The 144,179-nt window shown below is 40.4% G+C and overlaps 1 protein-coding gene across 1 annotated transcript; it reads left to right on the top strand.

The window, feature by feature from the left end:
• Positions 1-34,910: 34,910 nt before the first annotated feature.
• On the top strand, positions 34,911-101,414 carry RTKN2 (rhotekin 2). The gene is made up of 12 exons (XM_007478272.2): positions 34,911-35,169; positions 44,849-45,048; positions 55,201-55,256; positions 63,907-63,960; positions 65,535-65,652; positions 68,340-68,537; positions 80,729-80,823; positions 85,406-85,512; positions 86,802-86,933; positions 93,175-93,328; positions 97,514-97,621; positions 98,862-101,414. The coding sequence occupies exons 1-12, from the start codon at positions 34,969-34,971 to the stop codon at positions 99,212-99,214; spliced, it is 1,776 nt and encodes a 591-aa protein (XP_007478334.1). The 5' UTR covers positions 34,911-34,968; the 3' UTR covers positions 99,215-101,414.
• The last annotated feature ends 42,765 nt before the right edge of the window (positions 101,415-144,179 follow it).

Genomic DNA, 144,179 nt, shown 5'->3' with positions numbered 1-144,179 from the left:
TCTCTGCTCAGAATAATACCTTAATAGGAACCAACAAGGGCAGCTAGGTGGCTCAGGATATAGAGCCACACCCAGAGACTAGAAGATTCTGGGTTCAAATCTGACCTCAGACACTTCCTAGTTGTGTGACCCTGAGCAAGTCATTATTCCCTGTTGCCTAGCCCTTACTAGCCTTGGAACCAATACACAGTATTGATCCATAGATGGAAGGTAAAAGTTTGTTTTGTTTTGCTTTGCTTTTTAATAGTAACCAATCCTTGATTCTGGCCCCACTCTGAGCAGGGAACCTCCAAGAAGAGCCTTGACTTGTTTCATGAATAATAAATCTCAATTTCTACCTTTGGGAACCAAAAGGCACAGGCTTTGGTAATTCCCCACCCAGGAAAGGTTGGAGAAGAACATCATTCATTAAATAAGTAGTTATTAAAGGGTTATTGCATGCCAAATAATATGTAAAGTTCTGGGGTTACAGAGCTCTGTATGACATGAGCTCCATTTTACAATCCAAAAGAGAGAAGGAAAAGTGTGGAATTACCCATAATACAAAGGAAGAAGATTTAGAGTGAACCAAACCACACCAGGAAACAATGCAATCCCAGTTTACAGTACTTAGGGCACCTAGTTTGTACAGTGGAGAGAGTGCTGAATCTGGAGTCAGGAAGACTCACCTTCATGAAGTTCAAATCTGGCTTTAGATACTTTCTAGCTGTGTGATCCTGGGCAAGTCACTTATCCCTCCTTACCTCAATTTCCTTATATGTAAAATGAGCTAAAGAAAGAAGTGGAAAATCACTAGTATCTTTGCCAAGAAAATCCTAGGTGGATGACAGAGTCAGACACCTATGAAAAAGAATGGACAGTAGAACTTATAAGCACTAGCCTAGCCTTGAGGAGAAAGAATGATTTGTGCTCCAGACTCAACCATTTTTCCTCTAGACCTTCAAAATCCATGGAACTCACAGTATCAATGAAAAGCAAAGTTCAAGTAGTGTGGAGTTGTAGTAGATCAAACAGAGTGCCAGGTTGGGGCTCCTCAGGCTATGATGTCCCCACAGGGATTCACCAATCAGGACTCAGTCTCAGGAAGAGTCATCCTTACATTGGACAAGGCAGGTAGAGTAGAGGTGGAGAAGATAGAAAAGTGAAGGAAAGATGCTTCAGAAAAGTCAGTGTTTTAAAAAGAAGAATCTTTTAAAAACAATGCTCCATAGAATTGGAGGAATTCAAGCTGAAGTGATCTCTCCTCCATTTCAATTCCTTATGGAACCTGGTATGCATTTACTGTCCCATTCATATTACCATTTTTTCTCTACGACTTCTTGAGTTACACAATCCTGGGTTCTTGAAATATTGCTGTATGAAGAGGATACTGCATTCAATGCTTAGGATACAAATCTGAAGTCAGATGCAATCCTTTCCTTTCTACAATGTGAAATGGACCTCACCATGCAGTTATGGGGCTCAGCTCAAGCACTGGGTTTCTCTGAAAACTTCCCTGGTCTTTTTAGTCCAGAATTACCTCCCTCCTCATTTTTTTATACTATAATTACTTTTCTACATGTTGTATTGTTAAGTAAAATGTATGCTGCTTAGGGCTTCTCTTCCTTGATTCTACAAGCTATTAAAACCTTCTATCTTCAAGTTACCATGTATATTCTTGTCTATCAGTTTACCTTACTGTTGTGGAAATTTAACACTATCCTGTCCCATTTTTTGGTTCCCCAAGATAACCTTTGGATAAATAATTCTAAATTAAGATATAGTCTCCACAGAATTTTAATCTTAGCATTATGTCCTTCCAAGAATAGAAAAGTAATGACAGGGGCTACTTTCTATTTTCTCTTGGTAACCCAAGACTTTGGCTCAATGCTTGACATGAAGGAATCTTTTTCTTTAATTTTTTTTAAGTCAGATTAAACCAGTTTATCTGTTTGATCAGTTCTTCTCAAAACCAGTTCCTACTTTTATTCATAAGGCCACATTTTTAAACTTTCAATTTTATTAATCTCTCCTTTGATTTTTACAATTTCTATTTTGGTATTAGTTTAATTGAAGATTTTAAATTGGTTCTTTTTCTAGTTGTTTTTTTTTTTTGGTTGCATGCTAAATTAATTAATCTGCTCTTTCTCTCTTTTATTAATGTATACATTCTGATATGTAAATAGTCCCTTAAGTACTGCTTTGACTATATTCCACAAATTTCATTATGCTATTTCATTGCTGTCATTCTCTTTAATGAAATTATTGATTGTTTCTATGATTTGTTCTTTCACCTACTTATTCTTTAGTAGATCATTTAGTTTCCAATTAATTTTTAATCCATGTCTCTAAAGCTCTTTGATGAATGTAATTTTTTAAGATATTAAAAGGATGCATTTGATATTTTTGCTTTTATGCATTTTAATAAGTTTTTTTTGCCCTAATACATGATCAGTTTTTGTGAAGATACCATGTACAGCTGAGCAAAAAGGAATACTCCTTTCCACTCCTCCTTATTTTTTCTTTTATAGGTCTGAGAGGGGAAAGTTGACATCCTCCATGAGTAGAGTTTTATTGTTTATTTCCTTCTGTAACTTTTCCTTTAAGAATTTAGATGCTATGCTATTTGGTGTATATATGTTTAATATTAACATTACTTCATTTTCTATAATACCTTTTTTCCCCAAAACCCTTAACTTCTGTCTTAGAATAAATACTGGTTCACGGCAGAAGAGCTATAAGGACAAGGCAATGGGGGTTAAGTGACTTGCTCAGAATCATACAGCCAGAAAGTGTCTGAGGCTGTATTTGAACCTAGGACCTCCCATCTCTAGGTCTGACTTTCAATCCACTGGGTTAACCAGCTTTTCTCTCTAGCATACCTTTTAGTGAGATGCATTTTCTCTACTCATTTCTTTTAATTCATACTAGTTTTGTTTTAGGCAGCTAGATGGCTCAGGGGATAAAGTGTTGGACCCAGAGTAAGGAAAACCTAACTTCAGATCTGACTTCAGAAACTTACTAGGTATGTGCCCCTGGGTAAATCACTTAACTGCTCTTTCATTTAATCTACTGGAGAAAGAAATAGCAAAATACTGTAGTATTTTTGCCAAGAAGACTTCATGGACCATACTATCCATGGGTCAAATAAATTCAGACACGACTAAATAATTTTTGCTTTTGCTTTGCCTAAGATCATAATTGCTACCCCTGTCTTTTTACTTCAGCTCAAGCATAATAGATTCAGTTTCAGACCCTTATTTTAATCCTGTATGTTTCTTTCTGTTTCAAAGGTTTTCCTTATAAAACAACATATTGCTCTTTCCTTATAAAACAACATATTGCTGGATTCCAATTTCTAATGCATTCTACTATTTGCTTGCATTTTATGGGTGAATTCATCCCATTCACATTCACAGTTACGATTACTAACTGTGCTTTTCCTTCCTACTTTGTTCTGTGTATTCTTTTATCTCTTTCTTTTTTTCCCCATCACTGCTCAAGAATCTGTTTTGCTTCTGACCATTGATTCCCTTAATCCATCATCCCTTTGTCATTTCCCCTTTTTTTTAACTCCGTCCCATCCCACTTCACAGTTAGATGACTATACCCAATTTAACGTGTATGTCTGTGTGTGTTCTTCTCTCTTTACAACAATTCAGGAAAGAGTGAGATTCAAGCATTACCCCTGCCCCAATTTTCACTTCCATTATAAAAGCTCTTCTTTACATGCCTTTTTCATGTGAAATAATTTTCTCCATTCTTCCTCTCTCTTCCTCTTTTTTCTAAGGCATCCCTCTTTTTCATCCATCTATTTTTTTTTATTTGACTCATTTTCATATCCTCTATCTATGAAGAGACCTTTAACTACCCCAATCATTATTGGTTAAAATCTCAGATGTCACATGTATCATTTTCCCAAGCTGGAATACATACAGATTGATCTTATTAAGTCTTTTATGATTTCTCTTTCCTATTCATATTTTTGTGCTTTTTTAAAGGCCTGTATTTGAAAGTCAAATTTTCTATTCATCTCTGAGCTTTTCATCAGGAATGCCTAAAAGTCATTTCATTAAATAAATAAATTGAATATTATTACATTTTATTAATTGGTATTAGTTAAATTAAATAAAGTCATTTCATTAAATACCCATTTTTCCCCTGAAAGATTATACTTTTTTGGGGAGTAGGTTACTCTTGATTATATTCCTAGCCTTTCAAAATATCATTCCAAGTATTCTATTTCTTTAATGTAGAAGCTGTATCCTGACTATAGCTCAATGATATTTGAATGCTTTCTTTCTGGCTACTGTCAATATTTTTCTCTTTGATTTCAGAGCTCTAGAACTTGGCTATAATATTCCCAGAAGCTTTTATTTGGAGATCTCTTTCAAGAGGTACTCTGAGCATTTTTTCAATTTCTATTTTGCCCTCTAGTTCTAGGATGTCAGGTAAGCTTTCCTTGATAATTTCTTGAAATATTGTATCTAGACTCTTTTTTTTATCATGACTTTCAGACAGTCCAATAATTCTTAAATTCTCTCTTTTGGTTCTACTTTCTAGGTCAATTGTTGATTTTTTAAAATGAGATATTTACATTTTTTCAATTTTTTTTAGTATTTTGTCTTTATTTTATCATTTCTTGATTTTTCATGAAGTCATTAATTTCCTATTCCTCAAATCTAATTTTTAAGGAAGCTTTTGTCACTCTCTTTCCATTTGGCCTATTCTGTTGTTTTTTTCCCTTTTTTATGTTATTTTCCTGAGTATTGTTTGTGCCTCCTTTACTAAGCTATTAATTCCATTTCATAATTTTCTTGAATTGCTCTTATTTACTGTCCCAAATTTTCCTCTATGAGTCATTTAATTTTTAAAATAATTTTGGGGTTTTCCAAAGATTTTTGTTGGACCTATGTCCAATTCACTTTTTTTCCCTTTGAGGCTTTGCTTGTAGCTATTTTGACTTCACTGACTTCTTCTAAATTTATATCTTGATCAAGTTGGTCAAGTTCTTTTTTTGTTTTTTGCTCATTTTTCCAACCTATGACTTTGGCATTGACTGGCCTTTATTTTATATTAAAATTGGGCTCTATTCTTGGGAAGTAGGGGCAGCTTTCCCAAGATTCAGACTTTTTTTGCACTGCTGTTTTCAGAGTTAATTCTGAGGGTTTGAGAGTTTTCAGTATTTCCAAAGTGGTGTGATCTGGGGAGAGGTGTGGTCACTGCTTTCTACTTTTTCCCCCATGATTCTTCCCCAGGAATGTTTTAATTATTGTTTGTTGGATTTGAATTTGATTGTGCTTTATATTCAACATTTTTATACTACCTATGATATTTTTCAGAATGCCTTTATGCACATGAAAGGAAGATGATACTATTCCTCCAGGATTTTTATGCCTGGGTTGACAAGTAGGTTATTATAAATCTACTGAAGAAATTTCCTCTGGGTTTTGCCTGGGGCAAAGAAAGGGTCACTCTTCCTTTCAGTGCCTCTAGAAATAGCTGTTTCTTTGTGAATAAAGGAAAATAGAGTCCCTCTATTTGGATAAGGTCTTTAGCTTAGAAGACTACTGTCTATTTCTGGATTATAACTAACTTTGAAGACAACTCCCAAAGTCTCTAGAAAAGAAATAAACAGATGTCTCTTAGGCAAGTAGAACTTTCTAATATTTTATGCAAGATAAAATAGCCTCAAAATAAAAAATGACAATACCACCTGAATAGATTTATTTAATTGGAACTATACCAATCAAACTACCAAAGAATTACTTAGAATTGCTTTACAGAAATGAGGAGGGGTTGGAAATTCATCTGAAAGACAAAAGGTCTAGAATTTCAAGGGAAACAAGAGAAAAGGGGAGAAGGAAAGTGATCTAGTAGTATCAGATCTCAAACTTTACTATAAAGCAGTAATAATAAAAAAAATTTTTAACAGTAATAATCAAAACTATTCAGTACTGGGACAGCAAGGTAGCACAGTGGATAGAGCGAGACTTGGGAATTTGGGAGAACTTGGGTTCAAATTTGGCCTCAGACACTTCCTAGCTATGTGATCTTGGGCAAGTCACTTAAATTTGTTTGCCTAGCCTTTGCTTTCTTTTTTTTTTTGCCTTAGAGTTATTATTAGGACAAAAGATAAGTAGTTGTTGTTTTAACTATTTGATACCATTTAAGAAATAAAGAGGTCATTCAGTGGAACAGATTAGGTAAACAATATTCAGTAGTTATGTTTGATAAACCAAAAGATCCCAGATATTCAAGTAAGAACTCACTAGTTTTTTTAATAATATTTTTTCTCTCAATTACATATGAAAACAATTTTTAACATTCATTTTTAAAATTTTGAGCTCCAAATTATTTCCTCCTCCCCACCCTTCTTTTCCAACTCCCATTCCCAGTCACAGCAATGTGATATAGATTTTACATTTTTGAGAAAGGAAGGAAGGAAGAAGAAGAAGAAGAAGAAGAAGCAAGGAAGAGAAGAGAAGAGAAGAGAAGAGAAGAGAAGAGAAGAGAAGAGAGAAGAGAAGAGAAGAGAAGAGAAGAGAAGAGAAGAGAAGAGAAGAGAAGAGAAGAGAAGAGAAGAGAAGAGAAGAGAAGAGAAGAGAAGAGAAGAGAAGAGAAGAGAGAAGAGAAGAAAGAGGGAAGGGGAGGGAGAGAAAGAGAGAAGAAAGGAGGGAGGGAAATATAATAAATTTCAATATACATTTAGATTCCATCAGTTCTTTCTTTAGAGGTAGATGGCATTTTTCGTCTTAGTCTCTGAGATTATCTTGGATCACTGAATTGCTGAGAATAACTGGGTCATTCACAGTTGAAGAATTCATTATCCCAGAAACTAGGTATAGACTAACATTTTATACCATATACCAATGTAAACAACAAGTAGATATATGACCTCAACATAAAGTGTAAAACCATAAATAAACTAAAGTACTAAAGAAGAAAGTACCTTTCAGATCTGTGAATAGGGGAAGCATCTATGATGACAAAAAAAAAGGTTAGAAAGGGTCACAGATGATGAAAAACAGCAATTTTGCTTATACAAAATTTAAAAGGTTTTGCACAAAGAAAACAAATGTGGCTAAAGTTAGAAGAAAAAAGCAGCTAGGTAAAAATCTTTGTAGCAGATTTCTCAGATAACAGTCTCATGACTCAAATCTATAAGAATAAGATACATTTTCCTGCTAATCAATGGCCAAAAGATATGAACAGATAGTTTTCAGAGGAAGAGATCCATGCTGTCATAAGCCTTATATAAAGGTTTCCAAATCACTAATAAAAAAATTTCAAATTCAAACAATTTTGTGATTCTACCTCATACCCATCAGATCAGCAAAAATTTACCTAAAAATGATTAGTGCTGCAGAGTCAGTGCTAAGGACAACCAAATTCATGCCTTTTGGTGGGACTATGAACTGGTCTAGCCATTGTGGAAAGCAATTGGAACTACATCCAGAAAGGTATCAAACTGTGCGTATGGGACAGCTAGTTGGTTCAGTAGATTAAGAGCCAGATCCAAAGATGGGAGGTCCTGGGTTCAAATCTGACCTCAGACACTTTCTAGTTATGTGACCTGAGGAAGTCACTTAACCCCTATTTCCTAGTCTTTTGCCTTGGAATATATAACACTGATTTCTAAGACAGAAGAAAGGGTTCAAATAAATAAACTGTGTATACCCTTTGATCTAGTGGTACTATGTCTAGCTATGCCTTTTCCCCCCAAAAGATGAAAGAATGAGGAAAAGAACCCATATGTACAAAAATATTTATAGCAGTTCCTTTTTAAAGTGGCAAAGAGCTAGAAAGTCAGGCAGAAGTGCATCCACTAGGGAAAGGCTGAACAAATTATGTGTTTGAATGAAATAGAATACAGCATGATATAGAAAATAATGAAATGGACAATTTCAGAAAAACCTGTATGAACTGATGCAGTGAGTGAGCAGAACCAGAACAAGTTATTCAATAAGACGACATTGCAAAGACAAACAACTTTGAAAGGCTTCAGGTCTCCGATCAACTCAGTGACCAAAGGACCATGAGGAAGCCTGCCTGGCACATCTGATAAAAGCTCTTTGACAGACTGAATGTCTGACTGACCAGGGTCCATGGGCAGAAGTTGAATCTTTTCTCCTCAGAAACAATTTCATATAATGAGGCAAGCCATGCGTTCTCCTACTTTGATGTGTCACAGTCTGAAGAAAGACCATTCCTCTTCTAAATGAGTTTTCTGATCACTGAAATAAACAAGGCATTCTGTTCTTCTCATTATTTGTCATAATGAATATTTGCAAATTTATATGTCACACAGCTAATATTCATCCCATTTTTAAAATAATTTCCCCATCAATTTCTGTCCATGAAATTAACACATGCAAAGAGATTTGCTGTCCCTGTACTCTATTATTTACACTCTAATTTCTTAAAGAAAAACAGGAAAAGAAAAACATCCTTAAAGAAAAAAATTCACCCTTTCTTTAGGGATAATTTCTTGACTGTACCAAGAGCACAGATGGTCAAGAATATTAAACCTCAAAGGGGATAGTCTCTCACACTTGCTCATTACATCTTCCTCAGATGCCACATTCAGTTTTGGAATTTCCCCTGATTATTTTTCTGTGGGTGTCATGAAAGAAAGGACCATCTTTTTTTTTTTAAATACAAATCTTCTTCTGGTAATCTTATATGACTGCATAGCAGGGAGAATAATAGTCTCTAAAGTGGACAGGAAGGAAGGAAAGGCGACCAAGGACAAGTCACAAACTCTCTGAAATTCAGTATTCTCATCTATACAATGGGGGTAATAATACTCACACTAGGATTCCAGAATGCTTCCAGGATCAAATCAGGTAATGTAGGTAGAATGCTTTATCATCTTAAATTGTTATAGAGGAATCAGTCCATGTAACGCACTGGAACAGCATACTTGTATTGGAATATCACAATTTCTTTCTTCCCTGCATCTATGATCACTTGGCATATTACCTGCATCATCTCATAGAAGGATCACAACCACCCTGTGAATTATGTTGTATATATAAGTTTGGTTATCCCCATCGTACAGTTAAAACTGAGGGTCTCACAGATTTATTGATTTGCCCATGTTCATTGGATTAAAGAGCTCCCAAGGCAAGATTCAAACCCAAGTCTTCCTGATTCCAGCATACTGTCTCCTACATCATGTTGTCTCTTTTTCAGTGTGGTTATTCCCTCCAATGGTACAAATCAAAACCCATTGACTCTTTCACAGGATGTAGGAATTTTGTCTGTCTTACCAAAGTACTTTATATGCTGTTCATCTAATTGCTTACCAAAATATGAACCACAAACATTCTTCATCTGCTTAATTTGGTCTCCATGTGTGGGAGCGTCTAGAGTGTCACATCTGGAGTCAGGAAAAGCTGGATATGTTTCATGTATGAGTTGGGCCAGATTGTTGCTAAAGTGCCTTCCTATTCTCAAAATCTATGACTATGAAATCCACCCTCTCACCCTTGTTAACTATGTGATCTTGGGTAAGTTACTTTATTCTTTTTTTTAAAACCCTTACCTTCTGTCTTAGAGTCAATACTGTGTATTGGCTCCAAGTGGGTTAAGTGACTTGCCCAGGGTCACACAGCTGGGAAGTGTCTGAAGCTATCCATCCACTGAGCCACCCAGCTGCCCCCAGTTACTTAATTCTTAAAGATTCAAAACTCAGTTTTCTCATCTGTAAAATGGGATGAATAATATAATATATAATATAATATAGTACCCATTTCACAGCATTGTTGGTAAGAGATCAGAACAAATAAAACATATATAAAATACTTTGCTATCCTTAAGTTACTATGGAAAAATTAGCTCTTATTGTATTATTATTATTACTATGGTAGATCCCCCCCAAAAAACCTAAGCTATGTCTGCCCTGTCCTTCAACATTCAAAATAGAAAATTTGGGTGCCTTGGGGTAGGGACCTGGGTTATGGAGGTATCTGCTAAGTCCAAGTATCCCAGAGTGTCAAGGCAAAGGAGGAAATTCATCAGCTGTTAATTTCCTATGTTAACTAGTGATTAATTATTAAAATGAACCATGTTAACTACTTATTCTTGTACATGGCTGGTCATCTCTGTTGTTTCTAATTGTTGGAGGACGTGCATGATCAAGTCCCATTTTCATGTTTTTGGACAAAGCCTCAGTTGACTCATCCTAGTTACAGCTCTGTTGCTTGGGGGATGAAGGGGGTGGGGCAAGAATAAAGATATTCATAGAGTTAGAAGGAATGTCTAATTTACATATGGTTTAACGAGGAAACTTGTTGCTGGAAATTTAATGAAAGAAATAGTCTCCTGTTTACTGAAAGGATTTTATTCTTTAGAAAGAAACAAGCCTACAAACTGCCTTTTAAGGAATCACCCTCTAAAAGATTTGCAGAGCATGAGGGAGAAAGTAAATCATTTTCTTTGTGCTTAACAGAGAAAGAGAATGGATGGCCACTGTCCTGCAGCAGCTGTGCTACATTAGCAGGAGTGGGATAAAGGCTGGGCTCTGTACCAGAATTTCTGATTTTATGGTGAATAGCAAACTTCCAAGAGGGCATCAATAGTTCAGTGAAATAGTAAAAAACATAATTCAACTGGAGAACAAAAGTGAGGGCTGGTCCCAGTTGCAGTTTGATCCTCTTTCTAAAACCACTCAGAGCTTTTATTCAGCCCTTGCCATATTTTCTATTCTGTGCTTAACCTAATCAAACTTGATTTAATGAAGATAATTAGGGCTTTACATTTTAGAATGATCAAAATATTTTGATACATCTTTTCAAAAAGATGTTAGCATCAAGCATTGCCCATATGTCAGTGAATTTAGTCCTTTGTAGTTTAATTGACACTAGTTCTTAATTACTCAGGTGGTACATACACCCTTCATTTTGGGATTGAATTGTCTACACTATCAAATCCAGCTTTCTCAAAAAGCCAGGAGAATCAATGAATAAATGAATGAATGAGCATTTATTTGCTTTTAAAATAAAGTTTTATTGTTATCTTTTTTTACATCACCTCCATTTTCCAATGTATTCGTTCTGCACTCCTGTCCAAAGGTCCATCCCTTATGATGAACCAAAAATGAAAAAAAAATTCATAAAAAACCAATACCAGTCAAATGTCTGATTTTATTTTATTTTTATTTTATTTTTTAAAACCCTTACCTTCTGCTTGGAATCAATACTGTTCCAAGGCAGAAGAGTGGTAAGGTCTAGGCAATGGGGATTAAGTGACTTGCCCAGGGTCACACAGCTAGGAAGTGTCTGAAGCCACATTTGAACTCAGGACCTCCCATCTCTGAGCCTGACTCTCAAGAAATATCTGATTTTAAATATGAAGTTTTTCCCCCAGGGTCCTCCACCTCCTCCAGAAGGGTGGGAAGAAGTGTCTCCTTCTTCTCTCTTCTCTGTATTTTCCCAGTTTTAATTGCATCACCATTACTGGTTTCTATTTCCATTGATGTAGTCACTCTTCCTGTAGTGGAGGGTGGGGCAGGGGCAAGGGAGGCAGTAGCCAAGGTAGTCAGAACCTAAGTTCCTTGAGAGCAAGGACAGTTTGGGTTTGATTTTTTGTCATAGCATTCCAATAGCCTAGCACTGTGCCTGGAACTTACTAAGCACCTAACAAGTACTTTTTGAGGGGTAGCTAGGTGACTCATCTTCTTGAATTCAAATGTGACCTCAGACACTTACTAGCTATAGTCACTTAAAACCCTGTTTGCCTCAGTTTCTCCATCTGTAAAATGATCTGGAGAAGAAAATGGCAAACCATTCCAGTATCTTTGGTAAGAAAACTCCAAAGGGGTCATGAAGAGCCAAAAACAACTGAAAGAACTGAAAAAAACCAAATAGGCTACTGTAGACTACAATCCAGAGGCTGGTTTAATCAATTCATTAATTTCCAAGCAGTAAAGAGTGTAAATGATATTTCAGGAAATCTGCGTCAACTGTAATGTGATATGATCATCTGTGGGATCTCTACTGGCAATAAAGTCACAGTGACTGCAATAAGACTGTGGTTTGGTGCTGACATTCCTAAGCAAAGGAAATGCTAGTCAGAGGTCAAGGAGTGATGTTATGTTCCCCCCATTCAACAGACCTCCTGAAATCTGGGTCCCTAGTTAACAACTCATGATCCAGATGATCTCTAAGGTCCCTTCCAGTTCAAAATCTATAGTCTCCTCATCAATACAGATCACGATCCATCCCTTTCTGTCCATCTTCTGCAGCTCTTGCTAATGTCCTCCTATGAATCTACCAGAGACCAATCTACTCCACGTATTGGGGACCTTCCCCCAGCTCTTTCAATATTGACAGGATACCATGCCAATTCTTGCTAAATGGCCGGCCCATCACTTTTTTGGCCATACATTTCTCCCTTGAGGTTCCAGTCCTGGTTCTACTCTGCAATTATCTTCTGGTGTGAGCCAGGTGTGCTCATTATTAAGCTCTCTTTGCCTCTATTCATTTGTGCAGTAAGGTTAACAAAAAGTACCTTGTGAGGGTAGAGTCAAATGAAACATGTCAGCCCCTCATAAGCTACAAGTATTACACAAACATACCAGATACTAATACCTCCTTTATTAGGCAATGCCTGGAAAGGGGGCTCCACATGAGTCAATTTCCAGATACCAGATGTTTTCCCCTTTAAATGCCAAAACTCACTCATACTTTACTTTTACCACATTTGAAGAAATTATTCCTCCTAAAACATTGCATAGACTGCCCTGCCTTCTTCAACTGAACTTGCTTGATGTGGTCTATTTCTGGGACTTAACTGAAAAATTACACAGTCCAATGATGCAAAGACATTGGCTTGTTATTTGGTGAGTTTAACTCAGAAGGGAGAGCTGGATGACTTCACTGGAAATATCAAGAGCATGGGGGATAGGGTGGTAGAAGAGATATAAATAACCGGACTCTGAAGGGACCAAGAAACCTGTGGTCTAGTCATAAACATCATGTAGGGGACAAGGGCACAACTGGAATCCAGAGGGGACTTCGGGGGTCAGGGCATAAAGGAGTACTCAGTGGCCCCTAATGTCCCAGTTATACCAACTTCTCTCCTCTTGAGAACTTGCGCTGGAATATATTGCCAAGTATCTATACTTGCCCTATTGGGAGATATTCAAACTCCAAATAGATTTTTAATTTTTTTCTTTCCTCAACACACTAACATTTTCCTGTCCCTCATCTCTTTCTCAGGGCTGTCTGCCTTAAGGGATGAGATTATAGATTTAGAACTAATAGAGGTTTCAGAGGCCAATTAGTCCAACCCTATATTTTACAGATGAGAAAACTGAGGCTCAGGGAATTTAAATAACTGGCCCAAGGTCATACAAGTACTGAGTTTCAGAGATGGGATTGGAACTCAGGTCTTCTGAATCCAGAGCCTCCCTTCAAAGACTAGCCCTTACACTCTTCTTAGTGTTCTTAGGAACTCTTAGAAGATCACCAACATGTCCTAATTTAGTTATGCTTTGGGCTTCAAACCAAGTAGTCCCAATGGATGAGAGTCATCCCCTGCATTTTTATCTCGATCACCACTCTGGATGCATTTCTAATGAAGAATTTTTTTCTGGTCAATATAGGTGACCTGGATAGCTTCCCTGGCACCTATAAGCCAGCTCCATTTCTTAGAGTATCTTGGCAGCTTCTCTTTGCTGATGTCCCCAAGAAGAATCCTCTTCTTGGTCTGGATGACTGTAGGTTATTTCTTGTAGAGTGCTTCCTCGATGGCCACCATGTCGTCATATGTTCATCTCTCACCCCTTTACTTTCCAAAGGACCAATGAAAAGAACCCCACTGTCTTTCCAAAGACAGAGCACTGACCTTGGAGCAGGGAAGATCTGGGTTTGAATCCAGTCCTAGACACCACTTGTGGGACTGTGGGCAAATCACTTAATCTTCCAATCCACTTCAATTCCCTTGGCTGTTTCATGGAGACAAAAAGCATAATCTTCCTTACGGTCATAGACCTTAAAACCTATAAGGAACCCAAGAGATCACATTCCTAAAAGGCCCAATGGCTTCAAGAGCCTTCATTCCTCAGGCTAAACATCTAGTAAAATGGCATTTATAAAAGGCTTTACACTTTGTAGCTTTCCTATAGTCTTAGCAATACCACATTAAAGTAGGAAGCAGAGCTATTATCATTCCCATTGTATGGATGAGGATACTAAGTATCTGAGAAGTTAAACCATTAAGCTAATCAATGTGAGTGGTTGGATTAATACCCAGCTTTATCAGAATTTCAGATCTGGCTCCCCTTCTGGTCTATGAGCCCTCCTTCTTCTGCAGCCAAGTCTGAATTAGAACCCAGGTCTAATGCTAAATGCCTGGCTAGCAAGAATCATCCTGACTTAATGCTAGTATTCCAGTATGTCTTTTCCTTTGGAGCCTTCGATCCAGGAACTGAAAATTTCTTCTCTACCCTCTACCTCCCCAGTGAATTTTTCTTAAAAGTCGATTTGAGGGCATGAGTCCTGCTCTTTGTCTCAAGCTTTCTGGTGCATGTCCTTGGCACCAAAAGTGCTAGTTAATATTCCTGATTTGACAAATATTGTTTCCTCTATTAATTGGCTAAAAACAAATCAAAAGACTGAATTCTCAAATCCCTTTCTATTCTGCTTTGAAGTTATAATGAGAACTTTGTGAATAGATCATCTGATAAGAAAAATTCAAAGCAAAAACCACAAGAATTATTTTTTTCCCTTCTACAGCCTTAGTCAAAAGTGGAGAAAGTTAAGGCTCCTTTCAGCCTGGGGACTGTGGGGGTAGAAAGTGGTTTCTAATATTTATCTGACCAATAATCAGTGCAGTATAGAAGAAAAATAAATGGATTCAGAGCATCATGATCTGGGTTTGAATCCTAACTGCTATATGTATAAGCTTAGGCAGCTTTCTTTGGCTATTGATTAGCTGGAGAAAGAAATGACCAACCATTCTAGCATCTTTGCCAAGAAAACCCCAAATGGAGTCACAAAGAATTGAGCATGATTGAAATGCAACTGAACAACAGCAAATTCATTTTAAAGGTCAGACAGGTAAGGTGCCTGAGATAGTTGAACCTTATTTCTTTCCATTACACTGGCAAAATCAATGGATTTGAAGCCAGAAAATATGGATTCAATCAAGTCTCTGATCCTTACTTGCTGTGTGACCTTAGACAAGGCACTCCTATTTCTAGTCTGTTTCCTGATCCCTAAGATAAGGAGTTTGGCTTCATACATGATCATTGAAGTCCTTTCTTGTTCTAAACTTAGTGTCACAATCAAAGAGGAAGGTCATTCCTTATCTATTCATTCAAGAAACATTTGTTAATGTGTGCCAGTGTTGAGGAAGGCTCTGTGCTGGATACTAGATCCTTAAACTCTGTGTGTGTGTGTGTGTGTGTGTGTGTGTGTGTGTGTGTGTGTGTGTGTGTGTGAGAGAGAGGGGGGGGGAGGGGGGAGAGAGAGAAATGGAAGGGAGAGAGAGAGGGAGGAGAGGGGGGAGGGAGAGAGAGAGAAAGAGAGAGAGAGAGAGAGAGAGAGAGAGAGAGAGAGAGAGAGAGAGAGAGAGAGAGAGAGAGAGAGAGAGAGAGAGAGAGAGAGAGAGAGAGAGAGAGAGAGAGAGAGAGAGAGAGGGAGAGAGAGGGAGAGTTGTTAGAAAATAGAAGTTTGAAAGTATCAGACCTCATTTTCCAGTGACCCGGTTTAGAGAAAAATAAGTTGATGAGTAGGAAAGCAAATGAGAGTCAAGTACAATAATCTGCCCTAATTGATCATTAATTAACTTTGGCTGGTTAGTCTTGCTTAGATGAGTTGAATGGAGTCGTTTATAATGAAAATAGCTCAATAATTTAATGGAATATTTGACGTAATTTATTCTAATGGTACATGAAAGACATCTTGTTAATATCCTGAAATGAATAAATGTGCTGATCTTATGATAAATATGATACCTCGATGAGGTATTCCATTGTGTAGTCATTTGTATCTGCTTTGGCTTTTTTGGAGGCAATGGAGTACAGTGGAGAAAGCTGAAATTGAAACCTGGAGATCTGAATTCAAACCCTGCCCTCAAGGACTCCCCACAAGGCCTCAGGCACCTCTCTCTCCCTTTCTGAGCCCTCTTTATCTCATCTACAGGATTGGGGAGTTGGCCAAGGTGTGACCTTGGAGGTCCATCTCTGTCAGAGATCTGTGACTCTTTATTCCTCAGTTTCTGATGTTTCTTTTTACAAGTGTTTCCATAGTTCTAACATAAGCTTCTTAATTCAGTATTTGACAGTAATTCACAGAAATAGGTTCCAGTTGCCCCTTAGTGTTTCATTTAATCCACAGAATCTTAGCCTAATTTAATTTAGTTTGCTTTAATTAAACACATAATATCTTTGAAATGACATAAGAGGCAGCTAGTGGCACAGTGGACAGAGCAAGATTTTAGAGTTCAAATCAAGCCTCAGACACATACTAGCTGTGTAACCCTGGTGAGTCATTTAACCCTACTTGTGCCTCAGTTTGCTCATTTGTGAAATGGGGATAAAAATAGCACCTACCTCCCAGGGATGACATGTAAAGTGCTTTGCAAACCATAAAGTGCTATATAAATATGAGTTAGTATTATTAGTATGATTATTAAGCTGGGAGAATGCAAGTCTACCTGGAAGGATCATAAGACCATAGATTTAGATTATAAAGGACCTTGGAGGATCCCTAGATCACTTCCTTCACCTTTGCATAAGAGGAAAATATTTGTTAGGATTTATGTGACAAACTGAAGACCTGTAGAGATGCACAGGAAGATGAAAATATAAAAATCATGGCAAGGCAGCCTACCCACAATAATCAGTTTTGAACCTTTAATTTCTAATTCCCTATATTCTGTTGTAGAGGGGCACCTAGGAGGCAGATAGAGGGCATAGGTCTGGAGTCAGGAAGACTCATTCTCCTGAGTTCAAATCTGGCCTCAGACACTGACTAGCTAAGGGACCCAGGGCAAGCCACTTAACCCAATTTGCCTCAGTTTCCTCATCTGTAAAAATGAGCCAGAGTAGAAAATGGTAAATTACTCCAATATCTTTGCCAAGAAAACCCCAAATGGGGTCACAAAGAGTTGGACACAACTGAATGACTGAATGAATGACTTCTGTTGACAGAATTACTCTCCTCCTAGCCCTATTTTCTGCTTCATCCTTTATTCTTTCCTCTCTCTCACCTATGTAGTCAATTAGTTATCATCTCTTTTGCTTTGATCTCGTTCTGTCCACTCACATCCATCCACATGTAGCTCCATTAGCTCAGTCCTCTATATCTCACACCTGGCCAATTACTTTAGCCTCCTTTTGATCTCCAGTCTTTGAGTCTTACTCCTCTTCAATCCATGACTTCTTACACCACAAAAATAATCTTCTAAAACATAGATTTGACAATGCCATTCCACCACTCAAAACTCTTCAGAGACTCCATTTTGACTCTAGGGTAGAATCTAAGTCTTCAGACTGATTTTTAAAGTCCTCCATCATCCGCTTTCCATTTAACTTTCCAGTCATTTCATAGTCATCCACCTTACTCTCTGATCTAGTCATACTGGTCTCCAGGTATTCTCTTTATGGGGCACTTCAGCTCCTGCTTTGGGGCAGGTGGTCCCACATGTCTAGAATTTCCTTCCTCCTCACCTTTGCCCTTCAGTCTTTCTAGTTTCCTTCAAAACACAATTCAGATTCCACCTTCTTATTCATGAGTCCTCACCTTGTTTCTCTTCCCCTAGCTGGTAGCACTTTCTCCTTCTTGATATTATTTTTTATTATCTTGGCATGTACTTTGTATTTATTTGTCTGATTACATGTTCTACCACCCAATAGGATGTAAGATCTGTGAAGGACTGGACTTCTTCATTTTTATATTTTTGTATCCTCAGCACCCAGCTGACACATAGTAGGTCCTTAATAAAATGTGTTTGGGCTGAGTTGCACCATTGGGGTAGAGAAGCAATATTTGAAGCATGAACAGATATTTCGTACCTAGATTCAGTTCAATCCAACAATGAAGAAATATTCATAAGCCTTCTTCCAGCCATGTCATGATGCTTTGTCATGATGAAATGCTTCCAGTTGATTGCAAAGTCAGAGTGCCCAGGCAATCTAGCAAACCTAGGAGATCCACAGATCCTATCAGAGGTTCCATCAGCAATTGGAGATAATGACAGTGGCTGCTATAATAATGATGGCCCAACAAGGAAGGAAGTGCCTCAGGTGGTTACGGAAAGATAGTTAACTGAGGATAATAGCAATCTCAGGGAATAAGATTTCTCATGGCAGAGAGAAGTGATGTCTGTGGAATCAACAGAGGAAATGATCCTTGTAGTCCACAAGAGAGCAATACCTAAAGGGATTTTCATTATGACACTGCAAAGGAAGAAAAGGGCCAGGAGTTAGGAGATATTCCTTTGACACATGTCCTCTACAGATGTACATTACTGTCTTCATACTTAAAGTTTATGTCCAAGGAGAGAGTGTGTCCATGGTTTGGAGAGGAGGGACATGGTTCTGTAATTAATATTCTTGTTATACATTCTCAGTAAATCCCTTTTCTAAAAGTTAGTTGGCTAATTGGTAATGGGAGCCTACAAATGGGGGCTCAAATCCTAGAATCCTCAGCTCCTCAGTGTTACTCCCAAAAGTCAAGAGGAAAAGTAGTCAGCTGCACCCTGTGGACACTGACCTGTGAGTCAAGTGTCCATTCAGAAGAGTGAGCTCAGAGGTGGTGTTACAGATGCTTTACTGAACTGATCAAATTCTCATAAAATGCTTCTGCTTACCCCACCCTCCCAAAGGCTGCAAATTAATTTACTACTCAAAGGCTGACAACTGAGCATTATTCAGTGGTTCTGTCTTCATTGCTGGATTTCACTGTGCTTCTGGAAGGGACAAAATACTGCTATTGCTAAGGGAAGAATTTCTTGTCGATCAATGAATGAATGTATTTCTTGCAAAGTCAATGCATCTGTGCCACGATGCTATCATGGGGTTATTAAGAGCAGCATCTTATTTAAAGGACATCACTGTTGTCATCACCACAGGCTTTCTTTTAGATTTATGATTCTCATATAAGCTCTGACAATCGTGCTGGGTAGACAAAAAGACAAAAATCACAGTGGGGCTATCGGCTGCATTGGCCATATTTTTCCCCCTCTTACCTGGCTGTCTATGCCTCTGAAACAGCCCTAGGGACTACTAGATTTACAGATCTGAGGGGGGAAAGTCCCAACCTCTTCAAGAGTCTCATGAGCTGTCATTGTTGGCTAGCCTATGTCAGTGATGGCAAACCTATGGCACACAATGCACTTTCTGTGGCACTTGGCTGCCCTCCCCACCCACCCTTCCAGAGTTTGTTACTAGAAAGGCAGAGGAACTCCAGAGAGCTGCTCTCCTCCCTTTCTCCAGTGTGCTTGACATTTTTCACATTCCCACACCCCTCTGCCCAGCAGTCCAATGGGAGCACACAGGACATAAGGTGGGTGGCTCACAAGGGGCAGAGCTAGAGGGGCACAGAGTGTTCAGGCCACTCCCCTCTTCCTCTCTGCACTTGCTAAGAACATTCTTCACTTCACCCGCCCCTCCACCCAGCAGCCCAATGGGAGTACTTCCTCCCTCCTCTGTGAGGGATAAGACTGGGGGGCAGGGCACATGGTCTCTAGAAGGGGCAGCTCAGCTCATGGTCTGGGAGGTGGGGTGGGGGCAGGCCCCTCTCTAAAAGGTTCCTCATCACTGGTCTTCATTAAGTCTATGAACATAATGAGACAGCCATTTGGGCAATAATGGACCTTGATAAAGCTCACTCAATACTGTGAACAGCCATTTGAAAATTAAGGAGAAATATAAGAAAAACTGGTGTAATCTGATAATAACTACCAATTCACAGACTTTCATTAAAATATTGGGGTCATCAGAAAGCCCCATTATAGCATTTATCAGATATCAAAACTTTAACACACCTCCAAGATACAGTAGGGAGAGGGTCAGATGTGCAGTCAGAAGACCTGGAAGTAGACAGTAAACAACCATATGCATGACAGTGGACAAGTCATGTTGACCTCTCCAAGTCTCAGTTTCCTCATCTGTAAATCTGAGGGGAGGAGCACTAAAGTACCTCGAGGGTCTTTCCAAGCTCTAGATTGATCTTATTCCAGCTGAATGAGTCTATAATGTATACTGCCAATCCAAGAGTATGGGAGAAGAGTGCCAGTCTCTGGAAGCATCAGGGAAGGTTTTGTATAGAAGGTGATGCTCAAACTGTCTTTTTTAATTTTTTAACTCTTAACTCCTGTCTTAGAAGCAATATTAAATATTGGTTCCAAGGCAAAAGAGTTATGAGGGCTGTGTAAGAGGGTGACTTATCCTTAAGTGACTTACCCAGGGTCACACATCTAGGAAGTGTCTGAGGTCAAATTAGAACCCAAGACCTCCCTTCTCTAAACCTAGCCCTCTATCCACTGAGTCAGCCAACTGCCCCTCAAACTATGTTTTTTTTTTTTTAACCCTTACCTTCTGTCTTGGAGCCAATACTGTGTATTGGCTCCAAGGCAGAAGAGTGGTAAGGGCTAGGCAATGGGGGTCAAGTGACTTGCCCAGGGTCACACAGCTGCCTCAAACTATGTTTTGAGAGATCAAAGACATAGTGGGTTCCAAGTATGAGAGATGGCTAAAACAAATGTATAAAAATGGGAAATGGAAACCATGTATGAAAAAGAATTAGGAGGCCAGTTTGGCTAGACTACAGCATGTGAGAAGCAGAATAATATGTAATGAGGATAGGTGGATCAAGGGCAAAGTTGTGAAGGGCCATCACAAAGAAAGTAGTTTGTATTTGTCCCTAAGGGCAATAGGGAGCCACCTGAGTTTATTGAGTAATGGCATGACTTTCTTTTTGACAGCTATGTAAAGAATAGGTTCAAGCGGAAAGTGACTTGAGGCAGGGAGACCATCTAAACTGGAAAGGATAAGAAACATGAAATCAGTTAAAATGTAATTTACAAAGAGGAGGAGCCTCCGAGTTTCAACTGTAATTATTCATCAGTCATTACCATCATTACTGAGATGGCTCTGCTGAGCATAGCATTTTATAGAATAAAGACAGCCTCCTCGTCCACTCATCTTGTCATCTAGGTCCCAGCAAATGATGACACCAGAAACAACTTTCCTCTCTGTTGTGCCCTGATGCTTCTTTGCACTGGCTGACACCCCATTTCAATAGTCATTTGTCTCGTCTTCTCTGAGAAATAAAGAGTTGCCAAACAGCCAGGCAGATATGCAAGATGCCAGGCTGCTTTGACAACAAGGACTGCAACTGTTTCCCGCTCTCATCTTCAGGTAGTCTGAGAGCGATAAATCAGAGGGATGCTCCAGCAGAAAGACTTCATTATTCACTCTTTCTAAGGTATTTGGACCAGTTAATAGAAAACACTTTTACGTAGGACTTTAAGATTTACAGAACTTTTTCCAACCTTGGGAAGTATATAATACAGACTTCATTAGTCTCATTTGCCAGCTGGGGAAACTGAGGCTAAGGGAGGTCCATGATTTGTCCAGGGTGACACAACCAATAAATTTGCAAGGAAGAATTTGAATCCAGTTTTTCCTACCTCAAATCCAACCCTCCATTCACAATACCCTGTTCCCTCTTGATGCACTAAGTGAATCTATGAGAAATGACTGGTATATCTTTGCTTTGACATGCTAAATGTATTCAGCTTTTCATTTAATTTTTATATGATTCTATTTGTAGACTTGCCATAATTTCCCCAGGGTCTGGTGGACAAGATTAGATACAGGAAACTGAATCAACTGGAGTTCAGGGGAGAGGCTACTGCTGAGATCACCCAAAAGTATTTATGAAGTGTCAGATTTTATGTGGCATTTCCAACAAACAGGGCCCCAGGCAGAGAATGGTTATTGGCTATAATCTAGGACCCACCTCCTTCCCTTCCCAGACTCGTACATAGCCCAGATTTTCTTTCCCTGATGCACTGAAAACTTGCTTTGCTCTACAACAGCTTTGCTGGAGTGAAGAAGCTTTTCACTATTATCTGCAGCCTTTGCCTAACCCAGTCTAAATGCCACCTCCCCTTAGAACATCCTGAGTCAAGTCTACAAGTATTGATTAAGAGATTACTAGGTGCCAAGAATTGTGCTAATTCAGGGACTTGGGTTTTTTTTTTTTCTTTAAAAGGAAAGATTGGCGAGGCATCTCAGTGGATTGAGAACCAGGCCCAGAAACCGGAGGTTCTGGGTTCAAATTTGACCTCAGACACTTCCTAGCTGTGTGACCCTGGGCAAGTCACTTAACCCCCATTGCCTAGCTCTTACCATTCTTCTGCCTTAGAACCAATACATGGTATTGATTCCAAGACAGAAGATAAAGATTTTTTGTTTGTTTTTTTTTAAAGGAAAGATTGAAAGAAAAGTAAAAATTTACAAATAGACTTTCCATCAAATCTTCTTCTGATAACTCATAGTAACAGGGATGTGACTCTGGGGTCTCAAAGGTTTTGCCAACAGATTTAACATAGTCATGGCAAGATTTGGCAAGTATTACTAAATTGGAATTGCTTTGAATACAATATAACCTTAGACTATTGTCTAAAGACCAATTCATCCAAGTCCAGAGAATCACCAGATTAGCCACAAGGTAATAGAGCTTTTTTGGCCAGGAAATTTTCAAAGACTATCAGCCATGTTACACAGGGAGATCTAAATTGCAGGGACACACACACACATACAGAGAGGAGTGGGATGGAAGAAGAGTGAGGGAGAAAGAGAAGAGAGAGAGAAAGAAAGAGAGAGAAAGAAAGAGAGAGGGGAGAGAGAGAGAGAGAGAGAGAGAGAGAGAGAGAGAGAGAGAGAGAGAGAGAGAGAGGAAAGAGAGAGAGAGAGAGGAGAGAGAGAGAGGAGAGGGAGGGGGGAGAGAGACAGAGAGAGAGACAGAGAGAGGGGGAGAGAGAGAGAGAGAGAGAGAGAGAGAGAGAGAGAGAGAGAGAGAGAGAGAGAGAGAGAGAGAGAGAGAAGAGCTGAGGAGAAAGAGAGTATGGATGAAATCACATTTCCCAGAAGGAAATATTCATAGGGTACTAGGATGACAAGATTTAGAACTGAAAGGGATCTTAGAAGTAATTTAGTCTAACCCATTTATTTTAAAGGTGTGGAAATTGAAGCCCAGATATTTTAAATGAGTTCAAACCAACATTTAATAAGTCCCAACTTCAGAAGCAGTATAGTTATAGTAGTAAGAGGCTGAATAAAGAGCCATGAGACCTGATATGGAATACCAGCCTTGCCTCTTACTACCTTGGGGAAATCATTTCACCTCCCAATGCCTCAGTTCCCTCATGCTTTAAACAAAGCCACTGGGGGGAAGGGGCAGCTAAGAATTATAGCAGATTGAGCACCAGACCTGGAGTCAGGAGGTCCTGTGTTCAAATCTGATCTCAGATACTTCCTAGCTATGTCACCCTGGGCAAGTCACTTAATCCCAAATACCTGACCTTTGCTACTCTTCTGTCTTAAAATTGATACTAAGACAGAAAGTTAGGGCTGTTTTTTTTTTTTTTTAATGGGAGGCTATTGGGCTAGATGGGTTTCCCCATATCTCTTCTAAATGTATGATTCTATGTGCATAGCAGTGAGCTAAGCACTGGAGATGCCCATACATCATCAAAGATATCCCTGTCCCCAAGGAGAGTGTGTCCTACTGGCAGAAACAACAGTAGTAGCCAAAAGTTAAACACAGGTTAATTTGAGTCTGGGGAAAGGCTAACAAGGAGTCAGGAAAGTTTTCCAGCAGAAGGTAGTAATCTAAGGAAAGTACTGAAGGAAAGTGATAGCATTCTAAAAGAAAGATATGAGCATAGGCATGAGTAACCACTCCTAAGCAGGCAAAGAAATAGGAAGACAGTCACCAAATTCAGGAAAAAATGAATGGGGCAGTCTGGCAGAATTGATGAGGAGTTAAAGAAGAGTCATGAGAAGTAAGTCTGGAAGGGGAGGCAGAAGCCTCACCATAAAAGACTTTAAATGACAAGTTAAGAAACTCAATATTTTATCCTGTTGTTGTCCATCCTTCCTTTTCTAAGAAGACCAATGATTTCACGGGGTGTAGTCTTGGATTTAAGTGTGACAGAGCTGTACAAAATCATTAGCTTCACCCTTTCTTCCAGAGTCATCAAAGTTCAGTGTCAAGACAAAAGTCAGGATGCCTGGTGAAGGCTTAGGCTACAGTGGTTGATCTTGGTGTCTTTGATGTCTGGCCACACTCTGAGTGATCCATAGCACCTACTTTAGCCCCCTTCATGGCCATTGGCACAAACTGTTCTCATCTATCCTTTCCTCGTGGGGAAGTCTTTCCATGCCTGGGGTAGACACTCTCCTAAATCAAGCCTATTAGTTACCCTCAACCTGGTTTAGCCTGCCTGACCAGATAATTTACTGAGGTGTGGCCATTGTACATGTTGTTGCTTCTTGGAGCTCCAGGTGAGGGCTAGGTGACAAGTGGTGTAAGAAATATTTTTAACCCTCCCCTCCTTTCGTAGTGCCCATCTTAGGTCAATCATGTTATCCCCCTGTTTAGTTCTAATCGGGATCATCTAGCTTAATGTGATTCTGTAAGGATGATGATTGGCTACTTATTATTAACAGGCAATAATCCAAAGGAATTTGGTCTAGCTTAGAGTTGAATAGGTTCTTTCCTATAATACAAATCTTTCCTCTCACGTTAAACTTTAGGGCAACTTTAACTAGTCAGCATAGTTTGAAGGGCTCCACCCAGATGCCACAAGTTTCAGAGACAAGTCCCAGTATTAAGAGTCCCTCTCCCCTGTATCACTTCCTCCTCATCAGCCTCTCCAGGGAGGCCTGGACCTAATACCAACTATATCAGTTTAGGGTCCATGGCTAGGGTGCCCAGGACTTGTTGCTAAGGATGGGCGTTTTGAGGCTGGGCTGTAGATGGGCTGCTAATCATGAGATTGGGCTGTTGTCATGAGGAGGGGTGATAGATGAGTTGGTTGCTACATCCCCACCTCATTGTTTGGTAGCAATACGAGCCCAGGGTGTACCAAGAGTTTGGAGCCCACCAATGATTTGCTCAAATGTTTGCCAGCACAATGGAATAAATACTGGATTTGTCATCAGGAGAGAATTAAGTTTCCAGGTTCAGATAATAATAGATATGACTTAAAGTTGTAAGAGACTCATCTAGTCCCTTCAATAATTTTTTCAATGACAAAATTCCAGCTCAGAGAGATTAAATTATTTGTCTGTGGTTGCACAGGAGGCAGATCCTGGATTAGAATATTAGTCCTCTGGCCCCAGATCCAGCACTCTCCAACCCTGCCTCTTACTAGTGACTGTGTGAACCTGAGGAAAGTTTACAAAGTACTAATCTGAGCCTCAGTTTTTTCTTCTATAAAATGGGGATAATTTGCTAGTAGTCCATATGCTCACTGAATTGTGACCTTCAACAAAGAGGATATAATGAAGTACATTGTAATCTTTAAACTGGTCCATAAATATATGCCCAATCTGGTCAAAAATGCCAACACAAGTTTCTTGGGCTAAGAAACATCCTCCTATTTAGCAAGTATAGCCTTGGCATTTTAACTTAAAAGAAAACTTTATGCTTCTCACTCCCCTAGATTAGGGGATTTTTGACCTTTTTTTGTTGTTGTTGTTGTTGTTATCCTGGACACGTTTGTCTGCCTAATTAAAACCATGAATATCTTGTCTTTTTAAGTATTTGAAAGAATCGCTAAATTCCTATAGAAATTAGTGAAAAGAAAAAATTCAGATCTCCCTCTTTAAGTTCATAGACTTACTCAAATCTATCCTTGAAATCTACTTGAGAGTCAAGGTTGTACAATTAAGAATCTTGTCCTTAGATCCACCTGCCTCCAACCCCCCAGGGAAGGCTTGCTATCTAAAATAGATAAATTTCAAACCAAATTTCTTAGGTCAGTGATGGCAAACCTTTTAGACACTGTGCCATGCCCCCCCCCCACTGCATACTGTGCCCCCTCGGACTGCATACCATGCCCTGCCTCTCCTAGACCAAATTTCCCCCCACCCTCAGCTTACCCCAGACACAGGAGGGGAAAAAGGGAGGGAAGTGAGTGCTCTGCTCAGAGGAGGGAGTAAGGGCTTCCATTAGACTGCTTGGCAGAGGGGCAAGGAAATGTGATAGAGAGGGGGAAGGGAGCAGCTCCAGCAGGCAACAGCTCATGTGCCCATAGGGAAGTCTTTGCATTCCATCTTTGGCATATGTGCCATAGGTTTACCATCATGGTCTTAGATCCTTTTTAAGGTTCTTAAACTGAGACACAAAGATTTCAGCAACTTTTTAAGGCACCAATTGGCTGCTATTACTCTCTCCTATTGGCATAGTTTTTACCCAGATTAATGTACTTTGTAACTTTAAAGTGCCATATATATAATAGAAGTAATCAGGGAAATCCCTCGATCTACTGATTTCTGGAGATGTTATATATCTGTGTTGGATGATTTAAATTTCCATAATTAATCACTAGTGGGGAGGCATTCTAGCAAATACTTATGAGCAATGTTCTTAGGAGGATTAAAAATTGCTGACAAAGGGTTGATTTCAGGTCTTTCCCTTCTTGCCTTCCTTTTGGGAAAAGGAAAAGCTATAGAATGAAAGGAATGAAAGAACCAAAAAGATTCTCATCTTTAGGGAAATATTTATTTATAAGACTGGCCCCAGCTGGATACTGCATCATCTTCAAAGGATGATTACGTGTTTTGAATGTAGGAAAGAATAAATACTTCAACATGGTAGCTTGTCCCAGGTTACTGAGACAGAAATGGAATCCTCCTCCCTTTGGATAATAACTTACATTAATATAAGGCTGGAAGGCTTCTCAGTCCTTTTCTTTCAACCTTGTGAAGTCAATAGATGCATTTAATAATAATAATAATAATAATAATAAGGATAGCAGCTAGGTGACATAATAGACCTGGTTTTAGAGTCAGGAAGACCTGAGTTCAAATTCTGTCCTAGATATTTATTAGCTCTGTGACCCTGGGAAAGTAACTTAAATTCTGTCTGCCTCAGTTACCTCAACTGTAAAATTGTGATAACAACAAAAAAAGATCTCCCAAGGTATCAAATGAGGTAATCTATGTAAAGAACTTTACAAACCTTAAAGTACTATAGAAATGCTATCAATATCATCATGATCATCATTATTTTTTAAACCCTTGCTTTCTGTCTTAGAATCAATACTATGTTTTGGTTCCAAGACAGAAGAATGGTAAGGGTTACGCAATGGAGGTTAAGTGACTTTCCCAGGGTCACATAGCTGGGAAGTGTCTGGGGTAAAATTTGAACTCAGGACTTCCCATCTCTAGACTAGGCTTTCTATCCATTGAACCATCCAGCTGCCCCCATTATGATAATTTAAAATTATTTTCTCATATGATACTTTAGTCTAGCTGGTCAGGAGCACTTTTGAGGCCAAGTGTCTCTTTGCTCTTAGGGGATTGTTGATGGGTCTGAGATTATGAATCAATTATTCAACCTATAAATATTCCTAAAGCATTTGCTTTAGACCAGGCTCTCTGCTAGGCACAGGGGAGGGAGGCACAAACACAGAGTAAAACAATGGCACATGCCATATGAGGATTGGTTGAAGAAACTGAGGGGTATTTAGTCTAAAATACAGGAAGATACATAATGGTTTTTGTCTCCTTTTAAAAGGTGCTTCTGGGGAAGAAGGATTAGATTTGTCCTGTTCAACCCAGAGGGAAAAACTAGGAACAATGGGAGGAAATTGTCAAATGGTCTATTTGAGCTTTGATAGAAAGGAAAACTTCTTCAAAATGAGAGCTATTGAAAATGGAATGGATCACTGGGGAAGGTGGGGGGTTCTCCTTCACTGGGGGGGGGTGTCTTCCAACAAAGGCTTGATGACCACTTGAAAATATTGTCCAGACAAGGGGAGGGATGGGCAGCTAGATGGCTCAATGAATGGAGCACCAACCCTGAGTCAGGAAATTTGGTCTCAGACCCTTCCTAGCTGTTCGACCTTGGGTAAGTCACTTAACTGCTGGTCTCAGTTTCCTCATCTGTCAGATGAGCTAGAGAAGGAAATGGCAAAAGCACTCACTCCAGTATCTCTGCCAAGAAAACTTCAAATGGGGCCATAAAGAGTCAGACACAAGTGAAAACAATTGATCAGGAACAATGTGTAAGATTGAGTGAATAAAGGAAACAAGAGGGGGAAAAGGAAATATTGTAGAGAATTTTTGTATACCTATAGATAGGACTAGATGGTCACCGATCTGTTTTATGATAACTCTTATTTAGGAAAAAACCTAACAGGACAGTGCAAGTAGGCTGCATTTTTAAGAGAGAGAGGGAAAGAAGGGAAAGGAGAGGAGAGGAGAGAAAGAGAGTTAACAGAAGGGCAAGAGAGACTGAGACAAAGTAAGAGCGAGTAGGGAGAAAGAGAAATAGAGAAAGAGATAGAGATAGCAACAGAAATAGACACACAGAGACTGAAAAGAGAGAGAGACTGAGAGAGAGAGAGAGAGAGAGAGAGACAGAGAGAGAGAGAGAGAGAGAGAGAGAGAGAGAGAGAGAGAGAGAGAGAGAGAGAGAGAGAGAGAGGAGAGAAAGGGGGGGGGGGAATGCCCACTTCTTATTTCTCAAGATGTTGAAAGGGGAAAAAAAGGCAGCATGTCTCATCTATTTTCTGGGCGTTGTAGGTGCATATAGAAAAAGGTATTGCTAAGCAGGTGAATTGCTCAAACTATACCAAGGACTGTGAAATCTTTAACCTTTGGCTAATTTCCATGTGTTATAATTGGGAGGAAAGAAAGAAGAGATGGTGAGATGGTTGGTGAGTGATAGAAGAAGATAAGAACAAAGTAGGAGGGATATGAGAAAGAAGTCAGCATTACTTGAACTCTAGGGTAGGAAGACACATTTAGAGCTCAGATGGAGCTTACTGGGTCCAACTTCTCATTTTACAGATGAGGAAACTGAGGCACAGAGACCTCAAGTAACCTGCCAAAGTCCCATAGGTAGTAAAGAGCAGATGTGGGAACTGAACCCAGGTCTTTTTACTCCATATTCCATGCCTTTGGCATGTTTTCAGACAGGGAGCCTGAATAACCCCAAATCAGGAGCCCACTTCTAGATCGGCTTCTCAAGTTACATTCTCCAGAACCCAAGGTGAATGGAATTTCTGAGGTAAAATGTTAACGTTAAGCTTATTTTCTTCTTTAAAATGTTAAATGAGGGGGCAGCTGGGTAGCTCAGTGGATTGAGAGCCAGGCCTAGAGATGGGAGGTCCTAGGTTCAAATTTGGCCTCAGACACTTCCCAGCTGGGTGACCCTGGGCAAGTCATTTCACCCCCACTTGCCTAGCCCTTACCACTCTTCTGCCTTGGAGCCAATACACAGTATTGACTACAAGACTGAAGGTAAGGGTTTAAAAAAAAATGAAATGTTAAATGAGAAAATGATGCACACATCTGTCAGTCACACAGTTGCCAAATTCACATTCCTACATCACAGGTTTGACTGTGAGCCAACTAGATAATGTAATTAATTGAATTCCAGACTTGAAGCCAGGAAGACCTGGGTTTTAATTCTGTCTCAGACACCAGCTGGGTGATCCTGAGCAGGTCACTTTATCTCTCTACCTCAGTTTCCATCTGAAAAAAAAAAGGAGACTCTTTTTTTCTTCTCTCCTGATGTTATTGTGAAACTCAGATGAGATATTACAGGCTGAAGTGTTTTGCAAACTTTAAAGTGCTAAATAAACCCTATTACTTTGTCATTCCTTTGATTGAGAAGCTTCTGTGGTTCTCTAGTACCTCTAGAATAAAATATAAACTTCTCTGTTGGACATTTGCTCCTCTCATCATTCAGGATTTCTCATTTCTCATTCAGCTACACTCCTCTTGGACCTTGATTTCTCCACCATGCCTCCAGGAAACTCATCCTTGGGAAATTTCTTCATCCTGCAAGACCCATCAGCCTCATCAGGACCCTGTGTCCCTTTGATTGGAGGGTGTTGGGACAGGACAGCCTTCTCTTTACTCCCCAGGGGGCTGCCCTCCTAGTCTTTGACTTCATCATGCCCCAGCACAGGGTACTCTAGCTACTCTTTAGCTTTTTTCCTTTATTGTCTTCCTTGATTAAATTGTAAGTTCCTTGAGGGCAGGGATTGTCTTTCTTTTAGTAAGCTTGTATCCCCAGGATTTAGCACCTTGCCTGGCACTTAGTAGGTCCTTACTAAATGTTTATCATCTATTGACAGGCTGGGCCCAACCTCTCTTTCTAGACTAATTAAGGAGGACTCCACCTCATGCACTTCATGATCCAGCCAAACTGGCCTATTTTTGTTCCCTGTAACCATGTCCTGTCTTCTACCCTGTGTGTCCATCAAGTGCAGGGCTTTTTGGATCTCCACTCTGCCTGAAATGTTCCCCCTTGTGCAAAAATGGGGACATGAATCCACTGTTAATGGTGGCAGCTAGATAATTACTCTTGTTATTTTTTTTCCCCATAAATGAATGCATAGAACTGGAACGACCTCCAGGAATTGATGCAGAGTGAAAGGAGCAGAACCAGGAGAACATTGTACACAGAGACGGATACACTGTGGCACAACTGAATGTAATGGACTTCTCTACTGGCAGCAATGCAGTGATCCAGGACAATTTTGAGGGACTCATGAGAAAGAATGTATCCATATCCAGAGAAAGAACTGTGGGAGCAGAAGAAAAACTGCTTGATCACATGGGCCGATGGGGCTCTGACTGGGAAAGTAGATAGAATTAATAAGGAAGTGGCCATCTCCAAAGACAGTTTGTCTCTCGTCTTCCCCCTCCCCCTATTTTTTTATTGTCATACACAACACACTTCCATATTGGTCATTGTTGTAAGAACAAAGTCACACATAACTGAACTCCCCAAATAAAGCCATAAATACACTGATGTAAAAGAGGACTCCAACAGTTGTCTCTCTGGAGAAAGAGAGCATTCCCCATCATAAGTCCTTCAGGATTGTCCCAGATCATTGCACTGTCGAGAGTAGCCAAGTTTTCCCAGATAATCATTGGACAATATTGCTGTTCTCCCAGTTCTGCTTATTTTACTCTGCATCAGTTCATATAGATCTTTCCAGGGTTTTTTTTTCTGAAATCATTTTGCTTATCATTTCTTATAGCAAATAGTGTTCTATTACCAACATGTACCACAATTAGTTCAGCCATTCCCCCGTGGATAGACAACTTCTCAATTCCCAGTTCTTTGTCACCACAAAGAGAATAGCTAGAAACATTTTTGTACAAACAGGTCCTTTTCCCTTTTTGATTATCTCTTGGGGATACAGACCCAGGAGTGGCATTACCAGCTCAAAGGGTACACACAGTTCCTAACCCTTTGGGCATAGTTCCAAATTGCCCTCCAGAATGGTTGGATCAAATTCACAATTCCACCAACAATGCATTAGTGTCCCAATTTTGCTACATCCCCTCCAACATTTATCACTTTCCTTTTGATAGGTGTGAGGTTTTAATTTGTTTTTCTCTAATGAAGAAAGATATAAAACATTTTTTCATATGATTATGGATGACTTTGACTTCATCTGAAAATAGTTTTATCCTTTGACTATCAGTTGGTGAATGGCTTGTATTTGCATACATTTGACTTAGTTCTTTATAAATTTGGTCACTTTTCTCTCTTATACCTCAAGGTTAGAAAGTAGGCATTGTCTATTGCTCAAAGTTGTTTTTAAGAAGATATAGATCTAAAAACCTTGAGGTATGAAGGCTCAGTGGATAGAGAGCCAGATCTGGAGACAGGAAGGAGGTCCTGAGTTCAAATCTGGTCTCAGATACTTCCTATACGTGTGACCCTGGCCAAGTCACTTAACCCCAATTTCCTAGCCCTAATGGCTCTTCTGCCTTAGAACTGAAACTTAGTATCCATTCTAAGACAGAAGGTAAGGGTTTAAAAACAAACAAACAAAAACACCCCTTAATGTATGTTAGAGAAATATAAACTGTTAGAACTTTTTTTGGTAATAAGATATTGTCCCGTAAAGTATTCAGGTGGAGACTGACTGGGTTGGATTCTCATCTGAGACTTTGGGGGAGGGGCAGGGTTTGGGGGAGCTGGGGAGAGGGGGCAGGTCCGAGTTTCTCTCATTTTTATAATTTCTATGCCTGGACTTGAGGATCTCTAAGGTCCCTTCTAGTGGCAATCCTCTGACTGGAGGGTTAGTTATCCCAGGGGTTCAGGGCTGCATTTAGGAATCACTGAGATAAAGTGGAAGAGAGCCTTAGTCTTGGAGTCAGAAGAAAGACATTTCAATTCCAGCTCTGGCCCGTAGGGCTGGGAGTAGCTCTGGGTAAGTCACTTCATCTCTCTCTCTGTTTCCTCATCTCAAAAATGGCAATGAGAACCCCTTCACTGCCTTTGATCAGGAGGCGTGTAAGGGCATTTGGGAGAGGAGGAGCGGCTCCCTCCGAGGGACCTGACTTCCATTTGCTGGCTCCAGCATACACGTGGGGACCAGGTCATTTGTCCTCTGTAGTCCTCATTTATAAAATGGGGGACATAATCTGTATTTTCCCTTGATCATAAAGCTTTTATTAAACTCCTACTGTGTGCTCATCTCTGTGTAATAAGGTGCTGGGAACAGATGGAAATTACAATGAAAAATGAAACAATCCTGATTCCTGTCCCAAAGCAGAGGAAGTATAAAGTCAAAAAGGGTTTATTACTTTTATTAAACCCTCACCTTCCGTTTTAGAATCAATGCTGTGTATCAGTTCCAAGGCAGGAGAGTGGTAAGACTAGGCAATGGGGGTGAAGTGACTTGCCCAGGGTCACACAATCAAGATGCATTTATAAAGACCATGTGCCAGGCATGGTGCCAAGCACTGGAAAGTCTCTGTCTTCAACATGTAAGCTGAAAGGGAATGGGGAAGTGGGCAGAGACTGGAGCATCCCCCCAGCTCAGGGGTTTGGCAGGAGAGAAAGTTTTGAGTTAGAAGAATAGACTGGAGGGGAAGGAGGACAAGACAAGGTTGGCATGGGTTTCCTTCTTAAAGGGGAGGGAGAAGCCCTGGCCAAGCTCAAAGGCCATCATAATGTCCAGGACGTGGAATCATGAAGTGATAACCGTCAGCCAGGTTAGTGGCAAAAAATGCCTGGAACCACTTTGTGGTGGCTGACTCCCAGGGTGCTCCGGGAGAAGATACTTTGTAAAGCTTAAAGGGTTACAAGTATATTTAGGGTTCATGTTTCTATCTAGATGGTGCCCTGGATAGAATGCTTGGTCTGGATTCAGGAAGACTCATCTTCCTGAGTTCAAATCCAGCCTCTGACATTTACTGTGTGATCCTGGGAAAATCAGTTAACTCAGTTTGCCTCAGTTTCCCCATCTGCATAATGGAGGGTTTAGACTTCATGGCTCAGATACTATCTGTGTGACCCTGGGAAAGTCACTTAACTCAGTTTGCCTCAGTTTCTCTATCTGCATAATGGAGGGTTTAGACTTCATGGCTCAGATATCATCTGTGTGACCCTGGGAAAGTCATTTAACCCAGTTTGCCTCAGTTTCCTCATCTGTATAAAGGGCTGGAGAAGGAAATAGTAAATGACTCTAGTAACTTTGCCAAGAAAACCCCACACGGGGGTCCCAAAGAGTCCAACACAACTGAACCACGAATGTACCTTTAACATCTATTTACTGAGGGGAGGGAGGGCTTGTAGGCAGGAAAACTCAGGCACTGTCTGAGAGCTGCCTTATTCTCAGTGTCTTCCTGTGGAAGCAAAGGAGGCTGCTGGGAGAATGGGGGAGAATTTGTATACACAGGTTTTTGCAAACTTAAAATCTTAGTCTTCCATCTTAGAATTAATACTGTGTAATTAGTTCCAAGGCAGAAGAGGGGTAAGGCAAGGCGGGGTTAAGTGACTTACCCAAGGTCAGGCAGCTAGGAAGTGTCTGAGGTCACATTTGAACTCAGGACCTCCAGCTGGTTCTCAATCCTCTGAGCTGCCTCCCTGCTCTTCTTTGCAAACTTTAAAGCCTTGTATAACATGGCCTATGAGGTCTTCAATAAACAAAGGCATATAAGATGGATGGCCACTACAACCCTTGTACATAGAAGGTGCTTAATGAAAGCTGGTAGACTTGATAATTTTACCAGCTGACCCATCTTACAATAGCCCTCTAACAGAAGGTTTGCAAAGTGCTTTGTAAGCATCATCTCAGTTGCTCTACAGGTGCGGCAATTAGTAGGCGATTGATTGATTGTTGATTGATTTTTGCAGGAATGCCTGGCCCCAAGACACAGAAGAGAAAACTGAGGCTCAGGGAGGAAGGAGGCTCAGTCAGGTTGAAGTACCCTAGGTGGGGTCCGAATCCGGCTCTGGGATGGAGGGAACACCCAAGGGATAAAATCACCTAGCCCCGAAGAATGCTGGGGGCGGGGTTAGGAAACCTCGCCTCCCCAGGGCTGGGGCGGCTCACTGAAACCTGAAAGAATTCCAAGATGGGGCAGGTGTGAAAGGCTGATACTTTCTTCCCAATAGAGGCTCCTCCACCGCCTTGGGTCCGCCCCTGATAGGAGGGTTCGCTCCTAGCCCCGCCCCCTTCCATCCCTTGTAGCCTCGGCCCAGTAGAGCATATGGAGCCCAGCTCGTTCAGCTCCGCCCAGGATCCGCCCCAATACTCTCAGCCCGCCCCCCCCGCCCTATATGCGCACGCGCAAAGACATTTCTCAGGCTCCCGGGCTCCCCCTCCGCGCTGATTTGGTACGGCCCAGCGGTTGACCGCCTCCTCCCGCCCCCCGAGGTGGCCGGGCCCACAGCCAGGGGGCGGGATTTTCAAATCTCACTTAGAGGGGCGGCGGGCTGCAGGAGCTCCGACCCGATCCGAACCTCGCAGATGGAGGGGCTAGCTGAAACTCTGGAGCGTCTCCGGGGGCGCGTCGTGGCTGGAGCCAGAGCCAGAGTCCGATCCGGATCTAGATCTAGGTCTAGATCTGGATCTGGATCTGGAGCCGAAGCTGGAGCCCAAGCAGTGCAGCCGCGACTGCGGGCTGGGCAGTCACCGGACGGTCTGGCAGGGGGCCTTGCGCAGCAACCGGTGAGTGTTGCGAAGGGTGGCAGTGGCCGCAGCTCTTTTGTCCCCTCAGGATCGCGAATTTGGGCCCTGGCCTCAGTTTCTCCGTCTGTAAAAGAAGGGGGTGGGACCGGGAGAGCCTGACTTCTCGTCTGAGCGCCACAAGGGAACCCTTCCCTTACAGAGGTCCGGGCAAATGGTTAGTGGAGGCCCCGGGATGATGGGGCGCAGATATGAGCCTGGAGGAGGGTCCTCTGGGGTCAAAGCTGGTCTAACCTCCCCCGACCCGTTTTACAGATCTGGAAATTGAGGCCCGGGATGGGGAACTTCTGGGCCAAGGGAGGCTCCCGGAGAGTGAAGGGCAAAATCAGGATCTCCTCCACACACCCGCCTGTTTGGGGGCGGGGGGAAGGGGGTCAGGGCGTAATGGTCCCCGGGTCAGTGCTCCGACATCTGAGGTAGGAGATAGGGGAGCCTTCCCTGGACTCCTGCCTTCCCGTCTTTCTCTTCCTTGGAAGTGGTTGGGGGGGTGTGCAAAGAAGGCAGAGACCTTTTAGGGGCCACTTTGGGTCACCCTTTTTCATAGATAGGAGACCCGGTGCCTAGGACAGCGTCCCTCCTATTTTGTGGTCATTTCGTCCCATTCTTCACGACCCATTTGGGATTTTTGGGCAGAGATACCAGCAAGGCTGGCCATTTCCTTTTCCAGCTCATTTTACAGATGAGGAAACTGAGACTTTCCCCAAAGGAAAGTAGAGACAGAGCTAATCAGGTGGCCACTTGAATGCCTCATTTGTAAAATGGAATTAAAAGCCTCTACCTCCTACAGTTGTTGGCAATGATCAAAAAACAGGTGGAAAGCTCTTGGCACAGCGATAAACATTAACCATCACCATAGACATACATTTATCCTGGTTGATGCCAGTCCTGTTCCCCAAGACCTGGGTTCAAATCTGGCCTGAGACACTTACTAGCTGTGTGACTCTAGGCAAGTCACTTAACCCTGTTGGCCTCAGTTTCCTTCTCCTTAAAATGTGCTGGAGAAGGAGATAGCCAACCCTAGTGTCTTTGCAAAGAAAATACCAAAATGGGATCATGAAGAGTGACTGAAAGGGCTCAACACAGTATAAATACAGCTAATAAGAGCCCTGTAAGGAGGGTACAATTTAAAGACTTACAAGTTTGATCCTCCTGCTTGCCCACGCCTCCATTTCTCCAGCTCCTTCTGCTAGAGTGATGTACTTATAACTTAATTAAATTAATTTAATTGAGTTTTCCCAGTCCACTACTACCCCCACCCCAGCTCACTGAAGAAAGAGCTGCCTATTGAAGTTTATTGGAAACTCAATTAAAATGAACCCACCCAATTTATCAAAATTAAAAAAAAATGTTAGGGCAAAGGTTCTTCCTCTTTGTTCAGTGGCTCTGTCCACTCTGAAAGAGGAGAGGAAGAAGGTGGCACATCCTAATTTTAGAGGAAGCCCCAAGTTTGGAATTGGGACACTTCCTTTTTGAATGGACCCTCCTTTATAGGGTGGGTGAACAATTCAAACACTGACCAAGGAAAAACACATTTTTCATCTTGGTAGGGTGGTTGAAATTAGATTCAATTAAAGGTGCTGAAACTATTGAGAGTATGAGGAGCTTAAAGCTTCACTAAGACTTTTGGAACCCCGTTTGTTTTTTTAAACTCTTAGTTCTACTATGAATACTGGCAAAGGCTAGACAATGGAGGTTAAGTGACTTGCCCAGGGTCATACAGCTAGGAAATGTCTTTAGCCTGTTCCAACTCAACCCTGTCCCATTACTTCTAAACTGAACTATTGAAATGACCTTCCAACTGGTCTCTTTAGTATTTTTTTTTAACTAGTAAATAGCAATTTACTATTACTACACTATTCTGTTACCTAGCATGCCCAACACCCTGTATTTCGAACAAAAGTTTTCCTCAAAATTCTCTAATGTTTTTAAGGTTTGCCTTTTAGTGGGGGTAAAAATTCCAAAGACAAGCATAATATAACAGAACTCTTCAGTTAGAGCCAGAAGGTCTGAGTTCAAATCCTGACGGCTTTTGCCTGTGCCAACCTGGGCAGGTTTCTTCAGGTCTGTAGACCTCAGTTTCATTCAAGGGGATTGGTCTCTGTGACTTCCAAGGTCCTTTCCAGCAGGATTTTCCAACTAGTCCTTTCTGGAATCCTGTGATTCCTGGCAGGGACCCAAGAGGTCCTCAATCCTGCATCTTCATATTTCCTTGGTATTTATTTGTCTCTGTCCAGTTTGACACTTCCTACTCAATGTGGGGTTTTCTTGGCAGACAATACTGGAAGGGTTTGTCATTTCCTTTTCCAACTTTTACAGATGAGGAAACTGAGGCAAATGGGGTTAAATGACTTGTCCAGGGTCCCACAACTAACACCTGTCTGAGCTAGATTTGAAGTTCACAAGATGAATGTTCCTGAATGTTGTCTATTCACTGAGCCACCTAGCTGCTAATCATTTTATTGATAAACCTAATTTTAGAGAGGGTAAGGAAGGGATTTGGTGTCTCAGGTTAGGGTTCATATTCCAAGTTAGCCCCTTCCTCCCTGTGTGACTGGGTAAGAGACTTCACTTGGAGGGGCTCCTCCAGCAAGGGAGCTTGGAGATCACCACTGGTGGTTTCCATAAGATTCCACTAAGCAAGGAATTCTGGAATTTGAAGTCATTCTGGAATTGAAGTCATCTGGAATTTGAATCAAGTTTTCTGGCTTCAGAGCTCTCTGGCTCATTTGACATCCATGTTTCCATGCATAAATCCATCCAGGTCACTAATTCACCAAAACTCATTTTATATATCACAGGTGGGCTGGCTGTCATCTGTGTTAGAACTTTGCAAAAGCTTTTTACCTTTAAAGTGGGCTTTCAAACCCCCTTGTATTTTCATCTTTCACTCTTTTATCAATTTCTGATCTCTTTTTGTTTAGATACCCAACATTTTCTCAGTAGAATGTGTAAGGTTTTTGCAAGTAGGGATTTTTTTTCATTCTTTGTATTGTATCCCCAGTGCCTGGCACACAGTAGGCGCTTCAAGATTTCCCAGTGTTTTTATAGATGCTGTATTTCCTTCTTGAAGACAATTCATCTTGAGTGAATAGTTTTGTAGTGGTTTATAATATCTTAACCCACCACAAACAGAATCTCTCTGGAGATTTCCAAGCTCCTCATAGGGTTGTTTTGAAGATCACTGGAGATAATGTTTAGGAACAAGTTTTCTAAACTGTAAAATGCCATGCAAATTCAAGGTGGGGTTGAAATAAAGATTTCCTACTATCATCCTAGTAGCACACTGAACCTTTTCCCTGTGTGTAGGAGCTGACGAGGGACCAGACTGTCCAGTGCATCCTGCCCTTGCTGATTATTCAGGCACTGGAGATTGGATAATATAATACCACTTGTAACTCACATTTCTAGAATGTTTAAAAGGTTTACAAAATATTTCCCTTACAATAGTTGTGAGGTCCATAAGGGCAAATATTATCTTCATTTTAAAGAGAACAGATGGTTATTATTTTAAATCCCTTATGTTTTTTTACTTTTATTTTTAATAAGCCAAGGGGATAAAGTTATAGTAAGTTAGATATGATAGATATGTGGAGAAAATTGAATGGGAATAGAAAGGAATGTACTTTTTTCTCAAGAGTACATCGTACCTTTATAAAGATTGGCCAAAATTTAAGATAAAAAAATTTTGTAGTCAAATAAATGCAGAAATATTAAATGCATCCTTTTCAGATCATAATGCCAGAAAATTATATTTAATAAGGAACCATAGGAACAGAATAAAAATTAACTGACAATTGATATGTCAGTGTTCATTCAGGTAGGAAACTTCAGAGCTAGAGTTTAATGAAAGGCTCAGATTCCAAGGGCAGTTATTCTTCCCACTATCCAAAGAAATTGGACTTGAGTAGTAAAGACAAAATGGCATTTATATCATCAGAATATAGAAATAAAATAATTAGCATTTATATGCCATTTTAACATTTACAAAGCACTTTACATATTTTAATTGCCTTTATCCTCACAATTCCTCAAGTTAGAAGCCTCCTCCCCCCATTTTATAGGAAACTGAATTACAGAGGAATTAGCTTGTCCTCAGGTTACCCAGCATGATTTGAACTCCTCTTCCTCAGTCCCAGCTGAATCCACTATATCACCTGCTATAATGCAGGTTTTCCAGCATCAGAGGATTTAGTTTATTTGGAATTTTATATACTTGCTGGAATGCTCATGAGGCCTTATAGGGGATGGAGTTAGCTCTACTTGAAATCCACTCTGGTTCCTTCAGTCAGAGTAAAAGTGTTGCCTTTATTTTGCAGATATAAATGTAAATACTAGTTCAGATTTAGTTCCTGGCAATTGAGTGTGCTTCAGGTATATTGGAGAGCCACCATGTCAGAGAACTTGGTGTCCAGCACATGGAAAGAATACATGCTCTGGGGTCACCGGACATGGGTTCAAATTCTGCTTGTGACACGTATTCCCTTTGTAACTTTTGGACAAGTTAAATAACAACTTCCTTGGGAGACTAACATTTCTTTATTTCCAAAATGAGAGCTATTGGATGGGGTAGTCTCTTGGTACCCCTTATACTCTATAGCTGCGAAACCATTATAGGAAATGTCATTTACTAGTCATAGGCATTGGGTCTCAGTGTTCTCATCTATAATATAGAATAGTAACACTTTTCCTGTTTTTTTTTCCCCCTACAGAGCTAATGGTTATATGAATGTCAGGTTTATTAAGGTTCCTTTCTGAAATCATTAATACCCCACTGGAATAGTTTCTCTTAAATGGATTTATGATTTCATCCACATTGGGGGTACTCCCTCTAATACAGTTCTAATACACCCCCCCCCCCCCACGTGGCCTTCCCTGGATCTCTTGGCATTGCAAGGATATACCCAGGGAGCATGGGAGCTGTCCAGTATGCCTCTGCTGCTCTCAGCCTCCCTCCTGAGGCAGTAGGATAGAGGAAGATCTCCATTTCTTCCACTGGACAACTCCCATGTTCCCTGAGCATCCTTGCACAAGACCAAGAGATCCAGGGAAGGCCATGCTGGGTGGGTTGGCTGGTGACAAGTCACTGAACCTCTGTGTCTCAGTTTCCTTATCTGTAAAATTAGGGGGTTGGATTCCAGGTCCCTCCTGTCCCTAAAACTGAACTGGACACCCAACTTCCCTCAATGGCAAGGCTCAGGTCTCTCCCTGCCCTGTGACTGATGAGAGACCACTCTTTGCCCTTGGCTCTAGTGGGCTATAATTCACAGCATCTTCCGTTTCTGTGCCCATGGAAACCAGGGAGTCTCCTGTATCCTCCTCTTACTTTATCCTTCCAGTTTGTATGAAGGACTCATAGGAGTATAAAAAATCGGCTGCTGGCCTTTGTATGGCTGCCAAGGCTAATGTCTCTGGTCAGGCATGGTGGCTCGGGCAGCCAGTCAGCAAACATTTTTGAGCATCTGCTGCATGCCAGGTACCGATCTAAGCACTGGAGCAGATAAAAAAGAAAGTCAAAGACAGTCTTGTCTTCAAGGGGCTTAACATTCCAAAGGGCCAAGTCCCATGAAAGTGACTGGACGTACGAATCATGCAGAGGGTAATGAGCGATAATCTCAGGGAAGACAAGTGGGATTTGAGCTGAATCTTGAAGGAAGCCAGAGAAGCCAGCCAGGAGTCCGAGATGAGGAGAGGGAGCGTGCCAGGCATGGAGGGCAGCCAGTGAAAAGTCAGAGGATGGCCAGGAGGCCAGGGATCTGGATCTCAGGCTGCCTGAAGGGGCTGCAGAGATAGGAAGAGCCTGAGGTGAGCAAACTCCTTTGACTGAGTTTTACTTTTCTTTGCTGTAAGCACCTCAGGCAAGTCACCAGGCACTTTGCCTTTCCTTCCCTCCCTATTCATAACACTGCCTCTAAGCTTCTTAAAGACTACAGAGTCCATCTTCCTATGTCCCCACTAGCCAAAAGAAAACAAATCTTCATCCTATATTCTAGATTTTGTCTGTAAAGCTAGACGAATAGGAATGTGAGTGTGTATCTTCCCTTCCCCATTTCTTCCTCTTCCTCCCTTCCCTATTTGGCCTCAGACACTTACTAGATGCCTCCGTTTCCTCATCTGTAAAATGGCTCTGCCTCCTCCTCCTCCTGCCTCCTCCCAAAGTTATTAAGAGGTTCAAATGAAATAATCAGAATGAACCTGTATCTGGCTTAGCTGTTATTATCGTTCATGTCTGCCTATTTGATGGTCTCTGTGGAGAGACTAAGGAGAGACTAACGTCCCTATTTATCAGTTGCAAAAAAGTGGTTTATGTTGGCTTTGAATGTCTTCAGAGACTCTCACTTGCTGGCCTCTGATCTCTTTCTAGATCCAGCTGACTATAAGAAGCCTAAAGACTAGTCCTCCTAAGGATAGGCTCTGAATCTCCTTATTCCCATATGTACTCTCTCCCTACCCTTTTGTTGTTCATAGCCTGCTGGCTGTCAAGTCTGGTCCAGACCGAAACCCTGGACATTTACTAGCTTGTGTGATCTTGGGCAAGTCACTTCAGTGATTGCCTCAGTTTCCTCATCTGTACAATGGGGTTAGATACTCTCCTCTCAAAAGTTTGTCATTTTCTCAGAGATGTCTTCAGGTCTAAGGATGAGAGGGAGATCTTAGGGGAAAGTCCTGGGAGTGATGGAGATCACAAAAGTGCCCCCTGCGGAGGAGGGGAGAGAGAGACAGAGAGACAGAGACAGAGAGACAGAGACAAAGAGAGAGGGAGAGGGAGAGAGAGACAGAGACAGAGACAGAGACAGAGACAGAGAGAGAGACAGAGAGAGAGACAGAGAGAGAGACAGAGAGAGAGACAGAGAGAGAGACAGAGAGAGAGAGACAGAGAGACAGAGAGACAGAGAGACAGAGAGACAGAGAGACAGAGAGAGACGGAGAGAGAGAGAGAGACGGAGAGAGAGAGAGAGACGGAGAGAGAGAGAGAGACGGAGAGAGAGAGAGAGACGGAGAGAGAGAGAGAGACGGAGAGAGAGAGAGAGACGGAGAGAGAGAGAGAGACGGAGAGGGAGAGAGAGACGGAGAGGGAGAGAGAGACGGAGAGGGAGAGAGAGACGGAGAGGGAGAGAGAGACGGAGAGGGAGAGAGAGACGGAGAGGGAGAGAGAGACGGAGAGGGAGAGAGAGACGGAGAGGGAGAGAGAGACGGAGAGGGAGAGAGAGACGGAGAGGGAGAGAGAGACGGAGAGGGAGAGAGAGACGGAGAGGGAGAGAGAGACGGAGAGGGAGAGAGAGACGGAGAGGGAGAGAGAGACGGAGAGGGAGAGAGAGACGGAGAGGGAGAGAGAGACGGAGAGGGAGAGAGAGACGGAGAGGGAGAGAGAGACGGAGAGGGAGAGAGAGACGGAGAGGGAGAGAGAGACGGAGAGGGAGAGAGAGACGGAGAGGGAGAGAGAGACGGAGAGGGAGAGAGAGACGGAGAGGGAGAGAGAGACGGAGAGGGAGAGAGAGACGGAGAGGGAGAGAGAGACGGAGAGGGAGAGAGAGACGGAGAGGGAGAGAGAGACGGAGAGGGAGAGAGAGACGGAGAGGGAGAGAGAGACGGAGAGGGAGAGAGAGACGGAGAGGGAGAGAGAGACGGAGAGGGAGAGAGAGACGGAGAGGGAGAGAGAGACGGAGAGGGAGAGAGAGACGGAGAGGGAGAGAGAGACGGAGAGGGAGAGAGAGACGGAGAGGGAGAGAGAGACGGAGAGGGAGAGAGGAGAGGGAGAGAGGAGAGAGAGACGGAGAGGGAGAGAGAGACGGAGAGGGAGAGAGGAGAGGGAGAGAGGAGAGGGAGAGAGAGAAGGGAAGAAAGGGAAGCAGGGCTATCATTATGCCTCTGAGGTCCCCCAGGAGAGGGAAATAGTGTCCAGCATAGAGGAGTTCTTTGGGCATTCCCTGCAGAGTTTTAGGAAAGAGAAACCATCCCTGGCTGCAATTCACCCAGGAGCCCCCGGGTTTCCAGGGGGAAGAAACCTTCAAAGAAAATAGAAACATTTATCCCGAGAGGCTGGCTGGGGAAGCTGTCCCAGAAATAAATACCAGGAGGCTGTGCCATGGGGCAGGGACAAAGTAAAGCTCCTTCGTGGCTTTTTAAAGCTCTGAAGTGGCCGCCGGCTTCTCTTGGTGCCGTTAAGGATCAAACCTGCCCATTTAAACCCGACGTTGCTGTTACGTAGGAAAAACTCAAGTGCAGTTTCGTTCTGGTGAGCACCAGGGACTGCTTTCCTCCATGTCGCTGCCGCCATCTGGTGGCGCCCGGGAGACACGACAGCTTCCCGCACTGCCATGGAAATGGCTGAGGAAGTCAGTCCACTGGGGGGACCACAGGGGATGGTAGACTTCTCAGCCTCGGATGCCTGGCCAGGTTTCCAGGTTTTCTCTTGTGGTCGTCGTTTAAAGTTCACTCTCCTGCTGACCCCCCTGGCAGAAGAAGCCTACTTCCTTTTTTTCTCTGTAAGATTTAAAGGGGGACGAGGAAAAAATAAATCTAATAAAAACAAATACATCGAATCCCCTAATCCTGAGACCTTACTAGTAGGTTTCACCCTCCTGCGACCAAAGGGCGAGACCAAGGATCCCAGCTTTCCTCTTTCACCTGCCTAAGGGCATCCGGGCAGTAAATGATGGAGCCCGGATTCCTGCCCCTCTCTTCTATGGCCAGCTTCACCGCCTCTCTGCCACAGGCTGGCTCTTCTTGGGAGGGCTCTGGCCGCTCATACCATCTCCTTGTGGCCTCCTGCAAGGCTTCTGCTTCCCAATGCTGTGCCTTTCTCCTTGCTCAAAGCAAAATCAGGCCACATTGTATGTATGCGTGTGGTTTACAAAGCACCTTCCCGAGGCAAAGGTTGTGAATTACTGCTCTGTCCATTCTGTTGGGGGAAACCGACTCAGCAGCTTACTCATGGCCAAATGACACAAGACTAAATTGGCTACTAGTTTTAAGGGAGGTTTCCTTGGGGGGCTGCTAAGTATGGTTTAAAAAGAAAAGACTTGAGATCATTTAAATGAAATCGGTGTAAAAATATTATCTCTGCTTATGACATTCAGCACCAGTGTTTCGCAATGCATCTAATTACACCAAAAGACACTGTAATTAAATCTGATTAATGGAGTTAGTTTGGATAGTGAAGTTAAGAAGAAGCTTGTCTCCCCTGGTAATCTTTACAAAAGAGTAGCCCTCTTCACCATCGGTTCCTTTTCTTGTAGAGGGCTGCTTGTTTCCTTAAAATGAATACTTTGACAGTTTCCAAATGAATAATTTCATTCCTATTTTCTGATCAATGTTGAGATAAAGTTTTTCTGTGTCTTTTTTTTTTTCATTTATCTTTAACTGTCCAGAAGGAAGATTTTACTTTTAGTAACAGGAAGAATCTTGGTATCTGGGATTCTCCACTTCCCCCCAAACATCTCACTCTCTTCCCAGGCCACCAGCTTTCATTTAAAAAGCTAGAGAAGTGACAATGCATTCAGCCCTTTGAATTCTCATTAAATATGGAGAATCAGCACCATTCGATTCTATAAGCATAAGCCATTTACCAGATCTGTGTACAACAGGGGCATAGAGAGGAAATCAGACCCTTCCTGTCCCTTTCCCTTCCCTCATCTTTTAACCATCAGTTTGCTTTCCTTAGGATGGCAGCATTGGAGGAAAACTTGGCTTTGAAATGAGGATGCGAGAAGGAATATGCAAACTCCTTTCACTGAGTACTCAAAAAGACCAAATCTTAGAGGCTGTTAAAAATCTGATGGTTTGCAATGCCCGAATAATGGCCTATACAGAAGAACTACAGAAACTGGAAGACCCTGCGATCCGTGAAGCCACAGAAAGACGGTGAGTCCCAGATTCCAGTTTACTCCCAGATTCCAGTTTACACCCCTAAATTTAATTTAGGACTTTCAATGAACTCGGATATTTGAGTGAAAATGGAAGAATTTAGATTCAAGGAGAAATTTCCAAGCATCCGTCCCGTTTTAAAGGCAAAGGTGAAAGGAGGCAGGTGGAGCTGTTTTAGGGTTGCAAAGTGCTTTTCTGATTTCAATCTTCTGAGGTCTCTCTGGAAGCAACCAGAGCCACTTATGGACAGCTTTGATTGTTAGGAAGTGGATATCTATGGAGATTGAAGCAGACAGTCAAGAGCATCTTGGAATAGGAAGGGACTGTAGAGATCGTGAGTTCAATAAAGAGAAGAAAACTGAAAGGGGGGAGCACAGCTGAGTGGCTCAGTGGATTGAGAGGGTCCAGAGATGGGAGGTGTCCTGGGTTCAAATGTGATCTCAGATACTTCTCAGCTGTGTGACCCAGGGCAAGTCACTTAACTCCTGTTTTCTAGCCTTTGCTATTCTTCTGCCTTGAAACCAATACACAGTAGTCTAAGGCAGGAGATGAGGGTTAATTTTTTTTAAAGGCAAGAAAGAAAAAGGAAACTGAGGCCCCCAAAGGCTTGCTCAGACTCCTACAGCTAGATGGAAAAGCTTTTTCTCCCTTTCCATTGCTTCCTAATAGCCTTCTCTCCTCCTGCACCCAGCTGTCTCAGAGGGAAAGGTCAAAGCATCCAAAATGGTGCCAGGGCCAGTCCATTATCCTGGCCCTCTGTCTGATGCTCTTTCATTCGCAGGCTCAGGGAGGCAGGGAAGGGCTGTTTCATAATCCAGTGCTACCTCTGCTCTAAGATGATTCATGTATAAAGATGTTACATAAGGCTGGTCCTAGCACTGTCTGTTATGCAACAAAGGCAGAGAAAAGGGGGAAAAGGATGCTGGGCTGAGAACACGTGTGATTTCCCAGCTCCCTCCTGAACAGAGCTGTTGGGCAGGCTACCTTCTTCCCCCTTTGTGTGTGGGAAGGGACGCGGCAGATGGAGGGAATTATCTGGATAATTGAAGCAAAATGAAAACTCCAAAATACAATGAAATGTTAACCCCTTACCTACCCCCAGCAAATTCCCAGCTCTCTGCCCATTTCTGGTGAAAACTTTCATTCTCAATTATTGAAGTGGTTTCCTTGATTTTTTTCTAGTTTCTTCTGAAGGTATAGATGGCTCCCCAGTTATTTTGATTGTTTAGGATGGGGGTTCTTAACTTAATCTTCAGGGATCCACCTAGAAATGTGACTCCCATCATACCCCCTCACAGCCTTGTTGGAAAGGTCCAATGAGAAAATCAACAAAGATACTTTGCAAACCCTAAAGTGCTACACAGATTGAACCCTGCCTGGGCAAGGAATTCAATAGAGAGGCTCGATCTGGATGGTCTCTGGCTCTTTCTACTCCGAAAATTCCATGATTCTAAGAATAATGCCCTGGTATTACTGTGTAAGATGGTGAGAAGACGGGAATTTATTCATTTTAACCATCTACTATTTAAGAATGGGAAAGGATGGGGGAAAGTCAGGCAAATTTGGAGAAATGAATATATGAGCCAAGAATATATACACGATCTTAAAGTGACTCATCTGGGTAGAAAATGCATATTCTGCAATTGCTCGTGGGTGCTTGGTTATTAATCCAAATGGATTATTAGCATTTCAGGAAGAGGCGTTTGTCCTCTGCCCCTCCCCACCATCTGGCCCAGGGGGGTGTTCAAAATTACCTCGGACTGACCCTCCCCTTTTGGTTGTTAAAATGGTGGTACCATATTCAGTGGATAGAGAGCGAGACCTAGAGATGGAAAGTTCTGGGTTCAAATGTGGCCTCAGTGGTCCTTCGTCTGGGTCTAGCTTGGTCCTTCAGGCTTCTGGTCAGTCTAGTTTCTGGCCAGAGGAGGGTCTCCCCTCTCTGGGACCCCCTGCGTTGGCTTAAAGCTCTTTGTCCCAAAGGAAGGAGACTCTGGGGAATGACCAAGAGCAAGACCTGCTGCTAAAGGGCATTTAAAAGCTCCAGCGGGTGGGGCGGCGTCTGTGAAGGGTCCGAAGTGAAGGACAGACTTGCTCCAAGGACCATGATCCTCTTGGAGTCCTTACCTCTACTAACCATCATCGAAAATGATCTTTCCGATGAAAAGATCGTCCAACCCGCCTGCCGGTTTCCTGAAGAAAACGGGACGCTTTCGTCGTGGGGCTGGTTTGTCCTGACGTGCATTCATTTTAGTAGAGTGATGCGAGGTTCCGTCTGTACCGAGAAGTTGAGGAATGGTCAAATCTGAGTTTACTCCATAGGAAATAGTTAGGACGAAAATGGCTCGTTGGCGCCCTCTGCTGATCACGTCATTTTACTGCAAGTAGCCAGTACTGCATTCAGAAATATTTGCACCATTTGTTAAACATATATTTCACCTAAAACTCAGCACAATATGGTTTGCAAACCACAGTTCCTAAAATGAAGTATATTCCAGAGGGTAGATTGTTTCTCTGGGAGCTGGACGGATGTCTACCAATTGATGGGAGGTCCTGGATTAAAATCTGCAAATCTGGCCTCAGACACTTCCCAGCTGGGTGACCCTGGACAAGTCACTTAACCCCCAGATCCTTGGTAGGAAGCTCCCTGTAAGGACACTTTCTCCATTACTTAAAAGTCTTAGTGGGGGTACAGCTGGGTGGCTCAGTGAATTGTGAGCCAGGTCTAGAGATGGGAAATCCTGAGTTCAAATTTGGCCTCAGACACTTCTCAGCAGTGTGACCCTGGACAAGTCACTTAACCCCCATGGCCTAGCCCTTACCACTCTTCTGCTTTGGAACCAATACCCAGTATTGACTCCAAGACGGAAGGTAAGGGTTAAAAAAAAAACAAACTAGTATAACAGAAACCAATATTGAGTACAATTAAAAAATGTTTAATTATGCAAACAGGATTCACAAAAAATTTACCCAAAAATTCAAAATCATGGGAATAATAAGCATACTTGTTCACTGTATATCCACAAGAAATTGTGATGTGAATCTGACATTAACGCATTACAATTTTAATATTGAGCCCCAACAGCTTTGAACTTCCATATTAGGTACTTTCCACATGAACCCCATTTTCCCCTCCTGGAGAAACTCCAATTCCAATTGCCAACAAGGTGGTTTCAGCTTCTGGGATCAGGGCAGTTCAGTACAAATTTCAATTGTGGGGAAAGTTTATAAAAGAGTTGGTTTATTTTGCCTTTTCAAATTTAATAGATTCTTCCAGTAGAGACTTCTCTTGGTGTAATAGGAAATTTATCAAGCCAATGTTTGCTTGACCATCAATTATCGTATCTTCTTACATTGGAGTTTGGGATTTAAGTTTATGCACGTCATGATGGCTGGCATTTATGTAGCACTTTATTTATTTATATTATTTCTGTTGGTCCTCATAAAAACATGGGACGTAGATTATTCCCATTTTACAGATGAGGAAATCGAGCCAGACATGATTTGCCCAGTCACTCAGCTAATATATGTATCAATCAAGATTTGAACTCATGTCCTCCTAACTCCACATCTGATCCTCAACTCACTATGACATCTTGCTGCTTAAATACATAAAACAAACACCCATTTTGAGAAGACCTCAGAGGTTAAGGTCATTCACTATATAAGTAAGACAGAATTCTAGAGTCCTGATTTTTCTAGGAAGTTAGTTGTTTCCTTCTGCATTTTTTTGACCTCCTCCAGATGACCTTAAAAAAGAATCATTAAAAGAAACATTAAAAGAATCATTAAAAGAAACATTACATCTTAGGAAGATGGTAACATCATGTTGATGTTTCTGCTAAATGGCCATCTGGGTTCTGATCTTTGTGGACTAAAGAAAAATGTGGAGCCTTCTTGAACCTGGAATCATGCTAACGAACATCCCAATTTTCACAAGGAAAAAGAAATTAGATTCATCCAATGGACACCAATTCCTGGGAAAAAGTTGGATGAATTATTAAATCGGTGGCTTGTGAAGACTTCAAAAAGGATCCAGTCATCACTTGGAATCAACAGGGATTGTTCTGGGCCAACATTTCACATTTCCTTTTTTGATCTTTATTTTTTTCCTTTGGATTGGAAAATCTGAACAATTGTGGAAAAGGGGGGAGTTCCAGAAGAGGCAAATGCTGACTTCTTTCCTTGCCCTTTCCTTTCCTTTTTTATAATCAAGATTTTCCCCAGTCTTCCTTCCTCAAAACCACCCCATACATATAAGAAATATTTTTAAAGAAAAAAGAGAAAAAAATCAGTATATTGACAACACTGACAGCATGTGCCAGCCACCTGTTGATCTTCTACCTCTGCAAAGAGGTGAATGTCATTTCTTTGGGGCTTTTCTGTCCTTTTGCAAACATTTACTTTTTTTTTTAACCCTTACCTTATCCTTATACCTCTTACCTTATATTAGAATCAGTACTATATATTGGTTCTAAGGCAGAAGAGCAGTTATGGGCGAGACAATGAGGGTTAAAAGACTTGCCCAGGGTCACCTAGCTAGGAAGTTCAGGCCAGATTTGAACCTAGAACTTTCCATCTCTAGGTCTAGCTCTCTATCCACTGAACCATCCCACTGCCCCCGCCAATTCAGTTTTCTTCTCTTTATTGAACTCTATTATCCTAGCTGCCTATAATCCTTGGCTGTGCAGACTCCACCGCGCATGAGTCCACGTAAATCTTTGCATGCTTATTTCTCTAATACCCCATTATATCCATGCCACAATTTAGTTAGCCATTCCCCAGTTGGTGGGTGTATTCCTTGTTTCCTATTCTTTCCTTCCCCCAAAAAGTGACGCTATAAATATTTGGGTGTGAATATAGTGGAGGAATCTCTGGGCACAATCAGGATGTGTCTGTGACTCACTTTATTTACATAATTCCAAATTGCCTCCAAAAATGGTGGTACCATTTCACAGCTCCAAGCTGTCCATCTTTGGGCTCCCGTCAGTATGGAGGCTGGGAGGTGACACCCCACGCTTGCTGCATTTGCCCTTCTCATTAGTGATCTGGAACCTCCTTTCATATGGTTCTTAATAGCTGCCAGTTCTTTTGAGAACTGTTTGTTCATAACTTGTGACCCTTTATTGAGAAATGACTTTTTGTCCGTTTATATCGGAGAAATAATACTAGCTAAGGTTAAAGAGCTTTCAAATATTTCATTTGATCCTTAGAGGAACTCTGGAAAGTGACTACTTTTATTGACCCATTTTAGAGAAGAGCAAACTGAGACTCAGAGACATTCAGTAATTTAATTGGAGTCACTTCACTAGATACTGTGTCTCAAGCAGGATTCATACCCGAGTCAGCCTGATTCCAAGTCTGAGCTTTATCTTCTGGCTCCCCATGCCACTTCCTCCTTTCTTATTTCTAGGAATATTCTATGCCCATGTGAGCAATTCAGCAGGATCTGGACCCATCAGGAATGCACTAGAGAGATATTCCTACATGCTAATTCCAACTCATGGGAAAGATTTTTTCTATCCTCTTGGGGTCTATGTAGGAAAGGATTGCCCAAAGGGCAGCTAGGTGCCTCAGTGAATAGAGAGCCAGGCAAGCAGAAGGGAGATCCTGGATTCAAATTTGGCCTCAGATACTCCTTAGCTGAGTGATCTTGGGCAAGTCATTTAACCCCCATTGCCTAGTTCTTACCTCTTGTCTGTCTGGAAACTAATACTTAGTATTTATTCTAAGACAGAAGGTAAGGGTTTAAAAAAAATACAACTCCTGCCTTGCCAGGAACTGGGCTGAATCAGGGAGATCTGAATTCAAATTTGACCTTTTGATTGATCAAATATTTATTTTCTAGCCATATGACCCTGAGCAAATCACTTTATTGCTGTCTGCCTGAGTTTCCTCAACTGTAAAATGGGAATGATAATAATAGCATCTACCTTAATGTACTTAGCATCTTGCCTAACATACATGGTAAGCATTTGTCATCAGCTAATAGGAATAGCATCACTTCCTCCTTACTTATCTTTATGCTTTTGATTTCTTTCTCTTGCCATAGTATGAGGAGCATCCCCAGATTTGCATCACATGATAACGGGTTTCCTTATTTTATTCCTATAGTTATTGGAATAGCTTCTAGTATATTTTCATTAAATGATACTTGCTTTCAGTTTTAAAGAATTTTTATGATATTTTTAAAGGTTTTCCTATGCCTTTATTAAGATTTTGAACAAAAAATCCTGTTGTACTCGTCAAAGGCTTTTCCTATATCTGTTTTCTATATTTTCATTTTTGATTTAATTATTTTGAAAGAAATCAGACAATAGAATAATGTATAAACCTTATACGCTTCAAATGCCTCAGCGTCTAAAGTCATTAAGGAAAATTAATGGAACTATAAGTAAATGAACAGTAGTGTAGTAATGCCAGGATGTTTTAGTGTCCTCTGTTTTGGACAAATAGAATAGAAAGGTAAATAAGGGAAATATAGAATAAATTGTTGGATAAACTAGAAATCAAAAGCTTGTGGTACATTCTCAATGGCACTACTAAAGAATATACATACTGCTAAGCCCCATAGATAACTTTTACAAAAATTGGCCATAATGCAGAGATATTTCAAATATAATGCAATAAAAGTAGTAATCCCATTCAGGGATTACTAACAAAAGATATAGAAAAATGGAGACCTGACAATTAAATAATAAATGAACCAAAAACCAAAACATAGATATAATAATGTTATTTTCCTATTTTCCCAATATTATGTCATTTTAGTGATTTTTTTTTTTAATGCTTACCTTCTGTCAATCAGTACTAATCTTAAGAGGAAAGCAATGAGAGTTGCTTGTGACTTGCCCAGGGACACCTAGCTAGGAAGTTTCCAAGACCAGATTTGAATCTAAGATCTCCCATCTCCAGACCTGGAACTTTATCCGCTGAGCCACCTAGCTGCCCTTTTCTTAGGTCTTTAAAATATTATTATGGAGAAATTCACTGGAAGGAGGTTAGTAATTTCGGCATATTTGTAGATTGTCAACTTGGAGAGCAGTCCCTTAGTGGCTTGCCCCGGGGAGCCTAGGTCCGTGCTTTTCATTTTTGTCTATGACTTGGATGGAGGTGTTATACTCATCAAATTTACAGATGACACAGAGATAGCACGGACAGCGGATACTCTGTGTGACGATCAGGATTCCAAAAGATCTCAAGAAGCTAGAAATTTAATACGGACAAATGTGAAGCCTTAGAAGTGATTGCAAAGTAAATTCATAAGGACAAGATGAGAGAAGAAAGAGCCAGAGGATTTGGTAGGCTGCAAGCTCAGAGGATCTAGATAGGTGATGAGACACCCAAGAAAAGGAATGTGATTTTCTGCTTCATCAAGACAAGGATGTTGTCCAGAATGAGGGAGATGTTCAGAGTGTATCTGGAGTATTGTGCTCAGTGCCGGGGGCCACATTTCATAAAGGACAAAGTGGAATGTGTTCAGAGGCAAGTGGGCCAGGGCGCTGATGACAAAGGGGAGACCATGCCTGGCAACTTTAACCAGAGGAGCTTCTAGGGAGCAGAGAAGAGGTGGTGGTGAGGACCAGTTTTCAGATATTTGAAGACAGACTAGCTTTGTTTACTCCAGGGGGCAGAACTAGGTCCAATTCAGACTGCAGAGGAAGATGTAGGTTTGAACTAAAGGAAATCCTTTAACAAAATTGTGTTCTTTTATTTTAAAATTTTTATTTTTTCTAAATTAATAAGCATTTATTTTCTCTTCCCATTTTTGTAAAAAAAAATTTAAAACTTTGTAAGAAATGTCCAGAATGAAACCAAATTCCCTCATTCATTGCTCATGTCTAAAAATAGATGTCTTGTGCATCTTAAATCCCTCACCTACATTCTTCAGTGGTCCTCCGAAATCATGGACGGTTACTGAATTGCTCAAATTTCTTCAGGCTTTCAGATATTTGTAACAGTCTTTCTTTCTGAAGCCTTATCTTCCATCTTTAAATCAAATTGAAATCAATATTGGTGCCAAAGCAGGAAGTGGTAAGGCTAGGGTTAAGTGACTTGCCTAAGGTCACACAGCTAGGGAGTGTCTTAAGACCAGATTTGAACCCAGGATCTCCTATCTCTAGCCCTGGCTCTCAATCTACTGAGCCACCTGTCTTATTCTCTCGTAGCACTGCTTCCGTCTTCCTTATAGAAATATCTTATGAATTACCTCAAAAGCCATTAATAGCTCCACATGCTTGCCCAAATAATCAATAACCTCCTTATGTTGGCATTCGATGCCCTGCCCAGTTCATTTCACAACACTTTCTTTTAATACTGCTTCTAGGCAAATGGCTCAGAGAAAGAGGTTTTCCGATCTCCTCTTGTCCTCTCTTGCCTCTGCCTCTTTCCAGGCTCCCATTCCCTCCCTGTTGAAATTCTCCTTCGCCCTCCAGGGCCAGCTCAGTCAAGTACACCCCTCGCTGCAAGTCTTTTGATCTCGGGAGCTCCAGGGGAATCCCTTTGCCCGATGCTCTTCCCTTCCCGTCTCATTATCCATGGAGGCTGCCGTCTTCGCCTTCACGCCCACATCATGGGGCTGTGTCTACCCTTGGATGCTGAAGGTTGGGTTGGTGCCTCTTAGCCTGCGTTCGCCCTTCCAGGAGGGAGCACGTCTGGCTCCTCCCATTCAGTCCTTTGTCCTGCGTGTTGGGAAGGGCCAGGAAGGACCGGACTCTGCCCCGAAGGGAGGCAGGACCAGGAGGGTCTAACCAGGTGCGCGGGGCGAGGTTCAATGTAGGACAAACAGAGACCTATGGAGGGGACTTTGAATAATGCATTAAATAGGGAGTCGTTTTCTGTGGGCTCTCCTCAACCTTGTTGGCCTTTAACGTGGAGCATAACATTGGAAGTTAGGTCAGTGGACGTGGAAGACCCTTTTAACCGATTTTATGACTCATTTGTGATAGCTTTAGGGATGGAAAAAACCTGTTTCTGTAGTGACATTTTACAGTGAATGGTGGATACCCATCAAGATATATATTCAATAAATTGACTTTCCATACAAATAATTTGAAAATGATGGGCATCTGTGGCTAGAAAGCAGCCCAGAAAACTATAGTCTGGGGGCATCTAGGGAGCACAATAGAGAAAATGCCTGTCCTAAAGAGGGGAGGTCCTGGGTTCAAATCTGACCTCAGATACTTCCTGGGCAAATCGCTTAACCCCCCAATCCCCAGCTCCTCACCTCCCTTCTGTTTTAGAGTGGATATTTAGGATCAGTTCTAAGACATTAGGTAAAGGGATTAAAAAACTATAACTACTCAAAAACACTATAGTCTGCTGCTGTCATGTTTTGAGGGATTGGAAGAATAGAAAAAAAATACCTGAGGCTAGGGAATAAATACTAGTAACCTTTACCTACCTGAGCATACCCGCCATATTCATCTAGATGCCATTCATAATTAGGTTTAATGGATTTCAACTTTAGAATAATTTGCAAACCCTTCCATTGCATCTACTCAGCTGTTTAAATTACCTGGCTTATTAGGCCTTCCCGTTATCTCCAGTGAAATTCATATTTTGATGGATTATATTGCTCATTGCTTATTATTACAGAAATTTGAAAGAAATCTCATTTATATGTCAAAAAGATAGGAGTTTGAATTTATGAATGGGTAATTCTATTTCAAAGGAAAATGAATTTCCTTTTATATACTATAAAAGGTATTTTATTTGAGATCTGATCATAATGCGATGAGGCTGATGCCTGGCTTTTGGGACTGGTCCCAGCTCTTCTAGTCTAGCTTGGGAGAGGGGTCATGTATCCCCTCTGCTGCTGCCCATCCAGCCTTTCTCCCCCTGTGCAGTTCTGACCCGTGTCCTTCTCTAAATCTTCCCTGTCGCTCATCAACTCAAGTCTCCCGGGGGACCGAAAGGGTTCGAAATGAACTAAAATTCGCCGGACCCCCGAGTATGAGAAGTGAGTGACTCAAGGGGGAGGTTACTATATTGTTTCAAGCTTGGGAGCTGATTGCCTGAAAAGAGGATGGTTTTAAACTGTAGACTTCCTTCGTTCAACAGTGGCCAGATCTCTCCTCCGAAGTCACTTACAATCAGGTCAGATCTATCCATGGACAGTATAATAATTCAGTTGCTTTTTCCTTTTCACAGATGCAGGAATGAAGCGGAAGCGCGTAAGGCTTGTAAAGGAAAGGTTGCGCTCTCAGGTACGCAATACGGGGGTGTTCATGATCAATAAATCTAATGACCTTATTTGTGGTAGAGTAACTTACTAAAAAGGCAGAGCGTCTTCTGAATTCTTTGTAAGGCTCTCAGATTAACCATCTTAGAATTAATACTGTGTGTTATTCCAAGGCAAAAGAGTGGTAAGGAGTAGGCAATGGGGGTTAAGTGACTTGCCTAAGGTCACCCAATGAGGAAGCTCAGATTAAACTTCTTAAAACCCCCTTTTCATCCCATTGTCCTCCTGATTAAAACTTCTGAAATTTAAATCTTAGAGCTCCAGGCCAGTCCCATGAAGTCCCAGCCTGCCTTTCCAGTAGCCCTCCTATCCTTGTACAACACAAATATCCGTATCCATCCATTGCTTTGGGCTAGTTGCACAGCCCACTCCCCTCACCCCCCTTTACTAAACCTGGTCAGACCCCCTACTCAGAAATCCTGTCCACATCCATCTTCCCCGGGTCACCCAGTGTCTACACAAATCCCTCCAAGGAACATAACCCTAGTTGACGTATAGACGGCACATTAAGGTTTACCAAGTCAGAAAACTGAGGCTCAGAGGTTTAGTGCCTGGTCTGGAGTTTCACAGCCGGGAAGCATCTGAGGAAGACTGAGTTTTGAGCCAATGGTAGCAGAAGATTCTTTTATCACTTATTTTATTTTAAGGCCAGTAGGTTTTTCCTACTTAGATGCCTCATTGGGGCACGGATATGTGACCTGCTTCCTGTGTCAGGGGAGTGCCAGCTCTGGCAGGGACTTACCAGTTGTTAAAAGCTACCAGGGAGGTCTCACTGGCAGATGACTTCTTAGTTCCAACCAACCTAGAAAAGTTCAGAGGGATCTTGACCATTAGCCTGGCCACAACAACTGTTAAGGGTAAAATTATGGTTGTTGACCAAATATATTTAGTGGCGGCCAGAGATTAAAATTCAATCCCAATAAAATACTCAAGTCAGTTTGGGATTTTTATGGTGGTTTAATTACAATAGAAGGAAGACATTTAGAAGAGGAAAGAGAGAGGAAAGGGTATAAGATTTTTCCAGCCTAACCACTCACCAAGATTGCTCAGGGAAGATGCCTCACCTAAACCACGCTACAAAGCTTCTCCCAGTAACCTCACCACCAAGCCCCAAACGCCAAACCCCGCCAGGAGCTCCCCATGCCACTAAGAGAGTAAGAGCCCAGAGAGAGGAAGTGATGTGAAATAAATAGGCCATTCTTGACATCACTTCTTGCGTCTCACAAACTTAAGCTTGATTTAGGATAGCCCAGGGGGTCTGTCAGTTGTTTTTGATTTGTCACTTGCTAGCACATGTCAGTCATAGGCCATTCTCCAAAACAGTTAATCCTTAAGTGGGGGTGTATACATTCCTGGTTGCTAGAATTCTAAAGACTAAGCAGGGTGGAGTTAATCTAAAATTCACACAAACCAGAAAGAAAACTGTGAAGTAGCTCTGGGCAGCCCCATTCCTCCTGCCCACTGTGAGTGCAGAAAAAGAAGAATCCCCATTTTTGGAGTATTCTCCAGATTAACACAGCTCTTACTATTCTAAGCCAGAGATCCTTATCGATGACCAACCATTGGACCTCCTTTCAGAAGGAATGAATCATCCAAATCTTGACCTTTTCTTTTGACTTAAAAGCAGACCAAAAGGAAGTTGCCATTCAATAGATGAATGACTCACAAGTTTCCCTTGAAGAGACTAATAAAGATTGTATGGACAAGGACACCAAGACACCCAGTTTTTTGACATTTAATCCTCTTCCAATGCAGTGCACATAGGCATTTTCCAAAAGGCCCCTGTGAAAGTAATTGTTGTTTATGCACTGACATTTGGTTTAGAGAATGAGGAGTTAGAGATTACAAAGAACTTTACAAATCCCTGATTATCAGATCAACACCTAGAGGATTCCATGGCAAAAGTGGGCATGGGGAAAGGATGGCCTTACATGAAGAACAAAGTCTTGTAGAATGAGCCAGCAGGCATTTTGTCTATGAAGACTGTGCCTTGCACCCAGGCTGACACCAAGACAAAAGTGAGAGCGCTGGAGCTGCTTACTCCAGCTGGAGGTGATAGCACTCCCATGGGCACAGGATGATTCTGGGAAGAACGTGCCTGTATCTGGGGGATCAGGAAGAGCTTTGTGTAGAAGGTGGTCCCCAAACTGAGCCTTGAAGGGAACCAGGGATTCTAAGAGACAAAAGTGAAAAGAGAGAGCATGCATGGCAAAGGCAAGAGGTGAGGGATGAGACGCTGTGTACAAGGAACAGTGGAAGGCCAGTTTGGCTGTATTATAATGTATAGGAAAATATTTGCTAAAGATGGAGCCCTGAAGGACCTCAGATGCCAAACAGGAGCTTATCTTTAAAGCTAGGGTGGGAGAGTGACTTGCTCAAGCTGTATTTTAGGAAAATCATTTTGGCAGCCATATGCATGATAGAGTTGGGAAAGACTTGGGGTACTTCAGAAACTAATTTCAAGTATTTGAAATAACTAGTGCAGGTGAGAGATCCTGAGGGTCCATCAACCATTAAAGTGGAGAAAAGGTGATGCTGGCAGATGTGTTGTGGAAGTGAAATAGCAGAATTTGGCAACTGGTTGGATATGTGGGAGATGCAAGAATGAGAAGTGAGTTCATGAACATCAGAGATTGGATGGAGGGTGGTGGTGTACTACACAGAAATAAGGAAGCTTAAAAGAAGGCTGTGTTTGGGGGAAAAAGATAACGAGTTCAGTTTTAGACATGTTGAGCTTGAGATGTCTATGGGAGATACAACAGCTTAATTTATATCCTTCCAATAGTCTCACTGTGTGAGACTGGAGCTTCAGGTATAACCTAGGGCTGTCTTTAGACCTGGTAATTATACTTATGTGAGCTAATGAGAGGGAGAAAGGGGGGGGGGGGAAGGAGGGAACATCTATGGTTAGAAGATCTGATGTAGATGAAGACCTAGCAGAGGGTACTGAGAAGGAATGATCATCTGATAGAAGAATCAGGAGAATATCTGTCATGAAAATCCATGGTAGAGGATCTAAGAAAGCGTATTCCACACTACCAGAAGAGCAACTAAGAAAAGGTCATATATTTAGGAATTCAGAGATCACTAAGAACTTTGGAGAGAGCAAGCACCAAATAAAATCACCAAAAAAAAATTCTTTATAATTTATCAGACAAAATGTCTAATTTTGATTCAGGTTCCTAAATTTTCTGTCTCAGTTAAGCAGTTTTTAAGAGCAAAGGTCAAAATCAATACTTAAAATAGATGAAAGAATACAAAATAATATTGATGTAATATATAATTCCACCTAACCTATTAGAATAAGATGAATGAGAAATGGATAAAAGAACAGATTTTGACACAGATTATAAACATGAAAAAAGGACATTTAATCAATATAAGCCACTTAGTACAATGAAGACACTAAAAGAGCCTACATACTGGGAAGAAATATTTAATCTTCATTTTTCTAATTAAATTTTATCTTCTTAAAGCTGTGGCCCCTTGTTCTGGCCTGCTGACCTTTAAATATCTATTCTGCCAGCCAATGTATATGCCCTTTCCAGCATTGTTCCTGCTTGAGATTTTATATTCATAATATATATATTCATATATATTTATATATTCATAAATATATAGCATATATATTCATGCCCTCATCTGAGTCGCTCATAAAAATCTTGAATAGAACAAGGCCAAGGACAGCCATTCTATGACACTGACCAGAAACTGCCTAATCAGCATCTTGTCCATATTTCAGCATTATTTGTGTCATAGCAGTCATCTAGTCCAAGCCTACCTAACTGTAGTTTCATCCATTTCATGCTCTGTCATGAATGACTGTCAAAATGCCTTACTAAAATCCAGACTATGTCCATGCCTCCTCTCCTGGGTTTGCCTCTCCAGTGAGATTTGTTATAAACTTTTTTTTTTCACTTTAAACATTATTTTATTTGGTCATTTCCAAACATTATTCATTGGAAACAAAGATCATTGTCATGTTCATGAATCATTCTTTATCCATTCTAGAATTTAAAAAAAAATCAATGTCAGGTTCACTGACATTCTATCTATCTCCTGGCCAGTAGCACCTCCCACTCCAGTTGTTCCTCAGAGGTCATTCTATGATCACATTTCTGTCTCAGTACCAGGGGATGTATTGAAAATGAATTAAGTAACTGGAACTCATCAAAGGCAGCTTCCTAACCTTTTTGAGTTTCTTATAAGCAATTTTGCTTTATCCTTCCCAGGATGAAGGCCACTTTCATTGGTAGAAGTGGAATTAAATACAATTAGCATTGGTCATTGTATTCTCCTGGTTCTGCTCACTTCACTTTGAATGAGTTGATTCAGATCTCCCTTCATTTCTTATAGCATAATAGTTTTCCATCACATTCCTAAATCATAGCTTGTTAATTCATTGCCCTATGGATGAGGTGCCCACTCAGTTTCCATTTTTTCCTAACAAAATATAAGTTTTTGTATATATGAATCCTTTCCCTTATTTTTTTTTTTATTATCTCTCCGGTATTGACCTAGGACTGGTCAAAGCCTTTTTTCATTTTTTCAGCATAGTACCAAAATGTGTGGCTGAACCAATCAATTCGTAGCTTTAGCAACAATGAATTAATGTACCCATTTTTCTGTAGCTCCTTCAGCATCTGTCATTTTCCTTTTTTACATACTTTTCTAATTTTACACCAAAATTATTTTAATTTGTTTCTCTCAATGTGATTAGCATCTATATTGATGGAAAATCTTCTGACCATTAGCCAATGGAGCATAGCTCTTACTCTTGTAAATTTGACTCATTTCCCTGTATCTCTTATAAAGGAGATCTGGTCATAATGTATGATCCTTGGGATAGGTTAATGTAATCTCCTTACTGCTAGTTTAAATTTTTACTGCTAGTTTAAATGCTAATTTAAAATTTTTGCATAAATATTTTAGAATTTGTCTATGGATTTCTTTCTCTGTTTTGAGTCACCCAGATTTTTTTTTAATCCTTGCCTTCTGTACTAGTATCTATTCTAAGATAGAAGAGCAGTAAGGGCTAGGCAGTTGTGGTTAAGTGACTTGTTCAATATCACACACTATTCTTTTAATCTGAGCAATTTATATTTCAGTAAAAATTTATCCATTTTAGTTTGAAAGTTCTTACTAATTTCTATTTTTCACATTTTTTTTTAGTTTTGACCTGATAATTTAGGTTTTCTGTCTTAGCTCAACTAATTCATTCATGGCAGGGGTTGGGGGGGGGGATTTTTCAGTTTTGTCAAGCTCTCTTTTACTTATCAGGATATTTTGGTGTTTAATTAGAGGTTTTTATTTTGTTAGTGTTCGAGTTATTGTAGTTATGTCTAAGTGATTTGGTCTTTTCCTCTTTCCCATTTAGAGAAATAAAATTCCCTTGAGATTTAAAAATTATTTCTTTTATTTGGAACTGGTTCCAATTCCTTCCCTCCTTTTCCTAATCTTTCCCCTCCTTAAAAAGGCAAACAATTTGAAAATAGATTATGCACGTGCATTGCTGCAAAACATTTTCATGTTAGCCATGGTATTATCTTTAATGAAGCTGATTTTCTATAATTTAGTTTTCTCACCTGTTTTTAGGATGATTTTTTTGTTTCTGATTTTTAATATTTACTTCAAAGACCCTGTAATGAATATAATTTTTATTACATTTTGGCTGGCAAGAGGTTTTAATGCCCTAGTAACTGGTCAGCTTTTACCATCTGAATGCTATTTCTCAAACACCCCAAACAAGGTTACTATCCCTTCCTTGGTTACTAAAGCTTTTTAATGTTGATTACATTACATTACTAATGTTGGGTTCTTCTCTTGTCATTATCCTTTAAAGAACTTCTTAATTCTGTTGTATTTGCTCTGTTATTTGTACTTTGCTTCTGTTTTTTTTATGTCCTTCTGTTTCTTCTACTTGATAAATTATGAGCTATTTTTCTCATATTCCCTAATCTCCAGGGAAAAGGATCTCTTTATTTTCTGAATTTAGATAGTGTTTCCTTGCCATTATTTGTGTACATGCTCCCCAATAGAGAGTAAGCTTCTTAAGGGAGGAATTATATTTTATATTCTATGCAGCACTTCTAATGCTGCCTCTCAAATAGGGATTTAATAAATATTCAACAATAAGATTTCTTTAAAATTTTTCAGAAAGATTTTGAGTTAATTATTTTTTCAAATAATGCCCTTCAGTGTACATGGGTAATACATTTCTAATTGTACTTTGAGTGACCCAGTGGAATTAATGCCATTTTGAGATAACTAATTTATAGCTAGTGACAATCAGATAGGAATTCATTGCATTGAATCCCTGAATTTCTTTGGACCTGAATCTTCCTGGCAGATACTTTAAAGATATACCTTGGCTTTTGAGAGGCAAAGATTTTTTACTTTATTAGTTTATTCTTTATTCATTTTTTCCCCCTGAGAATTAAAATAGTATAGAAGCATGTTTATCCCCTACAGTATAGAATCCTTTTTATCCAGAGTTTTAATTCCAGATCTGGCTACTGAAGGATTTAGGTAATGGTTGTGTTTTTCACCCTTGCCTAGATTTAATGGTGGGATGTGTGTAGTTTTCCTTCTTGGATCTGATCATTTTTGGACATCAGCTGCGGCGTTTTGTGAATTACAAAATGACTATTTTATTTAAAAGGTTCCATATTTAAGAGATTCCATTGTTGTGCAGGAATCCATGAATTCTTATTACTGTCATGTCCTTTACTGGTCAGCTCTCCATTAATAAAGTAAAATGGATAATTGAAGCATCCAATTGTCTGCCTGCTCACTCCATTGTTCTGCTTCCATTTTCTCTTCAGACAATAAGAATTAGCAAGACTGCCCTCTCCCTGTCCGATAGGAACAGTGCTGTTAGTTTTTTTATCTTCCCCAAAGCCAGTAGATATTCTTTGGGATTGATGACATTCAACAGATGTGGCTTGCTTTATGGCAATAAATGCATTTCCTAAAGGTCTGTAAATCACACTCTTGTACAAATTGAATCATGGCTTATTTGAGCCAAAGGAGCTTACAATTTAGAGGGATTTTCCCAGGAATCCTTTCACAGAAATGAAAAATCCATTCCTAGTGTGAATAATTAGTTCAATTTACCTGTTTTCCTAGTTTAGATTTTTAGATCTCAAATTCAGTGCTAAATTGAGATCAGAGAATAGAAATGAAGCCAGCACAGGGAGGGGATGATGATGACAGACTGATAAAGTTCTAATTGAACAGTCAAGGTCTCCTGGGGTCTACAAGGGAAGCACTTCGTAAATGTATCTAGCTTAAATCCATACAGATTTGTAACTAATTAAAACTGACATAATTAATAGGTGTGAAAATTTCATGTGTAAACTTGGTAAGTGATGATAGGGAAAAAAAGTTTTAAGTAGGGATTAAAGACCTGCTTTAGGCAGTTTCTTAGGAAATAAATTGATGTAGAAGGTTGAAGCAATTATCTAGATAATTTAGGCAAAAATCTCCAGGTATTTCATCCGTCTGGCTTTGTCTGTAGACAGTTAGTGGGATGGTCCTATCTATGTCCTCCTTCAGATTGAGGCACAAGAGCTATTTCATCCATTCAGTGCCTGTGTGTGCTTCCCTGATTTGGAGAGCAGGAAGGGAAAGCCCCTATTAAGCAAGCTTACCTCTTCCAAATAAAGAGGGAAATTGAGAGAGCTGTCCAGGTAGTTCAAACCTGAATAATTTGGGATCCCCTAGTTTTGGGGGTCTCTGTAAGGAGAACTATAAAAATCCCACATTTGGAATCGAAGGAGGTTGGTTAAAGGCGACTCATTTCAGTCACTCAATGAATGGCTTTGGACATTTCCCATCATTCCAGCTGCATCAATTTCCTCATGGCGCCTCTCATCCATATTTTGAATATTGGTGAGAGCTACGGAATAAAAGGAGGTGCAGCCTGAAGAGTGAATGGCCAAAGGAGTCAGAAGATCCAGATTCACTGTTACTGCCTCTAAGGGGGACGTTGGACAATGCACCTCCAAGGACCACCTCCAATGACCTCCAAGGACCCCTCCAGCTATAGAACTATGAAAGCGTAGTCATGATTGGCAGAAACATATGTTCTAGTAAAGCTAACTTTTGGATTATCTCTCAGACAAGGCACTTAAATCTCTATGGGCCTCAGTTTCCTTATTTGTAAAAATGAAAGCTTGAACAAGGTGACCCCAAGGTTCCTTCTATGGCCGACATTCCTGGATTCTATGAAATCATATACTTCTGCCCTTTACTTTACATCTGTTATTAATACCAAAAATTCAGTGAATAGGTTTTCCCGTAGCTAATCTACTTTTCGAGGGCAGAATATCACAAAATGAAAATGTTACATTGTAAATTTATTATAGTTCTTTCCTGAGTAAGAGATGTTATGTTATTTTTAGTAATCTTTCATTAATATTAAAGGCCTGGAAGATTTTAAATTTTGAACTTTTTTTTAAAAAAGTAAAACGGTCGCTCAGACTAGGACATTTAAATAATAAACTTCTGGCATTAATAGTCAGCCTCCATTATGGAATTCAGTCTAGATTACTTCAAGGTATGAAGTCTGGAAGAAAATTGTTCCACGTAGTCATTTCTTTTTTTCCCTCTAGATGTTCGAATACCATTAATGTGGAAAGACTCTGATCATTTCAGTAATAAAGAAGGTATGTATCAATTTTCTAATTCAAATGTGGGATTATTGAAAGCCGGTCTCTTTCTGCAATGAGATGCAGATATCATTTGATTAATTGAAAGAATTTGGCTGAATTATTTAACAGTCCCATTCCGTCTCTTCTCTGGTAACTTCCCACCAATTAGGATTATGCATATTATGCATATTTTGGGCTGTTGCTGGAAAATGTGCAAAGCTATAGTTATGGTTAGAGTAAATCGGAGATAAGTCGTGAGGCGAAGAAGGTTGATATTTATAATTGGACTAGCAGCTAGAAATACTTTTCTGCCTCTTTACTTATTTATAACTCATTCCAATATTTCAAAATATGTAGCAGAGGGTAGAGAAAGAATCTGCAGCTCCGTCTCTGATTTTCAGCATTTCATGGCGTCTTGGATAGTCTTTACAAATTCATGTACTTTCCAAGGTCACGGAGATTAACCCCAAATCATTTCCAGCTGTTATCTAGTATAACATTCACCTCTGTTGTCAATGGGTTCAGAAAGCCCAAGAAGAAAAAAATACAAAGACCTTTTATCCAGTTCATTTTTTTCTTCTCTATTACATTAGCATATTTTTCTACTGATTGATATTTCATTAATAACTGGATCATATTAAGCATGATTAATTTTGCATGAAATGTCTGAAATTTAGTTAGTTTTATATTATTCCCTTTAAGGAATTGTAGGCACCTTTAGAAAGGAGCACGTGTCAAAGGTGGGAGATCATCTTTCCAATGATTAGAGCAACATCTCCCTTCTGATTTGCTACATCAAATCCTCCTCTATGTGTGTTTAGAAACCAGAGAACTAAGCTTGTTGAAATTATGTCCAAATCAGCATAAACAGGTCTGAAGTGAGGAGAGCCCTAGGAGAGTGACTCTCCCGGGAAAGAAATGCATGGACTTTTTATTGGTTCATGGACTTTGTAACATCAATCTTGGCAGCTCGGTGATCTCTGTTTACTTGACTGCTTTTCAGCTGTGTTCCAATGAAATGAAGTTGTGGAATAGTTTAAGTTCCAGAAAAGTGAGGCATTATTATATATTGATGGTGCTGCTGGATAAATTCAATCACAAAATGTGAATGAAGTACGATACAGGCAGTATCCAAATTCTTTATGACCGCCATGCTTAAATCCTTTCAACAAATACTCCAATGGCCAGAAGAGCTTCTCTTCCCCTGAGATTTGTCATTGTCCTTTTCTTCCTCCCCCTTCTTACCTAATCCAGTCAGTGACCTGCCCATCCTTACCTTCTGTATCCCTGCTACTCCTTAGAAGCATCCAGTCTTCCTCCATAGAGAAGCTGCTATGTTCTTGGGAAATAACTGCCAAGGACAGTCTGGATTTTTGCCAGAATTCCCACAAGTCCTTGTCATACCCAAACATTTTTAGCACAAATCTGGTACATAAGATGAGGGCTGTATTGTGTTATTTATGAAAATAAGAACTTTTTTGGATAGTGCTTGAGGTCACTGCTTGCACTTTTTTGTTTAGCATATGTAAAGGATTGCCTATTATTGTGATTTAGCCTTCATTTACTAAAATTGTTCTGTTTTTTTTTAGGATCGCAGCGCTATGCTGTATTTTGTTTGTTCAAGATGGGAGCTGAAATTTTTGACACCGATATGGTTATTGTCGATAAAACAGTCACTGACTTATGTTTTGAAAATGTAACTATATTGTGAGTATCTTTTCTTATTAAAGAGGCATAATAGTCCATGACTTAAGGATTTACATTTTGAATCATTTCAGAGCAGTTGAATTATTTAAAACATATATTTCAGCTTCTTAAACACTCTTCAGATAGGACACATGCTGAGAAGTGATTTTGAAAATAACATGGCTACACTGAGAATACGTCTCTGTTTAGAATAATTTTTTAAAAATTTGAATGTAAAATCCATTCTGTGGAAATAGTATGTTCATAATAATGCATATTTAAAGATTTAATCACATTGAATCAGCTTTTATAAAATTTATAAAGATTCAATTTCTAGGTCTCTTCCCCTAATTAAATTTTAACTTCTTTGGAACTTGGTAATATTTGTTATTAGAGCAGTTTTTAACTTTATTGTGTCATGGACTCGAGTGTGCTGGAGCCAGCTCAAACCGGCTCTGGAGACCCAATTGTTAATATTTTCAAGCTGAGCATTTATATTTCAGAAATGAACAAAAGACTGATTTTATTGTTTTGTTGATTGCTTAGACTTAAAAGTGATGGGAAAAAGGCAATAATACAACTTTGACTTGAAAGGGTGTCATTCACTGCCACCCTTTCCTCAGAGTTGCTGGATAAACCCCATCCAGTGAAACTTTTATGGATCTTTTCTCAGAAGAATTGCGTAAAATTAAACACACAAGATTTTGAAGGAAAAGATTTCATTATGTCAAATCTATCACTTGATATATGGATATTAAATATTTTTATGTCAGTTTTTTAAGTTTCTAAGAACGCTCTGTGGGGCCAGACAATGGTAACAACTCACATTTCTATAGAGTGATGTGCCATCTTGTTTGAGCCCCACCATGACCTTGAAAGGTTGTTTCTGCAGGTATTGTTATCCCCATTTTACAGATTAGTGTACTAAGGCTGAACAAGATTAAGTGAATTGCCTATGATCACAGAGCTAGTAAGTAAAAAGGGAAAGATGGATAGCAAAGTTTTGCCTGAGTTTAATGTCCTTTCTTTACATCATTCTGCATTGTCTGCATTAAGATGACCATGGGCCAATGGAGCCCAACACATGTGATCCTAGGGTCAAGGGATTCTTTAATCCCTGTTCTGTCTTCCTGAACTCAGACTGCTCACACTATTGCTAGCCAGGAGCAAAAATGTGGATATAACAGGTCTTTCTCTCATATCTGTGACTAACTAAAACTAACCTGGAAACTAAGCAGAAGCTGGCATTATTTTTTCCCCTCTATTAACAGATATTTCTTAACACTTTTTAAGGCAAGAATTATTCTGAGGTTCGTTCCATTTTGCTGATGCCGTGAAATAGTCACAAAACCAAAAACTCTGAAAAACACAGAATCTTTTGTAGGAAAAAAAGCAAATTAAAAGTGATCGTGAAAAAAGCAGCATAATTTACAACTAGAAACCATCCTGTTAAATATTTTAAATTGTTTAAAAAATAAACCCTCACCAATGTTTAAAATGCTTTTTTAGAATGTGCTTTTTGTTATGATAATTGTTTCTTTTAATAAGAATTCAGTATTTATGAATCTGTTTTTCCTCTAAATATTGACATTTGTTAGTCATTACTAGGAATACAGTATGTTTAAAAGTTGCCAAATAATAAACTACAGAAATATCTGGAAGTTATTTCTTGGGTTTATCCAAACTATAGATTGTTCATTTAAATCTTAAAAGGCTAAAGCTGCATTTTTAAAGTCTCTAAGGCTTTTCATTTTTCCATCTGCAGGCAGCATCTGCTGCTGATCCATTTATTTAGGTCCTAAGTACATTTTCTTGTTAGTTATAAACACTCTACTTTTCTGTTGTAAAGGGCTGTATGTCATGGAAAAGGCTATCTGGAATGGGCCAAACTGGCCTCAACTTTACTGAGCATATTTAAAGAGCATGTTTCTGTGGTTTAGGACGTCATCCTCCAGTATGTCTCTCCCTACCCCGTGAAACCAAATAATGAAATATGACTTGTAGCCAGGGGCCAGGGGCAGGCTGGGGTGGGGAGGGAGACGCTTGCCAACAGCGGAGGCTTTCGGGTGAAACCGACAAGCAAGGCCTTGTGAAGGTGAAATTGACACAGGATTTTTCATCAAAAAGACGGTGTTGTAGAGCAATAAAATCATTTCAGGAAATGAGACATTTAATGTAAATATATTAAAAGTATGTCCATGATAGAATTGACAAGGAGAAATGATAACAGGAAAAACCAATTACCTAGACCGTTTATGTTGGGGGTTTTTTGGGGGGATAGATTGAGATGTATCCCCATAAGTCTGAGCTGAGGTTCTATGTAAGCTATTCCTTGGTTAATCCAAATATTTCTTTTTTTTTTCTTTTAAAATCCTTACTTTTAGTCTTAGAATCAATATTCTTCCAAGGCAGAAGAGTGATGAGTGCTAGGCAATGGGGGTTAAATGGGAAGTGTCTGGGGCCAAATCTGAACTCAGAACCAACTCCAAATAGTTCAGTAAAGCAAATAATGACTCTGAGAATCAGATTCATTAGCATATACTAACAGAAGCCGATTTCAAACGTCGATTTAGAATATCTGTTAAGAAAACATCAATGGAAAATTTCTTGGCTCTTATCAATGTAGTCTTTGATGTCATTTCTATATTTTTTCTTTTTTTTTTAACTCACTCAAACTGAGCTAACGTTATGAACGTGTTTGTTTTTAGTAATGAAGCTGGGCCAGACTTTCAGGTAAAGCTAGAAGTCTATAGTTGCTGTGCTGACGAGTCCTGTCTAACAAATACGTCGAGAATATTTGCCAAGAAACTGAGATCATCTTTCAGTAAAGCAACGGCGAAAAAATTCAATTGTATGCAGCGGGAAAATGACCTTGACGCTGGCTTTCACATCAGCCCAGAAAGACTGTAAGTAGTTTAATTAAACATCTATTTTAATAGGTGTGAATCTATTATATTTAATATAGGAGGATGCATTTCTAGAAGGCACCTCAGGGGCTACATCCCCAGATCTGGAGCCAGAAAGACTCGTCTTCCCAAATTCAAATGTTTCCTTGTGTACTTAAGTGTCTATGTCAGATCCTAGATGACTAACCTCTAAATCTATGTCATCAATACTCAATATTATCCCAATACCCCAGGCAAGGCACTTAATACTGTTGGCCCCAGTTTCCTCATCTGTAAAACAAGCTGGAGAAGGAAATGGCAGAGCGCTCCTCTCTTGGCCAAGACGATCCCCAATATGGTCACGACTGTCAAAAGACTGAACAACGCTGTATATTTTATGTCACATAATATTTTTTTGACCTCTGTGTAGCTCACATTGATGTTTTAAGTGGGAAAAAAAATCCAAACGGAGAAAGAAAGCTACTGTTGTCCCAATAATTAATCAGCTAAGGGTCCTCCCAATGACAACTCCTTTTAAAGCCAGGAATTATAGAGGCCGTGACTGGGGCATCTTCGTGTCTGTATTTCTCATAAGGGCTCCCTGTATGCTTTCGTGTTTCCCTGATATCTGCTGCTTCCGGTGAGGTGAGCTATTAGCCAACAGGGCGCCATTTAGGAAAATGTGCCTTTGTTGGCCACCAAGTGTCGCCATTAGGTCTCTCATTCTTTGGCCAGCCATTGAAGGAGCTTTGGATACACTTAATGTCATTCGCCCTTTGGCAGAAGTCCTGGAATTACCAGTCCTGGAAATGTTAGTTAAATAAGTTTCTCTAAAATGAAGAACTTCACTTGCCTGTTGGTCCCGGTCTTGGAAGAGAGGCAGCATGATGGAATGCCGTGGTGCTAGCCTTTAGTTAAGTGAATGTGGACCACGAAAACCAGATACTTAACACTGTATGTTCATGGGTGCTTTAATTTAGTTTAATTAATTTAACTGAAACTAAATTAAATTTATTTTATTAAATATTTTTATTAGATATTATTATTATTAGATATTAGATATCTAATTAGATATTAGTTATTAGATATAATAAATATCAGATATTTATTATATTTTAATCTGGTTTGGGTTGACCTCAGGAGTGTTGAAGCCCTAACTGGATGGTGTGTTTGATAGCCTGGTACTAGACTAGGAAAACCTGGTTTCTGATGCTGACTCACATACTTATTAACTGTATGACCCTGGGAAAACGTCTGTGCTTTTGTTTCCTCATCTATAAAACCTTTGACTTGATGGCCTTTAAGTCCCTTCTAGCTCTAAATTACATTAACCAGATGTAAAAATTGGGGCCCCAACAGATTGACTGACTGAGGTCCCAGGTTTAGCCCAGGTTCCCCGCCTTCTTAGTGGGGATTCTTTCTACTCCACCATCCATCCTGGCTCTCTGTCATTAAGAAGACTTTGAAAGCATATTATAAAAAAAATTTAAGCAAAGACTTTAGTGAGGTTTTTTATCTTTAATGGTTTTGTTTTTTTTTTCTCAATTACATGAAAACAAAGTTTTAGCAATTCTTTTTTCTTTGAATTCCAAATTCTTTTCCCTCTCCCCCACCCTCCTTGAGAAGGCAGGCACTTTGATAAAGGTTATATATGTGCAGTCATGCAAAACATTTCCATATTAGCCATGCTACAAAAGAAAACAGAGACCCAAAAAACCAAGAATAATAAAGTTACAAAAATATGCTTCACTATGCTTTTAGGCGCTTATCAGTTCTTTCCTGGAGGTGGAGAGCATTTTTCATCAAAGTCCTTCAGAATTGTCTGGGATCATTGGATTGCTGAGAATAGCCAAGTCCTTCACAGTTGATCATTGTACAGAACTGCTCTTACTGTCTACAATGGTCTGGTTTTGCTCATTTCATTTCTCAAAGCAAATCCAAGAAGCACACCCAAAGTGGAATGGCCTGTCCCTGGGAAAAGTCTGCAAGCTCCCAGATGACCACACTAAGGGGGACGTGTTCAGGAGTACGCGTGCATTATGTTTGTTTAAAAAAAAAAAACATTGCATAGTTCATACTACCTTCAAGAGAGTTTTAGACCACCAAGATGTAGATGTCTAGTCTGGTGGCACATCATTGACCCATTTTAACCGCCCATTGAGTTTAGTTCCTACTTTTGGTGTGAATCTCTTTGCTCATTTAATAATGGCCATCAATGGAAAATATAGGGAGAAAATACTCCTTTCATTTCTGAAGTCTAGTCTTGGAAGAGATTAAATTTCATAGGCTTTGTGTTTCAGATAGGATCACCAAATGGGAGAGCTGGGAAGGACCTCAAGGATCATCTAGTCTAGATGACGAAATTATAGCGCAAAGAAAAGAGGAGCCTTGCCCAAGGGCTGGGTCATAGTAGAGCCACAGAATGCTATTGCCTCCCCAGTTTTATATGCCTCGTGGAGAGAATCTTTGATCATGGCTTCTTTGTAACTGGCTAGGATTGCTGTATTGATCAGAGTAGCCAAGTCTTTCACAGTTGATCATTTACATTTTTACTTTACTTTCCATTTTAGAATTGATATTCTATATTGATTTGATTCCAAGGTAGAACAGTAAAGGCTAGGTAATGAGACTTGCCCAGGGTCACACAGCTAACAAGTCCCCTAGCAGCTCCCAGTCCACCTAGCTGCAGCTCAGTATTACAAATTGATGTTACTATGCATAGTGACCTTCTGGTTCTTCTCATTTGACTTTACATCGGTTCATACAAGTTTTGCTATGCTTTTTTCTTTCTGAAACCACTCCATGCACAATTTTATGCTACATTTTGATCAGCCATTCCCTAATCGATGAATACCCCCTGACATTTCCTGTTCTTTGCCACCACAAAAAGAGATGTAAATATTTTTGTACATATACATCCTTTTCTTTTTTTCTTTGATCTCTTTGGAGACCTAGTAGCAGTATGTATTGCTCAAAGGATATGCAGTTTTCTAGCCTTTTGGGCATAATTCCAAATTGTCCTCCAGAATGGTCAGACTAGTTCACAGTTCATTAGTGTATCCTTTGTATCTTCTAGCATTTGTCATTTCTGATTAGTTTTATGTCATACCCCAGGATTATTTTACTTTGTTTCTCTAATTTCTTCTAAAAAGTGCCTGTTTATATCCATTGACCATTTGGCAATTGGGAAATGGCTCTTATTTTTGTAAATTTGACTCCATTCTCTATATCTGAGAAATGAAACCTTTATCAAAGTTCTTGTAAAAATTTTTTTTATATTGCATCATTGTCTATGGTACCTTTTAGCAAAATGTAGTTTCTTTTAATTAGATCTTGTTTCTGCTTTTACTGAGATTATGATTGCTATTCCTTTTTTTACTTCAGCTAAAGTAGAATAGATTATTTTCAATCTCTGTGTGTCAATCTTTTTCAAGCGTGTGTCTTATAAACATCACATTGTTGAATTCTGATTTCTAATCCATTCTGCTCTCTGCTTCCAATTTATGGGTGAGTTCATCCCATTCATAGTTATGATTACTAACTGTATTTCTCTCCATCCTGTTTTGTGTGTGTGTGTTTATCCTCTTTTTGTCCTGGCCCTCCTTAAGTCTGTTTTAAAAATCTCTCCTATTTTCTACTGGATACGATAGATTTCTCTATCAAATATAGTTCCCCCTTTGAACCAATTCCAAAGAGAGTGAAGTTCAAACCTTGTCCACCAAAATACACTTCTTGTATATGAAATTTTTTTCCCATTCCACCCTTTGTTTCTCCCAGAACATCTTTTTTTTTTTCCTGGAGATCATCCAAACATATAATTGACTCACATTCATGCCCTCTGTCTATGTAGATTCCTTCTATAATAATGAAGTCCTTAAGTTACATGTATCATCTTCCCTTAGAGGAATGTAAACAACTTTTTTGGATCCCTTGGATTACTCTTCTTTACTTCTTTAGCCTTTTATTCCTCTCTTGAATCTTCTGTTGGAATGTCACATTTTCTATTCAGTTCTGGTCTTTGTATCAGGAATGCTTAGAAGTCTTCTATTCATTTCCCCCCCTGAAGGATCGCATTAAAATTTTCTGTTTAGTTTGTTTTTGGTTGTAATCCTAGCCTTCTGAAATATTATATAGCAAGCCCTCTGTCTGCTCCTTTAACATGGAGGCTGCGAAATCTAGTGGGATCCTCACTGTGCCTCCATAATACTTGAAATATTTCTGGGAGTTTTCATTTTGCAATCAGTGGATTCTTTCAGTTTTTATTGATCCAACATAGCAGGGCAATGTCTAGTCTCATTGTTTGATCACGGCTTTCATATAATCTAGTAAGTAAACTAGTAAACTTTTCCAGGTCAGTGTTTCTGATGAGATATTTTAAATTTACATTTACAATGAGATAATTACCTTTTCATTCTTTTGAATTTGTTGACTAATGACTCAGTGGATCACTAGTTTCCATTTTCCCAGTTCTAATTTTTTTTTAAACCCTCACCTTCTGTCTTGGAATCAATACTGTGTATTGATTCCAAGGTAGAAGAGTGGTAAGGGCTAGGCAATGGGAGTCAAGTGACTTGCCCAGGGTCACACAGCTGGGAAGTGTCTGAGGCCAGATTGGAACCTGGGACCTCAGTCTCTCCACTGAGCCACCCAGCTGGCCCCCACCCCCACCCCGGCCTTTTCTTTTGAGACTTTGCTTATTTTCCCATTGAGTATAGATCATGGGTTTCCCTGCTGACAGCGGTCAAGTTGTTTGTTGTCGCTATTTACTCATTTTTTTCCAGCCTATTTCTTGACTTTGACCTTTATTGGGTTATAGGTAGACCCTGATCCAAGCTCTCTGTCATACTACTGTTTCATTCTGGGATATGCAAGCGTTTGGTATTTTGCTGTGATCCTGGGAGAGGGATGGTCACTGCTCTCCTCATCTGTGCTCTGGTCTTTACTCAGGAAGGGCCCTTTCTCTTCCCTGAAGCTGTAAGTACTCTGTTCCTCTTGGCCTTGATTATAATCTCCAACCCACTCCCTGCCAGGACAGAGCTCCCAATATGCTGCATTTGCTGAAGCTCTGCTTGGCGCCTGTGGCCACCTGGTATCACAGACCTCTCCTGCTCCCCTTCTAGGTTGACCCTCCTGCTGCAACATTGGATTTGAGGAGTCATTTTCTAGTTAAATGAAGGGAAATGTCAGCAGAGCTCCCCGGAATTACTCCATGTACCTTGGCTCTGAATTCCCAGTGTACTTTCTAAACTTTTTGAACATCCTCCAAGAGAATTGGGCTTAAAATACTCAGCACAGGTTTAGAAATGGAGAATCTCTATCTTAACCCATATCTATTTTGTGCCAAAAGATGTTCAAATAATAAAATCAATATTGTATTTTTATTTATATATATAATTTTTTTTGCCCTTACCTTCTGTCTTAGAATCAGTACTCTGTATTGGTTCCAAGATAGAAGAATGGTAAGGGCTAGGCCATGAGAGTTAAGTGACTTGCCCAGGGTCACACAGCTGGGGTTTGAACCCAAGGACCTCCCATCTGTAGGCCTGGCTCTCTATCCACTAAGCCACCTCCCTGCCTTGGTGATAGACTTTTGAAAATCCTATCAATAATATGTCTTGAATTAAAATATTTATTGGTAATGCCAAGTCTATATTATTCCTTGTCATTCAGACTGAAAGTGATCTTTGTACCCCTGATCTATATAGGCTGTGTGACCCTGGGGAAGTCATTTAACTTTTCAGTGCCTGGACTAAGTGACAAATACATTCATAGAATGTGCCAACAGGCATTACTGGAGGGAGTTTCCATACCCAGAAGTTCTCAGTTGCCCTGAAATTATAGGCCTTGGCTCTGTCTCACAGAATTCTTAATTTTAACGTGAGCCCTTCTCCTTCCTTCCCTTCAATTTTTTGCATAAAAAACGACTCATACTTTCTGGTAGATCAGACTTCAGGATAACTGCTTGGGAGGATATGTTTGTGGTGCTCCGCCATACTGTAGTTCAAGACATTTTGTTGCTTAGATGTTTGGGGACTTGTTTTATTTATATAGAACAAGAAGAGAGATGTCAAAGGGAGGAGGTTAAAGTAAGTTTGTTCCCTCCTGAATGAAAGAAAACATGGAAGACAACCATTTAGAAAATTCAGAAAGAACAGGAGTTGTCGTATCTGGGCACTTATCTCATCTGGGCATCATCTGGAAGGAGCATTATTGCTAAATTCACATAATGGAAATTTGGAGTAGGTGTTGAGAGGCATGAACCGAGAGGGCAGAGCCATTCATACATACACATCTGGAAAGAATGGCCGTATACTTGCTTGAAAGTTCGATTGGAGTTCTAGGGCCTAGTGCTGGCCTAGACGGCTCTCCTTGGGCAGCAAAAGTAAAAAGTCAATGAGCCCAGATGGCCTTGGGTCCCCTCTCTTCCTTTCCATGAATGCATGTCTCCAAACTTCCTACAAGGGTTGAAGCAGATGACCTCTAGGCTTCTTTTCATCCTTCAGTTGGATTTTAAAATCCAGCAGTTCTTTCTTACTGAGAACACCAGCCTTAGGATGATATTCTGCATATTCTGGTTTACGTGGGAATCTAACGTGTATCCTAGAAGGTCCAGGTCTTCACCCGCCATCGTATTACCAGAATCGAAGTTGGGAAATGAACCGCTTCTTAGAACGAGTCCATCTTTTAATAATCAGAACAGACATGAACAACCAAAGTAGTAAGAGAAAAAACACTAGATTTGTAGTCAGTACACCTGGGTCCGAACCCACGTGAGCCATTCAGTTAGGTGCAAGTTTAGCCATATCAAGTCTCCTCCCCTCTTTGGCTTCCCCATCTGAAGAATGGCCATGTTGGACAAAAGGATCTTGCTCTCTTGAAGGATTCTGTGAATCTTCCTTGGAAACAAAGCTCGATTCTCTTAGCATGCCTTAGCAAGTCCTCTCTGTTTTCTTCAACATTTTCTGGACAATAAATTGCCGTGCTGATTAGCCTATTTGGTTGGAAAAATAGTCACTGATTAAGTTTTTGGAAACTCAGTGTTGAAGCTGGCTAAAAGGAATGACTGTAATGTTTTAGAAAGAAAGAGGAAAACTGACAAGAATATTTTTAAAGCGAGGTCATTGTTATTTTTGGCAGAATTATTATAATTAGTCATGTTTGAACAATGAGGTAACTTGAAATATCAACATGCATTGTTATATTTGAAAGAAGACATGGAATTTTTAGAGGGCAGTTTTTAATATACTTCCTGATAGGATTCTTTGCCCTTTTTTATTGGCAAAATGTAAGTCTTTGGACCCATGCAACTGGTAGCTGGGTTTTCAGGCCCCCCACCCCCCAATTCCCTGCTTGTTGATTTGCTGGGCTATTTTATGTCACTATACCTATTACCTGATGGTACAAACAGATAAATTGGATTTGATCACCTTACAAGGTGAGTCATCTTAGGATTCCTTTAAAAAATAACACACGCCCCCTAATAGCTTTTATAATCAGAAAAGTAGCTTTAGGTGGAACTTGTCCAGAAATCCAAACTATTGTGTCTTGGCAGCACTAGTGGATGCCTCCTCCCAAGATGGTAGTGTTCTTGAATAGTTGTCTCCCTCCCAAATCATCTATCTATCTTAAGTATCTTCTCTAACCCTCAACAGACTAGGCCTGGGACCATTTTCCACCTTTGGGCACCCTTTAGAGTTTCACTTTGCTTTGGAGACCCCTTAGGTCCACTTCCAGCCACGATGAGGTATAGAGGGAAGAATAAGAGATTTTTATTAAGACCTTTCATTGCTGTGGCTGAAGACTCTGGAAGGTGATCAAATCAGAGTCAGTAACATAGAGAGACAGTGATGGTAGAGTGGAAATTGCATTGGCCTGAGATGCAAGAATCTTCCTTCTGCCATTTATAGGCTGTGTGCCCCTGGACACATCATCTCCCTGCCCTTTACTCTTTCCTTATCTGTAAAATGGGCATGCCTATGATATGTATCCCATACGGATTTTGTTATGATCAAATAAATGATGTGCTTTTTAAGCCCCGAAGCATCTCTAGAAATGTACAGAATCTCCATGATAAAAACAATATTAATTAAAAATTAAATTTAAAATGTTACATCTTGATAGAGTAAAATGTTGTGTCTTACCTCCTGTATTATAACCAATACTAAGTATTTGTTTCAAGGCAGAACAGTAAGGGCTAGGCAGTTGGAGGTCAATTGTCCAGGGTCACATAGCTAGGAAGGAAGGAAGACCAGACTTGAACCTTGGACCTCCTGTATTCTAGCCTGGATTTCTAGCCACCTAGTTATGCCTGCCTCCTTTTTTTTAAATTCAATTTTTTCATCATTCACCTCCCCCTCAGCCCCACTGGAGCCTTCCTTTGAACAAAGAAAAATATTAACTTACTCTTATTCTGTTTCCATAGTCCCACCCCCTTCCCCTACCTTTCTGCTAAGGGGAGGACGGAGTGCACCCAACAAAGCAGGTGCTGAATATCTTGCAAATCTAATCAAAAGACTTTGTAGCTACCAAGGAAACCATGGAGAGAACTGATTGTGTAGGGAAAATAGCTGTCAGAGAGGACACCAAGAAGTTCAAAGGAGGTAATAATCCAAAAGAGATATCTTGGGACCTCGGATATCTTAGCCCAATTTCCACAAACTCTGGCCATCACAGAGCTTAAGGGGACTGAGGCTCCTACTGCGTACATCACCCTGAAAGCAAATAGGACAAGGAAGAAGGGGGAGCAGCATGATGGGTTCTACCTTTTCTATCAGAAATGCTAGGAACCAGATAGACAAAGCCAGGTAGAGGGCATTACAGATCACCTGGGAGAAAAGAAGAAACAGATGACAAGGCTGGTTCAATTTGGTCTTCGGTGATCCAGACATTAGCTGGAGGACTCTGTTCCAAGATGACCAAGCCAACAGCTTTTTATTTGTCTGAATGATAATCAATCTTCCCCAAAATGGAAGCATCAACAAAGGGGACCTTAATCAGATTCTCACCAACTAGGGGAGAAACTGGTTTCTTGGATGGAAATGATGGATCTCTTGGAGAGAGGGGAAAGTCTTTGCTTTCTAGAGTTTGTATTAATTAGAAGGGGAAAACTGAGCATAGTTTTAATACCCAAGATATTAGAGCAAATTCCAAAGGATTCAGAGGAAGGAAAAGTAGCATTCCGTGGACTAAAATTTTATAAAGAAGAGAAACTTTTAAAATGAAGTTAAGAAGACAAGGATAAGGAGAAGGAAAACCTGTAGTGGTCTGAAGAGAGTGTAGGTAAATAGGTCACCAGCCAACTTCGATTTTCGATAGATATACAGTCGGACCCTAAAGTAGGTCTTTGAACATTTCTCCTGCAGATGAGTGGCAAGTAAGATGGGTAAGTTTACATATTTATTTATAAACCCTTATGATCTGTTTTCGGATTAATCCTAAGATAGAAGAGTGGTAAAGGCTAAGCAATTGGGGTTAAGTGACTTGCCAAGGGTCACCCAGCTAGGAAATGTCTGAGACTAGATTTGAACCCAGGACCTCATTCTCTGTGCACTGAGCCACTTAGCCACCCCAACATAACATTTTATTGACAATGACATAAATTGTTAGTAAAGTAGGTCAGGTTGGCCATCTCAGCCAGGGACCCCAAGTATGATTTATTATTTAAGCTAGCAATCACCAATAAATTAGATCAATGGCCTCTCAGTGATTAAAGACTCCTGGTAAGGACTAACAGATGGCAGTTAATGGGAGTCATTGTAAAGCAAAACACGCGAATTTAAATTAGAGTTTTTAGTGGACTGTTACCCAATGAGCCAACAAGGTGTCATAGTGGTCAGAGAAGTAAGTTATAGTGAGCTTGAGCTGTATCCAGAAAGACCTGGTTTGGAGACAGGAGGAGGATGAGTCAGTGAATGCTGACCAGGAGGGCGAAGGCCCTTGCATTGAGCCAAGGAAATGTAGCTGAGACAAAGGAAGAGCCCATAGTTGTCTACAAGAATCTACAGGGCTATCAATTTCTCTTTACCCTCCATGGGCAAAACCAGGAACAAATGGTCAAAGGGACAAGCCCAGTAGTGAAGTGGGCTGCCAGAGGAGTTGAGAAAGGGTTGATTGCAGCTTGTGTCCAGCATGGAATGACTTAGACCGAGTTCTTCTGACTTCTGCAATCCAATGGTTCTGTATTTCCTCCTCAGTTCTCTAAATTGGCCATTACAATGAATCCTAATTCTTCTGCCTCTTCTCTAAATTATTGTAATCACTGGATAGAATATTCTTCAGGTTCAAATTCCTCATCTTTTTTTCCCAGCTGATTGGCACCACTTTATTTCCTGCTTTCTAATTTATTTATCTACACCAACACATGTATAAATAAATTTGCTTTATATGGGAACTTTTCTGTCTTTAACCTCCTTGGGAAATTATGTAAGATAATATTTAATAAAGCACCTAATACACTTGGTACACAGTAGGTACTTTAAAAAGATGGGTTTTTTTTCTTCTCCCCCACATGGATCAAAGGATATGAACAAGTTAGTGACTTTTCTTGCACAATTCTAAGTTGTCTCCCAGAAGTTAAGCCAAGTCACCACTTCTCCAGGTCTTAGAAGTAGAGACTGACAAGCATAGAGGAGGCGGTGTCCCGACACAATTGAGATTTCTTCAAAGATTTTACCAGATTTTATTTTCTGTTTTTCCATCAAAAACATTTAGGGTGCACTCCTCCCCAGCCCTACCCACTGAACCATCACTCTAACAACAACCAAGATGAAAAAGACCAGAAAAGCAGTAGTAGAGTACCTTTTCAGGAGTGGCCGTATGTGTCCCTTCTCAGACTTCTCTGAATTAGTAACAATCATTTCCTTGGTATACACTCATTCCTTTCCAATTCATGTGCTATACTTTGTTTAGTCATTCCCTAATTGATTGACATCGTGTTTTCAGTTTTACTTTGACAAAAGTACTTTAGTTACATTCTTATTAATGACCTGCTCTCTTGCCTCATTGCCTTCTGTCTTAATACCAATTCTAAAAAAAATAGGCAATTGGGGTTAAGTGATTTGCCCAGATAGGAAGGGTCTGAGGCCACATTTGAACCCAGGCTTTGCTCTATCCAATGGGTCAGCTAGGTAGCTTTCCTTGACCATACATTCTTGAAGGCTATGTCATGGGGACAGAACAGATGGATGATGTGATTTTTGTTCAAGAACAAGCCTTGCCAAAATCAGATATTCCTCACCAGGCTGCTGTGGGATGGCACATATTTGGGGCATCACAATTATCCAAAACCACTGACTAAATCATTGGGGTTGTGAGCCTCATCAGTGGAAGGAGAACCCATTCCAGTGAAATTGCTGATCCTTGCATTCAGCCTTTACCAGCTCACCTTCCCACGTACCCCTAACATAGAACCATGCCCAGTAGCACAAATGTTCCACTTGTCCTTCAATTCTCCTCGCTCTAGAAGCATCACCCCATTCTTAAGTGTCATTGGAGACAACTGAAATACTGCTGTGATCAGTTTTTTAACTCAAAGGTAATCCCAATGTCACTGTCCTTCAAAAATATGTTCATGAAGGACTTAGTTTTAGAATGCTTGTTAAGAAAATACCCTCCATTGATGCAATTGGGGGACATCAGTTGCTGCTGATTCGCCCAGGGTCATACAGCCAGAATGTGACATAAGCAAGAATTTAACCCAAGTCTCTCTGATGCTGATGCCAGCTCCTTATCCACTACAATTTGGCTGTTTTGGGAAATTGGTACAAATAAAAAAGCAGGAAAATGATGAAACATACTTAGATTACATTTTATATGGTAATCGACTCCGTGTAGGATGATGAAATTGATTGCTATAATTCCTAAAAGCTTTAAAAAGGTGTTATTTTGGCGCTTAGCAAAGTGCAGAAGACAAAAATTAAGGAGAAAAAAAAGTCATTCGATTTAAAAACAAGTTATCTAACCCCTTCATACTACAGAAAAAAGCCCACAATTTTGCACTAATTAAACCTTTGAAAGAGGAAAATATCAGTGGTCTAGAGCAAATGTTCCAAAGAAATATCTGTGCTTCTGTATTTTTATAGAGAATTTCCCAAATAATTTGCCAACATATTGGCTAGAATGATACCTCATCCCCCTTCCCGTGCACTGAAATGTTTTCTCTCTGAAATCAGGAAGGCTCTGAAATACTAATTTCTGCTGTTTTCTCACTCTAGCGGTGTAAAGTACAATTTGCTTGCACATACTACGCTAACCTTGGAACATACTGAAGATAGTTTCAAGACTCATACTCTTACAATTACTGGAAATGGTAAGTCTATTTAGTAATACAGTTTGACATGTTTCTCTCGACGATGAATTTGTTTTCATCATGGAGTCCATGAGCTCTATTGACATGACCTTTCCCAGCCAGCCTTCAGATCTGAGTGTCTTTGCTCTTTCTAGGGACAGAGGAGTGGAGGAATAGGTCAGGAAGGGATGGAATGTTTGAGAGAAAAAGATGCTACGGGCCCATTTCACCCTTTCTGAAACCTCCAAGTTCCCCCGGGCAGCTTGAAGGGCAATTGGAGACTTGAAATTAAGGCACCCACCCGCTCTAGGGAGAGGAGACAGATAATCAGATAATGCCCCATGTCCAATGCAAGGGTGTGAAGCTAGCCCAGATCTTCTTTTCCTAGTACTTCCTATAGGCAGTAGCAAAAGAAAGATGGCAGATGACAGCTGAGTAGAGAGAAATGTCTATCCTCTCACATCTGTTCTTCTTTGGAGGAAGATGGGGGGGGGGGGGGAGGAAGTGCCTACAGAGAATTTTACAGGGAGTTTTGCAGAAGCCTGTGTTTAGCCCTGATTCCTCCCTTAGGTGCTTCTCTAAACCTAAATCTTTAGATTTTAGAAAAGTGACTTTTAAACATTTAATAGTTCATGAGTGAAGTAAAGAAATCAACACAGTAATGGTTTCATGAATAAACGCTCACATTCTAAATGCAGCTAACATGATTATTCTTCCTCTGCCAAGATCTGGCACTACAGAGTACAAAATTAGTTGAGTCGACCCACCAGTTGTCCCTAAACATGAAAATAAATTGGAATGGCCACCATTTTGCTTTTCTGGATTGATTATCCAGTAGTGGTAAAAAGGGTGAAAAAAGACTACTTCTCCTTTTTTGAGGAAATCAACCCAACCTCAACCATCCAAGTGACAAATTGCTTCCTAGAAATAATGGTTTTTCTTGAATGCCTGGTTTACTTTTTATTTTAGTTTAAAAAAAATTAGCCTTAGGATCAATATTGGTTCCAAGGCAGAAGAAAAGTAAGGGCTAAGCAATTGGAGTTAAAAGACTATGTATTTGTTCCAAAGAAGTCAGGAAATATCCAAGGCCAGATTTGAACCTGGGATCTCAGGCTTGGCTTTATCCACCTAGCTATCCCCACCCCGACTCCAGTTTATCTTACATACTAAGTTTTTTTTTTTTTTAATAACCCTTACCTTCCGTCTTGGAGTCAATACCGTGTATTGGCTCTAAGGCAGAAGAGTGGTAAGGGCTAGGCAATGGGGGTCAAGTGACTTGCCCAGGGTCACAGAGCTGGGATAAGTTTGTTTTTATTTGTTATTTTATTTATATATATGCATGGAACAAAGTATATATATATATATACTTTGTTCCATGCGACAACCATTTACTGAGCTAACTATTGAGGACAAAAATGTCTGTCTAAGCTTATTGGATCAATTATAGCATTTTTGGATGTAAATTTTTAATATATTTTTAGAATGAAAATTTAATCACAAAGTTCAGTTAGTTCAGTAAAAGGCTAAAATAACTAAGAATAAGTAAGAATAATTGTTTTGTGTTACCTGTTTTAAATACTTCATGATGCCCTTAAAGGCTTTTGAACTGTCACCTTTTGGTATCTAATTTATTATTATAGTAACTTTGCAATAACACTGTGCTAACACCATATTTTAAGGCATAGTTTTTACCATTACATATGGTGGCCAGTGTTTATAGGAATTGTCGAATTGGTTATTATAAGGAGATCCTCGGGGAAGAACCTACCCTGTGCAGGTTGGCACATTGTTTGCAGCTTAACAATCTTAGAGACTTGCTTAGAGTAGAAATGTCAAAACACCTAGCCTGCTCCACTCTACTGCAGCCTGAAACAGATTAAAATATAATTGGGAAACAATGAACAAAGTAACTAAAAATACAGTAAGACATGGAAAACATTAAAATTTAAAACTAAGTCCATTTGCATCCTGCAGGGAACCTTATGTACACATTAGTGATGCTGTTTCTGTTTGAGTTTGACACCACTGGCTTAGAGAAGTGAAGTCACTTTCCCAGGCTTCAGGCCAGTTTTCTTATCAACCTGAGCCTCAGTGGCCTAGAAAACTACCGAGTTTAAATATAAGCATTCTTGCAGTGATATTCAGTGGATCATACTGTCCATGAGTTTTCCTGGCAAAGATCCTGGAGTGATTTGCCATTTTCTTCTCTAACTCATTTATAGAGAAGGAAACTGAGGCAACAGGATTAAGTGACTCACTCAGTTTTTTTTTTTTTAAACCCTCACCTTCCATCTTGGAGTCAATACTATGTATTAGTTCTGAGGTAGAAGAGTGGTAAGGGGTAGGACTCAAGGGTAAGGTGGGACTCAAATGACTTGCCCAGGGTCACACAGCTGGGAAGCCTCTGAGGCCAGCTTTGAACCTAGGACCTCCTGTCTCTAGGCCTGGCTGTCAATCCACTGAGCCACCCAGCTGCCCCCTCACTCAGTTTCTCAGTTAATAAATTTGAACTTAGAAAGATGACTCCAGTCCCAGGACTCTGTCCATTGCACCACCTTGCTGCTTACTCCTAGTTTAGTAGTCCTGCTGCCCCAAAACAAGGGAAATGAGATGAGTCTGTCTCTTCTTATCAAAGTCTTGTTGATTCCCTTTTTAGATACGGATCAACCATCTCTTTAATGATGCTTTTTTAGAATTTTTCCAAGAGTCAAACTTATGGATGCCAGTTTTCAAAAAAAAAAAAAAAAACAAACCTCTTATAAAAATGGGTTCAGTGTGTTCCTTTCTCCAACTTTGTGGCACCTCACCTGTTCTCCATAATCTTTTCAGTCATTATCAAGAGACTTGGCCATCCCATTCCATTAATCAGTTCTTTCAGGACCTGAGCATGGACAAGGCCAGCTGGATTTTTCAGCTTACACACCAACCCCCTCTTTGGCATTTTTGTTCTGTTGTTTCAATGCAATAGTCATTGTCTTGGCAGAGAAATCAGAAGCAAACTCACATTAGAGAAGGTCTGTCTGCCACCTCTGTTATCAGTCTTCATCGTCCCATCTACTCTTAACTGTCCGATCTGTCTCCAACTCCTAACACAATGCCTGACCCATAATAAATTCCGAATAAATACTCAGTGGTTGTTTGGTTAATATACCGCAGTTTTTCAAATATTACCCTTTATTGGACTTGGATTAGTTCCCATTTTTTTAATAATGTCAGTGCTTCTATGAAACTCTAATAGTTCTTTGTGTTAACCTTTACAGGGTATGTTCCCCCAAATGCCATTATTAGATTCCTTTCATAGTCTTCTAACTTGTGTACTGCCATGTTATTCCTGGACAATATAACCTTCTTAGAGGCAGGGATTATTATATACTTTTTAAAAATCACAGTTGCCTGGCAAAGGGTCCTACATAATTTTCTTTCCTTGAGGGGCTGGGTTAAAACTTAGTTTCATCCACATAAAGAACACCCAGTATGGAAATTCCTTCCATCAATCCAGATAGGCAGCAACTCACTCATGTAAGTTATACTCCTAGTGAATTTCTGGGAAATTGAGGAATTAAATAACTTGCCCATGGTCACACAGCCAGGCTGGACAGGAGGAAGGACTTCAATCTGGGTTGCCTCTTATCCTTCCCATTAGCATGTGCTTAGCAAATACCTGTTGTCTTGACTCCGATTTCCAAAAAAATCCAACACTCTTGAACCCATTTGAACCAGCATTGAAGAAGTAAGTTTGTTTCTCCACAATGCCACCGGCATTGACTTTCATCATTTTTCCCCATTTTGATGGGAATGAGTTTCTGAGGAGGAAAAAAAAACCCACTGCTGAGAAACCAGGTCTCTGGGAAGCCCAAGAGACATAGTGGTGGTGGCCTGCTGTGTCCTGTAGAAGGACTTTGATCAAAAGGCACCATGGTTTTTCCATTGCTCTCTTCTGTTCAGTTAAGCTAAGTCATTATTCTTTTTCCTATGAGCCACCCAATCAAATTGAAAACTAAATTTGGGCTACTGAGCATTCATATTTATAGTATTATTAATATTCTAACAACAAGACATTTTTCTTTTAAATTTAACATTTGAAAGCTTGACTGTATACATTATATACAGTCTTAGCTATGATTTCTTTGGGAGTCAATTTTTTAAAAGGGGGAACAGAGCTAATTTTCATACAATAAAATCAGTTGGAAAACCAGCTCCTGCGGCATACCAATAGCACAGCCTCTCGTATTGAAGAAAGACTAAACCTCCCAAAAGCCCAAGCAAGAGAGCGGCCCCTGTCCTATGAATAACTCTTCTTTCTTGCAGCCCCACTGACCAAACCCAGAAACGTCATCATAATCTCTTGGATGTAGACCAGCATTTGTTGGTATCTGATCATGCCATTGGTATTCTGGGTAGAAGGAGCCTCAGACAGTGCTGGAATGATAACCGATGATAAACATTAGAACAGCTGATAATGCTGGAAAATGAATCTGAAACCCCATTGTTACCCAAAGATAATATATCACAAAATTAAAATGGATTTTGTAACTGGCTTAAATGAGTTTCTCTCCCTACACAATGGTTGTGATTTTTCTCCTTATTTTTTTCTTTGAAACAGAAGAGTCATCATTCTGGCTCCCCTTGTATGGCAACATGTGCTGCCGATTAGCTGCTCAGCCAGCTTGCATGACTGAAGATGCATTCAAAGGATATCTTAATCAGCAGGTTAGAATGCTTTTAAATATCCCGTAATAGCAGCGAATGTCTGTTGGAAGTAATAGAGAATATTACACCCAATTAAATCTGTATCTGCGATGTTGCTCTACGGCCTTCTTCCAGTAGGGAAAAGTCTATTTCGGATTATCAGAGTTTATGGGGTTATTATGGTGTTATGTCGAAAATTTGACCGATGGTCAGTGTGGGCTCCGCTGGTGGTGGTCACCTACGTATTTTTATTTTTATTTATTTATTTTTATTTAAGCATTGAAGAATGCTGCTCTGAGAGCTATCCCAAGCTCTGCTGGTGGTGGTCACCTACGTATTTTTATTTTTATTTATTTATTTTTATTTAAGCATTGAAGAATGCTACTCTGAGAGCGATCCCAGGGCTCTGCTGGTGGTGGTCATCTACGTATTTTTATTTTTATTTATTTAAGCATTGAAGAATGCTGCTCTGAGAGCTCTCCCAGGCTCTGCTGGTGGTGGTCACCTACGTATTTTTATTTTTATTTATTTATTTTTAATTAAGCATTGAACAATGCTGTTCTGAGAAGTGATCCCCCATTGCCCAAAGGGCTCCCGGTGTCCATGCTTGGGAGGGAGGCCTGGCCTAAATTTGCTGCATGAGGAGCTTGATCCCATTTCCCCCATCTCTGCTAGCTCTGCTGGATGCAGAGGAACAGAAGGCCTCTTCTTGTGGAGGCCTGGTTTGGGCTGACACCTATCCCATAAGGCAGTTTCTGGCAGAGATGGGATCTGGCACCGCTTCGACCTCTGGGCTTCCAAATCTGCCTTGGTGCCACCTTACTACTGATTTATTTATAACCATAAATAGTTATTTCCATCCAGTAAATAATTCATTATGGACTCTAGCGAATCAATAGCTTTTTTTTTTTTCTGAGCGATTCCATTATTAGAAGAAAAGAAAATTTGCATTCTTACCGCATCGTCGACATGCCGAGTGTTCCCGGCAAAATGTGGCAGGACAAGATTTTGAAACGCGACCGAGTTATTTTGCCCGGGCCGTTTGATGGATGGCCACCATATTTGAAACACTCATTTTTTAATGGCCTGGCTTCATCTGGCGAAAGATCTCCTCGTACGTTGTATCGATTGGGATTGTGTAGGGGAGCCGCTCCCAGGCCATTTTTTATTTCTTTTTAGTCTGTGTGAATCGAACTTTGATTCCCTGAAACTAATTTGCATTTTGATCTTGGGGAAACTGACTTCACAGGAAGTGAAAAGGGAATGAAAAACTGGGGACGCTGTTCATTTGCTGATTATTTCTTCCTCAGCAAAAGGTCTGCAATATTATTCTGTGGAGAAGGCTCTACTGTGTGCTGAGAGGCAGCCAGCTCCTGTGCTATTGCTGCGCAGAAGAAATCGAGGCGAAAATGGAACCCACTTTGGTAGTGCCCATTAACAAGGTAAAACAGCCTGCTCTTATGCCAGTCCTCGGAAAGACGTGGCTTTGGGTGGCACGAAGGAGCACCTCGCAGGCATCCTTCGCCAAACCTGGTCCTATTTTAAAATTTTAAAACTGCCTCTGAGCTTCCCTTAGGGGGGGATCTTAAAGTATCGACAGAGGGGTACTCTGCATTCAGTGGCCCAGCCAATATTTTAAAGCTCTCCTATTTGTATAATCTGTTGTTGCTCACTTGCATCAATGCCCATGACGAGCCTCTGGGATAACTGAGGGGGCCTTGCTCGGGCAGTGGGTCCGGGGTGGGAGCTTGGGGGGCATCGATGCCCCCTCCTGCCTTCTTGCCGTCCACACACTGTCCTTTCTGCATCGATTTACCCGAGTGCCTGCAATGTGTTCCCTCCTTTCTTCAAGCTCTTCCCTTCTGTCTTAGAATGGATCCTGGCCATTTGTTTCAAGGCAGAAGGGCCCACTTTCTCTTCTTAGAATCCCTGGGCTTGTTCAGAATTCAGGTAGATGGAGAGAATAATCGCCTGAGCAAGCTGTCCAGGCCAAGTATTAGAGATAAAAGACAAAAATGAAAGAGGAAATGGACACATTTATACATGTAACAGGTGCCCATCAAATATTATAAATTCGGGATGGAGAGCCAGGGCTGGAGACGGGAGCTCCTGGGTCCAAATCTGATCTCAGGCACTTCCTCTGTGTGACTCTGGGCAAATCACTGGACCCTGATTGCCCAGCGCTTATCACTCTTCTGCCTTAGAATGGATATTAAGTGGTTTTTAAAAAAATAAAATTCTGACATTAATGTGACTATATAAACAAACTTGGGAATTGTAGATCAGCAATTATAAAGTCATAGGAAAACTAATCTGTTTTAAACAGGCAATCTTAGAATTTGGGGATAATAAGTACCTATTTGAGCAAAGAGCGGTGCTCAAAATGTGCACTTTCATAAATAAGCCCCTTTCTTTTTAAAATGAAATTGGCTTATTCCCTTCCATCTACTTTATCTCTTTCATGTACTCTAGGACTCCAATTCTCCCTTTCCCCCCTTTATACTAAATAGAAAATCTTTGTCTTAAATCCATTCCCCCATCTTTGTGCCTAGTGTTCTAGGAGGCATTCTCCCGTTTCTCATTTCTCCTGCCTCCTCTTAGGTCAACTTTTCCAGTGTTTCATCTATTAGTTTATTTTTTTATTTCCCAAACGTCTCCTTCTCAGCTTTCAAATTTTCTCTCTTTTAAAGACAGTATAAAATTCTCCCCTCTTTAGTTTTATATCGAAACGCTTCGAGGGCAGGACTTTTGTCTGTGGCCATCCCATGGCCACATGACCTGCTCTTGGTCTTAGTGAAACCCTTGGGAGCCAAGTGGCCAGGCGCTTACTTCCCATCACACATGGCCTCCTTATTAAAAGCAATGTTGGTGGCTTGGTGCATTTGTTTAAATGTTGATCATGTTCACAATTCTGGCTCCCACTTCATTTGATGATTTTTTTAAACTGCCCTAAAAAGATCGGAGTCCTTTTCGCCTTTGTTCCTCTTTTAAAAGAATAACTGGATTTTTGAAAGATGACACGAAAACATGGGGGGGGGGGCGGTAGTTGCTAAGGTACATAAATAATAGCATTGTTGTTTTGATTCCTTGGTCTGAACTCTTACTAGAATTCTTGTCCTTCTAAATGCTGTTTCCTGTAAGGCTAAGTCACATCATTAATTTTCATAGGGAGCCATCTGTGGACAAATAGTCACAGGAGGAGAAGAAAAGCCGAACAGCCATCCCCCTCCCCCTTCTCAATCTCAATTTGAAAGGCTGAATAACTTCAAAGTCATTGCTTCAACTCAAAAAAAAAAATAATCAATCCGTATGAATACTGTTAAATAAAGACATTTTCAATTACATGTACTTAACTGGAATCCCAGAATCCCTCTGCAGAGTGTTCAAGGAACGTTTTGCTAACCAAAGCTTTATCCACTGGCAAATAAAAGAGAAGCCAGAAGCAGCTTTCTTTTTTTAACTTAAGTGTGCCTTTTAAAAAATTAATATGCAGATTTTATGCTTAAATGAGTCCTAATACCACGAGAGATGCCTATATTAAATTGTTTCGGAAGGGAGCTCCGGCGTCCCATCCCGATGACTCTGGCCCGTCCTCCCAGGCCTCCTTGTAAAAAGAGTCAGAATGCTGATGTTAAATGCTGGAGGACTACCAAGGAAACCAGTCCTATAGAAATCCTTACATAAATCCAGCTCTTTACAGATTTTTTAACCTTTAATGCGTTCCCTAAGTCTGTTGCTCCCACAAAAAAAATGATTTCAATCAGCCTAATGACCAGATTGGATGAGTTTTATGATCACAACAACACTGCGTGCCATAGATTTGTGGGATGGTTTTTAGAGTCAAAAGCATTTTCAGTTAACATTTTATTTATTTCTAGAGAGCCTTTTGGGAGGGATCAGATAGTCAGTTCAGTCTTCTTGCAGGATGACAGATTTAGGGCTGGAAGGGACTTTAGAGGTCCTCCAGATCACCCCCTTCATTTTACTGAAAAGGAAACTGAGACTCAGCGTAGGCACACTGAGAAAGGCAGAGCTTGGATTTGAACTGAGCCCCTTGGGTTCCATATTTAATATTCTCCCCATTGGACCACACTGCCTGCCTCATCCATAAGCATTTATGGAAGACAACCCACTCCCCCTGGGACCAGAGAAGCCATTGCATGGTTTATCCAAGGTTAAACAAGGTCCTCTGCCTTTGGATGCATCCTATTTGGCAATTTATCTCCCTTAGGGAGGGTTTTTTTTTTTAATTTTGCCTAAAAACACACCAGCTCATCTGGGGATGGAGGGCAAGACAGCTCAGTCCCATTCTGATTGACAAGGGAAAACCAGCCAAGGATGAGAAAAACTCCTAGCAGATAATCCATATCAGGGTAAATAATGGTTGACTGCGAAGCCCATTAAATTTCCTCGACTGCTCTGTTTAGCAGAAGCCGAGACACTCTCATGTCAGCTCCTATTGCTAGAGGCCTATGTTCTGGGATGGAGGAACGTTGTCCTTTCTCCTTTATAATTAGAATTTTGTGCCCCAGGACTCAGTTTCCCAGCGCCCCACTTTTATCCTCACGTTACGTGAAAGTTTTTGTGACTCCTCTTTCTCTCTTCTCCTCCCTCTCCCTCTTCTAACGTATGGGATAAAAGGTTTTCTGGAATTTGACTCCCCCCCTGCCTGGTGTTAGTGAGCACAAGAGGGATAATAATACTTCCTGGAAATTCCTGACCCCAAAAGGCCTGAGCCTCTCCTGCCAGCCGGCCGTCTCCCCGACTGTACTCTTCTTTATTTTCCTCGCTTTTCTGAGGTGTAGGTTGCTTCCTCCGAGAGGAGTGGTCTCCCCTGAGTTATAATTATCTCTGTGTATTTATGTGATGAAACCGCAGAGTTAATTTAAATGATATATTCTGCATTTCATTTACACCTTTTTTTAACCTCTCAAATAAAGTTGGTGGTATCTATGGTTACCTGAGTTAATGGGATGTATAGTACTTCCGGATGAATTACTGCATTTCATACTTTCTTAGACAGAAGGATGTTAAATGAGTAGATTCATCAGATTTGCTATCGAGCTGTTTTCTATGAAATGTTACCTTGGTATTATATTAAAACCCGCAGCCTCCACTCTAAAAATCCCTTTTTTATTCTCTAAAGATTAGAGCAGATTTAACTCAAGGGTACCAAATGTAGACATTGGCCTGTGAGACATTTTCAACGACTTTGTGACACGTTTGAGTTAAAAACAGAAATAAATGAAGGCAAAGAACTGAACTGCTTGAAAATGACACGGAATGAATTCTGAAGTGGGAAGAGCAATATCTCACAGTACTTAGAGTTATTCCTTCTGCTTGGAGATAGCAGCGAGACTTTCTAATATGCCAAAGTCAGCATTTAACCCTGTAAAAGAACACGCAAAGGGAAAAGTCCTTAGCTGGGAAGTGATGCTTCTGGGAGCTGGTTAAATCTCTCTGCTTAAGTGAAGAGCCTTAAATTCTGTTGCATCCATTTGGATCCTATTTCATTTAGGGGGGTTTCCTGTCCATTTCAGGGGTAAGATGCCTCTATTCCATTTTTCAGGGGCTATTTTTTGTTTGCAGAGGGTAGGAATTGTGCCACATCATGTGAGATCTTGGAGATGGGAGGAACTGGTCCAGCCTTCACAATGGGATGGATGTTCTTGTCTGTGCTTACATATTTCTGATAGACACTCTCTCCATATAGTCTGTTCCATTTTGGGGAGTCTATGATTATTAGGGAAATGGAGGGGAGGAAGAGGGAGAACAGCCTTACCGTATGTGCCAGATACCACCGAACAATGTGCCGGGCACTGTGCTAGGGACTAGGGATGCCAAGACAAGCCAGATGGGCCCTACCATCAAGGAGTTCACTTTCTAATGGGGAAAGACCAAACTCAGAGGGGTACAGGGCGTGGGTGTGTTTCACAGTGGTAGAAGGGGGGTGTGATACATCATATGAGGAAAGGAAAAGGGGGGAAAGGAGTCACCAATGAAGAGAAGAGAAGATGGCCTCAGGGCAGAAGTTTGCCTCTCCTATGAACACTTCTTGTTCTTAGTTGAATCAGCTGATCCTTTATCTAGGGGACATCCCTTCAAAGAAAGCTATTTTATCTCTGGGATTATTTTAGTCCTGAAACTTGACCCCAAACCTCCCAGCGAGCGAATCCCTAAATTGGAAGAACAATTATTCAATTAACAATTATTCTGCTGTTTTCAGTCATGTCTGACTCTTCATGACCCTGTTTGGGGTTTTTGTTTTTGTTTTGTTTTGTTTTTAGCAAAGATACTTATTTCCTTTTCTAGCTCATTTTACAAATGAGGAAACTGAGGCAAACAGGGTCAAGTGACTGGCCCCAGGTTCACACAGCTAGTAAATGTCTGAATCCAAGAAGATGAATCTCCCTTACTGGTACTCTATCCACTCCACCAATCATACTGCTCCCTGGGTACTTTTTAAACCAGATTTAGTTAGCCTCACTTTTTTAAAAAGGAATTTTATTCTTTTGTGTCATGTAGATTTCACTCTGAGTCTGTATCATCCAAAAGCCACTTCTTGGGACCCAGGTCTGGTCCTTTTCATTTCACAGGATTCCTTTTCAGTCCTACGATGGCTCCTGCCTTCATGTTTTCCTACTTCACTTTGCATTTGTTTGCTTCTCTGTATTCGCCATATTCATCATTTCTTACTGTACAATAATATTCCATTCATGCACCACCATCTGACTCTTTTGCGACCCCCTTTGGTATTTTCTTGGCAAAGATACTGCAGTGGTTTGCCATTTCTTTCTCTCTCGACCTCATTTTACAGATGAGGAGTCTGAAGCTGTATTTGAACTCAGGTCTACACCTACTCTAGACCTGGTGCTGTTTCCACCATCAAGCTGCCTTGTGATTGTTTAGCAGCTATTCCTTAATTGTTGGACATCCACTTTTTTCCCTGCCGTTATTTCAAAAAATGCTGAATGTCGAACAAATGCGTAGCTCCATCAGCAACGCACTATCGCTGCACCCCTCAATCTTAACCCTGCTCCCCTCGTTTGTCAGCTGTTGACTGGGTGTGAGCTGGGTCCATTGTTCTTACTCTTACTGATTGGAATTTATTATCTGGTCGTGAATTTTTTGCAATTCTTCTGAGAATTGTTTGTCTCTATCCTTTGACTATTTATCTACTAGCAAATAGTTTTTGGTCCCATTTCTCTTAGTTATTTTATCAAGGACCTTTATCAGGCTTTGATATCACAGATGCTGGGAACTCCTGTAGGACAGGGACAGACTGCCTGTCTTTTCCTTTTCTTTGTCTCCTCAGCTTTAACACAGCGTCTTGGGACCTTCTAAGCCCTTAGTAAATATTTAATGATTGATTTAAGGGTTTGAAGTTTCTGTTACTTGTCTATAAACCTTGGATAGTGAATATTTCTTCCTTGCCCATTTGAAGGAGCTTCAAAATACTTTAGCCTCACAAACGGATTCTCGCCTCTCTTCTTTCTGACTGTGTTGTAGTAAAATCCACCTTTCCCCAAAGCGGAGGATTCTCACCGTCCTCCCCAACATTTTCTTATTGAATTCCATGCTGGGTAGGGCAAGCTTTTTAGAGCTTGATTTCACCATCTAGCTTTTGGCCCTCCGAGGGCCTCTTGGCAGGGCACAGAGCTGACGTTTTCTCTGAACTTCCAGGACACCAGAGTCTCCGTGGTCCCCAAGAAGGCGAGTCACTTCTCCATCGTCAACATTGAGGCTGGCCTGGGGGTCACAGAGGTCTTCGTGGCCGATGACTCGGAGGAGTTTCACGCGTGGATGGGAGCTTTCTCGCAGCATTTCTTGAGCTTCAGTAAGTAACTTGGAGGCCTTCCACAGGGGAGCTGTGTGCAAGCCTGGATGGGGGTCGCGGAAGTCATGTGGGGCAAGAAGGGGACCGTCTGGAGATCCGGGGCCAAGCTCTCAGTTTACCTCGAACACAAGGGGAGCACGCAGCCCCAGAGTGAAGTTGTGAATGATGGGTTAGGAGGGAGAAGACCGAGAAAGCCAGGGAAGCGAGAGTGACGAAGACACGGAGGGAATGTGGATGGATCATTGGGAACCTCCTTTTTTAAACCCTTCCCTTCCCAATATTGTGCACCCTAGGCCTGGCATCCTGGCCCCAAATAAAGAAGGTGTTGAGGTTGGTTTTACAGGGAAGACCCTGTGAAGGCAAAAATTCTGTTTCATGGGAATCGTAGCTATCTTCTATTGCAGGGGGCGCCATGAGCATTTTCCAAATAAATAACATGAAGGAATAGCTTCAGTGCCAACATCATGGTAGAGGAAGAGGCCACAAAAATCCTTCCAAGAATTTGATAAGACTTGATAAGTCATCATCTACTTAATATCCAGTAGCTCCAGGGCAAAGGAGTACACACTGGAAAACTGGGAAATAATAGCTCAGGAAAAGGCAGGAAAAGGGAATATAAATATAGGCCGATGTCTTACACCATTTACCAAGATAAGATCAAAGTGGATAGGAGAGATAGAGGCATATGGGATTCCTGAATAGGAGAAGAATTTATGAATAAACAAGAGATAGAAAGCATTGTGAGACATAAGATGGATAATTCTGAATACATTAAATTAAAAGGGTTTTGTATAAATAAAACTAATGTAGCCAAGCTTGGAAGGAAAACAGTAAGTTAAGATTTTATAGATGATTTCTTAGATAGAGATTTCATATCTATAATATATGAAAAAACTTTCTTTAATTTATAAGAATGTGAGCCATTCCCCAATTGATAAATGGTCAAAAGATAAGAACAGTATGTTTTTGGAAAAAGAAGCTAAATATAACTATATAAAAATGCTCTATCAGCTTCAGAAATGGAAACAAAACCCATCTTACACCACTCAAATTGGCTAAAATGACAAAAAGGCAAAATGACAGATGTTGTGGGAAAATGGAGACACTAATATACTGGTGGTGCAAATGTGAAATGATCCAGCTATTTTGGAGAATGATGTGGAATTATACCCAGAGAGTTATAAAACTGTATACCTTTTGACTCAGCAATAACACTATTCAGTTTGTTTCTTAACGTGATCAGGGGGAAAAGGAAGAGTAAAATATACATAGGCATTCTTTTGGTTTTGACAAGGCACTAGAAATTAAAAGGAATGCCCATCAATTGAGGAGTAGCCAAACAAGTTGTGGCATGTGATTGTAATGGAGTAGTACCACAGGAAATACTAAACAGGTTAATTTTTAAAAAACATGGGAAGTTTTTTTTTTTTTTAAACCCTTACCTTCCATCTTGGAGTCAATACCGTGTATTGGCTCCAAGGCAGAAGAGTGGTAAGGGTAGGCAATGGGGGTCAAGTGACTTGCCCAGGGTCACACAGCTAGGAAGTGTCTGAGGCCAGTTTTGAACCTGTCTCTAGGCCTGGCTCTCAATCCACTGAGCTACTCGGCTGCCCCCAAAACATGGGAAGTTTTGAAGAGTGAAATGATCAAAACCAAGAGAGTATTATATTTAGGGTTATATATATATACATATATATATATATATATATATATATATATATATAATATGAATATATTTAAAATATATAAAAATATATTTAAATACATAAACAAAAATAAATATATAAAATTATAATGCAATATAATTTTATAATATATGTAATATATACAATATAACATAAAATATAATAAAATATTATTATATTATACATTTTATCATATAAAATAAAATTATAAATATTATATATTATAAGAAACAGAAATACTATTTGAAGAATGACTTGCATATGTCCACCTCCAGAGAAAGAACTGATAAATAGAAATAAGCATTTATCTTTTTGTCAAATGATACCTTTTGTAATAGGGGGAGAGGAGGGCATAACCTGAGTATTTTTGATATAACAAATATTTAAAGGGGGAAAAAAGTAATGGGGGAAAACCCCAAAACATTGGTTTTATCTTAACATATAGGAAACAGTTGGTTACCATAATCTAAATTGTTTCTTAGTCACTCGTGTGCATCTATTATTGCTAGAAAAAGAATCAAATTTAGTAGCAAATCAGAAGGAACAATAAAAATAAGACGTGATGTGCAATTTAAAATATCCAATTGGACCTAACAAGCCATTCCTGTTGGAGACTGAGAAATGGATAAAGTAACAGATATCCATACAAGTTATGAGGGCCAGGCTTTGGGCCTGCTCTCGTGCCATTTTGGACCCAGGCCGCTGACCATTCAGTCTGTGTCCAGCTGGGAGGATGAGGGTTCTGCGACGTCTGGGGGCAGGGGCAGGGGGCGCTCGGGGAGGCTGCTTGGGCAGTTGTGCCCAGGCTGGGTCTGGCCCTTCCTCGTAGCGGCCAGCTCTAGGGCCAGAAGCTCGTCCACTCTGCATTTCCTGGCCGCCTTGGCTTGCGCGGAGACAGCCGGTGTACGTTTCGCTGAATTGATGCTCCTCCGACTCTAGACTTCGCCGCTGTGAGGGCCCCGGTGGGAAGGTGACGAGCATCTTGTACAAAATTCAGCCAGCAGTTTAACAATGGAAGCCCTTCAGCTAATGGGCGCAGTCAAGCCGCACTGGAGAGCCTGGCCGCAGAGCCACGGCTTGGCTTGTCCACAATCTGTTTCATTATTTTCTCATTAGACCGGAGGTTGATTGAGGGAGGGGCGGCTCGCCTTTATGTCTTTCTTTAGAAGAGGGGGGCCGTGTGCAGGTTGGCTCAGGGCGCTCTCGAGGGTTTATCCCCCCAAGTTTATGCCTTCCCTCAATGGCTGTCTTGCTTGTTTCCCTCTTTACCATATACTCTACTTAACAGGCTGCCATAAAACACCCTGAAAGGTTTTTATTTTCCTTATTTACCCGAGGTGAGTGGCCCGAGAGCTTGTAACCGTATTAATTAACCCGCCAGTATTTTAGAGCAAAACTTGGAAAAGCGCGCAGATAGCTTGACTGAAAATGAGATGTCTTTAATTTCTTAAGCCAGGAAAACCAGTCAGACTGGATCATGAGTGGATATTGAGAGCATAATAAAATGCAGGGAACTGGAGGCCATAAATCAGCCTTAAAAAGTTCCAAGCATTTGTGCTACAGTCATTTTCCTGCATAAACAGGCTGTTCAGGGACCATCGGGTCATTAATGGCGAGGGCAGTGATGAGCGCCCATAGGGTAGATGCACGTAGTAGGTTCTCAATAAATACTGGGATGAAGGCATGAACAGAAGAATGAATGCATGTTCCTGGAACCCCGCCAAGGGAAATCAATCTGAGGGTTTGATTTTAAAATAAAAGTTTTGAAAGAGCAGTTAATCATTCCCAAGCTCTTTAAATTTCACTTTCTGCAAGATGAGATTTTTTTTTCAGATTCTACGGCCTCCTCGGTTTAAAATGTCTCTCTTAAAACAAATTTGCTCAAGTTAGAAATAGATCTTGGGATATCTCTCCAGTCTTTTATTAATAACTGGCTTCACTTAAAGAAAAAAGAGAATGATTTTCCAACATTCAATGGTTGTCAAAAGACTGATAATCATCTCAGATAATAGAGCAATTGTTTATTAAATTGGCAATTCTCATTTCTTAGTTACATTTTCCCAAATGAAAGTCATGCAGCAAAACTATGTTTTTTTATTATTTTTTTTATTATTACATATTTTCAGCTTTCAGGCGAAAATTTTTACTTTTCTGAATGCTTTTATTTATTATGGAAATGAACATCTTTTAACCAGGAGTGGGAATCACAAAAGTGGTGACTGTTCTTTTCGTAAGGAAGTCAGATATTTTCTATTCTGAGAACAGAGCTTAATATCTGTGCAAAGAACTAAAAAAATTTGTTTTTTTCTATCGCCATTCCCTGAATATTTGGGTTTTTTAATTAACAGTAAGGAGAGTTATGGGTTTTTAGGCAAGTTTATTGAAAGGTGATGTTTTTCAGGTTTACTCACAAATCAGATTAAATTTACTGGCATCTGTTAAAAATAAAATATATGGATTTGCATTTATATTTTAGTCTAGTCTGTCTTTTCTTTCTCAGGCCAATGGAAGCATTGTTGTGAAGAACTTATGAAAATTGAGATTATGTCACCACGGAAACCACCTTTGTTTCTAACAAAAGAGGCGACCTCAGTCTACCATGATATGAGTAAGTGGGATTTGTCTTTTCCAAGCTGCAGGGTAACAAAAACAACATTGTCTGTATTCAAACAGCTTGTTCTATTGACATTAAAATGCTGAATTTTTTAGGGGCCGTCAGAATGAATGAAAAAAGACTATGATTACATCCTAAGGAGTTCATGTTTAATATATGAATTAATACAAAATTAATGAATACACATTTTTCATAGCTTGAATGCTTAAGATCAAACACAATTTTAAGGCTTCAGTATGAATAAAGGTACAGGGGAAATAAACATTAACTGAGTAGCTGATGAAAATTTTGAAAATGAAAGCTTACAATATTCCAAATTACAGTCATGTACTGTAATTTTTTCTCTTTTATTAAATTCATTTTTAAGTGGTTTTGGAAAATGAATATTAATGAATGGAAAGCTTTCATCTTTGGCCAAAGAAAATTGCAATGTTTGGTACTTGGAAAAGTTTGAAACTCCAAGTCTCATTGATACTCTCTTCTCCCCTATTTTCAAGGATTTTTAACATCTGAGCTTTGTGATTGTGCCTATCTAGCTAACTACCTTCTGTTCTAACCAGTCGTCCCTCTCCGTCCAAAGTCGCAGGCTCGAAAATATAGGCGTTTTTGTGGATGAGTTAATATATAACCAGCAATTTCCTTGCAGAGAAGTAGATGGGGGTGGCGAGGCCTCACTCTGTGTCTCTGGTCTTTTCCCCTCTGGCAAAGGCTACTCCAGTCTAGAGGCCAAATGTTTGTTCAGTTACAACAGTCTGAAATTTTGTAATGCAGACCTATGTGAGAATGGAAACTCTACCCTTACTCAGAAGTGGGGTGAACACCCTCTACATATAGAGAGACAGACAGACTTGCAGACTGGAGAAAACTCACCTACAGCCAGTGCGGGGCACAACATCCCCCCTCGCAGGGGAAAGGACCACTTCTGACCAGATGCTTCCAGGAGAATTGGGTTGGTAGGATCTTGGACCATTAAGTATGTCTAATCTAGATCTGTTCTTTTAGTAGTGGGGAAACTGAGACTGAGGATGTTAGGGATTGTTTTTTTTTTCCTTATTACGCTTGATTATCTTTGCTCATAAACATCCTAGAATTAATTACTTGTCTAAGGTGTTGTTCTAAGATCCTCATTAGCTTTTGAAGTTAGGCAGTGAATTAGTCCATCTCTAGTAAAAAAAAAAATATTGCAATTTTGAAACTTTCTCACCAATTTTTTTCCCCTTTAAAATCATTATAGGCATTGATTCCCCAGTGAAAATGGAGAATTTAACTGATGTAAAAAAGAAGAAAATTGAAGATACTAAAGGGCAGCTCCTTAATAGTCTAGAGCGACCTTTATCCCCATGGGCTAAAGTATTTGATGGGACTCATCAAATGGCCATCCATAAAACTGTTGTGGTGCTTCCAGAGAACAAACAATTAAACAGCAATGATGGGAAAGTGAAAAAAAGGCGAGCGCCCCTGCCTCCTTCGGATAAGCCACTGTGTAGCGTGAAAGGACAGATGGACAAGGAGAACCTCTGGGAAGAGACGAGCTTTGTGTCCCGGACCTCCTCGTCGAATGCCTCATCCTTAATGCATCAGTTATAGACACCTACGACTGGTTCTCGGTGAAGAGAATGGATCAGATCCTCTCCGTTCTCAAACCAGATGCCATTTCCAAGATGGAAACCCATCCAAGGGAATCTTGACCCGACATTTTGGTTGTAACTGATGGCTTGGCCAAAGCCAGCGTTAGTTGCTCTTTGACATTGACATTTATATTTTCAGAGATCCTGAAATGTGTTGATCCTTAATGACTGTGATAGCTATTCATATTTCTATGGATAGTGACCATGTATCAAGACTTGATAATATTAATTAAGGGAGAAAACAAGTTTTCTAGAGTGGAAATGCTTCTCTCTCTCGCTCGCTCGCTCTGTCAGTCACCCATTGCCTTTCCTCTTAGGATCAATACTGTGTATTGGTTCCAAGAAGAGCATCATAGCCTAGGCAATTGGGATTAAGTGGCTCATGGGGGGCCCTCAGCTAAAAGTGTCTGAGGCCATATTTGAACCCAGGTTGTGCCACCTAGCTTCTCCATATTTCTTTTCTGTACCTCAATGTCTCCATGTTGTTTCCACAACAGAATGAATCAGATTCTAAATGTCGTCTTAGGATCTGGAACAGTTAACTTGCACCCAACTCAATAGTGTAAACTTGGCTCCAGTGAGAATAGAACTGAAAATCTGGGGACTGGGAGAGAATCATTAGTCATGTTATTAAATGTGTCATATATTCATCCTGTGAATTTTAATAGGAATCAAAGTTTGTTTAATTCATATTTCAAAAGTTTTATTCAAACCACAAATTGCCAAATCCACCCAAGAAAGTTTCTTTAATATTCTGGAATTCTCATCTGACATTTCACTGGCTCCAATTCAGTATTAGTCACCAGTTTATAGACTTGACCTTTTAAATTCTTGGGATAAATTCTGGAATCGTATTGAATTCTTCATCTTTAAAAGGAATTTTTAATGCACTATTTAAAATTGTTTCCTCGATGAGCCCTGTGGCTGTATTTTACCATTAATCTCCCTGCAAGTCAAATCTATCCAATTTTGGCCTACAGAAATTATACATGACAAAATGTTCTATGCATTATTGAACGAGAAATTCACTTTCCTGAATCCAGGACTAATTTCCTATTGTGTAACATTGGATTTTCAAACTTTGGTTTGTAATTGAGTGCTTGGCCAACATTTTAACATTTAATTAGCAGTTGTGTTCAAAGCAGATGGCAGATTAGGAATTCTCAGAAAAGTTGAATGTGGTATTAATTTTCCATATTTAACACAGATAAATAGTATTTGTATTAAACTTGATCTTCTTTTCTTAGTTAAGGGTTTATAATGTGTTGTCTGTTATCTACCTAAAGTCAGATTCTTACAACAGTGACATAATTTCCATAGGTGGTAATTTCCATAGCAACTAATCATGGTGACAGAAATGGGATTATGAATTCAAGGAGAGGAATAAACAGCAGGAGCAGATGAACACCTTAAAGGAACAAAAAGCCCTTTTCTTGTTATAACGTTCCTTGTAAGCAAGAACAGAGGGTTGTTTTTTTTTTTTTAATTTAATCCAAATTTCCAAACAAAGCATTTTCCATAAGGTGTCAGTAGCAACACTAACCATCTCAAATCTTGCTGAATTCTAAATGTTGTTGGAAGAAGGAAATAAAAATACAAGGATTAAATTACTGCCCCGTTCCCTAATCTCTGGGGATCTTTTTAAAGCTATTAAAAGCTCCAAATCTTGGATCAGGGCTTCATTATTACAATGCAAAGTAAGTGCTTGGCCAAAGGAGTCTCTGTTAATTTAATTGGGGCCTTTATTGTTTTTTCATTTAATATCTACTGCCCTAGATGCGGTTTTTATGTATAAAATATGTTTGTATATAGAGGTATACACACAGAGTGACGTCCTTTTAACGTGATCTCTTAACGTGAACTTTTGTGTGTGGCCAAGATTGAGAGAAAGAATGAGGGAGAATTTCCCCAACCACTGCAGGAACAAAAGGAGAGACATGATCTCTGGTGGGAAGGGAAGGGAGCCCTGGATACTTGGCTAGGGTAATTTATGGTAGAGTCTGCCTATGAAATCCTAGAAATAAAACTCACTTCCTTTCTCCAGTCAAAGAAGTTTATATTAATTGCAGTTTTGATTGCCCTTTTAACAAATGACATTGAAAGCCTAAATGGAAAATGCCAGCATTAAAATGTAAAATAATTCTTGTTTTTTTTTTAAATAGGACTGTTTTTGATAGTGTTTTTGTGTCATCTGTTTCTACTTAATTGTATATCTAGAATATGCCGTGGGCAAAATGGCTTGTGTCACTGGGATCGGCCATTCTCTTTTTTTCCACTTTATGTCTAACCTCTCTTGAAACTTTTGAATTCCATCCTTCTCATTTCTCATGTAAATGACGGCAGAGAGGGATTTTGGTTTGATGTGAGTTAAAAGTTCCCAACTACAAAAATAATTTACGCGCCAGTCGTACCTTTCCTCCATGGGTGACTTTGAAGGCCTTGGAGATGGATGCTTTGGATATTTCTCTGCCATTGGATGTGGATGACCCTGGAGCCCTTTACAGTCCTCCTGATGATCTCTCTTGGTTACTGATGGGCTGAGACCAAGAATAACATTGGCTCTGTTTGTTTTAAATGTTTATTTTAATTTTTCAATGAACAACCGTCATTTCTCTCCTCTCACCGTCTCCTCCCATGAAAGGGGGGAAAAGAAAAGAAAAGAAAAGAAAAAAGACCAATTTTTTTTAACCAATGTGCAGTCAAGCAAAACACATCCTTCATTGGCTATATTCAAAAATGTCTATCTAATTCTGCATCTTGAATCAGAACTCCTGTTGTAAATAAAGCTCCTAGTAGCAAGTCTTACTTGTATAGCACTTTAAAGATTACAGAGTGGTTGTATTTAGGTAACTTATGAGACCAGATGATAAAGAGGTGGAGGAAGATCGATTATAAATAGTATCCAAAGGAAAATTTAGACCGGCCATGATTTAATAGGAAACGTTATGAACTGAATGACCACTAAGCGGAATGCCCAACATCTGATGCATTAAAGAGGAATCCGATCCTCCTTACAAGCCCCCAGTAAATTGTTTGTTCTTTAGAGCTTCATTCACTGAGGTATCTCTGGTCCCATTTGTACGCTGAAGGAAATAACTTATTCTTGTTACCGTAACGTCTGGAAAGAGTTAAACTTGCCTAAAAAAACCCTAAGCAGCCCTCTCTTGCTATTGCAGAGATCTGGGCCCTGTTTGCTTAAGATTTATTAGATTAAGTAGCACAAGACCATGGAGTGTAGTAAAAAAGTATTTTAAATTGTACATTTTTCCATTATGCTCTGGTGTAGACAACTACATAATTACCATTATGGTATCTATGTTAGCTCTGAAAAAAAGATCTAGGAGAAATTAATGAAATTTCTTTCGCAAGCTATTGTAATAGAACAGGGACTTGACTGTCTCATAGCTATACCATGGCCTAATAAATGTCATCACTCTACATGTTAAAGCGATAAGATGTCCTCATAAAGTCATATGCTTCCTAGAAACAACTTCTAGGAAAAATGCCTGTCCGTAAAAGCACCGTATGTGATAGATGTACAAAAGACAAGAATTAAAGACAACTCAAAAAACCTTCCTCCTTGAAGAGTTGCTTATTTATCAATGGAGAGTTCAGTGAATTTCGCCATTTCCCCATCCAAAGCCAGCTTTCTAATTTTCTAATTTCTAATTAGAAATTTGAAAAATTTCTAATTTTTCTAATTTTCTAATTTCTAATTAGAAATTTGAAAAATTTCTAATTTTTCTAATTTTCTAATTTCTAATTTTTCACAGATTTTGTTGGTTTCTACCAAAGATTTGCTATTTTCCCCCCGAGAAAAACGCATTGAATCGAATATTTTCTGTAAGAATATTGTATATTTTCTTCCATTTTGCCTCCTCCCCTATGGAAAACATCCTTATCACACAAAAAGCTTCCACTCCTCCATTCTCTCTTGAAGAAATCCGTTGGAAGGTATTGGGTTAAACCATGATGAAGTTCATCAAATATCTGTCCGTTTTATCTCATTTCCAATAAACGGAGGCAGTTTATGATATAGGGAACGTATGCCGAGTTGTAAAAAAAATGCTGGTTCAGCTTTAATGGGCCGTCCTTCCCCATTCCTTGTTTCTTCCTGTGGACAGAAGATAAAACTCGAAACAAAGCCTGTCTTGACTGGAAACTCCAGCCCAGTCTTGGTAATGATCGTCTAATTGGAGAGCTAGTAGATGGGAGGTAATTCTTCGACGATGCTATTCTGGCGCTCAGATGTGAATTTCCTATAATAGCATTAGTGTAGTTTTCAGCCTTGACAGTCAACGGGGGTTAAATAATAGAATCCCAGAGTGGGGACAGAGATGTCAATCTAGAAGGCATTTGGTTAGAGAATTTGCACCTCCTGAGGTAAACAGCTTTCCAGAAAATAGCAGACGCGCCAATTCTCCAGCGAGTTTTACGAAATCCATTTTAACTTTCTCAAGTAGCCCCTGACCTATGTGGGCGCCTTCTTAAATGGATTCAAATGTATGTGGAAAGTTAAATCCATTTAGAAATGCCTTATCTCTGCCCTTTAGGGTTCTATTAAATGTATTTTACCTGGTACTATTAAAAATGGAAATTGTGATGATTTAGAGACAACCCATGTAAGGTCAGTTCGACATGTTTGTATTGTATAAGCAGTCAAGTATTTCTTCAGGCATGGATTCAAGCACCTTAGCCACCTGCTGAGAAGTTAATTAGTTCAGCCCCAAATGGAATTATAGGGCAGTTTGGTACAATTTATGTGAAATGCCATTTTAAAAAGCAATCACCTGTAATACAGGGAAGAGAGGAGAGGTGGGAGAGATAGAATCCTTTACTCTGAACTGGCAGAGAAATGCCATCGCTCCGAGAATCTTTTTTTTTTCCCAATATGGTAGGAATTTAGCAAAACACAAATTGTGTTTTTAAGAGTGAAATATTAAAACACTAATTAAACTTTAACTGATGACAGTTTAATTTCCTGGTACGTCTTAAATGTTCCATTAGTCTTAAACTGTAATGTAGATGGTGATGTCTTTTTACACTAACATTTCAAAGGCATTGCCATAGTTAAATGTTTACATATTTACTTTTAATTGCTTTATGGGTACTAATCATAGGCAAAGGTTTGTTCTGGATGGTCTAACTGCTCGGTTAATGCTGTTTAGCCTTAACTATGAAGTACAGCTTTGTTTTAGATTTTAGAAGTAAAAATGTCTTCGTCTCACATTAAATTGTTTAGGACGTGTTATTTTTCCTGAGAAATATGTAGGATTTCTATTTTGTGTGCCTTTTTTCTCCTTCAAATATGTATTAAACTGAATCTCTCAATTAAAGGGATTCATTGTACCAAGACTTACATTTCCTTAAGGAAGTAGAAGCCACAACTTCATGGCATCTGTAAATTCAAAGAACCAATTCATGAGTGCATTTTTTTTTTCTTGCTTCTTCCTTAAAGAACTTTCCTCTGGGTTAATACTGACAATAATAAACAGTATGGTGGCCTGAGTTCAATCAAATGGACAGACATGCCAGACACTCATGCTCATCGTAAAGCTAACGTCCTCCTCGTAGCCTTGTCTGATGTAACTAACATTTGTAAAACTCAGACTTGGATCTATTTAGCATTCGAATACTAGATCTCTTCTTTTCAGAGTCAGAAGTCCATGAAAGGTGGGATTTCCCCAATGTCTAAGCAACTCTGATAGCAAATTAGACACCTGAGAGAAACTGTTGCTCCCCGCCACGAAGAGACCACTTACTCTAAATGCCACCTCCCCATGCACCTCATTTATCCCCAGAGAACATCTTAAGAGGCGGACATGAGAAGAGAAAAGAGCAACAAAGTCATCACTGACTCAATGAGTGTTAGGTCCACACTGCATTGTTCCAGGTGGACAGCATAACCAATGCCAAAATTCTTCCACCTCTTTTTGGAACAAGTTAGCTTTCTCCACGGTCTTCCCAAAGGAAGGATGCGCTCGGACCACTAAGGTAGAGGGCACTTCATCACCTGCTCTGTCTGTGTCAGGCACTCTGCCGAGAATACGTGGACAAAGAATGGAGTGCGGGAGACAGGCACGTGTAAAATATGGGGCATAAATGTAAAATTAAAACATTTGCAAAAGAGTGAAATACAAGCGAATGCTGGAGGAAGAGCTAATCCTGGGTGGGATCCGGAACGATTTTATGTCAGGGGATTTGAGATGCATCTTCAAGGAAGTGAAGGCAAGTTGAAAAATTCTTCATTTTTTTTGAGAAGTCAAACCAAAATGTTGCCCACCTAATGCTGCATTTTCAGATGTAGTCATAAAGGCTATGTGGTCATGTGTACATGGGCTCTTTATAATGAAAATTCATTACTGGCTCCATATATCATCGAGTGTTTTCAATCAAAATAGGTTCCATATGTTTCTTCCTGTAATTTTAACAAAGGGAAAAAAATAGAACCTACTGAATTACAAATGATCCGGTGGGTGGGGGGAAGTTACATTATGGGTGTCAGCTGACCCTCGTACATTACCGACAATATCTCATAAGGTAGATGGGATAGAAGAGATACTAAGCGAAGTATGGCCTCCAGGTGCCATGTTAGGTGAGAGAAGTCTGTAATGGCCACCTGGGAAAAGAGCAGTTGGAGAATAAGTACAAAGTAAGGTTTCAGCAAGTGCTAAATTTGTCCATGTTATTCTCTTTCCTAAGAACAGCCTGATAAAATGGAAGGTGACCCTTAGAGGTGGTGGTCAAGCTTTGATTCTGCCATATTTTGGCCTTGTTGACCAGATGGCCCACTCTCCATCTCTAGGCAAACTGGACCTACTACTACTTTCTACAAAGGCATTATATAGCTCTCCTCTTCATTTCCCAAGCTGAAATTGGTCCTCCCTTCCATCTTACAGCTATCTGAATTTCTCACTTCTTACCAGATTCTATCCAATTTCTTATTTGCACACATGACTTCTTCCTCCACTAGATGTAATGCAGGGATTATTTTTTATTAAAAATACTTTCCATCTTAGAATCAATACTATGTATTGGTTCCAAGGCAGAAGAGCAGTAAGGGCTAGGCAATGGAGGTTCAGTGACTTGTCCAGGGTGACACAGCTAGTTAGCCAAATTTCAACATAGGACCTCTCATTTATAGGTCTTTCTCTCAATCCACTGAGCCACCTAGCTGCCCCTGAGAGATTTATTCTTCAAATAAAAATAAGTTTTAAGATCTTCTAGTATATTCCCATTTTTCTGATGAGAAAACTTAGTAAAAAAAAAAAATAAAAAGCCTTCCTATTGCTTCCTAGGAAACAAGGAAGGCTTGTTGCTTTTTTTTTTTTTTCTGAAAGTCAGTTCATGACTAAATTTGTAACTTCCAATCAAATTAATCACTAAGCATTTATTTCCTGTGTCCCAGGCATGGTGCTAAGCTCTGAGAAGACAATGAAAGGAAAGGTTGACCATACCCAAAGCATATTTCCAAACCACTGGAGAGATTTTTGCTTCTAATATTTTTTATCCAGTATTAAAAACCTGTTGTTTTCATGAACTTAGTGCACTGGTCCTAGAAGGGCGATGCAACATTTTGCTTGTATACTTTTTTTTTTAAACATGTGGCCCCCCATGAATCAAGATACCATTTATTTAATGACAATAAAGAATTAAATTCTTCCCAATGCTTCTTTATGGTATTTAATTGACCAGGAACTCTTGAGTCTATGCAAGCAGAATATTAATTCTAACTTAGGTTTTTTCTTTTCTTGACAAAGATACAGGCATGGTTTGCTATTTCCTTCTATGGCTTATTTTACAGATGAGGAAACTGAGGCTAACAGGGTTAAGTGACTTGCCTATGGACCCCCCTCCCCCCAGGCCAGTAAGCATCTGAAGCTAGATTTGAACTCTAGGCACGGAATTCTATCCATTGCACTATCTAGTTGCCCCTCTGACAGATGCTATCAAACTGGAAAGGCCTTGAATATGATCTATATTTCTGTTGTCCAAGGACCAGTCAAAATAAGTGTCACATAATGGGGAGACTATTGGGATATGGAGCCAGGAGACAACTGAGTTCAGATTTGATAATCAGTTACTTAATCACTGTGGAAAGATCATAAGATTGTAGATGTAGAGCTCCATCTTAGAAGTCATCTAGTCTATCTTTCTCATTTTAAAGGTGTAGAAACAAAGGCCTGGAAGGATCAGGGAGGTAACTGGTACCACACAGGTAGGAAGAGGGAGTGCCAAGAACCCATCTCAGGTCCTCTGACTCTTAACCCAGCAGTCTTCCTCCTGCCTTGGAGGACCAAGATCCAATTGGGGCCGCCATTTTGTCATGAGCAAAATGGAGCTATTATATGTATAAATACAAATCCATATTTATACAGCACCTTTCCTGCTGTAGTGATGAGGGTCTGATTTTTATATATCCATTGTCCCATCAGATGGGGGTTGGTGATCCACAGTCTGTGTTCTGGAAGGGGAGCCCCTCTCCCCACGAGACGCCAGCAACACTGGGGAGCCAACAGACTCTCTCTGGCCTGACTCCTGGATTCTCATTTTCCCTTGTTCCAGACTTCTGCGTGTCCTTTGACCAACTGGTCCCCTCCTCTGGTAGAGAGCCCCGAAACCCTTCTCCACTCATCAGGGAAATGGGAGGCTGGACACAAGAGCTTGTTCAGGGCCAGGCCCAGCTCTCCCGGGGTACTAAAAGGCTGTGTTTAAAAAAAAAAGAAAAACCCTTTCTCTCTTTTGATCGTACGGCATTTCAAGATGCTTGAACTGTTATTATTCATTTAGTCTGTCAGGGAATGAGTGTTTCTCCCCCAGCCGTGTGCACTTGGAGCATTTCTGTTCGTGCCTTCTGTCAAACAAGATTTCCTCAGCCTTTGATTTTTATCAAGATTTACTTCGCTGTGCTCTTCAAAGCAGTTAATTCAAAGTTCACTGTCTCTGTGGGTGGATTCATTGAGTCACTGAAATACCAACGGTGAATGCCATGATAGTTTGTTATAATATTTCTCTTCACGAGGTTTGCTTTTACCCAAATAAGGGGCCTTGAACAATGGGACGAGGATCGCTGTGTCTGAGATCTTCAAAGGAGAGACGTTGGGAAACACCAACTACAATTTTTTTTTTAATTTGCAATTTTATTTTTTTCTCAAGTGAGTTCTAAAAACCATTTTTAACCTTCATTTTAAAAAATGTTGAGTTCCAAATTGTCTTCCTCTCTCCTCCCCATGCCTTCAGAAGGCGAGCAATTTACTATAGGTTATACATGTTCAGTCATGCAAAGCATTTCTCTATTAGCTGTGTTGCAAAAGAAACAATCGTAAATTGACATGTTAGTGAGAGATCAGCCAGCATGAGCTTTACTGAAGAAAGATGGCGGCTTCTAGACTTGGCATCAAGCAGATATGTGTTCAAATTCTGCCCCTGACAAGAACTATCTGACGGAACCCAAGCCATTTAAGCTATTTAGGCTTCAATTTCTTTATGTCTATTAGGGAAAGCATTTGAATAGTTGATCTGTGAGATTTTTTTCTAAACCTGAACCAACCTGTGATCCTGATTGGAAAGGAGACAAGCAACATCCAGGGGAAAGCCAGAATATAATTTTCCCTCCATCATCTCTTTCTGAGTCAGAAAGACCCGAGAGCACAGAGAAGAAAATTGAATGGAAAGTGGGGTTTTTTTAGACTTAATTTTGTTGTTCTGTCATTTTCAGTCATGTCTGACTCTTCATGTCCCCATTTTGGGTTTTTTTGGACAAAGATACTGGAGTGATTTGCCATGTCTATCTCCAGCTCATTTTACAGATGAGGAAACTGAAGCAGGCAGTTTAAATGACTTTCCCAGGATCACATAGCTGGCTGCTAAATGTCTGAGACTGGATTTGCACTTGGATCTTTCTGCTTATAAGTCCAGTGTCCTAGCCACTAAGCCACCAAGCTGCCTCAGCTAAATGGATCATTGGAAGGTACAGGTCAGGGAACCAAGACTTTTGGAAACTTCTTAACCTGGATTCTATCTTTTAACATTTTTAGGTACAGTAATTGAAATGATTTATGTTAGTAACAAGAAGACTGAAGTGTTTGCATTTTCTTTAAATTTTGCTCCAAATCGAGCCATTATTTTAGTGAAAAGGTTTTCATATGTGAAAGTAGGATTGCCTTAATTCTCTGGGATGTGCTTCCCCCTTTAGATCTCAATGTAGCATTTTTGTTTATCCTTCACTTCAGTACTTACTTAACAAACTATTTCATTTTTATAAAATCTTAGCATTATTTGGGACCTCGGAAGTCATTTAGTCAGACCAAAACCTGAACAAGGATCCCTGCCACCTACTCAAAAGTTGAGACTGGGCTTCAGACCTTTAAGTGAGGAACCCACAACTGTAGAGCCCGTTGTTCATTTTACTTTGGGAGAATTTAAATGAGGAGGATGTTTTTCCTTATATAAAGCCAGACTCTCTCTCTCTCTCTCTCTCTCTCTCTCATGCTTTCCCTCTCCCTCTCTCCCTTTCCCTCTCCCTCTCTCTCTCTTCCTCTTTCTCTCTAACTTCCTCTTTCTCTTCCTCTTCCTCTTCCTCTTCTCTTTTTTTCTCTGGGTTCCAAGAAAAGTAAGTCAAGTCCTTCATCCATATGAAAGCTCCTATGCCCTCCTTATGTCCGACTCCCAAATCTTTTCTCATTCAGCCCCCAAATCTCTATTTCAACTGGTCAGCAAATGGCCCTTGAGATCATGGATAGTTCATTTATTTGTGTCAGGAAGGGACTTTAGAGATTATACAACTCAACTCCTCCATTTTACTGGTCGAGAAAGTGAGGACCCAGGAAGGCCAAATAACTCTCTCAGAAGAGACAAGATGGAAATCTAGACCCACTGATTCCCACTGGTATCATTTGATTCAATTTAACAAGAATGCCTTAAGCACCTACTGTATACTAGTCTTTTTGCATAGAACAATAGAAATAAAGGCAAAAGTGCAATTCCCTGTCCTCAAGGAGCTTACCTTGAGGTAGAAGAAATAACAAAATATAGAAATACTCTATAAAAATATTTTATATTTTTATTCTATATTCTATAAAATATTCTATATAAAATAACAATATAAGAAATAACTACATAATAATAGAAATAACAGCAGAAATCACAATGTTATAATAGAGCGAGATCCTGATTAGTGCCAATAACAAATCTCCTGAAGTGGTGGCATATAATTGAATTTACATGACTTGAAATTATAATTAGGTAAATACAATAATTTGCTCCAGACCAGTGAAAATGGAAATATGTAGTAGAAATTCAAATAATGGGGCAACTCTGTGGCTCAGTGGATCAAGAGTCAGACCCAGAGATGGGAGGTCCTGGGCTCAAATACCTCCTTGCTGTGTGACCCTGGACAAGTCACTTAGCCCCAACTGCCTAGCCCTTGCCTCTCTTTTGTCTTGGAACTAATACATAGTATTCATTCTACGATGGAGGGTAAATGTGTTTGTTTCGTTCAAATAATGGGGCATGATTGCACCAATCTGGACCTAATGGTAGCTAACATTTTTTGAGCTCTGGAAGGGGTTGGAGATGAAGACATTTTGTTAGATAAGTGTCCAGACACTTCTGCCCACCAGTAGCCACAGAGAGCCAACGTCCTGCTATATCACGTGAGCCACTTCCCATAAGTATCGTCTGTTTCTATCCAGAGTAAGTTACTGAGGAATGGACAGGAAGAATTCTCTCAACTGGAGCCCTTGGGAAAGGATTGATCGAAGTGTTGAAAGGGACCAGGGATCCCTTGAGGAATTGCTTGAACAAGTCCCAGAGTTGGGACACTAGACCAACAGCTCACTTCTTGGTGGTGTCTCCTCCAGCTCCTGCCGCCATGTTCTTTCCAAGGAAGACATTGAATCTAGGCTTGCTGAAATGAATCCATTTTCTGCTTTCTTCCGGGGAATTTAATCTTGGGCTGGAATAACCATATCCGGATGCCATTGATAAGTGCCTTCTGTGTGCCAGGTGCCGGGGACACAGAAAAGACAGGCAATCCCTGTCCTCAAGGAGTTTACGAGCTCATTGGGGGAGGCAGTCCAAAAGGAAGATGCTCTGGAAGTGTTCGGTACCAGAACTGGACCCATGTTGGTGAAGACGAGATTTCGGGGAAGGAGGAGCCAGAGGGGCACCATTCACATAGGGGGCAAATATATGAATTGTAGGCAAAGGGCCCAGGGAGAAATGATCCTCCTGGCAGAGCTAGCCTGACAAATAACCCTGTGAACATCGAAGCCTCTTGCATGACTCTATTGGTGAAGGCTGGAAAGGCTTGCTTCCTTTCAGAACTGGTCACATTATTAATAGGAGGGTGTCCTAGAGGAAATGCTTCTTTATACCAGCAGAATTTAAGCCCTGGTGCTCTCCAGCAATTCTGTGCTTTTTTAAAATTCTTACTCTCTAGAACTGAAATCTGAATGCAGATGGAAATATACTAGATTTCATTTTCTTTCTTCTTTTTTCCATTTGAGAGCTCTTCTACAAAATGACTGATAGGGAAAATGGTTTTCATGATTATACATGTAAAATCTCTATCTGATTGTTTGCTGTCTCCAGGAAGAGGAAGAGCAGGGGAAAAGGAGAGAATTTAGAACTCAAAGCTTAAAAAAAAAAGTTAAAAATTTGTTTTTACATGTAATAGAGGGGAATTTTTTTTAATTAAAAAAAAATCCTTTCCTACTGTCTTAGACTTGATACTAAGTATTTGATCTAAGTAGCTAAGGGTTAAGTGACTTGCCCAGGGTCATATAGCTAGAAGGTATCTGAGGTCAAATTGGAATCCAGAACTTACCATCTCCAGGCCTGGCATTCTATCCATTGAGCTACTGAGCTGCCCCTTCAGGCAACTCTTTTTTTTTTTTAAGTCTTACCGTCCTTTTTTGTTCCACTTTGAAAAATTTTTATTAAATTACTGGAACATTTACAACTCATGGCTCAACAATTGCAATTGGTTGGTTATTTTTATTTGGGTGGGATTTTGGGGGCAATACATTAATTCTGACCAACTTTTATTTCCAATATGGAGAGTTCTTTCTAGTCAAACCATGAATTTCAGTGCTAAGCCCATCTTTTTAAAAGCCTAATAACCTCATAGACTTTTCAATGAACAAATAGGAAGGATCTTCTGATTTTCTCAGGCACTACATCTTAGAATCAATACTATGTATTGGTTCTAAGGCAGAAGAGTGGTAAGGGGTAGGCAATGCAGGGAGGGGGTAAATGACTTACCCAGGGTCACACAGCTAGGAACTATCTGAGGTTAGATTTGAACCCAGGACCTCCTGACTCTAGGCCTGGATCTCAATCCACTGAGCTACCCAGCTGGTCCCTGGGCAACTCTTAAAACTGTAAAAATTACAGAACATTCCCTGATCCACTTTGGTAGAGGAAATTTCCTCATTGGGCATTCTCTAAACCAATTTAATGACAGGTCTAGATCACTACCTTCTCCCTCAAAAACAAATTTTAAAAAATGCCAGGCACTATACAAGATCCTGGGATTACACAGAAAAAAAAAGTAGCCCCTCTTCTCGAAGAACTCCTAGTCTGCCAGTGATGTGTATGTGCCATTTCATGTGGAAGTCACCATTTGTGAAATATTTCCACCTACTAATGTTTCTTTCAATCTTGTTCTATTTCACGTCAACAACAGAGATGTAGAAAGCAAATATTAATTATAAACTTTTCTAGAGTCCCTTAAGATCTACAAAGCATTTCTTTGTACACTGTGAGAATGGTAATGCAATTATTTTAGACATGATAAGGAAATTGGGCTAAAAGTAGCTGCTGGGGTCGCCGCTAGAACGTGTCAGAGCCAAGATTTCAACACAGGATTCCAGATTCCATTTCCAACATTCTTTCCATGAATCACCACCATGCCTCAAACTAAAGGCAACCTGAGTTGGAAATTGCTCTACGTTGGTATCTTGGCTCTGAGGAATGGGCAAAATTTCTTTGGAAAAAGTCTATATTCGAACGCATTATTGGGACACAATAAATCCTTACAGTTTCCCATCATTCCCTTTTATTCTGACCTCACTAGTTCCATAGAAGAATGAAGTAAAACCAAAATTAACAAATTCATTAGAAATATTTTCATTAAAATAGATAGAGAATGTTTTGTAGGAAAGTCTTGAAATTTCTCCATGGCTGCAATTCATACTTCTCTAATTGTTCATTCAGCACGTCACTAAAATTGCCTAAAGTTCACAAAATCAACCTTTAAAATGAAACGGAATCTGAAAGCTCTTACTGGATAGAATGCTATTCAGTTAGCCAATCCACCTTAATTAAGCCATTGTGCCCATTCAAGTCATTTTTCTGTTGACCCGTGTGAAAGTCACATCGCATTTGGAATTTAGAGAGTCATGGAATGCTGGAGATGAAAGTGACCCTAGAGAGTCCAATTACTTCATTTTACAGAAACTGAGGCCAAGAGAGAGGGAGGATGTCTTAACTTGCCCAAGGCTACACTAAAGAGCAGGAGATGTAGAGATGGAATCCAGAACCACCAATATTTACTTTTGGAATCTCTCTACAGATCCAAGAACTAGGGATAGGATAGCGCCTCTTAGGTCCTTGAATCCACTCTGTGCCAAGAAAGATTTGGCTGAAATTTGGCTGAAAGGTAGAAGGTATAATATATGATCAGTCATAGAAATAGAGGTTGCACACATATTGCAAAGGGCTTTAAATGTCCCCCCCAAATCCATCCATCCAAACACGCCAGCCACCTTGCCATCTATCCTCCCACTATTGCAATCTTTTCCATTAAGACCAGCCCCTCCAAACCCCAAACTAGGAAAAATGCCTCAGTGCTTGTGAATGGAAGTTGGGCAGGGAAGAGTTGAGGATGACTTTGTTCTTACGGATCCGGAGAGGAAGAAGGGTGATGTTTCTCGACAGAAATAGGACAGTCTGGAGTAGCGAAGAATTTTTTCTTCTGGTGGGGAGCACAATCGGTTTTGTTTGAAACATGTTAAGACTGGAGTTCTGATAGAGCGGCCAAATGACACCAGGCAGGTAGTTAGCCACAAGAGCCTGGCATCCTCTACGTAGAGATGATCATCAGATTCATGGGAGCTTGTGAGTTCACCAAGATAAGGGACAGGAAGAGACGAGAGAGATCCTGGAGGTTAGGAGACAGGACAGAGACGGTAACCCATCACAAGAGATGGAGGAACAGCCAGACGGGTAGAAGGCGAACCAGGAGACATCATAAGAATTCAGAGGAGAAGGGTATGTCCAAGATGACCATGTGGTTAATAGTAAAGAAAAGACTGCACGAAAGTAAAAAATGGGTCAAGTAAGCACCACAGTTGTGTGGGAGGTTTGATTAGAGAAGCTTTAGAACCAAACGTGAGCTGGTCTATAAATATTGGTTAATTGTTTATTTTTTTTTCCAAATGGGATATTTGGCTTGTTAAAACTTCCAGATAAAGTAAGAAGAAGGCCAGTGGGAAGCTGGCCGACACAACCATGCTGTCAAAATTGTCAATCCAGTTCTTTCCTGGTTTTCTACTCAATTAAGATGATTGATGATTGATTTTGTCTAAATCAATTGAACACTAAAGCACGGCTAGGAAGTTTAATTGCATTTAATTTTTATTGCTATTTTAACAGCATAATATAGGAATCTGGGTGCTTTTTCTGCTTCTCCCTGTTATAAATGGCAAAGAGGACTAGGTGGAGAGTTAGGAGATCTTGGTTCTCATCCTGATCATGCCACTCAGTGCCTGTAGAACCGTGCACATGTCTCGTCTCCTCTCTGGGCTTCAGCTGCTCCATCTTTTAAACAACAGGTTGGACTAGACGATCCTTTAATTCCCTTGTCAGCTCTAATGTTCTGATTTTAGGTCAGAAGAATATGTACTTCTCTTCTGTCTAGAAGGCCAACTTTCAGTCTTCTCTTCGCCTGAAGGCAGTAGGTTGGAAGGACAAAGGAGGAGCCCAGGAGGGATCTGTGTATTTTCTTTCTGTGCGCCTGTTTCCATCATCTTTGTCCCTATTCTCCTTCCCCCTTCATCTCTCCTCTCATGCCAGTTCTCTCCTCAAACTGGATTTTCCTTTTCTCTATCTCTGATTCTCTTCCCCTCAACCTGTGCCTTTTTAAGGATGCTCTGTGTGATTGTGTGTGTGTGTGTGTGTGTGTGTGTGTAACAGATGTGTGTGTGCGTGTGTGCCGGAAAGTTTTGAGACTCAGGGTGCACAGGGGATCAGAGAGCAATCGAGTTAGCTACACAAAGAAAGGAAGAAAGTCATGCACCAAAAGGAGAGAGATCAGAGGTATTGAATCATCACTTAGTCTGAGCCCTGGGTGAATTACTAATTGCAAGGATGCTGTAGGGCATGTCCTAATACATCTGTCATGTCAAAGCCTTCACTTCCCAGGCATTAGCTAATGAACCTGCGCACTATTTTCATGAGCAGCCCTCATGGAACGTTGTGTCACTCTACTCAGCAAAGTTCTCCTCTGGTGCTTTCTCAGATATAGAGGTGACCCTGGGCTCTCAAAGGCTACAAGCCCTCACAGATGTTGCCAGGCTGTACAAACTTCTAACGTGGGACAGACAGACAGACAGACAGACAGACTGTATCTGCCTAGTGAAGGATGGAGAAGCTGCTGCTGTTTAATGATAGATTCTCTGACCATGGCAACCGATATGAGAAAGAAGACTATGAAATGGTCCTTGGCCCTTTGTGGTCCACATCTCCTTTTAAAAAAAAATATCCATACTATCCATCTTAGAATCAATACTAAGTACTGATTCCAAGGCAGAAGAATAATAAGGGCTGAGCAATTGAGGATGAGTGACTTGCCCAAGATCACACAGATAGGAAGTGTCTGAAGTCAGATTTGAACCCAGGGCTTCCCATCTCAAAGCCTGGCTCTTGATCTACTGAATCATCCAGCTTCTCCCATCCCTATCTCCTTCTGCACTGATACTAGCAAAGTGACAGAAAATTGGGCAGAGGGTGCTAGGGATTATTGAGCTTTTAGACAGTTTAGAAACATTCATCTAGCTTGTGGTGCTCTAAATGTGAGCAGCCTTGATATTCTTGCATTAAAAAAAACTAGAAGAAAAATGTGGCAGAGTAGTGGAAGGATAGCTTATTGGAGAGGTGAACAGATGGAGAGAATTGGTTTTAGCTTGCATCTCCATAGGCAACGAGCAGCAACATCATTTCATGGGGCATTTGGACCAGCTCATGCTACAGTACTTGCGATGAACTTTCACAAAAGGACTGACATGAAAATAATTTCATCTTCTGCTCCAACATCTGTTGCAGGAGATGAAGAGGTAGTGAAATCCAATGAAAAATTCAATAAAACCATCCAAATTAAATCAATATATACTATGGTACTCAGTGACTTTAATGCAAAGGTTGGCATAGTGAAAATATGTTGGAAAACATGGTTTACGATTGAGAAAGGAATGCAAGAGGCCAAAGTTCTGCACACTCCATAAAAGCCTTATGCCTTTATAGCATTAAAACTTTGAGGAAAGAATTGGGAGCCTCCAGACACGGTGAGCACCAAAATCCATTAAAAATGAAATCAATAATGGTTGAATAAACAGAAAATGACTTTCTATTGAGGTAGGAGTCGGTTGTCTATGACAGAACACCAGCCTATCAGGGCAGGGACTAGATTAGTGCAAAACTTTTAAAAAATAATAAAGATGAGAAAATGACATAGTATTGTACAATTTAAATTAATATCCAATGACTCCAAGTACAACCTTGTATAAGATTTTTTAATAATCATTTGAAGTAGAAAGAAAATAAACTAAAGAAATAGAAGTAAAAACCTAAGGAAAAAGCACGTGAGTAAAATTCTCCTGCCTGGCACTCATCCAAACTCCACCAGCCGAGTTCCCAGGAAAAGAGAAAGAGGGTGGAGCTACACTCACAACTTTATCTCCAAAATGTAAGGATTTAATGTGAGAACAAAGATGGGAAGCTAGGAAAGAGAGTTCTGGGGAGCAAAATTCTAATTATACACTATACAAAACAACCCCTGACTCTCCTACATGACAAGTTATTGACTCTGAAAAATGAGAAATTGATAGAGAAAAGCATGTTGATGTCTATTATAACATTTGTGAACTGATATTGCCACAATGAGGAAACTATAAGACCCAAAATATTTCCTCAGTCAACAAGTACTTGATCTATTTGACAAATAGAGAGATAACAGTCCAGGGTAATGCCAGTTTACAATAAAAAGTCATTTGTAAACTCTTATGGAGTATGAAAAATTGTAAATAGTCAATAGAAAAATTGTAAATAACCTCATAAAACAGAAGCATTGGAAAGAAAAGCCAGGCTGAAGAAAGTTTGCCAAGAGACTCAACTACGTAACGTTATCAAAAAGGTATTTAAGAATGAAATTGGAAAGGAGAAAACAAATAGACAAAATATAGAAAAGATCTGTAAAGATGTTCAAAAATATTCTTTTTGTCAGTTATCACATTTGATTTCTAACATTCCAGACTAAGATAGGCTTCTTGAGTAAGTGAAAAATGGCACCGGAGTAAACAAAGATGAGGAAAACAGATGGACGAGAACAAATACATACAGAGGCGGTGTATGCTGGAGGCAACATCATTTTGACGGCATCAAGGGATAGATTTTCAAGGTGACTGAAAGAGGGAAAGTTAGTAGAGGTGTGGGAAAAATGTCAGACTTTATTGTTAATCCAAAGGGATGACCAAGAGAATGTCAAGGATCGCCAAATATACACCGACTTTCCTAACTGAAATATTTTTATGATAATATTCTAAACACATTTGAAGACATCACTGACAGAACAATTAGAAGAGAAGAGACAAAGTTTTGCAAGTGATATTCTCCAGAGCAGCACATCTCTATTATTACAAGATGAACTAGAAAATGTCAGAAATAGAAGATCCCACTGTGCTTGACTGTATGAAAGCCTTTGGTACGGACTGCCTTCAAGGATCTCCTCCAACAAAATGTCTCTCATTTATACACATCAGTATCATAAGTTTCCTTGACAAATGTTATTACAGCCGTGGGATTATTAATATGTAGTGAAGCATAAAACAGATAGGTGTAATACTTGCCAAAGGCATGTTCATCACTGTCATGGAGGAAATCCATTCCAGGGTCCAAGATGAAGAGGCTCTTCTCATCCATGGTGAGGTCCTCCAGATGTGCTCCTGTCCATGAATGATATTGTGCTGTTTGTGGCAGAGATTTCTGAAATAGAGCCATGACTGCTCCAAAGAGTTCATCCTATGAATCCAGAGGGAAAAACACATGGATGTTAAGTGTCTGTCATCATATTTGGAAGTGCAGTTAGATAAACATCCTACAGATCTTGGACAAATGTGGAAAACAGATAATGAACTGGGCGTAGAAGTGAACAAATGAAGAGAACAGGTTGGATTGCCTTTGGAGAATTGCAAAGTTCTTTAGTGAGTCTTCCCCTACGTCTCCCTCCACCCCACCATCAGCAGCAAACCTCTCCCTGAAACAAAGAATCATCTTTCTAACAATAGACTTCTGGTGATGTATGGCTGTGAGCCATGAAACATGACATCCTCTAAAGAATTGAAGTTTGTGATTACTCAAAGGGAAATGGAAAGGCCCGTGGTGAGTGGGAGCAGGTGAAAACACATTATGAACAAGGAATGATACAAGAGGATTGGGGTAAAGGATGTCTTCCAAGAAATGTCTGAATGAAAAAAGATGAGCTGGTCTCATAGTTAGAGGGAGGGAACATCAGTGAGGAAACCCTGTGTGCCCTCAAGAGAGTGAAAGGAAGGCACCCAGGATGATGGGGCGAGCATGGGTAAGAATTACCCAAATGGGCAAACATGAAGGAAATGCCCATTCCCATGAGATCATATATTCAATGGATTGTTGAAGTGCCATGTGGAGCAAATACCCCAACCATATAAAATGAAATTGAAAATCAGAAGGTCTAACCTCTAGTCCCAGCTCTGCCATTTTCTGGGTGTGTGATGGTGGGAGAATTACCTTACTCAGGTCTTCCCGACTCCAGATCTAGCATTCTATCCACTGTGCCAACTACCTGCCCTGAGCTTTTCAATGTTCGGTCATTTTTCACTCAGCATTTATTCTGTTGATTGGTTCAGGATAGGTAAGAAGGAACACAGGAAAAAATAAATGAAGAAAACAACCTCAAGGAATTTAGTGCCACTCGAAAATTTGAGACTTCCTAAATCCAATTCAATGTAAAAGCATTTACTAAGCCCCTCCATGTGCAAAGCATGATGCTACATATTAGGGATACAAGGGCAATAAGAAAAATGTCCTTTGCTCAAGGATCTTATATTCTATTGAAGGAATACAATGTGTAAAAAGATAATTAAACACAAGGTAATTTAAGAAGATAGACCACTAACTAGGGGAGAAGGAACCAAAGAAGGCTTTGTGGAGGTATGGGAAGTCTCCTTAAAATTCAATATGATCCCCAGTGTTTTCTATAACATCTCTAACCATCACTCAGTCTACGTTTGAACTTTTCCAGGGATGGGGAGTTCATTACCTCATTAGGCAGCTCATGGTCTCATCAGACCATTCCATTTGAGGTCCGCCATAACTGTTGGGAAGTCTTCCTTCTATTTATCCAGTCCTCAACTTACCATAATTTACCACCACAGTTCTTGGTTTCTTCCTTCTGTGGCAAAGCAGAACAAGTCTTAAGCCTTTGCATCATGAAAATCCTAGAGATACTTAAAGGCAATGATTATAAACTCCTTAAATCTTCTCTACAGTAAATATCCCCAGTTTAGTTTTTAATTTTCTTTATTAATAACAATTATTCACAAACAGGAGCATTACAGAATACAAAGAAGAGCAAAAAGGAGCACTGCCCGTGAAAATGATTTTTATAAAAATTTCATTTTATTATTTAAAAAATTTTAATAATAAATTTCCACATTAGTTTTCCAAAGTTGTATGATCCAAATTGTCTCCCTCCCTTCTTCTTCTCCCGCTCCCAGAGCTAGCAAGCAATTCAGTCTGCATTATCAGACATGTTATCACACAAAACATGCTTCCATATTCATTTTATAAATGAATAATCTTATAAAAACAACCTCCCCAAAACATATACACGTCTAAAGAAGTGGAAAATCATCTGCTTTCATTTGCATTCTGACTCCGCCAGTTCTTTTTCTGCAGGTGGACAGCATCCTTTGTCCCAAGTCTTCAGAATGGTTCTGGGTCATTGTATTGCTGTTAGTAGCAAAGTCTATCACATCTGATCATTCCACAATATTGTTGTTCCTGTGAAACTGACCTTTTGATATGAACATTTTTTTAATTCACATAAAATTTAACACGGTAGCAACAAAATTCCCTGTTCAAGTCCCCTTTTGAATGGCTTTTCATTTACTTTGGTGCATTAAAAATTTTTTCCTATAGTTTTTTATCTCATTTTACCCATTAACTAATCACTCCCCAAATGCAGATCCTCATTGCACCTCATGTCCACATTTTAAAAAAAGAGTTGTTTTTTTAAACCCTTATCTTCTGTCTTAGAATCAATATTAAGTATTGGTTTTAAGTCAGAAGAGCAATAAGGAAGGGGTAGGCAATTGGAGTTCAGTAAGGAATAGGCTATTAGAGTTAAGCGCTTGCCCAGATTCACACAAATAGGAAGTGTCTGAGGTCAGATTTGAACCCAGGATTTCCCATCTCCAGGCCTGCCTCTCTATCCACTGAGCAATCTAGCTGTCCCTATAAATAACGGTCAAACAAGGGTGAAATTATTTTCAAGCTACAAAAGACCTTGTAGGACATCTGGTCCACTTCATTTTATGAATGAGAAAACCAAGGCCCAGAGATATGAAATTATTAAGTGCTTAGGATTCTAGATTTTATAGTTGGAAGGGACATTAGAAAGCACCCAGGATACCAACTTCATTTTACAAAGGAACCTAAGGCCTAAAGAGTTGATTTGCACTTAAGATCTTACAAGTAGCAAATAAAAGAACTAAAACCTCTTAATTTTCAGTCAAGTCTAAGGCAATTTGACATTGGTTTGGTTTTGAATTTCAAAATTAAACCAAAGGGTTGGGAGAGGAGTCATGCCTTACAAACTTATTTCCCTCCCTTTCCCTCTTCCCTACCAGCCTTACTGATGAAATCTCATAAGGGAAAAAGTAACAAAGATAAAAAATGTTAATGTGCAAAAAAATGTGTCTAGACCTTATCATTCCTTACAAAATACGAAGGGGATTTATTACAGGAAGTGAACTGAGGTTTCTTTCAATTTCTATTTTATGCTCTTGTTCAAAAATATCAGGGCAGTTTTCTTTGATAATTTCTTGTAATATGATGTCTAGGCTTTTTTTTTATCGTGACTTTCAGGTAGTCAAATAATTCTTAGATTGTCTCTCCTGGATCTATTTTCAAGGTCAGTTATTTTTTATGACATATTTCATATTTTCTTCTTTTTTTTCTTCTTTTGATATTCATCTTACTGTTTCTTGTTTCTGAAGTCATTAATTTGTATTTGTCCAATTCTAATTTTTAAAGATTGATTTTCTTCTGTGACATTTTGATGCTACTTTTTCAATTGGTCCATTCTACTTTTCATGGAACTCTTTTCTTCATTGGATTTTTGTGCCTCTTTTTCCACTTGACCAATTTTGCTTTATAAGCTGTTATTCTTTTTTTGTATTACTTTCATTTCTTTTTCATATTTTTCTTCTATTTCTCTTATTTAATTTTTGAATTCCTTTTTAAGCTCTTCCAGTGCCTGAGACCATTTCTCATTTTTCTTTGAAGTTTTGCAAGTGGTGCTTTGCTCTCAATGTTCCCTACTAAATAATTTGCTTTATTTTTCTTTGTTGCCATAGCAGTTTTCTATGGATAAATATTTCTTTTGTTATTTGTCCATTTTCCAAGCCTTTTTTTGTCTGTGGACTAGGAGTTCTGAAAACTGCTGGACCCATCCCCTCTGTTGATGGCTTCCAGGATGTAGAGTACTGTGAGCCACTTTGTCCTGGGGATAGGGACCTTATAATAGCCTTGAAAGATCCAAGAACTACTGAGTCCTCACTGACAACTGGTGCCAGGATTGGGACTTCAAGGGGTGGGTGTGGGGTACTCTGTTGTTTACTTAGGTAGTGTCCCAGGATTCCAAAGTTTGCCTGTATTCATTCTTGGAACCTGAAGCAGTAGGTGGTGGGGTGGGAAGAGGGATGGTTGGCCAACATCCCTGTGTGCAGTTTTCCTTCTGGTTCTCCCTTATTACATGAAAATCAGTTCTTTCTCCCTAGCTTTCAAGTTGTTTTTCACAAGAGAGTTTCCTTACTCCATCTCCTTGTTGAATCCATGATTTCTGTTGTTTTGAGGTGCTATCTTAAGGGTGGTTTGGAAGGATTCTCAGAGCAGTTCAAGCTTTCACTGCTACTGAGCCACCATCTTGGATACATCCTGCCTTAAAGTATGATAAAGTTTCCCTTATGGAATTAGAGGAGTCTTCTAACATTGTCTGAGAACCTTAGAATTGACATCATATTTAGTGTCTCTTAAAAAGCAAACTTACCATCCTGAAGAGACAACTTTGTGGAGTTCCCTTGAGGAGTGTATGGAGGAAAGGAATTTTTTTTCTCTTCCCTTTTCCATATTGGTCATGATATCTCATTGTGAAGCTCCTCTTCTACAGGAACCACAGAGAGAAAGATGTGCATGTGTACATGTGTGTGTGTGTGAGAGAGAGAGAAATATATATAAAGAGAGAGAGAGAGAGAGAGAGAGAGAGAGAGAGAGAGAGAGACAGAGTCAGAGACAGAGAGACAGAGAAAGAGAGGAAGGGAGGGAGAGAAACAGAGAGAAACAGACAGAGAGACAGAAAGAGATGATGCAGAAAGCACTTTAAGGATTATGACCTCTGATTTTTGGCAGAAAAAGAGAAAACTAGCTCTGGCATTCAAAGTCTAGCTGTGGAAAGAACAGGCACATGGAGGGTTTCTGAGCTATCTGACAAGCAGAGGCATCATTCTCAAGGGGAAGCAGTTTCCATCTATGAAAAAGGAAAGGCCATCAGAAATCTTTATTACCAAAGAAATGTCTTTTTCACCATGTTAGCTCCTTGTGTGGGCTTGACTTGTGCCCTTTACACTGTGCGTATTTGTGGAACTGGTTTATGGGGGGAATATTTTGTAGTTTTTGTTCGTGTTATTCCATCTTAGGAAATGCCTTTGCTTTGAGTGAAATTGTATCTATTGACTTGCTACTAAGGGTAAACACCCTGATGGGGGCTTGGAAACTATAGGTTTAGGAAAATGTACCCAAAGAGTATCATTATTTATTTTTTATTTTTAAGTAAACCCTTACCTTCCATCTTAGAATCAATACTATGGATTGGGTCCAAGGCAGAAGAGTGCTAAAGGCTAAACAATGGGGTTAAGTGACTTGTCCAGGGTCACACAGCTAGAAAGTATTTGAGGCCAGATTTGAATCCAGGACCTCCCATCTCTAGGCCTGGCTCTCAGTTCACTGAGCCATCCAGCTTCCCCAAGAATATCTTTAAACCTGAAGTAGTGGCCACCCTATGGGGAATGCAATGTGTGAATACAAGAACAAGTTAAGAGGTAGCTTCTGGAAGGAGCACCACAATAGCAAAAAATGCCACAGTGTCTGTAGTTTCTAAGAAGAATCAGAAAATTAAATCGAATCTGTCATAGAAATGTTACGTTTCAACTACAAGTGGCAACACATGAAAGTATTGGCTGAGCCCATTAAAAATGCCATCATGTGAAATCAAACATACCAGTGGAAATTCAAACACACTCCAATACACTCCTGGGTACTAAAGCTTTCCATTAAGGTGGACGCTGGGGCTTTTTTATTCTTTTTAAATAACAAATGCTTAGCCTGGACAACAAACACACCACCAGAACTGGATTCATCACATTTATGATATTTCCTTCAATCTTTGGTCTTCAGAACTCATCGAAATAGAATCAAATTTTGCATTTCTATATAGGATCATCAATGGAAAGAAAAGGCCGATCTCGCACTGATTTCCTCCATCTCACCCACATCCCACCTCATCATTTAGTGCGAAGCGAAAGAGACAAACTTTGCCAGGAAGGGTGACGTCATGGTCCCAGGTCCGAAATCCAAGAAACCCAAGTTTTCGTCCTATTTCTGGCTCCTAACTATTGCTGTGACCTCGAGCCAATCACTTCCCCTCGCTCTGTCTCCGTTTCCTTCTCTCCAATGGACAGTTGACCCCCATAATCTCCCTGTTTCCTTCTAGCCATGCCTTTAATTCTCCTTATAATGAGGATGCTAAAACTGGCTGCCCTCAGTGAGAAGGCAGAGCATTTCCCACACCAACATGGCTTTTGCATTATCCCATCATTCCTCTTTTCTATTAGCATGGATGGACAAGAGTGTTTCCTCTGAAGGAATCTATCGAACAGAGATCAGTTTGTACTTAGCCCGCCTGCAAGTGTAATTCACAACACATGGGCTGTTCCATCAGAAAAGAGCACTTAATTATTCATATCATCTTAAATAGCCTCTTTGGGCTGGTTTGGGCCATTTTTAAGCCTTGTGCACTTCTAGGAAGAAACGCAATTTTTAAACTTCTCACATTTTGTTTTTAAGTCCGAACATCACAGGAAAGAGTGGAAAATAATTCACCCTTTCACTAGTCCTTGCAATTCGGAGAAGGGGGAGTAGAGAATGGATGGGGCCACCTTCACCTCATTTCCTTGCTGGCTAGATTTAAGTCACATTCTTGAGCCGAAGTCTCATTTTCCAAAGAAAACATCTATCTCGGAGAACCAATATCTTAAGTGGGAATGTTCCAACTGTCCAAATGGAGATTACCAAAACAAACATTTGTTTCCCTAGCAAGTGTTTTCACACAAAAGCATTTGATTGGAGTGCCGCAGAAAACAAACATTTGCTTTAGGCAGTTAAGGCAGCCAAAAGTTCTTGCAGAAAAATTTTCACAAGCTGGCGGGTATCCCTCCTCTGCCGTGAGCTTTCCCATTGTCCAAGACCACTTGGGAAGCCAGTGGCCAGCCAGAGGAAGGAGCCATTTGCAAAACTCTGGGGCTGTTAAGACAGCTTAAGCATTTTCAAAATGTGTTCTCAGCAAAAACAGAAAATAAAAAATAGAGGCTATGTTGTGGTTAAGACGCTTCTCTGCTAGGAAATGAGTTCCCCTCTCCCCAGTGCTTTACTGCTCAGCCTCGGTGTAATTAGAAAACCCAAATTCTTACAGAAGTTCACAAAGGCGACGACACATAAATGCATATTTACACAGTTCTGAAGACATTATTTATGCAACGGACCATGAGAGTTCATTATATAAATAGAACTTTAGACTGTATTTAAGCCTGCTATTTACCCGGCCAAACGAAATCTGGCTTTTCTGTGTAAATACATATTTATAAGCGTGTTATTCTTTTCCAACACTACTGGATAGACAGGGCTCACACACGGAAATCCAGTCATTTTCCATATTGTTGAAATGCCTTTGCAATGAATCAATATTTCTGAGGAAGTCATTTACTTAAATACTGGTTCTCCAAAGCCAGAGGAGATTGATCCTGAACTCCCACTTCAAAGATGGGGTTTCCTAGCAACTGGACCAAGATTGATTCTCTGGCTGGTTCTGAGACGAATGAATGACAGCTCCGGCTGCCCTCACTCGAGAGGCCACTGGGAGTTTTCCTAGCGAATAGCTGAAGAAAGGACCTTGGATGGGCGTGTGTTGGGAGGGAAGAGGGCAGAAAATGTTTATTTCTTGATGAAACAACCAATGAGTGCTTGCTAAGTGCCTGCTGTATGCCTGCTAGTCTATGTGAAGGGAGAAAAAGCAATGGATGTCCTCAGGGCGCTTCCAGTCTAAACAAAGCATCACATCCTAAATCGCTAGTGTTTAGAAAGAGTATCATTAGAGCTGGAATGACAATAACAATGATGATGGTAGCTGCCATGAAGAACGAACATGGAGGGGCACCTAGGTGGCTCAGTGGATAGAGAGCCAGGCCTGGAGAAAGAAAGTCCTGGGTTCAAATTTGACCTCAGATACTTTCTAGCCCTGCAACCCTGAGCAAGTCATTTAACCCCAATTGCTTCACTCTTACCGCTCTTCTGACTTGCAACCAATAATTGTTATTGATTCTAAGACAGGTACGGGTTTAAAAAAATAAAAGTGAATATCTGGGGGGCAAGTGAGATGGTCCAGTGATCTGAGATCCAGGTCTAGAGATGGGAGGTCCTGGGTTCAAGTGTGGCCTCAGATACTTCCTAGCTATGTGACCCTGGGCAAGTCACTTAACCCCCATTGCCTAGCCCTTAATGCTCTTCTGCCTTGGAACCAAAACACGGTATTGATTCTAAGATGGAAGGTAAGGAGCAAGGGGGAAAAGAAAAGGATACACAAAATCTGGGCTCTGCCATTTATCACTCGGTCTCCTTGAACAAATCTTTTCACTTCCTTGTCCTAGCTTCCTCCTCTGTCAAAAGAGGAGGTTTAATTCGATCAGGAGCTCTTAACTGAAGTCCACAGATGGAATTTCAGGGAACCATGAACGTGAATGGGAACAAAAACGAGACCTTCCTTTTCAATAATTTCTAAGTGGAATTGAGCATCGCTCTTACTTAGGAAGGCAGGGAATAAGCTATTATTCTGGAAAGAGGGACCAAAGAGATCCCCAGGCTGCCAGCAGGATGCATGGAACCCAAAAGCTTAAGAACCCCAAACTGGATGATCTCTGGGTTCTCTTCCCAATCCAAGCCGATGTACTCTATGTATTTGGTACATTTCAGTCTGCTTTATGCAGGCTGTCCAAAAAGGCTTAGTTTCAATACCTTAACACTGAACTAAACCTTTGGGGATATCCTTTTTCATCTAATCCCTAACACTCTGGGAAATCAAGATCTACAGCTCTTATGAACTTCACTTTATGAATGAGGAAAATTAGTCTCAGGGAATCTAAGGACTTGCCCAAGGTCACCTATCCAAGGACATATCAGAACCAGGCTTCTGACTTAGGATGAGCCCGATGCCATGCCTAGCCCCCTATCCCATCCCATTGGTGGGAGAGAGTGTAGATGGAGTGTAAGTGCCTTAGCTCTGGAGCGAAGGGACTCAGATTCAAATCCTGGCTTGTCTCTTTCTTGGGTAACCTTGACAAATGACTCAACTTCTTTGGGCCTCAGTTTCTACCTCTGTGAAGTGGAGAAGCTGGATTGAATGCTCCCTGAGGTCTTTTCCACTTTCTGATCTTTGCCTAAGTGACTCATGTGTGGTAAATGCTACATAAGAAGAGACAGGAGGGCTCCAGGGAGCAAGTGGGTTTGATGATGACTCCCTCCAGCAGGAAAGGATCGATGAGGAGAGAGGAGAGAGGCAAGAGCCCTCTAGAAGAAACAGCATGGGCAAAGGATGGAAGAAGGGAAAACCATGCAATATAGAGGAGACTTGTCACGGAATCTTAGAGCTAGAAGGAATTGAGAGACTGTCCTTCCAACCCTTTCTTTTATTTATCTGACTCATTTTATTCAGAAAGGCGGTGTAGTATGCTGTCTACAGCCATTTCTCATAGAGCCAGGGGACCTTAGTTTGGGTTTTGCTACCAAACAGGAGCTGTGTGCAGTTTTGAACTGGGATCCAGGAGGTTTGGATTCTAGTCTTACATACTGTGTGACTTTGGATCCAAACTCACTTACCTTCTCTAGGACTGTTTCCTTACATATAAAATGAGGGAATTGGACCAGACCTGTCTCTTGGACCTCTTTGGCAGTCTGGCAAGATCTATCAATCCCTCCTCAGAATCATGTTTTTAAAAGTATACCGTAGAATAGGTAGAACCACAAAGGAAATTAGTTATCTTGAAATATAGTTTTCAAAATACAGTTAGTTAATCCTCACCTTTCACACTAGTACTTTTCCTAAAAAATCTCCCTCCCGAAACTCAAAATCCTGAATGTTGATATATTGAACCCATGGAAAATAGGTGGCTTTCACCTTGATCACCAGAAATGGATCTTTCACTAGAGTGGTAAAAATACCACTCTTTCTTTCTTTCTTTCTTTCCTTTTTTCTTTCTTTCTTTCTTTCTTTCTTTCTTTCTTTCTTTCTTTCTTTCTTTCTTTCTTTCTTTCTTTCTTTCTTTCTTTCTTTCTTTCTTTCTTTCTTTCTTTCTTTCTTTCTTTCTTTCTTTCTTTCTTTCTTTCTTTCTTTCTTTCTTTCTTTCTTCCTTTCTTTCTTTCTTCCTTTCTTCCTTTCTTCCTTTCTTCCTTTCTTCCTTTCTTCCTTCCTTTCTTCCTTTCTTTCTTTCTTTCTTTCTTTCTTTCTTTCTTTCTTTCTTTCTTTCTTTCTTTCTTTCTTTCTTTCTTTCTTTCTTTCTTTCTTTCTTTCTTTCTTTCTTTCTCTCTTTCTCTCTTTCTCTCTTTCTCTCTTTCTCTCTTTCTCTCTTTCTTCCTTCCTTCCTTCCTTCCTTCCTTCCTTCCTTCCTTCCTTCCTTCCTTCCTTCCTTCCTTCCTTCCTTCCTTCCTTCCTTCCTTCCTTCCTTCCTTCCTTCCTTTCCCCCCCCTTGCCCAGGGTCACACAGTGTCTGAGGATGATTTTGAACTCAGGTCTCCTGACTCCAGGCCCACTAGGCCACCTAGATGCCCCCTCCCCCATACAATTCTTAATAACAAACCATGAATTCTGACAATCTGTACTTTCTGGAGCAGACTCAAGAATACTTTGGCAAATATTTTCCTCCTTTTCTCTGATATAACGAATTCATTAACACCAAATTTTAAGCCTATGGCAGCTGCCCACATTCTCACATAAAGTTCATCTAACATTTTTCTCTTCTCACTAAGGCACCTCACTGCCGTTGCACTTTTGGGCTTAGCGCCCAAGGGACTTACACTGTGTTTTGGGGGCTTAATTGCGACACAAAACTTGAGTTTTCAAGGTAAACTATGAAATATGAACTGAATGCACAAGAGCACTTTACAACAAACAGTAGGATGAGCAAGACCAGTGAAGCGCCTCCTACGTTGGCTACCAGCTGCTCCACAGACTTGTGGGTGCCTCTCCTTGACTGTGTATAGCCATGAGCATGCACGGTTGCCGAAATTAAGCTCATGACTGCTGAAGATTGACAGTATTTAGAAACTAAAATTCACAGACTCCAGATTAAGAACCCATGAGCTAGTTAATCTATAAAATATTTCCCACAGCTTCACTCTCTAAAGGCAGCTGTGGAATTGTGAGAAAAGCACTGGATTCAAAATAACGAAAGCTGGGTGCAATATCCAACCTCCATGCCTTTGCAGAAGTCATTTTTCATTTCTGAAATGAACTCTCGCCCTAATTTCTTCAGTATATCAGAAGGTCCTTGAGAGCAGGGGCAATTGGTTGTATGCCTTTGTCTGTCCTTGCAAAAGTCACTTGATAAAAGTTTGACTAATCATTGATTTCTCTTGCAGCTGGGTGACTCAATGGCTTAAGAGCCACATCTAGAGACAAAGGTCCTGAGTTCAAGTCTGATCTCAAACATTTTCCTAGTCATGTCACCCTGGACAAGGTACTTAACCTCAATTGTCTAGCCCTTCCCATTCTTCTGCCTTGGAATTGATATTCAGTATAGATTCTAAGACAGAGAGTAAGGGTTTAAATATATATATATATATATATATATATAATTATTAAATTAAATTAAAAATTTAAATACATATATGTATATATATTAATCACTGACCTTGAAAAACTTATAATCTACTGAAGTAAATGGAGAAATACGTGTGCACAAATGAATTTAATACCAGGTCAGGAGTGATGAGATAAATGATATGTTCACACAAAGTACTCTGGGAAAATCTGAGGAGAGAAAGAACCCTTTTAGATAGGGAGAATTTCACCCTTAGAAAGGCTACAAGGATATTGGGGAAATACTAGACTTGGAATCAGGAAGACTTAGTTTGCATCCCACGTTGGGCACTTACTATTTGAGATTATTTAAGTTATTAAGTCTTTCTGTGCCTCAGTTTCCTAGTCTATAAAGTGGGGATAATTGTAATGCATACCTTGATAATAATGCCCACAGGAACTTGAGGGTCACTGGTCCTGTTTTCATCCAAGTCTTCACAGCCCTCACCTAGGGCCAGATAGCTCCCCCAATTACCACTCACTCTAACAGTGCAATTTTTGTATACATTTTAAGTACTTAAATGACAGGAAAAGGAACAAGTACTTATTAAGCATCTCCTATATGTATATGCCAAACCTCATTTGAGTGACAGTAACCCTGCGAGGTAAGTGATATTATTATCCCCATTTTACAGTTAAGGAAACTGAGGCAGTCAGAAGGTAAGCGAGTTGCCCAGGCTCACATAACTAGTGATATCTGAGGTCAGATTTGAACTCGAGTCTTCCTGACTCCAGACCCAATGCTCACTCCACTACATTATCTAGCTTCCATTAAATGACTGCTTACTGAGTGAAGTTAAATGCAACTCTATCCCTACTGGTGCAAATAAGGATTCTGCAGAGTGGTTGTATTGCTTAAATTCACATTTTCCATTGGGCTGGCACTTTATGTCATTATAACTTTGAATAGTGCAAATTCAAATCCCTGTGGCCATTTCCCAGGCTTTATTATTCCCATTAATTGGACCTACCTGTGGACTTGCCTCTGGTCACACAGCTCATAGAGCTAGGATGTGGTATCAGTTTTCCTGACTCTCCAAGCAGTGCTATTTCCACTATACCAAAATGGCCCTGTGGGCGCCAAACATCTTTGGGGATTAATGATAATAACTGTCATTTTGAAGGCACTTAAAAATTTGGGAAATACTTCATAGATATTAGCTCATTTGAGCTCCCTATTTACCTTCTGAAATGTATGACACAGGGATGGTCATTCCCATTTTACACATTTAACCCAAGAGACTTGACCTGTGCTCACTTAGTTAGGAAGTGTAAGAGCCTAGACTTGAACTCAGGTCTTCAGGCTTCCTGGTCCAACCCTCTCCACTACCCTGTGCTGACTTTATGGGGTTTGAGGTACCATATATATAACATGGGCTCTGAAGAAAAACATCATCTACAAGACACTTTTTCCTTCAATATCATGATTCCCACCATGAGTCTAGACCCTCAGTCTCCAAATCCAATTGGACAATTAGAGAATCTCAATTTTTTCCAATAGAAATAGGATTGGGAAGCAGCCAGTGGAAGTTTTTCCACTTTAATTAGCCCCACTGGGGAAAAAGACGTCATTCCCTGATTGTCCCAGGATTTTGTGAGGGGCAACACAATGGAAAATTAATAAAAGCTCAGGGCAGCCCTTCCCACTCAAAGAATTCCCAAATAAGGCTAAAATCCACTGCCTTTAGACCAAGGTAGTTGGATATTTATATCAGTGAAATAAATAAGCAAAGTGTTTGCTACCATTTGGAAATGGACTGAATGGGTGCTAAATTCTAGAGTTTCAGAACTGAGAGGGTCCTTCAGAGATCATGGCCCAAACTCTAACACTCACTTGGGGTGCCAGCTCCTTGGGTTCACTGAATTTTCTGGTAACCTCAGAGTTTAGCCAAAGACCTTTTCCCCATTAGGTCATGGCTTTAGACTATGGGTCTACTACAATGTCCTCATTTCAACATATGAGGAAACTGAGGCCCAAGAGGCTATAGACTCTTGGCCAAGTTCACTAGGTTGGTAAGCATCACAGGCACGATATGAACTCAGGAACCCATGAAGGTTCTTTTCTCTTGTGCCACTTTGTCTTCTTCTTTTTTAAACCCTTATCTTCCATCTTAGAATCAATACTGTGTATTGGTTCTAAGGCAGAAGAATGGTAAAGGCTAGGCAATGGGGGGTCAAGTGACTTGCCCAGGGTCACACAGCTAGGAAGTATCAAAACCCAGGGCGTTCCATCTCTGGGCCTGTCTCTCAATCCACTGAGCCACCCAGATGCCCCCTCTGTCTTCTTTTTTATTTCAGTTCCCAAGCATCTATCAAAATGCCCAGTCTCCTGCATCCCTGAGCACTGATACCAGCCTCAGTTTCTTTATCTTTATCTTTATTTGAGTGGGTTAGACTGGAGGTAAAACTCAGATTGCCAGATCTATGATTCGATAACTCCAAGGCCAGTAATCTCTATGTCTTCCAGTGAATCTTAAATCTGCCCTAGAGATTTGCACTAACGTGCTTCTGGGTTGGATCTCAAGGAGTACTGTTCAACCGAGTTGTAACGAGGGTGCAGCAATCTGAGTTTTTTTACAGGGTGCTGAAATTTATGGGAAACTCAGCACTTGCATTTCAACAGCCTAGAAACACCCAAGTTTAGGACCTAGTTAGTAAAAAACAAACAAAGAAGTATTTAAGAGAAGAGGCTACCTGCTAGGATTTGTTTACTTCATCCTCTAGCCAGAGCATCTCTGCTCATTTTCTCTCCAATTTGACTTGCCTGGTCCTGCTCGCACCCCTTATTTTATGGTAGTGGCTACCCCAGCAACAAGCTCTCAGGGTACTCGGGTCTTTACTCCTGAGGGCTGACCCCACTCCCCACCTGAGCTTGTAAAAGAAGTTGATGCAAGCATGGATATTCCATGTCACTTGCCTTAGAACACAAAGATGGCTACTTAATAATTCTATTCTCCAATACTCACATAGATCTCTGAGAGCCTCGATGAAGGAAGTGGGTGAGCTCTCTTCAAAGTTGCAGATCATGACCCATCGATGCCTGCCCATTCTGTGTGACTCGTGTCCATATTCTTCCAAATGTTTGCCAAAGGTTTATACAATGTCCTGAGAGCCTTCCTTGATTTCTCTTCCCACCCTCTATCTTTTTAAAAAAATCACCATGCCTTCCAAAATCGCTACTTCATCTTCCCTTCCTCTCACTCTGTCTCTTCCCTCTCTTCTCTCTGCCTCAGTGTCTCTCTTTCTCTTTCTTCCCACCCCCGTCCATTTCTCTTTCTATATTCCCCATTCTTTCTCTTATCTATGCAGGGTAGGATAGTGACCCTGGGCCAGTCACTTAGCCTGCTTGCCTCAGTTTCTTCATCTGTAAATAAGCTGGAGAAGGGAAAGGCAAATCACTCTAGTATCTTTGCCAAGAAAACCCCAGATGGGGTCACATAGAGTTGGACATGACTGAACAACAACAAAAAAGGATGGTGGATCCAGGGCAGTACTTGAAATCAGGAAAACCTGGGTTTGAGTTATGCCTCTGATTAATCAACTCCCCAATATGACTAAGGGGCCAAATCACGTAATCTGTCAATGCTAAAGGCGGTTGAGATTATGGAAGAATTGCAAGTTGTAGAGAGATGTCTCTACCCAGATAAAATTTCAGATCCAGACCTTCCCCACCCGTCCATCCATCCCCACTTCACAAGATTACCGACTGTGACTCATTTTTCTATTTTACAAATCAGAACATAGTGTGGACTCAGAATTTTCCTCCCATGGACATAGTAGGTGTTTCCTTCCCGCATACCCTCAAGAAATGGCTGTCATTTTCTTTCTCTTCTTTTCTGGGACTATTGTTGACTTCAGGTCTAGCAGAAGTTTTCTCACCCCAGAATAGCCTGAGCACAGCCTTCTCAGCTTTGTCTCGTTCCTTCCTCCACTATTTCCTGTGTGCTTTCTAGAACAGCTCTGAGAGCTCCCTTTTCTCTTCTGCCTCCTGCCTCTCTGTAGTGAGGGCTCCAACTACGGGCATGTTCGGGAGGGCCTGTGGGTGACACGATGACCAGTCGCACAGGGTGCGAGCCTTTGGACCTTGAGTTCCATCTAGCAATGAAGGGTCTGCAATTCTTTGAAGCCTCACAATGAATTAACAATGAAAGAATAAATGAATGAATGGAGAGATCAATAAACAAATAAATAAGTGCAAAATTGCTGCTCTCCCTATAGAATGGGCAATAACTTTGGGTGTCTATGTATCCATTTATTTATTATAAGATTTCCCTATATAGCATGTATATACACACAGCAACTTTGTAGATATCTATAACAAAGTATCTATCTAGATCGATGCAGATGTTATATTATTATTCTATAATACTACATTATATATAATCTATATAGTTATCTAAAACAATACATATAGTATATACTTTGTATCTATGATAGTATATGGACATATTTATCTGTATATATTTGTAATCTATTTATACACTATTTTTGTATATTATATGTGTGTATATGTATTTTATACATATTCAATACCTACATATATTCATAATATACATATATAGAATAGAATCTTGTATATTTATAATAATGTATATATAGAGAGAAATCATATAATAAATAAATGGAGAGCGGTGTGTGTGAGAGAAAGAGAGAGACAGAGAGAGAAAGAGAGAGACAGAGAGAGAGAAAGAGAGGGAGAGAGAGAGTGGATGAGAGAGAGAGACAGAGACAGAGACAGAGAGACAGAGAAAGAGAGAGAGATACAGAGACAGAGACAGAGAGAGAGAAAGAGAGAGAGGGGGAGAGAGAAAGAGAGACAGAGAGAAAGAGGGAGAGAGAGAGACAAAGAGAGAGACAGAGAGAGACAAAGAGAGAAAGAGAGAGAGACAGAGAGAGAGAAAGGGAGAGAGAGTGAATGAGAGACAGAGAGACAGAGAAAGAGAGAGGGAGAGAGAGAACAGAGAGAGACAGAGGGAGAGAGAGAGACAAAGAGAGAGACAGAGAGAGACAAAGAGAGACAAAGAGAGAGACAGAGAGAGACAAAGAGAGAAAGAGAGAGACAGAGAGACAGAGAAAGAGAGAGAGAGGGAGAGAGAGAACAGAGAGAGACAGAGAAAGAGAGAGGGAGAGAGAGAGACAAAGAGAGAAAGAGAGACAGAGAGACAGAGACAGACAGACAGACAGACAGAGCAGGAGTGATAGGTGAGACAGAAGAATCAGTTCAAATTCTAAACTTTAATGTCTAAAGCCTTCTTTCTCCCTCTAACTAACTGGGAACAGTGAACTGAGATCTTGCTCACAAATGAAGAGTTTCAAGGGATGAAATGGATCCACTGGCTAAAAATCATAAAAATGTGAAAATGTAAGATCTTGTGATTAGTTTGTAAGAACAAGCAGCTTTAGGAAAGGGCGGAATCGACTGGTCCAATTGGAGCCTGATTTGGTAAATGAGATTTGAAAAACGGGTATCTGGATTTTGTAAATGTCGACAATGCCGTACTTCTTCCATTTGGAGCAAAGCATCTTTGTGAGGTCTCTTTTCTTGCTATGATAGACATGAAGGACGAGGATCAAAATAAACTGAACTTTGAAACAGGCCTCCCAGTTGCTGCATTACAAAGTGTTAAAGTAAGACTTTAAAAAATAATGAGGAATAGTCAGTCATATTGGTTTCCCTAAAATATAGTTATTAATGATATCTAATTAACAAATGATTTGATTATTATTTATTTGTATTCTAAATAATAATGTAATTAATTATTAGTAGTAATTATTAATAAGAGTCCTGGCACATATTAAGTATTGGCTAGGATCCCGAAAATCAAGGTTCAATTCTACCCCTTACTAAGCATGAGGTCTTAAATAAGCCACTTTGGTACCAGGTGCCTCAGTTTCCTCTTCTGTAAAAAGAAGGTGGAGCTGGGCTTGGTGATGCCACAGGGAGGTTAAATCTGGTGGATGGCTTAAGGGAATTCTAATTCTAATAGAAGAATCTTGGCACACAGAAGGACAATTAACTTAAAGAGAATGGCTAAGTTCATCTAGTATTATGAATATGGGCAGACCTTTGGGGCTTTTTCAAGATGGAGTCCCTTTCCTTTCAATGCAGGAAGGTTCAGCCCCAACAACAACCACCCTATGTGAACTGTGCTATCAGAACCCTCGTATTCAATGTAATAAATATATATCACTGGGCAGGTAGGTGACTCAGTGGATTGAAAGCCAGGTCTAGAGACTGCAGGTTCTGGGTTCAAATCTGATCTCAGACACTTTCTAGCTGTGTGACCCTGGGCAAGTCACTTAACCTCCACTGCCTATATTTTACCACTCTTCTGTCTTGGAACCAATATACAATATTGATTCTAGGACGGAAGCTAAAGGTTTTTAATATACATATAGTTGTATATGTATGTAGGTATTAAACTTCAGAATATAGGTGGGATGACTTGGGTTTGGAGTCAGAAGACATGAATTTGAATTAAGCCTCTTCCACATACTCCTAGCTATGTGATTCTAGACTCTTGGTACTTTAGGCAATTGTCTAAGACTGTAGGGAAGTGAAGCCTTTCTCCCACCTCCTAAATCTTTTTGTTTTCCTCTGAGATAATCTCCAATTTAATCCTGTATTTATCTTGTGTGTACACAGTTGTCTGCTTGCTGATTCCCTTACTGAGAACTGGGACTGTTTTTTGCTTTTGTATCCTTGGGCTTAACACAGTGCCTGACACCACACAGTAGGTGCTTAATAAATTCTTATTGACTTGACCTGCACTACTGGAGGAATCTCCCCATCTAGAAGTGCCCTAAACCAGCAAAGGTCTAGTCTGGATCCTCATCTTCATGTTGAAATAGGACTACAAACTCATCATGAGTCAAATTCATTGTCTGGGTAGCCACCATGACATTAAGCAATGAGCTGGACACATAGTAGGTGTTAAACCCTGCTAATTGGTTGAGTGCTCTGGTTTCCCAGCCTGCCTTGCCTCCTTTGATTAGGACCAACTCAAAGAGAAAATCCACTGCTCAGTTGAAGCCACGGGGGGCAGCCAGTGGGCAGCCATAAATGGCCCTTGGAGAGGCGACGATACCAAGTGCAGAGCTCCAGGGACTCCTAACTGGAGACACAGCTCTCACCAATGTGTCTCCCAGAGGGAGGTTGACCCAGATTAGTTGAAGTTCAATGTCATTATCTTCTAATGATGGAAGGTGGCCTTGGTCTAAAGGGTGTGGAGAAGACGAATTCAGTTCCCAGAGCGAGAATCCCATGCTTCACAATTAAGCGTTTCATGAAGCAGTAAAAAGAACATTCTTTTGTACTGTAGATTTTTATGTCCTTGTTACAGCAGGACTCATGAAGGATCTCGGCACCTGAAATTCAGGTGCAGGATGAAGGAATGAAAAGAGTGTGGACTGGGAGCCCGCTTTGTTGCCACGTGCCTCAGTTTCCTCATCTGTAAAAGCAAGAAGGCTGTGGCTGGCTTGGTGATGCTACTGGAGGAGGTTAAGGCTGGTGGATGGCTTGTGGGAATTCTAAGCTTTAGGTTAGCTAAAGCTTAGATAAGGAGTCCACCTTAAGTCTAGTACCAATCTTGTGAGCCCCCAGGAGGGGCTTTCATTCCAGAAAACGGAGATTGGTAGTCCAGATCCCTCTGCGGTGCAAAGGGGGTGCTAAGCAGGGGCAAAGAAAGGAGATACTGATGAAGGCCATGGATTCTCTAGGCTCTTCAAAGCAGAAGACCCAGGCAGAAGGACGTTCCAAGAAAGAGGGAGTTTTCCCCTACTTCTTCTCCCAAGGTCTAACTATCCACAGACAACTGCATTTTCTGGGGTTCCTTTTGGCGTTGACTTTCAATGAGTCTATGCCTTGGACCTTCAGCAATCCCAGAAATTGAGTTGCTTCTTTTTTTTAATTTAAATATAATTTTTATTTTTTTTAAACCCTTAGTTTCCCTCTTGGAATCCATACTCTGTAATGGTTCCAAGGCAGAAGAGTGGTATGGGCTAGGCAATGGGGGTTAAGTGACTTGCCCAGGGTCACACAGCTAGGAAGTGTCTGAGGTCAGACTTGAACCTTTCTCTAGACCTGGCTCTCAATCCACTGAGCTACCCAGCTGCCTCCCAGCTTGCTTCTTCTTGTAACAACATGGAGTCCAGCATCAAAGAGCAAATATTGAGTGGTCCTGAACTTTGCTCCATTTGACTTTCTATAACATCTTTTGCATCAAGTCTCTCTTTTAAACTATCATGGCTTCTATCTGGGTTTGGACCCTCAATACCCCTCTATGCTTAGTATTGTGCCTGGTAGATGATAGAGTCTTAATTCATGTTTATTGACTTGGCTTGACCTGGAACCTGACCTGCGCCCTTATAATGGCGTCCTAACTGATTCTCTTTCCTCCGATATATTTCCTCTCTGAACGTTCATTCCAGTAAGCAGAGGGAGTGAGGCATTTTAGTTAACACTCATGAGAAGAAATTGCTTGGGACCATGGTTGGGTCAGAGAGGTCTCAGATCCAACCTCGGCTTAGATCTCTTTCTCTGCCATCCCCTGGGTCAGACTGTTGAAGGGTCTGGAGGATATTGGGCTTCCCATCTTTAAATCAGTGGCCTGCCCATATCTCCACACCAGCCGATGGTGTGTGCCATTCATTTAGAGTGTCTCCACTAGGGTAGGGGTCAGGGGAGAATAAGGACAAAAAGGGAACTCACGGCTTTACATGGGGCCCAGATAAGAGATTATGGCAAAGTAGAACCTTTTGAGCACCCCACAGACGGGAGAAAAATAGTGCCAACCACAAGGAGATGCTAGGAGTCACCCCTTTTGCCACATGGACTCTCTACACTTGAGCCCACCTTCCCCTGGACTCTGTATGTCCGGGAGGGTGAATGGGTCACAGAATTTGGTGTGTGTGTGTGTGGTTTATAACATATGTTCTTGCCTTATATATTTTTCTTTTTCTTTGTAAACCTTACCTTCTGTCTTAGGATCAATACTAGGTATTGATTCTAAGGCAGAAGAGCGGTAAAGTCAAGGCATTGGGGGTTAAGTGACTTGCTCAGAGTCAAATAGCCAGGAAGTATCTGAGGTCAAATTTGAACCCAGGACCTCCTGTCTGTAGGCCTGGCTCCTTATCCACTGAGCCATCTTACCTTATATTCATGGTTAGTATCACTTCTAATAGCTGCCTAATGTTTGTTGGTTTAATGAAACTGGGATGATGGTTAACAGTGAATAGAGAATACCAGAATGAGAGCTGGAGCTAATAACATTCGATGACAATCACTGTAATCCTTTAGAGGTATCTTTCATCCCTAAGTGAGGTAGGGAGGATGGAGAGGATGTAGCCCCACCCCCCACCCCCACCCTCCGCTCTGAAAGAATGAGTCTAGAATATCCCTCCACTGGAATGAAATAAACTAGGATCTCCTATTTGGATTAATTGACCAATCAATCAATAACTATTAAGCACCTAGTATTGTGCCAGACCTGTGCTAAGCGGACATCCTATATCGACACTTAGCACAATAGCTAGCACACAGTAGGTGCTTAAATTTTTTTTTATTTTAAATTTGGGGGGGGACTTTCAAGAATGCATAGAGATTCAACAGGGAAGTAGTAATAGGACATTACAGAAATAGAGAGAAGTGTGAGTAAAGATGTGTGGAGGAAGGAGGAGAGAACATTTTAGTTTGTTATTGACTGACACTCTCAGACTTTCTCTCCCCTGTGAAAGCAGGAACCTGCAATGTGTGTCTGGGAACAGTGGGCATACCAGTTTCACAAGGGCAAGGTTCCTAGGAGCAAGCTTCTAAAACCAGAGAGGCTGGGACCAGATAATGAGGGAAGGGACTTGGAGTCTTGGTGACGAGATTTGGATTCTGTCCTGGGGGTGGGGGGCAAGTATAGACTTTTAGCTTTTGGTAAGGGGAGGTAACGTGATGTTTTTGGAAGATGCAATGGTGTGCAGAATGACCAAGAAAGGATCAGGAGAACCAGGCTTGAGTCTTTTGCAGTAATGCAACCAGAGTTGTTAGGGCAGTGGTCATGGAAACAGATGGGAGGGGACCAAAGAAAGACACATGGAGAAGGAAGGATGGCAAAGAGTTGTCCTGATTCAATGCAGGAAGAGAAGACAAAAGGCTGTTGAAGTCTCCAGCCCTTTGAAGAAGCAGGAAAGTCACAGATGGGGACCCCTTTAGGAAAAAGGACATATTTTTTACTTTGACACATTGAGTGGTAGTAGGACATGTGAGTGGAAATGTACCGCTGGCTTTTCATCTTAACTAGGAGATCCAAAAAGCTCACTTAGAATATAAATAAAACCAATTATAAGGTGAGTAGCCCAGCTCCCCATAGGGTCTGCCAACAGATCCTATCTCAAGAAGTGGTACCTTTCATTTATACCCCAAAGAGATCATAGGGAAAAAGTCTTGTACAAGAATATTCATAGCTGTACTCTTTGTGGTGGCAAAAAAACCTGGAAAATGAGGGGATGCCTTCGATTGGGGAATGGCTGAACAAATTGTGGTATATGTTGGTGATGGAATACTTTTGTGCTCAAAAGAATAATGAATTGGAGGAATTCCATGGAGACTGTAACAACCTCCAGGAAGTGATGCAGAGCGAGAGGAGCAGAACCAGAAGAGCATTGTACACAGAGACTGATACACTGTGGTACAATCCAATGTAATGGACTTCTCTACTAGCAGCAATGCAATGACCCAGGACAATTCTGAGAAACTTATGAGAAAGAATGAAATCCACATCCAGAGGAAGAACTGTGGGAAAAGAAACACAGAAGAAAAACAACTACTTGGTCACATGGGTCAATGAGGATATGATTGGGGATGTTGACTCTAAATGATCACGTTAGTGCAAATATGAATAACATGGAAATAGGTGTATAACCCAGTAGAACTGTTTGTCAGCTTCAGGAGGAGAGAAAGAAAGGGGGAGAATCATGAATTATGTAACCATGGAAAAGTATTCTAAATTAAAAAAGGGAAAAAAGAAGTGGTACTTTTCCATATTCAATTTCAACATCATTAGGTACTTGTTAGAGAGCTAAGAAGAGGTACAGACAGAAAAGATGAAGAAATTTAACAAAAATTGAAAGGTGTGAGACTGATACTATTTATATAGTATTTTAAGTTTAAGAAGCACTTTATACATAGGAAGTAGGTGTGAGTCTTTCACACACACAGAAATACAGGTATCTCTTCCACATCGTAGGGGTTAGGGATGGGCTACCCCTGTGATCTGGAAAAGCTGTGTACATTTTTTGGGAGACCTTTCTTCATATTGGAGAAGAAATCTGAATTTTTTCTTTTTCTTTGTGGAGTGTTTATAGTAGTTCATTGTAAGATTTGGGCTAATTAGGTCAATGTTAATATTTCTAGCCTTTGGGTATCTTTGGCTGGTTTCTTCATTCTTTTTGTAAACTTTACCTTTTTACTTATTTTATCTTTAAAAAATTAAGTATGTATATTTATGGTATTAAAAGATAATATGTCACAATTATACAGCACTATTCATATATTCAATGCATTTCTACTTTTTCTGTGTTGGCTGCTGAATGTTACCTGTAGCTTCTGCAAAACTCCCCCCAACTTCCCATTAATTTCTTTTTTTTAAACTCTCACCTTCCATCTTAGAATCATTAGTGTATATTGGTTATAAGGCAGAAGAGTGGCAGGGGCTAGGCAATGGGGGTCAAGTGACTTGCCCAGTCACACAGCTATGAAGTAAATGAAACCAAATTTGAATCCAGGACCTTTTGTCTCTGGGCTTGACTCTCAATCCAGTAAGCCACCTAGTTGCCTCCTTCCATTAATTTCTTATGCTGACTTTGACATATCAAAACTGCTATAAGGAAAGTTGCAATAAAAGTACATATATAAATATATGTATATATGTATATATATGTATGCATATAAAGGATAATATTTATTTACAATATAGTCATATAGGTTTGTGTATGGAAGAAACCAATAAGAAGGTTGTAAATCTTGAAATCTCTCAGACTTGTGAATGTTAAAAATTTCCCCATCGGGGAATTCTTAATTGGAACAAATTCCCTACTGAGAAACATTCTCCATTTTGATGTAAGAACTCGCCAGGATCAGAAATGGGAGGACCTCTACTCTCTACTCCACCCGTACTTAAGACTGCTTTAGGGGAGAAAACTCCTTGCTAAACAAAGAAAGTACTTGGACCCATGCTTATAATAAGGCAAGGAGTTCTTTGAGCCAGGCCTGTTTTTAGAATTGATACAATGGGATGCTAGGTGCCTAAAAGGGTCGGGCAAGTTTTCTCTTGATGAGATTAGTTGACTCAGCTGTGTTTTCTCTAGTTCAGACTTACTGAGGATCTTGGTCGACACAGCAGCATTTTTTCTGATTCAGACTTACTGAGGAGATTGGTTGACTTAGCAGGAATTTAGATGGGCAGTCTTTTGGAAAGCGTCTACAGTGATTGGTAGATATAGGGACTTAGGGGAGGTGACATGGGAGAAAAACCCCTATATAAGAAAAAGCAGAATCTCTTGAGGATAGATCCTTTTGGAGAAATCCTTTTGGAGGATCTTTGATGAGGATCGCTTGGGAAGAATCTCTTGAGAGAGGCTCTGGAGAAGGGAAGCTCTTTGAGGACAATCTCTAAGGAGGTCTTGATGGAGCTCCTCTAAGGGGACTCTGTCCCTCTGGAGGCTCTGGAGAGAAGCCCTTTGGAACAGTATCTGGCTGGAAGGCTCTCTGGTGAAGTCAGCTGAGATGGAGCTGGCCTGGTGTTACTAGAATCCTTGTTTAGGCAGACCTTGTGGTGAGTGTTAAAAAAAAACAAAAAACTGACTAATTTCTCTCTTAAGACTCAGGTTTAGGCCATATTGGCTTGAGGCCCTTCATAATTATTCCTTTCTTACTCTCTCTCTCTTTCTTTGATTACTCATTAAATTGTTAATTAAAATCTCTATAAAACCCAATTGACTTGGGTATTTGAATAATTGGGAATATTTCCCTGGCGACCACCTTATATTTGATTTAAAACCCAAGACACTGTAGTGAAACATATTTCTGCGGTCAAAATTTACTCACCCTCTTTTATATCTATCACAATTTCTATCTTCCACCATTTTAACTCACTACAGTTTATGGGCTTTACTGTTTTAAATCTCACAAGGTTCAACGGCTGAGATGGCAACACAGCAAAGCACTGTGGAGTGCTTAGGGAATGTTGGAGCACAAAAGACAACATGGCCATCCAATGCAGCTGAGGAAGTCTCCAGGTGTAACGACTTTTCGTGCCACTGGACCCAGGCTTCCAATGCCGAGAGAGTGGTACTGTCTCTGTTCATCGACTTTTCCACTTAAATCTCCTTCACGCACAAGTGTCTTTGTGCACGCTCATCTATACACCATAGATGAAAACACACAAAGACAATCGTTATCCTCGGTTACTGAGAGACTACTACTATGTATACATATATATATGTATACATAGTCTCATTTGATCCTCATAAGAACTTTAGGAGGTAGGTTCCATAATTATCCCCATTTTATAGAGGAGGAAATTTGAGGCCAATTCTCTTAACTTCTCATTAAGTGATTTGTCTAGTATAACAGAGCTAAGAAGTGTCTGTTTCAAGATAGGAATTCAGATTTTCCTTATGCCATGCCTTAAGTTCTATCCACTGAGCCCACATTCACAGAAAATAATTTCCTCACAGACTAAAGGGTGCTGGCACTGGAGTAGGTCCTTCATGTTAACCTCTGCTTCCTCTCCCTGATGCCACACTCCAGATCTTAGGGAGAAAATGCTTCAGTCAAAGACATTTTTAGTTACACACCTGACAGCATGACCTGGGACCACATGATGTCAAGAACAATGGTTATGTCAACCTGAACTTACCCAGGTCATCATTCCAGTTCACTGTGATGAGCGACCAACTGGCAAGACCAGCTGGATTTTCTTTGAAGAGTCTCTAACTAAGAATATGCCAGTGTCCTATAGTTCTGCTCATGGGAGGAACCCACAGAAGGGTGCCCAAGACACCCAAGAGGAAAAGAAGGCACTGGCACTCAAATGACCCAAAAGTTACTCTATAAGCCCTGCACTCATTCTCAATTTGTTAACATTTCTTCACATCTACCTTGAGCAGGGATTTTTTCCTGCTCTACTCCCTTTCTGTGTGATGACATAAAGAC

This window comes from Monodelphis domestica, chromosome 1, assembly GCF_027887165.1.
Source record: "Monodelphis domestica isolate mMonDom1 chromosome 1, mMonDom1.pri, whole genome shotgun sequence".
Lineage (NCBI taxonomy): Eukaryota > Metazoa > Chordata > Mammalia > Didelphimorphia > Didelphidae > Monodelphis > Monodelphis domestica.
This window is presented reverse-complemented; position numbering and strand designations above follow the sequence as displayed.

Excerpts from the sequence above, each read along its gene's own strand:
- RTKN2 (XM_007478272.2), top strand. The coding sequence starts at position 34,969 with ATGGAGGGGCTAGCTGAAACTCTGGAGCGTCTCCGGGGGCGCGTCGTG. Across the intron at positions 45,049-55,200 it reads CGTGAAGCCACAGAAAGACG|ATGCAGGAATGAAGCGGAAG; the intron begins GTGAGTCCCAGA and ends TCCTTTTCACAG. Across the intron at positions 97,622-98,861 it reads CTCAGTCTACCATGATATGA|GCATTGATTCCCCAGTGAAA; the intron begins GTAAGTGGGATT and ends AAATCATTATAG.